At 47.9% G+C, this 144,179-nt stretch overlaps 2 protein-coding genes across 20 annotated transcripts; both read right to left on the bottom strand.

Moving 5' to 3' along the window:
- Window positions 1-25,058: 25,058 nt before the first annotated feature.
- Window positions 25,059-68,290, bottom strand: LOC125551831 (ABC transporter F family member 5). 2 transcript variants are annotated; one of them, XM_087518261.1, is made up of 9 exons: window positions 67,371-68,290; window positions 66,834-67,175; window positions 66,556-66,696; window positions 66,250-66,429; window positions 65,388-65,543; window positions 65,180-65,281; window positions 64,928-65,056; window positions 25,620-25,710; window positions 25,059-25,505 (listed from the first exon to the last, which is right to left on the bottom strand). In XM_087518261.1, exons 1-9 carry the CDS (start codon window positions 68,196-68,198, stop codon window positions 25,330-25,332), a joined length of 2,145 nt encoding a protein of 714 aa, XP_087374387.1. In that variant the 5' UTR covers window positions 68,199-68,290; the 3' UTR covers window positions 25,059-25,329. The 2 variants fall into 2 exon arrangements, with proteins under 2 accessions (XP_087374387.1, XP_087374388.1); XM_087518262.1 differs by having other exon boundaries at window positions 25,620-25,724; window positions 67,371-68,289.
- A 3,408-nt stretch (window positions 68,291-71,698) lies between these two features.
- Window positions 71,699-120,308, bottom strand: LOC125514048 (serine/threonine-protein phosphatase 7 long form homolog). Of its 18 annotated transcripts, none has more exons than XM_087518253.1 (14): window positions 119,917-120,308; window positions 119,142-119,242; window positions 118,290-118,402; window positions 117,787-117,901; window positions 117,286-117,386; window positions 75,994-81,593; window positions 75,576-75,630; window positions 74,282-74,363; window positions 73,595-74,200; window positions 73,249-73,515; window positions 72,972-73,174; window positions 72,583-72,888; window positions 72,414-72,509; window positions 71,699-72,333 (listed from the first exon to the last, which is right to left on the bottom strand). In XM_087518253.1, exons 6-12 carry the CDS (start codon window positions 76,052-76,054, stop codon window positions 72,675-72,677), a joined length of 1,488 nt encoding a protein of 495 aa, XP_087374379.1. In that variant the 5' UTR covers window positions 76,055-81,593; window positions 117,286-117,386; window positions 117,787-117,901; window positions 118,290-118,402; window positions 119,142-119,242; window positions 119,917-120,308; the 3' UTR covers window positions 71,699-72,333; window positions 72,414-72,509; window positions 72,583-72,674. The 18 variants fall into 18 exon arrangements, 15 of the variants coding, with proteins under 15 accessions (XP_087374379.1, XP_087374376.1, XP_087374378.1 ...); XM_087518250.1 differs by having other exon boundaries at window positions 117,787-117,938; window positions 118,290-118,371; XM_087518252.1 differs by having other exon boundaries at window positions 118,290-118,371.
- Between the last annotated feature and the right edge of the window lie 23,871 nt (window positions 120,309-144,179).

Below are 144,179 nucleotides of genomic sequence, written 5' to 3'. Positions count from 1 at the left end.
ATCATGCAATGTATGGAATGCATCAAAATCTCCTAATATGTATGAGGAAACTACGGGGGTCTCCTCATGAGCATTAATGGAAACATCTCTTGGAGAATATTGACAACATCCAAAACAAAGCATATTTGGAACAATGTGATCATGGCATGGTATAGTAGATGAATTGCGCAAATCATGTAAAGGAAGCATGGCAATATCATCACATGAAAAACAAAAGCCAATGACCATCATCTCGTCATCTATGCCATAAGTGCAAATGGGATTGATTTTAATGGGGCATGCATAGTTACTATGTTGAGATTGAAATGATACAATATGTGAGATCTCACTCATAGCATATGACAAGTTCAATGGATTGTCAAACATGATGTGACTAATAGAATTTTCACATGATATCCTATGGAGCATAGCGTCACAACTAGGCAAATCAACATGCTCATCATCATATTTATCATAAATAGGTGAGTCATGACATGAAGAAGTCGCACTATTATGAAGCATGGGAATAGGTGGATCAACATCATGCAAGCAATCATTGGTGAGATAGTCCACTAGTGGGACAAGAGAAGCACCATCACCTATGTTACCTATGGAGCATCGCTCATGTGTTGTAGGTGAGGTGTCGAAGACCAAGTCGTGGTCATCTTCATCATGATGGAACCATGTGGGTGGTGCATCTTCTTCCACCATGGCCATCGTTGTCTCCATTGGAGGTATGGACTTGTCGAGGATAGGCGTGTCGTCATGTAGGAGACCTAGCACCAAAGAAGAAAACACACTAGGAGTAGGGGTTAAGTCGTTAGAAATCAAAGTGGCCTCACATGCCGTGTCAACTACCTCGCTCACTAAGTGTTGTGGCTCACTCACTCCCTCTCGGATGCTCTCACTCATATGGTTGGTGGAGTCACACAAATGGCTCTCAACCTCACATAGGATGTGTGGCATGCTCTCAAGTGTGGGGCTAGTGGTGGTCACACTCATCCTCTCATAGGAAATGCTCTCAATGTCACGTGTGGTGGAGTCACTCATGTGATGGTGGCTCTCCTCACATGGCAATTGGGGCATCTCGTCACATGTCGTTGTCGGAGAGATGTTGGTGCAAATGTCTCCATGCTCAATCATGTCGTGGTCGTAGCCGTGGATGAAGGCCGAAGATGGCACATCATCACTCTCCTTGAAGACCAAAGATAAGGTCTCATGTGCGGTCTCGTAGCTTGACTCGGAGTATGAGTCCAATATGGGCGCCGTCTTCATGTTGTTGAAGAGGTTCGTGCTCGTCGCCGTGGTCGAAGGGGATGGCCCTTGCTCGACCTTCTTGTCGCCGTCTTGTTGTTGGAGGCCCAAATGATGTGGCACCTCGTAGCTCGTCTCCATGACCGAAGGGAAATTCCCATGCTCGGCCATCTTCCTTGAGGGGCTTCCGAAGATGGAAGTGTCTCCCTCGCGCGTAGTTGGTCGCCTTGTAGTTGAAGATGTCGATGTAGGCAAACTCACGGGAAGTAGGCGAATATGCCGTACGTCCAAAGGCGAAGATGCCTTGATAGCACTTGGTGAAGATGCCAAAGTGGGTGGTGTAGCCGTAGCTCCGTCTTGGTGGTGCTCGTCTCGCGGTCTTTTCTTGTGTTCATGAAGTTTGGACTTGGCGTGAAGTAGGGCTTGTTGGGACTTGTAGGAAGGCGCTTGTGGAGCATCATCATGATGATGGTGTCGTTGTCGTCTTTGAGCTCGTAGTAGATGTCGTTCGTCGTCGTCTTGCACATGTTGCTTGGAGGTGAATTGCCCTTCATGACGAGGTGGATCACGAAAGTGATGGTGGTCGCCATGGAGATGTGGACGTGGACGTCTTGCGCTTGTGTCGCTTGGGCGCTCCGAAGAGGATCGATGTGCTTGTCGCCGCCTTGAAGATGACGAAGGGGAAGTAGACTTGATCAAGGCCCGAATCTCCTCCATCATTGCATCTTGCTCCTCCTTTTGTGCGGAAAGCTTGTTGTCGATGTAGTCCCTTTTCCTCGCTTCGGAGTGACGAATGTCGATGGAGAGGTTCTCGATGCGCTCTCGCAATCTTGATTGTGCGCCTTGCATTTGTCGTTGTAGATCGAAAATTGACGCTTTGGTGATGTAGTTGCTCACGTCGTCGTTGTTGTGGAAGACCGGAGATGAAATGCCTTGCCTATCCATCACAAGATTCGAGCCAATATGAGTGGAGAAAGAGAAGAACGAATACCAAATGTACCTTGACCGAAGTTGAAAGTGGATCAATGATCACTCCAATGTGGACAAGGAAATAGCACAATTGGTACCAATTCTTGTCGGTTTCTCACACCTACACAAGTAAGGCTTATGGTGGAGCTTGGTGAGGATAGTGGCACAAAAATTTGATGTAAAATGTTAGCAAGAGTCAATAATGTTGAAAGAGATTCACAAATTCGCAAGTGTAACAAGTAGACCAATAGCAAGATGTGGCACACGGAAACACACACACGGATAGATAAATGGGGTCGTGCAACCAAGGATGAGCACAAAATGTGGAATCCACAGAAAACGGTCGTGTTGCACAACTCAAGAGAGACGCTAGCACGATTGCTTACTAGGCGGATATGACACTTGTGCACAACCTATAAGATGCAAAATGGATAAACTTTCTATCCCAAGTATGCTATGTATGTATGGTTCCCGGTGTTTGATCCAAGATGATCGGATATGACAATCTTATGGAATGTGGTGGATGCTATGGCTATTGCTTACAAGCTTCTTTGCTCTTTCTCTTTTGCTTAAAATCTTGTTCTTTTTTATCCACTTTGCGAAATGCACAAACCAAGATAGTAATTGTGTATATGCGGGAACAAACTTGAGGCACACGAGATGATATGATACCAATATGATATGGTATGTATGCAATGTATGGTGTAGATCACTAATGTGCACAAGTAACGTTGCCGGCAATACTCAAATGGCTAGTCTCGATAGGCAAGTAACGCAAAATGGGTTAGGGGTTATCAATGCAATGGCAAGGGAATATACAATGGAGGGATACCATGATACCAAGATGATATGGAGGTTACCATCCGCGGTGATGATGAATGGCGGTGATCTTGGTGGAGATACCAAGATGATGGAGACTCGTCCCTAAGTAGCCGAAACACCTTAGGAAACGGAAAAACCGCGAACTCAAAATCTCAAATGTCAAAATGGTGGTAGCGGGATGCGGTGGTGGTGTTGCGGAAGCTCAATGGGATTGCGGCAATGCAATGATGGGTTATGCGAGTAGGCAATGCGGAAGTGGAGGTTATGGTGGTGGACTATACACGGTGTCGGAGTTGAAAGCACGATCCCTAAGTAGCCGAAACACCTTAGGAGACACAACCCACAACACAACCAAAATTGGGTTAAGTTGGGCTGGCAGAAGTGTATAGTGGTCAAGCCTATGCAGAAGTGGTGGTGGTGGTTGATGAAGAAGCAACCGTCCCTAAGTAGCCTAGACACCTTAGGAGACTCAAATCACTCTCAAGCAACCACTAATGTTATGGGGATCAATATGGGTTAGGTTGCGGAAGTCGGAGATGGTGTAGCGGATGATATGGTGGAGGGTCTAGGCAAACTTGCCAGATTTCAGAAAATTTGATGGAGTCAAAAGATGTTGGTGGTATTTTTGTGGGAAGGGGGATGTCAAGAGCTTCAAAACGAGCTAAAGAACGTCAAAATCGGAGTTCGGATGAATTAGTTATGGGCGAAACAAAAATCAACCGAAGTTGATATCTACAGGTAGCGGACGTCCGGAAAAAATGGATGTCCGGTGGCCGGACGTCCGGTCGGGTTGGAAATCCGCTAATTCTGCTCGGGTTAGGGGGTTCCGGTCGTCCGGTAAGGTCGGACATCCGGTGGTTCCTGCGGCTCCGGACGTCCAGTAAGGTGACGGTCGTCCGGTGTATCAGGTCAACTCCAGATCCGAGATTCGGGACACGATTTTAGGCGGAATTTGGGGATTTGGGGGTCAAAATTGAAGAGATTTCATGGATGAAAGATGGGGAAACTTGGGGAGATGCTAGATCCACTCGAAACCAAGCAAATCCATGGATCAAAATCAACAAGACATCATCAAACCAACAAATCACAAAAAAAATTGGGGCTATTTTTGGTGGGATTGACTACGATGAGACCTTCTCACCCGTAGCGATGCTTAAGTTTGTCCGAATCATGTTAGCAATTGCCGCATTTTATGATTATGAAATTTGGCAGATGGATGTCAAAACTGCATTCCTGAATGGATTTCTGGAAGAAGAGTTGTATATGATGCAACCAGAAGGTTTTGTCGATCCAAAGGGAGCTAACAAAGTGTGCAAGCTCTAGCGGTCCATTTATGGACTGGTGCAAGCCTCTCGGAGTTGGAATAAGCGCTTTGATAGTGTGATCAAAGCATTTGGTTTTGTACATACTTTCGGAGAAGCCTATATTTAAAAGAAAGTGAGTGGGAGCTCTGTAGCATTTCTCATATTATATGTGGATGACATATTATTGATTGAAAATGATATAGAATTTCTGGATAGCATAAAGGGATACTTGAATAAGAGTTTTTCAATGAAAAACCTCGGTGAAGCTGCTTACATATTGGGCATTAAGATCTATAGAGATAGATCAAGACGCTTAATTGGACTTTCACAAAGCACGTACCTTGACAAAATTTTGAAGAAGTTCAAAATGGATCAAGCAAAGAAAGGGCTCTTGCCTGTGTTACAAGGTGTGAAATTGAGTAAGACTCAATGTCCGACCACCGCAGAAGATAAAGAGAAAATGAAAGATGTTCCCTATGCTTCAGCCATAGGCTCTATCATGTATGCAATGCTGTGTACCAGACCTGATGTGTGCCTTGCTATAAGTCTAGCAGGGAGGTACCAAAGTAATCCAGGAGTGGATTACTGGACAGCGGTCAAGAAACATCCTGAAGTACCTGAAAAGGACTAAGGATATGTTTCTCGTATATGGAGGTGACAAAGAGCTCATCGTAAATGGTTACATTGATGCAAGCTTTGACACTGATCCGGACGATTCTAAATGGCAAACCGGATACGTGTTTACATTGAACGGTGGAGCTGTCAGTTGGTGCAGTTCTAAACAAAGCGTCGTGGCGGGATCTACATGTGAAGCGGAGTACATAGCTGCTTCGGAAGCAACAAATGAAGGAGTCTGGATGAAGGAGTTCATATCCAATCTTGGAGTCATACCTAGTGCATCGGGTCCAATGAAAATCTTTTGTGACAATACTGGTGCAATTGCCTTGGCAAAGGAATCCAGATTTAACAAGAGAACCAAGCACATCAAGAGACGCTTCAATTCCATTCGGGATTTAGTCCAAGTGGGAGACATAGAAATTTGCAAGATACATACGGATCTGAATGTTGCAGACCCGCTGACTAAGCCTCTTCCACGAGCAAAACATGATCAGCACCAAGGCTCCATGGGTGTTAGAATCATTACTGTGTAATCTACATTATTGACTCTAGTGCAAGTGGGAGACTGAAGGAAATATGCCCTAGAGGCAATAATAAAAGTTATTATTTATTTCCTTATATCATGATAAATGTCTATTATTCATGCTAGAATTATATTAACCGGAAACATAATACATGTGTGAATACATAGACAAACAAAGTGTCACTAGTATGCCTCTACTTGACTAGCTCGTTGATCGAAGATGGTTATGTTTCCTAACCATAGACATGAGTTTTCATTTGATTAACGGGATCACATCATTAGGAGAATGATGTGATTGACTTGACCCATTCCGTTAGCTTAGCACTTGATCGTTTAGTTTGTTGCTATTGCTTTCTTCATAACTTATACATGTTCCTATGACTATGAGATTATGCAACTCCCGTTTACTGGAGGAACACTTTGTGTGCTACCAAACGTCACAATGTAACTGGGTGATTATAAAGGTGCTCTACAAGTGTCTCCGAAGGTATTTGTTGGGTTGGCGTATTTCGAGATTAGGATTTGTCACTCTGATTGTCGGAGAGGTATCTCTGGGCCCTCTCGGTAATGCACATCACTCAAGCCTTGCAAGCATTGCAACTAATAAGTTAGTTGCGGGATGATGTATTACGGAACGAGTAAAGAGACTTGCTGGTAATGGGATTGAACTAGGTATTAAGATACCGACGATCAAATCTCGGGCAAGTAACATACCGATGACAAAGGGAACAACGTATGTTGTTATGCGGTCTGACCGATAAAGATCTTCATAGAATATGTAGGAGCCAATATGAGCATCCAGGTTCCGCTATTGGTTATTGACTGGAGACGTGTCTCGGTCATGTCTACATAGTTCTCAAACCCGTAGGGTCTGCACGCTTGAAGTTCGGTGACGATCGTAATTAGGGTTTTTGTGTTTTGATGTACCGAATGATGCGGAGCATCCTATGGACATCACCATGTCAAGAGTTCATTCGGCAAGTGACACGTGCGACATCTACTTCACATACATAAAGGTGAATCCTCTCCTTTACACGTGCTCACTTGACCCCTTCGAGGATGGTATCCAACTTGACCCTCCATCGTGCATGCATAGGTATTGTCAGAGCTTCACGGATGACGAGGAGGAGTGCAAGCGCCAAGGATCACCTACACCATCCGCGAGGAAAGCGTGGAAGAGAAGGAAGAAGAAGCCGGGAGAAGCTTCTGGAAAGCCCAGAACTTCCGGCCGCTGCCCGGAACTTCCGGCCACCGGAACCTCCTGCCATCCCGGAGCTTCCGGCCCTGCTGCACCGAAGCCGTCCGAGAGTGTGCCAAGTCTCTGGATAGCCCGGACCCTGCCCGGACCTTCGCCCGGAACCTCCGGCGCCCGGACCATCCGGCCGTCCCCGGAACTTCCGGCCCTGCCTGCGCGCAGACACTCAGGCCGAAGCCCATGTACCCTTTCGCCCCTCACTTACCCCTTCGTGGACCTAGACTATATATACTCCTCCACCTCCTCCTTTCTAGGGTTAGCGTTGTGATAGCTCATTTGAGAGATAGAGCTTCGCTCATCCATATCGGATCTACTCCTTGAGAGAGACCGCGGCCCCTTTTCGGAGAAGATCCACCTTGGATTCAAGACCCCTTTACGGGAAGATCCCCTTGTGGATTCAAGACCTCCTCACGGAGAAGAACCGGTTACCCTATGTATCGTCCTTTGTTGGATTTGGATCGTGTATCTCTTTGTGTTCCGAGGATCTAGCACATGTGTGACTATTTCTTGTTGGTTGAGTGATTCTCTCGTGTTTCCCCTCGTGATTTCCCTCGTTTTCCCCCTCGTGTTCCTCGTGTTCTTCACGGGATCCGCTCCTTTTGTGAAAGATCGGGCTACTAGGGTTCTACCCTACATCATCTTGGTATCTAGAGCCACGTTGATCACGATTTCGGAGCCTCCCCTCTTCGTTTTCTAGCCTAATTTTGTTGTGTTCTTCCCCAATTTTAAAAATCCCCACCAAAAATAGCCCCAATTTTTTTTGTGATTTGTTGGTTTGACGATGTTTTGTTGATTTTGATCCATGGATTCGTTGTGTCTCAAGTGGATCTAGCATTCCCCATATTTTCCCCCATTTCTATCCATGAAATCTTCCCAATTTTGACCCTGAAAATCGAGATTTTCTGCCCACATTCTCAGATCTGGAATTTAGGGTTCGTCCCGGAAGAAATTCCACGACCCCCGGAACTTCCGTCCCAGCCCCGGAACTTCCGGGCTAAGCAGAAAGTTTACCCCAAAAATCCCCAGACTCCCCGCAGTTTTTTCGCGACCCCCGGAACTTCCGGCCACCCCCCGGAACTTCCGGAGCCCGGAACTTCCGGCCCTAGGCCCGGAACATCCGGCCTAACTAGAAACTTTCCCTGAAATTTCAGCATCAGCCTCTTTCACCGTTTTGGTCACAACTTTTCGCTCGAACTCCGATTTGAGTGTTCTTTGGCTCGTTTTGAAGCTATCGGCATGCCTGAGGACCCCACCTTGGTTTCACCACCTTTTGACCACATCAAATTTTGTGAATTTTGGCATATTTGCCTAGGGCTTCCACCACATCATCTGCTACACCACCACCGACTTCCGCAACCTAACCAATTTTATTCCCCATTGCATATGTGGTTACTTGAGGAGTGATTTGAGTCTCCTAAGGTGTCTAGGCTACTTAGGGACAGTTGCTTCTTCATCAACCACCACCACCATAACTTCCGCATAGGCTTACCAACCATACACTTCTTCCACCCCAACCTAACCCAATTTTGTTTCTGTTGTGAGTTGTGTCTCCTAAGGTGTTTCGGCTACTTAGGGACCGTGCTTCCAACTCCGACTCACATAAACCAATAACCCTCCACTTCCGCATTGCCTACTCGCATAACCCATCATTGCATTGCCGCAATCCCATTGAGCTTCGGCAACACCACCACCGCATCCCGCTACCACCATTTTGACATTTGAGATTTTGAGTTCGCGGTTTTTCCGTTTCCTAAGGTGTTTCGGCTACTTAGGGACGAGTCTCCATCATCTTGGTATCTCCATCAAGATCACCGCCACTCATCATCACCGCGGACGGTAACCTCCATATCATCTTGGTATCGTGGTATCCCTCCGTTGTATATTCCCTTGCCATTGCATTGATAAACCCTAGCCCATTTTGCGTCACTTGCCTATCGAGACTAGCCATTTGAGTATTGCCGAAAACGTTACTTGTGCACATTAGTGATCATCGAGCTACACCTCCCATTGCATACATACCATACCATAGGTATCATCTTGTTATCATATCATCTCGTGTGCCTCAAGTTTGTTCCCGCATATACACAATAGCTATCTTGGTTTGTGCATTGTGCAAAAGTGGCCATAAAAAAGAAGAATAAGCTTTTAAGCAAAAGAGTGAACAAAGACCTTGTAAGCAAGTGCTAGCATCATACCACATTGCACATAAGATTGTCATGTCCGATCATCTTGGATCATAGCACCGGAACATCATATACATAGCATACTTGGGATAGAAGTTGTTGCATTTTTGTCTCCTATAGGTTGTGCACAAGTGTCATATCCGCCTATTGAGCAATCGTGTTAGCGTCTCTCTTGAGTTTTGCAACACGAGCGTTTTCCGTGGATTTCACATTTTGTGCTCATCCTTGGTTGCACGACCCCATTTATCTATCTGTGTGTGTGTTTCCGTGTGCCACATATTGCTATTGGTCTACTTGTTTCACTTGCGAATTTGTGAATCTCTTTCAACATTATTGACTCTTGCTAACATTTTGCATTAAATTTTTTGTGCCACTATCCTCACCGAGCTCAACCATAAGCCTTATTTGTGTAGGTGTGAGAAACCGACAAGAATTGGTACCAATTGTGCTATTTCCTTGTCCACATTGGAGTGATCACTGATCCACTTTCAACTTCGGTCAAGGTACATTTGGTATTCGTTCTTATCTTTCTCCACTCATATTGGCTCGCATCTTGTGATGGATAGGCAAGGCATTTCATCTCCGGTCTTCCACAACAACGGCGGCGTGTACAACTACATCAACAACAAGCTTTCCGCACAAAAGGAGGAGCAAGATGCAAGGATGGAGGAGATTCGGGCCTTGATCAAGTCTACTTCCCCTTCATCATCCTCAAGGTGGCGACATTCAAGTCACAAGTCTTCGGAGCGCAAAAATGATGCAAGCGCAAGTCGTCCTCCTCCACATCTCCATGGCAACCACCATCATGTTTGTGATCCAGCTCGTCAGGAAGGGCAAGTCACCTCCAAGCAACATGTGCACGACGACGACAAACGACATCTACATCGAGCTCAAGCACGACAACGACAACATCATCATGAAGATGCTCGAGATGCGCCTACCTACAAGTCGCAACAAGCCCTACTTCACGCCAAGTCCAAACTTCATGACCACAAGAGAAGACCGCAAGACAAGCACCACCAAGACGGAGCTACGGCTACACCAACCACTTTGGCATCTTCGCCAAGCGACTTCAAGGCATCTTCGCCTTCGGATATATGGCATCTTCGCCAACAAGCACCTCAAGACTACGCTCAAGAGAAGCTCCCCAAGCTCAAGTCCACGACTTCCACGAGATACTACGACCTTGACATCGACCACATGATTCCTTCCTATGGGACTCAAGAACCCGAGGAGTATCTCGAGTGGGAGCGTTTGATGGACGACTACCTCAAGCTACATCAAGTCCCTCCCGAAGATCAAGTGAAGTGCGCCACAAGGAACTTCCACGACTACGTGTCCACATGGTGGCTTCACACACCTTCGGAGAGCTACGACATGAGTTGGCCCAAGACGAGGAGAGCTTTGCGGCGAGAGTTTGTGCCTCCAACCTACACTGAACAACTTCAACGCCAATTGGAGAACACCATCCAAGGATCCAAGTCCATCGACGAGTACTTCAAGGAGATGAAGATTGCCTTGCGACGAGCCGGCGTGGACGACCCCATTTCGATGAAGTTCCACTTCATGATGGGATTGCACAACTACATCTCCAAGACAATCTTCCTCGAGAACTACAAGTCCCTCGACGACAACTACATTGGTGCTCTCAAGGCGGAACAAGAACTCATGAAGGCCAAAGTTTCTCTACCCCAAGCTCACTTCGCGACGACCAAGCTCCATGAGAACGAGCATGAGGCTAGTACCACCACGATGTCCAAGCCCGATGAGCTCCAAGATGCTACTCCCAAGTTCGACGCCATCCCTCTTTGTGGCATTGACGATGCCGAGTCCTCCATGACTCTTTTTCAAGACGGTGCGGCGACGAGTATGACTACGGAGACCCTCAAGGACCAAGCTTTGAAGACGAGCGACAAGGTGGCGAGCAAGGATGATGCTTCCATCTTAGGAGGCGAGAGTGATGATGTGCCATCTTCGGCCTTCATCCACGGCGAGAGTTATGTTGTGCCATCTTCGGCCTTCACCCACAACGATGACTACGAGACGGTTGAGCATGGGATTTTCCCTTCGACCACGGCGACATGTGATGACTTGAGTGACTTGTGCCACCATATTGAGAGTGAGAGCGACTTCACCACTAGCCCCATATATGATGTTTTGCCACAATTCCCATGTGAGGAGAGCCACAACCCCCACCACTTGAGTGAGATGAGTGACTCCACCATATGTGAGTTTGAGAGCACCTATTTTGAGGGAGTGAGTTAACCACCACATAGAGAGAGTGAGATAGTTGATGGGTCATGTGAGGCCACTTTTAACACTAACGACTTGACCTCTACCTCTATTGTGTCTTCTCATTTGGTGCTAGGTCCCTCATATGATGATGCGCCGCTTCTCGACGACTTCGTCCTACCTTTGGACAAGACGATAGCCATGGTGGAATATGATGCACCCCCCACATGGTTCCATCACAATGATGATCTTGACCACCATTTGGTCTTTCCCACCTCACCTACACCACTTGAGTGGAATGAACAAGGTAACATAGGTGAAGGTGATGCTCTAGTCCCACTAGTGGACATTCATGACATTGATTGCTTGCATGATGTTGATCCCCCTATTGACATGCTTCATGCTAGTATGATTTCCCCATGCGATTATTTACCCATTTATGATGAGTATGATGATTGCCATGTGGAGTCTATTAGTTGTGATGCCATGTTACATAGGGTTTCTTGTGCTAATTCTCTCGGTCACATCATGTTTGCCAATCCGCTTGACTTGTCATATGCTATGCATGAGATCAATCATATGCCATATTTGCAATCTCTTCATAGTGACTATGCATATGCCATTCAAATTAACCCAATTTGCACTTATGGCATAGATGACAAGCCCATGGTTATTGGCATTTGTTTCTCTTGTGATGATATTGGTATGCTCCCTTTGCATCATTTATATCATATGCCATGCCATGACCACCTAGCTTCGGATATGCATTATTTTGTATGTTGTCCATTTTCTCCATATGATGTTTCCAACATTACTCATGAGGAGACCCCCATAGTTTCCTCATACATTTTAGGAGATTTTGATCACTCCCATCCATTGCATGATCCTCATACTTATGTGCACAATATGCTTCCCATGAATAAACATGCTATTGCTGTGCCATATACTTGTATGCTCAATTTGCATCCCCATCATGTTATACACAATAACTATTCTTTCATGATGGATGACATGTTCTTATACCATGCATCAAATTTCTTTTACGGATGCTTATCTTGTGCTAACTCACACGTGCACATACACATCATGATGGATGATGTGTACATCTACCACACGCACAATTTCTTTGGTTTGTGTCTCTTTTGTGTAGGTACCCATGAATTCTTGTCAACCTCGCAATCCCACGAGTTGACAAAACGAGCTCTAGAGAGCAATGATGACTTGGGATCCCATGGATCGCATTTCCCGCGGCTCTCTTCACACGAAGTCTTCGCACATTTCTTCTACATGACCCTCACTTGGCTATGGGTTATTGTCCACTACATATTCTATGCCCATCTTGCCATGTTCACTTTGCATGTTATGCTCATTACTATGCTTTTGCCATGCATTCGTGACCCATGGTTTGCATTACACATGATGATTGATTCTCATACTTGTATGTGTATTTGCAAGCTTGGTGGAGATATTGCCTCCTATTGCTATGTTTGCTTTGTACCCCATGCCTATGATGATACTTTCATCTTGATTTGTGGTCGTGCTTGCGATATGTCATGTGCATTGCCTATGCCTATTATTTGCTCTCATGACATGATTGCCATGATTTGCTCTAGTATGTTGCATCTTCGCACTACTAGCTTGCACGACTTGATTACTATGCTTGACTTGATTGCCTCACACATGATGAACACTTGCTCTTTCTATTGTGTTGAGTGCCACACTATATTCACTACACCCCATGCACATTATGCTTGGATTGTCTTGCACTTGACCCATGTGTTTAGACACTTCATTTTACTTGGTGTTGTGAATGATTCATATGCCTACCATCGACCTTACATTGAGCAATTTGTGAATGCTTGCTATGAACTTGAGGTAGATGCTTCTTCTATTGTCACACATATTTGCATCACTACCTCACATTCACATGCTTGTTTCCATGATGTCCTTCTTTGTGCTCAATTTATGTGCTTTCATGCCATGTCACAATCCTTTGTCACACCATATGCTATGCTTGATGACAACACTTGTTGGGTGAATCACCTCTTGAATGCTTGGTTTTGCACTAACGCTAACCGCATTTGTTTTTCCAAGTGTTTGTTCTCCTTGCTCCTTTTGAAGGAATCACGAGACGGTGCGACATTGGAGAGTGCCCATTTCAAGCTTCAAGATGACGAGAACTTGGTGATCGACCACTACTACACGGCGACGCCATCTCTTTCCCATGGTGATTTGGGTTTTGATCCAAGGTCGGATCTTTCCCAAGGGGGAGGGGATGACGCGGAGCATCCTATGGACATTACCATGTCAAGAGTTCATTCGGCAAGTGACACATGCGACATCTACTTCACATACATAAAGGTGAATCCTCTCCTTTACACGTGCTCACTTGACCCCTTCGAGGATGGTATACTACTTGACCCTCCATCGTGCATGCATAGGTATTGTCAGAGATTCACGGATGACGAGGAGGAGTGCAAGCGCCAAGGATCACCTACACCATCCGCGAGGGAAGCGCGGAAGAGAAGGAAGAAGAAGCCGGGACAAGCTTCTGGAAAGCCCAGAACTTCCGGCCACCGGAACCTCCGTCCATCCCGGAGCTTCCGGCCCTGCTGCACCGAAGCCGTCCGAGAGTGTGCCAACTCTCTGGATAGCCCAGACCCTGCCCGGACCTTCGCCCGGAACCTCCGGTGCCCGGACCTTCCGGTCGTCCCCGGAACTTCCGGCCCTGCCTGCGCGCAGACACTCAGGCCGAAGCCCATGTACCCTTTCGCCCCTCACTTACCCCTTCGTGGACATAGACTATATATACTCCTCCACCTCCTCCTTTCTAGGGTTAGCGTTGTGATAGCTCATTTGAGAGATATAGCTTCGCTCATCCATATCGGATCTACTCCTTGAGAGAGACCGCGGCCCCTCTTCGGAGAAGATCCACCTTGGATTCAAGACCCCTTTATGGGAAGATCCCCTTGTGGATTCAAGACCTCCTCATGGAGAAGAACCGATTACCCTATGTATCGTCCTTTGTTGGATTTGGATCATGTATCTCTTTGTGTTCTGAGGATCTAGCACATGTGTGACTATTTCTTGTTGGTTGAGTGATTCTCTCGTGTTTCCGCTCGTGATTTCCCTCGTTTTCCCCCTCGTGTTCTTCGCGAGATCCGCTCCTTTCGTGAAAGATCGGGCTACTAGGGTACTACCCTACATCACCGAAGGTTGTTCGGTGTCCCGGATGTGATCACGGACATGACGAGGAGTCTCGAAATGGTCGAGACACAAAGATTGATATATTGGAAGCCTATAGTTGGATATCGAAAACGTTCCGGGTGAAATCGGGATTTTACTGGAGTCTCCTCCCAAGTGGTGCCCCCCTGCCATGTATAGGTGTGGGCGAAAGGCAGGGGTGGGAGCCCCCCCCCCCTTTCCTTTCTCCCATGGGAAGGGGAAGGCAGGAGGGTCTAGCCCTCCCCCTTTCCTTCCCTAGGGCTGGTCGGCCAGGGAGAAGGGCGCACCAGCCCTTGTGGGTTGGTTTGTCCCCTCCTTGGCCCATTAAGCTCGTACACCTACCGGGGGTGTGAGGAACCCCTTCTGGTGACCTAATGACTACCCGGTGCATCCCGAAACTCTTCCGGTGTCCGAATACCATCGTCCTATATACCAATATTTACCTCTCGACCATTTCGAGATTGATCATCATGTTCGTGATCTAATCCGGGACTCCAAACAACATTCGGTCACCAAATCATATAACTCATATAACACTATATCGTCAACGAACGTAAGCGTGCGGACCCTACGAGTTCGAGAACTATGTAGACATGACCGAGACACCTCTCCGTTCAATAACCAATAGCGGGACCTAGATGCCCATATTGGCTCCTACATATTCTACGAAGATCTTTATCAGTCGAACCGTTATGACAACATACGTAATTCCCTTTGTCCATCGTCATGTTACTTGCCCGAGATTTGATCATCGGTATCTTCATACCTAGTTCAATCTCATTATCGGCAAGTCTCTTTACTCGTTTTGTAATACATCATCCTTCAACTAACTCATTAGTCACTTTGCTTGCAAGGCTTCTTATGATGTGTATTACCGAGAGGGCCCAGAGATACCTCTCCGATACTCGGAGTGACAAATCCTAATCTCGATATATGCCAACTCAACAAACACCTTCTGAGATATCTGTAGAGCATCTTTATGATCACCCCATTACGTTGTGATGTTTGATAGCACTCAAGGTATTCCTCCGGTATCTGGGAGTTGCGTAATCTGATAGTCGAAGGAATATGTATTTGACATTAAGAAAGCAATAGCAATAAACTAAACGATCAATATGCTAAGCTAACGGATGGGTATTGTCCATCACATCATTCTCCTAATGATGTGATCTCGTTATCAAATGACAACACATGTCCATGACTAGGAAACCTCAATCATCTTTGATCAACGAGCTAGTCTAGTAGAGGCTCACTAGGGACATGGTATTTGTTTATGTATCCACACATGTATTTAAGTTTCCGATCAATACAATTCTAGCATGAATATTAAACCTTTATCATGATTTAGGAAATATAATAATAACCATTTATTCTTGCCTCTGGGGCATATTTCCATCATGAAGGACAAGGGTGCTCATCCGGCCCATCTGCACACTTTCTGTTTGGCGCAAACGCGGCCCAATTTGGCCCGGGAATGGGTCGAAAGCAGACCGAAGATGGACATTTTCGTTTGCTCCCGCATGTTGGGCCGCATTTTCTGTCCGTTTACCCACAAACGGATGCGGATGAACCATTTGGGGTCGTTCGTTGGATTTGGCCTTATGTATCATGATGATATGTCCACCGATACTTTTGATGTAGAGCCACAATGAGTTATTGTGCAGGTGGAGCACGTTGATGAGGAGGAGAATGTAATTGTTGATAATGATGATTTTACTCCAAATGCATAGGTTGATGATAATGTTGATGATGATCCAGATATAGAGGTTCATGATGATGATGTTGTGCAGCACTCACCCCTTATTTTGCAGTGGGAAATTCAGCCTCTTGTAGATGGCGGGAGCAAGAGAGTCATTAAGAAAACTAAACGCCTAATTGAAGAGTGTGACATTGTTCATTATGCTTTCAGTTGTGGAGAACAAGTTGAGAACATCCCTGAGCAGTCCACATACATTGAAGCAGTTGTTTCCGGTGACCGCAAGAAGTGGATTGCTGCTATGCAGGAAGAGATGCGGTCACTTGAGAAAAATGGCACATGGGATGTTGTGAGCTTGCCTAAACAAAAGAAGACCATTCACTGCAAATGGATCTTTAAAAGAAAGGAGGGTTTGTCTCCTAGTGAGCCCGCGAGGTTCAAGGAAAGGTTAGTGGCTAAGGGCTTCAGTCAGATACCGGGTATTGATTATAATGGTGTGTTATCTCTAGTTGTGAAGCATAGTTCCATGATCTTGAGCTTGACAAGTTAGATGTCAAAACTACTACATGGTGAACTGGAGAAGGATATTTGCAACCAGAAGGTTTCATAGTGCCTGGTAAGGAGAAATTTGTTTCCAAGTTAAAGAGGTCCCTATATGGTTTGAAACAGTCTCTGAGACAGTGGTATAAAAGGTTTGATTCATTTATGTTTACATTAAATTTGTTGATGGATCACCTATACACTTGTTGTTATATGTTGATTGTTGCCAAGGGCAAGAAAGAGATCACTGCTTTAAAGACGTTGTTAAGTAGTGAGTTTGAGATGAAGGATCTTGGTGCTGCTAAGAAAATTCTAGATATGGAGATTACGAGAGACAGAAATTCTGGTTTGTTATTTCTTAGTCAACATAGTTACATTAAGGAAGTTCTTCATCGTTTTAACATGCATGATGCTAAGTCAGTAAGCACTCCAGTTGCTCCTCATTTCAAATTATCATCTTCTCAATGTCCTCGTACGGATGCAGATTTTGAGTATATGTCAAGAGTTCCATATTCTGGTGCTTTCGATTCTTTAATGTATGTCATGGTGTGTTCTAGGCCTGATTTATCATCTGCAATGAGTTTGTTCAGTAGATACATGGCCACCCCTGGTAAAGAACATTGGAAGGTTGTTCCGTGGATTTTCAGGTATCTTCGTGGCATTTCCAATGGTTATTTGAAATTCGGCAGGACTGGTGAGGGACTAGCCGGATATGTGGATTCAGATTTTGCTTCTAGCTATTTGGACAAGAGGAGGTCCCTTACGGGTTATGTGTTCACTGTTGGTGGTTGTGCCGTGAGTTGGAGCGCAATGTTGCTGCCGGTAGTTGCCCAATCTACCACTGAAGCAGAATACATGACTATTGCAGAAGCATGTAAAGAATCAGTTTGGCTGAAAGTTTTGTATGCTCAGTTTTCTAGAGATAATTCTTGCATTAATCTGTTTTGTGACAGTCGGAGTGGCATATACCTCACTAAGATCATATGTTCCATGAGAGAACAAAGCATGTTGATGTCAAATACCATTATGTTCGAGACATTGTTGAGGAAGGTAAACTGAAGGTATGCAAGATTTGTACTCATGATAATCCCGCTGATACGTTGACAAAGTCCGTTCATGTTACTAAGTTTGAGCTTTGCTCGGACTTAGTTGATAGAACACATTAGGCATAGTGGTTGTTTGGCGCTGAAAGTGTTTTCTCTTTGTTGTTCAGGGAAGAGGTTTTCATTCATGTGATGGAATTTGTCTCAAGGTGGAGTCTATTATGTTATGATCCAAATTAAAGCATAAAGATAAAGGCTAACTTTTGATGAGCGATCGGAGTGAGGCCTATTGCCAGTAGGCTTGGGCCGACGCAGAGCTAACGGGATTAGTTGATCAATTGTAAATCGCATGCGTTTGTAATCTCTTCTGATATAGTGAAGATTTGTTGGCTGGCGCCTGTTATTTTTTTACCCTTCGTGTTGAAGGGGTCTTCATGTTAAAATCGTGTGTCTTCTATGTTGATTGCATTCTCGTCGTTTGACTTGGCTTTGTATCTCTAATAGGGCGACCATGTAGTCCTGATAATTAGCCCAGACCCATCAGTAACAAGCCGAGGCGGAAGGGTACAGACCGAAGCGACCGGCGGGTGGTGCTGGGTTAACGTGCTAGCCCGCCGAAGTCAAGCGGACGGGTACAACACCTAGAACGCGTAGCCGGGCGGCCATGCCAACCGGACTGTTAGGACTTAATTAATCCTATTAATCCCTGCTTTTCCTAATTGAGGCGGTTGTCTCGTGTCCCTTCGAACGTACCCCTTCGGGGGCTATATATATGTGTAATTCCATCATCAATGAGAACAACTATTCTACTACTTGTCATTTGCCTCTTGCAATTACTTCGAACGCGTTATCAGCACTGTAGCTTCTCCGAACAGAGCGACTAGGCCATCCCGACGAGACGGTTACGGACGGGACGACCACGGCCATGGCGCAACAACAAACTTCGATCCATATCCCTGTGCTCGATGGATTGAAATCAAGAAAGAGAGAAATCGGAGTCAAGAAGCAGCTGAAGCCTTGATCTGATTGCTACGTACAAGAATCAAGGTGCTACCTTCCGATTTTAATCCTTTACGCAACAAACTGTCTTCAGGCATGCAGGCCATGGCCTTCGGCTGCCTTCCGGCATGCAGCAGCGGGAAGAACAACACACGACCATGGCCTTCGGCCTCTGCGTGGGGCTTCCTAGCGCGGCTCCTCTGCAGCCCCGACTCCTCTTGGAGTGGAGACGGCCAACGGCTGACGCGGCGCTCTTTCTTTCGGTCGGCGAACCCATCTCGCTTGTCGGTTACTGCGGCGCTCGCACCCACGCGGCACCAGGCTGTGGCGGTCGAAGGTAGCAGTGGACAACGGCCATGGCCGCTCAGGCTGTGGCCGCTGCGGTGAAGCCTCCTGCCGCACGACGCGGACACCGCACCCGACGCGGAGCGATTTTCTCCATGGCCTCGCCTGCCGAGGGAATTGTGGCGGCTTCCGGCCGGCGACGCCTGAAGCGCGCGCGCCGCGGCGGCTCGTCCCTCCGGCGTTGGTGACTTGCTCCATGCGTGTCAGCAAAGCAAGGCAACGCTGGCGCCGCAACCACCTGGAGCGGTGGCAGCCCGAAACGGCGGCCATGGCGCGGCCTTCCCGGCCTCTTCCCCTGAGACCCACGCGCGGCGCTTGCGCCCGTGGTACCCAGCGAGCGGCGGCGCACGGTGCGGCCGTCTCCGGGCGGCGATGATTATCAGGGACGAATCCCAATCGTAACTGCAGGAGAGAAAAAGGAAGAGAACCTTATCTCTTCGGCTGCTTTGACTTCAGCCCTTGCGGTTTCTCATAGTCAAAAATGAGTTTCTGCAGTTTTCTCTTAAGCCTTCCTACTTAGTTCATCATGCATGGTAGCCTATTTATCTGTTGAGTTTTTTTATAAAAAATCCAGAAATATGTGGTTGTTGATGCTTGACATGTTCAATGTGTGTGCTTTTTAGCAATCCCTATAACATGTCCTATTAATACAACGATGTTGTTTTGCGATTGAGATTAAGTTTTCTCGCACAATCATATTGATTTACGATTGAGAATTTTATTTTCTCGCAAAACAATCTCATAGCGATTGAGATTAATTTTCTCTTGCAAAATATTAATTCATCCTGCTGAATTATCTTGCAACTTGATACAGGATCATCTCATTTAATTTTGGATCTATACAATTCAAGTTTTTCACTTAAACATCAAGTTTGCAACATCATTACTATTCATTATAATAGTGGTGTATTTCTGTTGAGTACGATGTATTCCGGAATGTATGTATCTCCATGTCCGCTACATGTTGAGATTAATACGTCTATTTGCAATTGAGATTTTTAATTTCTTGCAAATAAGAATGCAAAATTCAAAGTGATTTCTTCAAATTGATGTATTGGGATCACAAGGTAGTCATTTAGATCTACTGCCTTCGCAGATTATCAATGACTACTGTTAAAGCCTATATTTTGTCATTTTGACATTATAATTGCTTTACAAAGTGCTCTCCCACGCATTTTACTAGGTCATGACATAAGGCATTACGAGTGAGTATCTACTGATTCCATCAGATTATACTCTCTAGTGCTGCGAGATCTACTCCATTTTGGAGATTATCTTCAAGGTGTCATATTTAGCAATTTGAGATTCACACTAATGGTTTCAAGATAACTTCTTGAAATACCCATTGATTTTGCTAAGTTCATTATAACATCAACCATGATGGTCTTTAATTTACTGGTTGTAAATTAATTATCTCTCGTTTACCCATAGAGGTAACATATGGCTATAGAGTTTGAGGCATTCGCCCTCAATGGCCACCACTGCCCTATCTGGGCCATGGACATCATGATCGCTCTTGTGTCTCGTGGGATAATGTGTGCAATCCAGGATTCACTTCTGGTCAGGATCACACCGCTAACAGAAAAATGTTGCCTTATACATTATAAGGCATTAGATTCAGATCTCAGCATCTGGTTATTCTGTATCAGCAATTCTTGGGATACAATGAACCTCAAGGGCAAAGGTTTGAATCTTACTTCAACCTTCAATCCGACAACACCAGCTGTGACGGGACCCTATGAGCACGGAGAACGTGATGGTTGAATATGCCTCAACCGACATGTTTGGAGACTTCTTCTAGTCTCTCAATCTCCTGAGTGGTCAACATAATTTATGTCAATTTACGATGTTCTAATAAGAACATAAGTATTGTTGTCATCATATATTGTATATCACAATATATTGTATCAGCACTTTGATACACATACATTTGTATGCATTCTATATATCTGACAATGATTTTCATATTGAGAATCTTCATGTCTATATATAGATTTCTGCGGGAGTCAATCCGATGAAAAATGATATGTGCCTTGTGGACATATGCACCACACACACTCTATACTCAGGGAAGTCCAATGTTTCCACTCTCATTGAGAGAAAGGAGATATTTTAAAATCGCTAGACGCGATGAGGTATTTGTTGGCTCAACTCGAGTCATATTTACTATCCCTGTGGGTACTCGAGTATCGTCAGGATGCTTTATTGCTTCCGGGTTTAGCTCGTACCCTACTAAACTATAGAGGTATCCGTCAAAATAGTTTCCATAGCGAAACTTATGATGACAACAAAGAGGAATATCTTCTCTTTACCATATGCAACGGATATGGCAAGCATATTCTCTATGTATCATTGGCATTGCACTACACATACTACAAAACCTGTAGCACATGTTACGTACGAGATATTTTTCCAGAGTGTCTTTGGCATGACAAACTTGGCATTCCTGCTTTGGTCATCATTGACATTGGGTTGAAACCGAAACTATCAGCAATTCCAGTGGTTTATGATTATTATGATGCTACATTCTAACAATATTTGGATTTTATGTGCACTACATGTGACACAAGGAGGCAAATTTTAAGGCTTGTACACCTTAAAGTGTATGTTGAACCACTCAGACTCCTTGAATGCATCAAGTCGAGGTAAGTGGCTCTTCCCGACCATTGAGTAGACTATTCAGGTATTCCATGGTTCTAAAGGACATATCTACATGATGGTCTTAAGTGTGCTTTATTCACACAAAACCATTGGCTCATTATGCTGACATCGATTTCAAGCAAATCGAATGGATAACCTTGTAGAATTCTCCTTGAGTGCCTTCTTTATGGCCCTTGGATTGAAGTTTAGCAATTTGTCCTAATGTCTAGACTCAAAATGCTTTGGTAGAATCCTATCCAAAGAGTTAAGCTCATTGCATAATCTTTACTTTGGAATTGCAACTTACCAACTTTACGTTGGAGTCATGCAGTCTTACACTCTCATGACCAAACTGCATTATATTATTCCCTCTATCTTTGATACATGGAAATCTACCAAGTATTTCCTATCTGCGGTAATTCGGTTACACACCGATATCACCACCCGGCTACATCATTGGCCCCTCAACATATAGTTGGGATCTATGTGAGGAATAATTGTATTTCCGTCAATACCTCAAGCCCCTCGAATGGGGAGTTATTCAAGGCCAGTATGTTGATTCAATGAGGAATATTTCCAAGCATTAGGGGGAGAATTCAAGTACCATAAAGAATGCCAGGAAATTAGTGGAATGTTGAACACATTTCTGCCTTAAATCCACGTACTCAAAGATCTGAACCATGCGTTCAGAAGATTTGCAACACATTGCAAATAACCTGCCAGATTCATTTACTGACTATAAAGGTGTCACACAATCCTACAATCCCGCAAAAGTATGCCTGAAAGAGTGGAGGTAGCAACAAAATTCACTCCACTCCCCGTTCAAAGCAACAGGGGGAGATGTATGGCAGAAGTACATCAGGATTCAGCTTCTTGCAAACAAGGATATCAAGGCCTGTGAATCAGTAAATGCAAGTCAACTTCACGTTGATAGACACCTAATGGGTAGTATACACCCAATGGACGGGAAACCTCCACCAACCCAGGTCATAGTGCACATAATGACCAGGACATCGGAATACCCGACTCAATCGCATTGGGAAATCGCGAGCAGTCACCATGGGTAACGATATTTCCATCAACTATATATTGATATATAGATTCTGGAGAATCATATAACCAAAAGTATACAATTGTCGACATACATTTCTCAACTAGATTGCAAAAACCTTTCAAATGATTCAGATCCAAAGACCATGGCCATGGAAAAGTGTGAACAATACTCGGACTGAACTCAAGCAAAGGGTATAATCTAGGTAGAAATGATCTTGCTCAATAATGGGAAGGTATTCATAAGCAATACCTACACCAGTTTTTTTTCTGGAAACGGAATTGAGAACAATAAGGTGGTGAAACAAAGAGCAAGTATTGTAGCACACGGGTTCACGCAGATGCCCAACTATTCTCCAGAGGTGGAATCTCTTTTCGATAACTTATATCATTGGCAGTACAAAATCATCTATCTCTGCAGTTGATAGATGTAGTGATTACATATCCATGTGGATCACTAGATTCAGACATATATGATTGATTTCCGATGAAATCTCAATTCTGAATCGAAATACAAAATGCAACATACATTGTGTAAAACTGGTAAGTCACCATACGACTTATTGTGGTCGGTACATATGGTACAACCGACGTAGTGAGTTCCTTATACAAAAGGATTACTCCTACAAAGATGATTATGCATGTTTGTATGTCTGCAATGACGACACATGTAATCATCTAATGACGGAGTTTAAATGAAGGATTTGGGTAAACCAAAACACCGCTCGTTTCTACAACTTGAGCACCTTCATTCATACATTATGGTATACTATGTTGTCTATATCCAAGATATATTGGAGAAATTCATTGTGGACAAATATTATCAATCCATAACTCTCATGGTAGTTCATTCTCTAGACGTAGAGAAAGATCTATTTAGACCAAGAGATGATGGAAATGAGATATTGGGACTCAACGTTCCATATGCCATTGGACCGACCAAACACAATTGGTTGGTACTCAAGAATATTTGTCGATATCTCCAAGGCATGAAACATCTTGTCCTGGTTTTTCAGTTTTGGAAAAATCTGAACACCGATATCATTGGATACATCGATCAGATCCCCACTATGTCAGATCGTAGACAAGTTTAGTGTTCCTACTAGGTGTGGTAGCCCTCTCATGAAGAGTCTTCGAAACAGACCTCATGGCTACATCCACCAACCATTATCTCAGCGATAATGTTTCTTGTGTTGCTCGGATGCAAACAGGTTACATAATAAGCAATATCACTATATTGCATATCTTGCAAGTCAAATCAATGCGACTGATTTGTTCAACGGGTCTCTACTAACTTCTATGTTTTGGTATGTGACGGCTTCGAATTTTGCAAGAATCAGGGGGAGTATCTTCCTGAATTGTTCCTGTTCAATGCATCATATTATACTCTTTTTCCTTTCATGAGTTTACTTTACAGATTCTCATAAAGGTTTTTAATGAAGTAATATCAACACAAAACCATATGTCATATTTTCTGTTTTCCCTACCGGGGTTTTTAAGGAAGTATAGACGACATATTTATTGTCCTGTAAACTCTATGAGTTTTCTCGTATCGAGTTAAAAGAGACAATAACCATTATATGTTGCATTATTTTCTCCTTTTTTTTCACTGGGTTTGAAGGAGTTTTAGCAACATATCAAACACCTATCTCCTCGTATTTTTCCCACAGGGTTTTTGGAGGAGCTTCTCAAGATGATGATACTTACACTAACAAGCATGGATTAGGGGAAGTGTTAGGATTTAATTAATCCTATTAATCCCTGCTTTTTCTAATTAAGGCGGTTGTCTCGTGTCACTTCACCCCTTAGGGGCTATATATATGTGTAATCCCATCATCAATGAAAACAACTATTCTACTACTTGTCATTTGCCTCTTGCAATTACTTTGAACATGGACAAGCCGGCAAAGTGAGGCGGGCAACAATCGGCCACGAAGCGGACTGAACCAGATACACACACCCAGAACACACCAACCGAGTGGCCCCAGGATAACCGGACAGACCCAACAGTGTCGAACATCTGATTATAGACACCAAAAAAAGACGAGGTAGTCAACAGTCAACCGAACAATAATCGAACCCCCTGCCACACCGCCTCCACTGGCGCAAGAAACACACGCAGCTACGCAAGACAGTATACAAAGTGGCCCCGCGGGCGTCCCTGGTCCACGCGTCATGGCAAGACACCACGCAAAGTGGGTGCGCAGGCGTCCATGGATCACCCGGAGACGTCCATGGTTCACGCGTCATGGATCACTGGAGACGCCAAGGAGGAGGGCACCAAGCAGGTAGCGCCACGCTCGGATCGAACGACGGGAAGGGTGGCATCATTCATCTCCTGCGGGTAACAATGAGTAGTACAGATTTTTCACATGATGATAGAATTGCTGCATCATTCCTCTCTGGCGGGTAACGATTAATAGTAGAGATTTTTCACGAAGATCATAAATGGTGTTGCTATTTGTTAATCGTTGCAAATAAAGCATTCCTCAATCAGAAACTGCCTGTGTTATATACAAGGTTAAAAATTATTTCCTGCCTAGTTACATAGTTTGGCGTTCTATAATGCTATTACTATCATCAACTGCCTCCATGGCCATTGCTCATGTATGCATGCTGTTGCTTCTCTTGATATGCGCTCCTTGTAGCATTTCAGCACACCAGGAGCCTCCCAGGCACTGTCGCCGATGCTCTATGGCACCGTGAATCGCACTGCCGATAGGGGCAGCATCTCAGTTCCACCTCTTCGAGTTTTTCATTGATTTTGATTTCTGCTTGCTTTGTTGGAAGGCCTGCACTTTCTGTTTCTTCCTTGCAAGTTTTTCGGCCTGCAACGCGGTTCACAAAAGAGAATGTTAAGTATTGACAAACTAAACCATAGCATACGGTACATGCGCTGTGACGATACTAGTTCAGAAAAAAATAAAACGTTAGGCATTCACCTTTGACATTTTTGACTTGGCTTTTACTTTGGGGGCCTTTTCCTCGAGCTCTTCCGCACGTGCAAGTTCCCTTTCTCTCGCCTCCAGGTTCCTTTCAAGGTAATACTTACAAAGATAAAGAATAAAATATCATCACTTTTAGATATTAAAATGTCCCGAGATTGAAATTCTAAGGCTTATTACTAATTTATCACTCGATATCTGTCATTGTCGAGGTTCTGGGAACGGGATATTCAGGCCCGTCTGCCTACGGCCCAGCGCGTGGCTTCACCAACGACCCGGTGTGGCCCAGCGCTAGAATTTCACGAGCAAGACCCTCGCAAGGGCCTCCGCCTCGCGAGGCGAACGACATCAAGGCCTCCCAAGGAGCGGCCTCCAGAGAAGCAGATATCTCTAGGCTTGCACCCACCTCGCGAGGCGCGCGATGATGAGAGCCATGATGACCAAGACTAGGAGGGCGCCAGAGGGCGTCAAGTGGTCTGGCAAGTCAAGTTCAAGCTAGAGCTACCCCCGCGCCACGACGGCGTTCCTGACTCGGAGGAGTTCCTTAAGCTCTATGCGTTGAGCATCAAGGCGACGAACGGCGACGACAAGATCGTAGCGAATTGGTTCCCCATGGCTCTCAAGGATGGCACGTGCTCTTGGCTCATGCATCTTCCGGAGGGGTCGATCTCTTCATGGGACGAGATCCGCGAGCAGTTCATCGCCAACTTCCAAAGCACCCGCGACCGCGCCCTCACCGTCAATGACCAGCGGCGCGTGAAGCAGCGCCTCGGCAAGACTCTTCGCAAGTACATTTAGCGCTTCACCCAGGTCCGCCTCAAGATCCTGAAGGCCTGGACGAAGCCATCATCTCAGTGTTCACCGAGGGCGTCACGAACATCAAGATGAGTGAGGAGCTCGCCATCCACGATGACCTGTGCTCGACGCTGGAGATGTTCAACCTGACGGACAGGTGCACCAGGGCTGAGGAAGGTCGCCTCACCCTCTTGAAGCACCCAGCTGACGACCCCGAAGACAAGAAAGTCAAGGCCAAGGAGGTGAAGCGCCAGGGCCCCGCCGTGCTAGCGGCCGAGCCCAAGCTAAAGCACGGCCGTGACCACGACGAGCACGCCATGGACGGACGCCTATTCTGCGTCTTCCACAATGTTCACACTCACAACACCAACAACTGTCAGGAGCCCAGGGCGCTTCGGGACAAGCGCCTGAGCCGCCGCCCCGAGCGCAGTGACCGTGGAGGAGGCCGCGGCGGAGGTCGCTGGGACAACCGCAACCCTCGGCAGGTCTGGCATGACCAGCCTCGCAAGGGCGGCTGGCGCGATCAGCCTCGTGACGGCCCCTGGCGTGATCAGCCTCGTGAGGCCCGTCCTCAGGGCAACGCCAGCCTCCCTCCGCTGCCGCCGCCACCAAGGAGGAACGACGACAACCATCAGGATGAGGGGGCTGGGGGCTATCAGGAGCCTCGTGCGATTGCCTGCATCCTCGGCGGTGCCTAGGCACCCATGTCGAACCATATCTTCAAGCAGTTCTCTCTTGAGGTGAACGCGGCCTTCCCGAAACTCGAAGCCGCGCGTCTCCTCAAGTGGTCGCGGTACGCCATCATCTTCGATTTCAAGGACCACCTCAGGTGTCCGGCCACCACTGGCGCACTCCCCATGTTGTGCATGCCCACCATCAGCAACATTTCTGTCACCAAGACCCTCATCGCCGGCGGCGCTGGCCTCAACGTGCTCTCTGTCGAGACCTTTGAGACGCTTCAGGCGCCTTACGACCAGCTCATGCTCACTAGGCCATTCTCTGGGGTGACCAACGGCTCCACCACTTCCCTGGGGCAGGTGCGCCTCCTAGTCACCTTCGATAAGCGCGACAACTACCACACCGAGTTCATCGACTTTGATGTGGCCCACATTAGCCTCCCGTACAACGCTATCCTGGGGTACCCGACCCTCGCCAAGTTCATGGCGGCCACTCATCACGGCTACAACATCCTCAAGATGCCTGGGTACAGCGGCGTCATCACCGTCGTCTGCGATGAGAAGGATGCGGTCTGCTCCCTCGAGCACGCCTACCGGGCCACGACGGCCAAAAACTCTGATGGCGAGGGAGGCATCCTTCCTCCCGAGGCTACCCCGGCGAAGAAGAAGCAACTCCTCCCAAGGGCCGTCCGGAGGCCAACAAACCCGTCGGCGACGCCTCTGGCTCTGCGCCCGCTGCCGGGGCGCCTCTTCCTCCCGCATAGGAAGGCGCGCCCGACGCCTCCCTCAGGACGGGCTCGAGGGCTCCCATCTGGAGAGCCTTTGACCTGACCGATGCGACGAGGGAGGTGCTCGGGCACCACTTGGAGGCGTGCCTCGACGCGCCCCTCGCAAGCAAGGAGCACGGCGCGAGGCGCAAGGAGCACAAGAATTCATCACCAAGGCGATTGAGGAACTTCAGGAAGCTCAGGCTATGCGCGGCGAACTCCACCCCACGCGTCCCACAAGTGCAGCTACCGCCCCAGACGCAAGCGATGGGCTGCGCGTCTGCGTCAACATCCCAGGCCTCAACAAGGCCGCTTCTCAGGACCTCTTCTGGTCGTCGCGCGTCGGCCGGAGCGAGGGCTACCCCTGCAACTACGTCTGCATGCCTTTCGGCCTGCTGAACATTGGCGCCTCGTACCAGAGGCTCGCGCAGCGAGCGATGGCGTCTCACGAGGCCCGACGCTTGGCGGTGATGTCTCTGGAGCTCCCAAGCCATCGCGAGTCCCCCGAGCCTCGCAAGCCTCCAGAGCCGCCCGGCTCATGAGGAGCGAACCTCCACGACACGCTTCAATGACTTCCTCGACGCTCCTACAACACTGGTGCCAGGTGACTTTTTAGTTTGTTTAATTGAGGGCGCCCCTTGGGCTGTATTATCCTCAAACTGTTAGGGGCCGCCCCTGCAGCCGTATCGTTTTGCCCTTGATGAAAATTTCTTGGTAATTTAACCTGCGTGCCCGGTACTTCGTCACCATGAATGTCGCCGCGCCCTCGCAATCCCGCCCTCGACCGCCTCATGATTAAGGGCTGGCACGGCGTATGTGCTCGGTCCGTCCCTGTAGTGTTGTTAAATCCAAGCGATCAAGCTCTGTCTCGCGGGCCAGCTCCCGTGCACGTCACCTCTTGGGGTCCTTGGTGCCTTGTCCTCGCATGAGCTAATCGCGAGTGGGTGAGTGAGGGCGCGCGGCCCGGTTCGTACAACCGCAATCCGGTGCTTCGCCGCCGCGGGAGCCGCGCGCCAGGTGTTCTTCCTTAGATTATTGCATGAGAAGACTTGGCATGGCGTTTGTGCTCGGGTCCATCCCTGCAGCGTTGACAAACCCAAGCGACCGAGCTCTGTCCGGCGGGCCGGCCCCGTCCACGTCACCTCCTATGGGTCCTTAGTGTTTGGCCTTCTCATGCGACGACCTCTGGACGTTCGCTCGGCACAGGTCACCCTCATCACTCAGGTTTCATAAGCGCGCCTCACGCCCAAGACCAGGCGCAACCCGCCTTGAGGTAGGACCTCCTGAGCCCCACGCTTGCTCACGAGTGTGTAGATACACCTCAAAATTCCGTCATGCCAGCAACGCGTACAAACGAAACAGGGTTGTACACGCCCGGAGACTCTAGCACAGAGCTCCTTACCCACGCCCAGTGGAAGCCCCATGCTCAGCGCAGACGGATACGGTCACAATACGACCATGCCCACGCCCAGTGGAAGCCCCATGCTCCGCACTGGTGGATAAACAACTGAGGGCGCCCTACGGGTAGCATTAACCTCAAGTGGCCTCTTGGCTCTCCAAGCGACACTGCTCGTAGCATTTCCCTGGGTTGCACGCGAGCCGGGGCTGGACACGGTGCTTATGCTCAGGCCAAGCCTTGGCTCACAGGCCTTCCCCCGCGCGTGCCACCTCACCAGGTTCCTGGTGTCTGGTCTTCTCACGTCCCCCCACGCATAGGCTGATGAGAAAAAGGTATGAAGGGCCCCGGGTTAACCTCGCCATCGCCCACGTTTTCTTCATGCGGGCCGCTCACAGGACCCCTAAGCATCGCGACTCAGTAGCCTCACTAGCTTCGTAGCCCCCCGCCCCTTGGCTCTGTCCAGGCATCGCAACCTGACATTCCAATGGCGACTGAGGAATGCGCGGGGCTGGGCCCTGGCGACGTAGAGCACCCTGGCAGGCAAGGAAATGAGGGGCAAGCTCCGCAAGGATACGAGGGAAGAGGGGCGCGGTCCGACTGTGCAGGCATCGCTTGAAATACCAAGGGATACCAATCTTTTTACGCACCCCAGCGGGACTTGTGTTGATTTATTTCAGAGCAAGAAAGGAGGACCAGGCTCCAGGGAAGCGCGCCCTCATGACGTAGGAATCCTTTGCGAGCCACGAGCAACCTGAGCTAAGTCATCTTCCCCGCGCCGGGCGCGAGCCTTACTATTAATGCCTCACCTTCGTTTTTCACGATTTCGGGTGAAAACACCCCTTCTCTCTCGAAAGCTGCTTGCGCGTCAAGGGGGGCCTCTTAAGCATCGCGCCTCAAGAGCTTTTACCGAACCTCGGGTCGCTCACCTCCTGGCCTTGCGCACAGCATCGCGACCTGGCATACCAGCGACGGCAGAAGTTTGCCTGGGGACTGGGTCCCAGCGACGCCGAGCACTAAGCTATCGTGAAGGAAAGGGGGCTCGAGCCCAAACGAGGGACGCCAACATCATTCAAAAATGCAAATAGAAGCATTACGATAAAGGCGCAAGCGCCACAGTTCCTTACACGCCCCCACGGGGCCCTTGATGATTTCGATGCGGGAAAATAAAAACAAATGAAAGAAACTGCCTCCTGGAGGACGCCGCTCCTAAGGCGCCAGCATCGCCGGCGCTCAGTCAGAGTCGTCCTCCACCTTGACGCAGCTACGCGCCGGCTCATCGTAGTCATCGTCGCTCTCGCTCCCCCCGAAGGAAGAGCCGTTACCGCTAGAGGCGCCGCGCTCGTCGCCAAGGGCAAGTTCACCGCCAAGGACGTCGCCGCCGCCACAACGGCCGTCTTCATCGGAGGAGAGGTGATCACCGCCGCTGTTGTCGCTCTCCGGGCAGCATCCCAGGCGTCTGCCGTCCTCCCCGAAGATCTTGACGAAGAGTGTCGTCGCCCCGTCATACCTGAAGTGGAGGGTGTGCCTGTCGGCGTTCAAGGATCGAGGGTACCCAGATCTGCCTGCCCGCAGCCCATGGCGTGGCTCCCTCGACGGCCTGGTACGGCCCAGCTACAAGACCCCCCAGGGCAAGACCCTCATGAGGGCCCCCGGGCCTCGCTAGGCGGACGACGCCAAGACCTCCCGAGGGGCAGCTCTATGAACCTGCCTCCCGAAGAGCGGAGATATCTATGCAGGTACCTAGCCTCAAGAGGCTCTCCATGACGTAAGCCATGACGACCAAGGCCAGGCGGGCGCCAGCAGGCGCAGAGGACAATTTCCTCTTTGGTGCTAAGGAGGCAAGGACGTACGCGGGTTCCCTAGGAATCCCCCGAAGGTTTCCATTCTGGTGCAACAAGACCGAGACCACGAGCTCGATAGGACGGATGTCATCACCAAGCCCACCTCTGTGTCACGAGCAGAAGCTTTGCAGGCGAAGACCACCTTTCGTCAGGATTAGATGTACCTCTTGTCCCCTTTCAAATTGGCCGTTGTGGGATCCCTTCCCGCCTAAGATATGAGGGAAGAGGACCAAGGCCACTATGAATTTAGGCTAGTCTCCACCGTAGAGAAGGACAGCTTCGAGATCAGATCTATTCCACCCTCACTACCTGAGCCGTCGCGAGGTTGCTCATCCACTATATTAGTTCATCCTCCGCCCCCTCGTGAGGCCAATCCACCACAAAGCAGGAGTAGGGTTTTACACCGCAAGGCGGCCCGAATCTGGATAAACTGTTGTGTTCATCTTCCCCGCTCGCACGAACTCGATGAGGCTAGGCTGTGGGGTGGTGAGCTTGAGCCTTGGAATGGTTGAGATATTGGCACACGCCCCTGAGTTCGAACTTTCTTGGGTCTGCGGAGCCCTGAATCCGACATTTGGCGCGCCAGGTAGGGGAGTGTCGAAGCCTCGCCTCTTCACCAACCATGCTCCGCCCTTGCTCCATCGTCCCCATGGTTGGCGCCGCCCTGCAGGCATGGCCGCCCGAAGCCTACGCGAGCACTGCAGGCTGCCCGGCCTTCACCCCCGGCTTGCGCCAGGTAAGGTGGCCCATGAGGTTCAGGCCAGCGCTGCCCCCACGATACGACGGCGTTGCAAACCCCGAAGAGTTCCTTCAGCTATACGCACAAGCCATCCAAGCGGCGGGTGGCAACGACAAGGCCATGGCAAACTGGCTCCCCATGGCCCTAGCAGAGGCCCCCCGATCTTGGCTTCGCGGCCTCCCGGACGCCTCGATCTCCTCTTGGAAGGAGCTCCGTGATCAATTTGTCACACACTTCGCGGCACCGGCACCCCCACGCGGTCGCGTGCATCATCGGCGGGTCGCAGGCGCCTGCTTCTGGCCGCCATGTCAAGCAGCTCTTCCATCGGGCGAGTGCTACTTGGCCGCAGCATGAGGCTTCACGAGGCCACGCGACGCCTGAGGCCGACATCACCTTCGACTTCAAGGATCATCCCAAAACCAAGGTCGCCGCAGGCGCGCTCCCCATGCTGTGCACGCCCACCATCAGCAATGCCGCAGTCACCAAGACCCTCAGCGACGGCAGCGCCGGCCTTAACGTCCTCTCCGTGGAGACCTTCGACCTGCTCCAGGTGCCTTACGACCGGCTTGCGCCCACCAAGCCCTTCTCGGGGGTGGTCAAGGGCTCGGCCACCCCCTTGGGGCAGGTGCGCCTCCCTGTCACCTTCGGCAAGCGCAACAACTATCGTGTCGAGTTGATCGACTTCGACAATGCCGCATCAGCCTTCCGTACAACGCCATCCTGGGGTATCCAACCCTCGCTAAATTCATGGCGGCGACCATGCAGGCTACAACGCATCAAGATGCCAGGCAGCAGCGACATCATCACGATGACCGGCGACACAAAGGATACAGTCCGGGCCCTCAAGCTCGCCTACAGGGCCGCGGCGGCCTTGTGCCCCGGAGGCTCTGGAGGCCGCGCCCGCAAAGAAAAAGCAGTTGTTCTCTTAAGACCGGGCCGAGACGAAGCAGGTGCCTGTCGACAGCAGGGGCTCGGGCCCCACCTTCACCATAGGCGCCGGCCTTCCCCGGGACCAGGAGGCGTTGGTTGGCTTCCTCAGGGTCAACAAAGACGTATTTGCGTGGGAGGCGTCCGACTTGGTCGGTGTCCCGAGGGAGGTGATCGAGCACCACTTGGTGGTATGCCCCAATGCGCGTCCGGTGAAGCAAAAAGCGCAACGCCAAGCACAAGAGAAGCAAGCGTTCATCGTCCAGGAGGTCCGCAAGCTGCAAGAAGCCGGTGTTATTCGAGAAGTACGGCACCCGGATTGGCTGGCCAACCCAGTGGTTGTCCCCAAAAAGGAGGGAAAGGAGCGCATGTGCGTCGACTCCACGAGCCTCAACAAGGCCCGTCCTCAGGACCCCTTCCCGCACCCGTGCATCGACCAGATCGTGGACTCCACCGCCGAGTGCGATCTGTTGTGCTTTCTGGACGCTTTCTCGGGATATCATCAAATCAAGATGGCGACAGAGGACGTCTAGAAAACAGCCTGCATCTCCCCGTGTGACATGTATTGCTACACCTACATGCCCTTCGGGCTGCGGAACACCGACGCAACCTTCCAGCGGATGATGCACATCGCGTTGGGCCGCAACTGGGGAGAAATGCGGAGGCGTACGTTGACGACATTGTGGTTAAGTCACAAGAAGCAAGGACCCTAATCGAAGACCTGGAGGAGTGTAAGTGCATCTAGTGCCACCCCTAGTTGGTTTTGGAGTATTGACGACAAACCTAGTTGAGGGACTAATGTGTTTGTGAGAATTGCAGGATAACACGGGAAGAAGTCCCTCATTGATTCGGTTTTTCTACCAGAGATGACGCCTAAAAATATATGAAGACATTCAAGTCAAAGGTGGTATATGAAGATATTCACATTGAAGACTATGACAAGAGAAGACATCGCATGAAGCCTATGGAGCTCGAAGACTTAGATCTTTCGTAGTTCTTTTTCTTCTTTGTTGAGTCATAACCACCGTACTGTTAAGTGGGGTCCAAGAGAACCAGTCAGAATGACTGAAGTGATGCTTAACCAAAACCTATGTCTTCGAGTGAAGATTATGAGAGCAAATCTTGTCCAGAGTCGGACAAGTCAGCTTTGCTTATAGCCCAAGTAAAGTTGCCGTGTGAGTTTGAAATCTGACCGTTGGAACACGTGTCAGTTCCTTAGTGACCCAGGGTCATTTCGGACAAATCAGGTCGGGTTGCCTAGTAGCTATAAATAGCCCACCCCCTACAACCATAAATGGTTGGCTGCTCAGAGTTAGTGTACGGCTTTTGTCGTTTGAGAGCAACCCACCTCGAAGCCTTTGAGAGAGAATTCCTTGCGAGGATAAAGCCCTAACCGCCTAGAGCCAAAGAGAATTAGGCATCACTTAAGTCTTCTTATCTGTGTGATCTGAAGACTTATTACACTTGAGGACTGTGAATCCTCCAGCCGGTTAGGCGTCGCGTTCTGAGCATCCAAGAGACATTGTGGATCGCCGATGAACGAAGTCTGTGAAGGTTTGGGAGTCTACCTTGAAGACTTACCAGAGTGATTGGGCGAGGTCTGTGTGACCTTAGCTCAAGGGGAATACGGTGAGGACTGGGTGTCCTGAGCTGCGTGTTCAGGACTGGGTGTCCGGGACTGGGTGTCCTCAGATTTAAATACCTAGCCGCCCTAACCAGACGTACAGTTGTCACAGCAACTGGAACTAGTCCAACAAATCATTGTCTTCAACGAGTCACTGGTTTCATCCTTCCCTTCTCTTTACTTACTGTTACTCCTTGTGAAGTCATTGTATGATTGCATTATTTTTTATCTTCACTGAGTGACTGCATGTTCTGTTTGGCTTCATAATATCTTCCTACCTGATCCTTACTACATTGCTGCTATTAGTCATTGTGCTTTCACTCTATTGAATATTTGACTATGGCTTGCCTAGTGTAGTCTACCTTCCGCTGCAGGGTAATAGGTTTAATTCTATCGTTTGTCTTCATAACTTCCACGTTTTGAAGACTTTCATAAAAATCGCCTATTCACCCCCCCTCTAGTCGATATAACGCACTTTCAATTGGTATCAGAGCAAGGTACTCACTTGTTCTGTGTGATTCGGTTTAACCACCTGGAGTTTTAGCTATGTCGACTGCAGGGATAATTAAAGTCTCCGCTGTGTGCCCCATCTTCGATGGAACTGAATATCCCTACTGAAAGAATAAGATGCGCATGCATTTTGAAGCCATTGACGTCGACCTATGGTATGTCGTCAAGAACGGCGTTCCCAAGGCTGGAGAAGGTGTCACCGCTGCTGATGTCAAGAAGTTCGTTCAACTGGACTCTACTGCCAAGAATATCATCTATGGTCATCTGACCAAAGGACAATATGGCCGCGCAAGTGCTTTAGAAACATCTAAGCTAGTCTGGGACTGGCTCTCCAAAGTCAACGAAGGCGTCTCAACCCAGAGAGATCAGAGAATCAGTGTCCTTCGCAACCTCTTCAACCGCTTCAAGAGAAATGACAATGAGAATGTCCAGCTCACATTTGATCAACTCACTGACATCACGAATGAGCTTCAAGCCCTTGGCGCTACTGAAATCATCAAGCATGAAGTCATCAAGACACTACTGAGATCACTTGACAGTTCGTTTGACACCCTAGCCCTGATGATTCAAGAACGACCTGATTTCAAGACACTCGATCCATCTGACATACTTGAGAGGCTCAACACACATGAGTTTCAGCTTTCTGAGAAAAGAGATATCTACGGTCCAAACTATGGGCGAACTCGTGCCTTGAAGGCAAAAGCTGTCTCCTCATCTGAAGAAGAATCTGACAGCAGTTCTGATGATCCTGAAGACATTGGAAGGGAACTTGCTATGCTTGTGAAGAAGTTCCAAAAATTCACTAAGAAGAAAGGTTTCATAAAGTATTCACGATCAAGCTCAAGGAATGATGAAGTTTCTGCTCATGACTACAAGAAGAAAACATGTCACAAGTGCAAGAAACCTGGTCACTTCATCTCTAAGTGTCCGCAGTGAGACAATGAGAACAAAAAGAAGAGCAAGGAATATGACTCTGACGACAAAAAGAAGAAATACTCAAAGTCTTCTTCCAAGTCTTCCTCAAAGTCTTCATCACACAAAAAGAGCTCATCTCCTAAGGCACGTGCGTTTGTTGGCAAGGAAATGGATTCAGAGGAGGAGTCCGCTTCTGAGGAGGCGGAGGTGGAGTCTGAGGAAGAATCCGATTCTGGCGTTGCAAGTCTGGCTACAGCATATGTTGCCAAGTCCATCTTCAACACTGAAGACAATGACTTCATCACCGACACCGATGCAAATGACAAGGACTATTCAAGGTAAACACACACACTACTCACTATCAAACATCTAATGAAGATGACTCTGATTGTGGTTCAAAACCCAGCTACAAAACACATGCTAAAATTGCAACTGAACAACAGAAAGCTATGGAACATATTCAAAAACTGTTAGACAAAAGCGATGATATGTTAAGCACTGAAATGACTCGATCTGAGTCCTTAATTGAAAACATAAAAAATCTTCACGTTAAGTATGAGGAACTTGAAAGTCGTCATGAAACGCTCTCAACAACTCATGAAAAGCTTTCCTATGATTATCTTCAAAGGAAGCAAGATCTTGAGAAATTGAGAGCGGCTCATGAAGATCTTCAAAAGGAAAACGAGTCATTTCGCGCCGAACAGATCAGTTCCGCTCAGGAAGGATTTGAACCACCATGTCTTAAATGCATTGAGCGTGATAATGCTACTACTGTTGCTGAATGTTCTACTGCTGCTACCGTTGCAATATCTTCAACTGTTGATGTGGGAACTAACCCCTCTGCTGAGGATTCCACTGCTATTGCTGATGAGAATGCTAGGTTGAAGACATTGCTTGAAACAGGGATGTACAAAAGTCTTAAAGGGCACCAGACACTATGTGATGTCCTCAAAAAGCAGATCTTGAACCGAAACCCGAGGAAAAAGGGTGTTGGGTTAGTAAGAAAAATGAATGCTGATGCCTCTTACTGGAAACCTAAGCAGTACCCCAAAACCACATGGGTTGCTGCAAAGGAATCTTCAGCAGATCCATCCACTCTATCTGGCTTCATTTGTGCAAACCCCATTGTCATTGATGAATCCTTTGATGCAAACTATAAACTGTTTAAGAATCAGAATGGTAAAGTGTTTGCCAGGTACATTGGTACTAACTGCAGAAACGGACCACATATGAAGAAGATCTGGGTTCCAAAAAAGTGTGGAGAATCTTCCTGTGAATGTCATTATGACACCACACGTAAAGAAGACAAACCTTAGACCACAGGCTTCATACGGTCCAAAGGCTTCATACAGACAGAGGACTCATCTGAGTCGCACTAACGCAAATGTTTTGCAGGAAAACCATACTCAGGCCTATGAATATGAGCGCGGTTCATCAAACCGCCATGTTCATAAGACCAAGAACTATTCTGTTTATTCTTATGAGTACTATTGTCCGCCTGCAAGACTTTTTGCTAGGGCTCCAAAGCCAAAGTTCTCAGACGCTGCACTTAGACTTATTGCTTCTAAGCCACCCTTGAAGATGTGGGTGGCTAAGAAAGCTTAACTCTCTTTTGCAAGGAAAGGTCTCCAACAGAAAACCAAAATCGTCTGACGCTATTGCTGAGGACCTTAAACATCTTGTAGGGCGCAAGATCAAATGCCCGAATGGTCTTACTATGTACTTCGTTCCTGAATCGCTTGCTACTCTCTCTATTAGTCCTAATTTGGATCTAAGCTTCCATAACCCACTGGTTCGTCAAATTTTTTTGCTTCACAATTCTCTTCGTGAAGCCTATCCCCCTAACTGCACTGTAGGGTACGACACCAGCGTCTTCAAAATGGATTATTGATAGTGGGTATACCAATCACATGACTGGCAAAAGAAGCCTTCTTATGGACTCAACCTTACGTCCATCCGACAAGAGTCACATCACATTTGCTGACACTGGTAAAAGTAAGGTATTGGGTTTAGGTAGAATTGCAATCTCAAAGGATCAACACACGGATAAAGTCATGCTTGTTGAATCCCTTGGCTTCAACTTAATGTCTGTCTCAATGCTTTGCGATTTGAACATGATCGTAATGTTTGGAAAATATCGTTGCCTTGTTCTAATGGAATCTAACAAGTCTCTAGTGTTTGAAGGGTATCAGAAAGATGATTTGTACGTGGTAGACTTCTCAGCAGGACCACAGCTTGCCGTATGTCTTCTAGCAAAAGCTTCAGAATGTTGGCTCTGGCATCGGAGGCTAGGGCATGCTGGCATGAGGAACCTCCACACCCTTGCAAAGAAGCATGTCATGGGCATCGAGGGCGTCAAGTTCAAAAAAGATCACTTATGCGGTGCCTGTGAAGCAGGAAAGATGACGAGGGCCAAACATCCCTCGAAGACAATCATGACAACCACTCGACCCTTCGAACTGCTCCACATGGATCTTTTCGGTCCCACTCATTACTCAACTCTTACTACTACTGCTTGTCTCTATGGCTTTGTCATTGTTGATGATTATTCTAGATATACTTGGGTGCACATAATCCTCTATAAGACTGAAGTGCAGGATGTCTTCAGATGCTTCGCCAATCGAGCAATGAACAACTATGGCGCCAAGATAAAGCATATCAGAAGTGACAATGGCACTGAATTCAATAACACTGGCCTTGATACATATCTTGATACCTTGGGCATCACACATGAATTCTCAGCCCCGTACACGCCACAGCAGAATGGCGTCGTCGAACGCAAGAACAGAACCCTCATTGAGATGGCCCGAACGATGCTTGATGAATACAAGACTCCAAGAAAATTCTGGCCTGAAGCCATTGATACTGCATGCCATACAATCAATCGTGTTTATCTTCACAAGCTTCTGAACAAGACATCATATGAGCTCCTTACTGGCAAGAAGCCGAATGTCAGTTACTTCAGAGTATTTGGCGCCAGGTGCTGGATCAAAGATCCACATCACACTTCAAAATTTGCACCAAAAGCATATGAGGGTTTTATGCTTGGATATGAAAAGGATTCGCACTCCTATAGAGTCTTCAATCTCTTTCATTATAAAGTGGTTGAAACAGTGGATGTGCGGTTTGATGAGACTAACGGTTCACAAAGAGAGCACCTCCCAAATGTGCTAGATGAAGTTCCATCCAGCGAATCAATCAAGCTTATGGGAACCGGAGAAATTATACCCTCTGAAGCTCAACCTGAAGAGGAACTTATCATCTCCGCACCTGATCAACCTGAAGACAATGCTCAGCCTGAAGACAATCCCACTAACAATGATAATGATCAGCAAGAGCAAAACCTTCGCCCTGTACATCCTCGTGTTGCCAATGAAGTGCAAATTGAGAGAATAATTGACAGCATCAATGCACCCGGTCCGCTCACTTGATCAAGAGCAACTCAGCTAGCAAATTTCTGTGGGCACTTCGCATTCGTCTCAATTACAGAATCCAATAAAGTTGAAGAAGTCTTCATGGAACCTGAATTGATTCAAGCTATGCAAGAAGAGCTTCAACAGTTTGAGCTGAATAATGTATGGGAACTGGTTAAGCGTCCTGATCCTCGCAAGCACAACATAATAGGCACCAAATGGATATACCGCAACAAGCAAGATGAGCATGGTCAAGTTGTCAGAAACAAAGCTCGTCTCGTTGCTCAAAGATATACTCAAGTGGAAGGCATTGACTTCGATGAAACATTTGCTCCTGTGGCTAGACTTGAAGCCATACGCATACTGCTGGCCTATGCAAATCATCACAACATACTTTTATATCAAATGGATGTGAAGAGCGCCTTTCTCAATGGCAAGATTGAAGAAGTGTATGTTGCACAACCGCCTGGCTTTGAAGATCCAAAACATCCTGACATGGTATACAAGCTCAACAAGGCACTGTATGGCCTCAAACAAGCCCCTCGGGCCTGGTATGACACACTCAAATACTTCCTGAAGAGTAAAGGCTTCATACCCGGTTCCCTAGACCCCACTCTCTTCACGAAGACATATGATGGTGAACTGTTTGTGTGCCAAATATATGTGGATGGCATTATCTTCGGCTGCACCAATCAGAAATACAATGAAGAGTTTGGATATATGATGTAAGAGCAATATCAGATGTCCATGATGGGAGAGCTGAAGTTCTTCCTCGGTCTCCAAATACGACTACAACGCAACGACATCTTCATATCTCAAGAGAAATATCTCAAAGATTGCCTGAAGAAGTTCGATATGCAAGACTGCAAAGGCTTCACGACGCCAATGCCAGCCAAGCATCATCTGGGTCCCGACGACAATGGTAAAGAGTTCGATCAAAAGGTATACCGCTCCATGATTGGTTCTTTGCTTTATCTATGTGCATCTAGGCCAGATATTATGCTTAGTGTTTGCATGTGTGCTCGATTTCAAGCGACACCAAAGGAGTCGCATCACTTAGCTGTGAAGCGAATTTTTGATATTTGGCTCACACCCCAACTCTAGGATTATGGTATCCAAAGGGCTCAGAGTTTGATCTGGTTGGATTCTCGGATGCTGATTATGCTGGTGACAAAGTGGATCGCAAATCTACATCAGGCACATGTCACTTTCTGGGACGATCACTTGTATGTTGGTCTTCAAAGAAGCAGAACTGTGTATCTCTCTCCACTGCTGAATCTGAATACATTGCTGTTAGATCTTGCTGCGCTCAACTTCTGTGGATGAAGCAAACACTCAAGGACTATGGCATTCATCTGAAGCAAGTGCCACTCTACTGCGACAACGAAAGCGCCATCAAGATTGCCAACAACCCAGTTCAGCACTCGAAGACAAAGCACATTGAAATTCGTCATCAATTTCTCAGAGATCATGTTGTGAAGGAAGATATTGGTATCATACACGTCAACACTGAAAAGCAATTGGCAGATATCTTCACCAAGCCCTTGGATGAGAAGAGATTTTGCAAGTTACGGTGTGAGCTAAATATTCTGAAATCCTCAAATGTCCTGTGATCAGGCACACATCCTAACACTTATGCATATTGATGATTTAGATGTGCAACACACGAAGTAAAGTATATCTTCAATCAATGAAGACATACATTCTAAGTGTGAATACATTAATGTGAAATTTGACTTCGGAGCGCCACGATAATTATGCGCCGTGTCTGGATCTAATACTTCCTATACAGTGGGTAACGCCACCACTAAATGTTCTGTTTGAAGTGTTTCACTCATGGCGTTGCATTTGCTATGTTTTCACATTTGGTTTGGCTTCAATTCCAACATGTCTTCATGATTGTCTTCACTATGTTGATTATATATATATATACACTAGTGTTCTGTCCTCTACAGCATTCACTAATAGCTATGTCTTCTTGTTAAATCTTTTAAACTAAGTGAATGTGATTGGACCCTAACCTCTCTATGCTTTCTATCTCAAACTCTATCTCTCCAAATCATATGCATTCTATTGAAACTGTCGAATGTCTTCTCTGCGTCCTTGTCAGCAGAAGATACAGAGACACCCATTAAGTCCGTTTTCAATGCTCATTCCTTCACCTGAAACCCGAAGAAGTGAAAACGACCACCCACCCGACAATCCAGGCATGCGTGGGATGTGGAACAACCCCCGATATGCTGCATGATGGCCACGTGTTCCTCAGATATGAATCGCCAGGGGCACCTGTGTAATAACGCAGTGCCGCCCCTGTACCTATAAATACACACCTCACAGCAGTCATTATCTCTTCTTCCACTCTCGCACGAACCCTAGCGCCACCGCTAGCCCTCGACGACGCCGGCGACGAAGCGCTTCGCTGCCGCAACCTCTCCGACGCTGTCTTCACGCCGACCGCGGACATCGTCTTCTCCGCCGTCGCCGTAGGTGTCCTCCGTCGTCAAGTTAGGGCACGGACAATCGAACTGCTCGGCCTCCTCTTCCACTTCGTCTAGCAGTTCATCGTGTGGTAAATAAAACTTCCTTTTTACGGCCCTTTTGATCCTATAGCTTTATCACTTTCTACCACAAACAGTTTCTATTCACACAAGTTGGATCTCTTTCATACTGCATCTCATAACATACCTAGTATATTCACTTATGCTTCACAAAGTAATTAGATTCCTCACTTGTACTGATCCGTGGATTCGTACAAATCTGGAACCAACTCCTTATCTATAAGTGAATATCCTCGCACGATGAGGTCAATGTCTTCTAAACTGATTTATCTTCAAAATCTTCTGAGAATGCATATGACTTCTTCCCCTTCCCTCGCACCTTAATGCTGTCACAGGTACATGTCCGTGGGAGAATCTCTTGGTTTTTATAGTCTGCATTCATTTGCAGAATTCTTACAACATCACATAAATTCTCCCGAAGCCAGTTCCTGTTTGTCCAGCAAGCGAAAACCTTTGAAGCCTTTGAACTTATTAAAGCCTTTCAGTTTAAAGTTCATGGCTTCAGAGAAATCAACAAGGAAGGGTGGCAGAAAGTGTCGAGGAGAAATATCAAGAGATCTGCACGATGACCTCTCAGAGTTGTACAAGACAGATCCTGAAGAGGATTACAATCAGCGCAAGACACGAATCCAATGGATTCAACGCTATTGGGCAGAACAGTGGTTCAAGTACAGATTTGTGACCAAGAAATATGCTGAAAAGAATGCCATCAAGCGACCATGGGGAGACATCCTCTACAAAAATCTTCAACCCAGGACCAGAGATGAAGCCATTGAACAAGATTTCTATCCCTGGATGGTCCGTGGACCACAGCCTGCGAATGCTGACCCATCGTCCCTGCTATGGTGTTGTGACAACAATCTGTTTAAGCGCAACTTCCAGTTTGCCCAGAACTCAGTGAAGCAGAACAAGAAGACTTTGGGTTTAGATTTCAACCCTGGTCCCTCTGCTCCCCGTGCCGATGGAACTCGCGAAGCTGAACCCAATTTTCTTGGGCCCTTCTACAATCTTGAAGGTCTCATCACTCATATCATGGTTCAAGGGACAGCCGTGAATGAGCCTGCAGATGAAGCTGAATGAGATGAAGCGCCTGCAGCGCCGAAGCCAAAGAAGCTGAAGCAGCTAAAAGCTTCAAAGCCGGCCTCTGTACCAAAAATCTCACGGGCGAAGCCACTGGCAACTGCACCTCCTGAAGACAGTGTGCAGTCTGAAGATTTGTCACGCATCTCCAAGCCCCAGAAGGTCAAGATGCCTCTGCCACACACCGGCCAAGAGCTAACAGTTGCTGCCATTCTGCGCAACGATGCCATTGATCTGTCAAATGATGAAGATCTTGCAGATAACGCTCTTAAGCAACTCATGAAGAGCAAAGAAGAATCAGAAATCTTCAATGATCTGCCTTTCTTTGACGTAACAATCATCCACAACTTCATTGATAAGTGGTTTGACACGCCAAACATCAGTTTCCAAGATCTGCAACTACCCATTGGCCTCAGTGTCGCCTTCCATGGTGCCATTGCTTCAGAGCTAGCTCTCGCTCAGCGCATCGTCGAACTGAAGCAAAAGATTGACTATGAAAAGGCTCAGTTCAAGAAGCATATGGCCAAGCTCAACGTGCAAGAGATGAAAAACTTTAAGATTATGCTGCACGAGCTGAAAGAAGCCTTTCTCAAGAAACGCGCGGAAACTCAGGGTTCTTGGGAGCGCATGAAGAGCCTGGCTGACAAGTGTGTGCAAGGCTACAACGAAGCGGAGAAGCGCAAGGCCTTTGAGCGTCCGGGCATTGATTCCAGGATGGCTGCTAAGCAGAAGAAGAAGCCAATTGTGGCAGAACCTCTCGCACCAAGGCAGGAAGCAGATCCCATTGTCTTCCCAACCAGCATGACTGGCTTGAAGCCAAAAGCCCGGTCAACCGCTTCAGAGCTGAAGAAGACGAGGACTGCCGAGGCTGAAGCCAGGAAGAGGAAACATCCTGAAGCCTCTTCTACTGCCCCCTCCAAAAAGAAGAGGAAGACCAAAAAAGAACGGGCTGCTCCCACAGAGCCTTTGATTGTTGAACCCATTTCCATGGTTCGTCCTGACGCTGAACGTCAACTGACAATCCATAAGCCTGCTTTCACAGAGGCTCATGAAGCTGAAGACTTTCCAGCAGCTGATCCCATCGCTGCTGAAGACATTGGTCATCATGACCATGTTGAAGATGATGCAGTCCTTCCTCAGCTCGAACACCAACAGGTATCATCGCCTGTGCTAACGCATAGCAAACTCATCAGCATTGGTCGTCCTCTGACGCCAATTGCTCAGGATGCTTCATGGGCTGATCGCCCACAAAAGGAAGAAGACTTTGGGGCCCAGCCAACTCCAACTACACAGGCGTCGCCTGCGTTGCGCAGGCTTCGCAAAGGACCAAGGCCTCCAGTCTCTGCGTCTGAATTTAAAGCTGCTGAAGACATTCCGGCTGCATCAGCCGATGAAGAAGAAGTCCCACAAGCTGCTACTCCCCTGTCCCACCAAGAAAAGGTTCTCGAGGAGAACGTGATTGTGACCGACCCTCCAGCTCGTCAAGTGGAGGTTGAAAATCTTAAGGCTCCACTACCAACATCATGAAGCCACTGACGTTGTCATGGCTGAAGCTAATGTGGAGCCCTCACCAACAAAAGCACCAGAAGTCAGCATAGCCACTGATCCCACTGCTTCTGTTCCTGCGCCTGCTGCCGGTCCTCAGTTCGACTATCATGTTGAGCACAGGCCTCAGGTACAGAAGCCCATCCAAGATTGCACAGGTTCTCAGGTTCTGCATCAGCACCTAGATCCTTCAATATCAATGAGTTCAGAACAGACAACACATTCTTCAATAGCTCCAGGAACCCCTACTCAAGGGAAAGAATATCATCTGATCGGTTCTGGAGCTATCCGCAGCGAAGCTATTACTTCTGCATTCTATACAATCAAGGTCGCATCTTCCCACACAAGTGTCTTGACATTGAAGCAATAGCTGGTCTGCCCTGTCTGGAAGAAGCTCTGAATTGCTTCAAAGAGGTTGGATTGCTGCCGTTCGTCACTGACCAAGAGCATTGGAATGAAGAGTTGCTGCTCCAATTCTATGCCACACTTCACATCCGCGGGTATAACAGAGATCCGAAGACTTGCGTCCTGGAGTGGATGACAGAAAATGTTCATCACGAAGCCAAAGCCTTTGACATCATTGAGCTCACTGGTCTAACCACTCCTGGCGATCTCTACGAATCTGGCTGTCAACTTCACAGTGAAGCTGTGGAGAGCATCTTTCAGAAGTCTGAACCTAACATGAGTCGGATGCTCAGTATGATGAAGCCATTGCCCCAAGATGCTGAATATCCCAAACAGTTCTTTGTTGAAGACCTTAAGTATCTGACAAGAACTATTTATCACATCATAAGGCGAACTCTCTGGCCCATCAAAGGACACTCTCCACATGCCAAGCTGGAAGGTGCAATGAAGACTTTAGTCTTCTATATTCTTCATGGCAAATGCTTCAATGCACAGCACTTCTTCATTCGCCAACTTGCTGCATCAGGCTCTGATCTATTTGGCTTGAAGTTCTACGCCCCATGGGTAATGCGGCAGATCAAACTTCACTCCGCTATCTCATATCAGCCATCTGCTCGCAATTATCGGATCTTTCTGCCTGATGTGGATATGTCTATTGAAGCCATCTATCCTGAGCCTGCCAAGGAACCTCTAAGTCTTTAGAAGACAGAGCATCAAAGTTTTTCTCAGAACATTGAAGGAGTTGAAGCAGTCACTCGTGTGTATCCTTTGGCTGGCACTACACGTGCACCGCATCCTGCTCTCACTGAAGCCACTGACAGTACAACTGCCCCACGACCCAAGAAGCGCACTCGTGTTCTCAATGACCGAGAGCTTCTTGTGGCTCTTCATCAGAAACAGGATAGGCATCATGACTGGCTGAAGCGTCAAATGCAAAGCCTCTTGATGGATGTTAATCGCATTCGCAATCTTCCCACCAAGAATGCCTTTTTTGCCCATGAAACCTCTCAACGCACATGAAAAGGGCTGACGCTGATGTGTTCTGAAGATGATCTTCAAGAGGATGGCTTCTCTAAGCGCTACAATTTTGACTCCACACCTCCTCAAAGGGCAGTGCTGCGACAAACTTCATCTCTTGAAGACTCTGAGTTCTCTTCCTCTACTACAACTGTGAATGCCAAAGTGATCGAGGATGAAGACGATGCTACTTCACCGCCACCTCCTTCAGCACGCTTCGACACTGCTCCAAGCTCTTCTGCACCGCCGAACACCACCGACGACCCTGCTGCTTCACCTACTCTTCATGGGAACGAGTAGATGCTCTATGTCTTCAAACTTTTTTGGTCCTTACTGACAAAAGGGGGAGAAGCATATGAGTTTGATAATCTTCAAGCGGGTCCATATGAGCGGGTGCTTCATATTTTGCTTCGTGTTTACAACTCTCATTTTGATACATTTGGTTCTTTGAGTTGTAACACTTAAACTCGATGGTCGTCTGCTACTTATTTGCCACTTTGTGATGCGATGATAAATTCCGCACTTAGATCATTTTGTAGACGTCCATTTTCCATTATGCATGTCATTATCTTCACATACCTTCACATGCATAGTGGATTATCATCATAAGTTGAAGAGGATCTCCACAAGCACAACCTGCCATGTGCATTTGCATTCCAAAAGCAAATTACTTATATGCACATCTTCAGGAGGAGCCCTTGCAACTTATGAAGACAATTCTTTATCCTTTACAATTTCACATATTATATTCCCCGTTGAAAATTTCAACTAGTTTGTCATCAATCACCAAAAAGGGGAGATTGTAAGTGCATCTAATGCCACCCCCAGTTGGTTTTGGAGTATTGACGACAAACCTAGTTAAGGGACTAATGTGTTTATGAGAATTGCAGGACAACACAGAAAGAAGTCCCTCATTGATTCGGTTTTCCTACCAGAGATGACGCCTAAAAGTGTATGAAGACATTGAAGTCAAAGATGGTATATGAAGATATTCACATTGAAGACTATGACAAGAGAAGACGTCGCATGAAGCCTATGGAGCTCGAAGACTTAGATCTTCCGTAGTTCTTTTTCTTATTTATTGAGTCATAGGAACCACTGTACTGTTAAGTGAGGTCCAAGAGAACCAGTCAGAATGACTGAAGTGATGCTTAACCAAAACCTATGTCTTCGAGTGAAGACTATGAGAGCAAATCTTGTCCAGAGTCGGACAAGTCAGCTTTGCTTATAGCCCAAGTAAAGTTGCCGTGTGAGTTTGAAATCTGACCGTTGGAACACGTGTCAGTTCCTTAGTGACCCAGGGTCATTTCGGACAAATCAGGTCGGGTTGCCTAGTGGCTATAAATAGCCCACCGCCTACAACCATAAATGGTTGGCTGCTCAGAATTAGTGTACGGCTTTTATCGTTTGAGAGCAACCCACCTCGAAGCCTTTGAGAGAGAATTCCTTGCGAGGATAAAGCCCTAACCACCCAGAGCCAAAGAGAATTAGGCATCACTTAAGTCTTCTTATCTGTGTGATCTGAAGACTTATTACACTTGAGGACTATGAATCCTCCAGCCGGTTAGGCGTCGCGTTCTGAGCATCCAAGAGACATTGTGGATCGCCGGTGAACGAAATATGTGAAGGTTTGGGAGTCTACCTTGAAGACTTACCAGAGTGATTGGGCGAAGTCTGTGTGACCTTAGCTCAAGGGGAATACGGTGAGGACTGGGTGTCCTGAGCTGCGTGTTCAGAGCTGCGTGTTCAGGACTGGGTGTCCGAGACTGTGTGTCCTACCTAGCCGCCCTAACCAGGCGTACAGTTGTCACAGCAACTGGAACTGGTTTAACAAATCATTGTCTTCAACGAGTCACTAGTTTCATCCTTCCCTTCTCTTTACTTACTGTTACTCCTTGTGAAGTCATTGTATGATTGCACTATCTTTTATCTTCACTGAGTGACTGCATGTTCTGTTTGGTTTCATAATATCTTCCTACCTGATCCTTACTACATTGCTGCTATTAGTCATTTTGTGCTTTCACTCCATTGAATATTTGACTATGGCTTGCCTAGTGTAGTCTACCTTCCGCTGCAGGGTAATAGGTTTATTTCTATCGTTTGTCTTCATAACTTCCACGTTTTGAAGACTTTCATAAAAATCGCCTATTCACCCCCCCCCTCTAGTCGATATAACGCACTTTCAAGGAGACGTTCGCCAACCTGCGCAAAGTGAACCTGGGACAAGCTACGCAAGCGCTTCATCGCTAATTTCCAGGGCACTCGCGACAGCGCTCCTGCAGCAGGCGACCTGCGGCGCATAAAGCAGCAGCCGGGCGAGACCTTGCATAAGTACATACAGCGCTTCACGAACGTTCGCCTCAAGATCCCAAAGGTGTCGCATGAGGCCATTATTTCGGCGTTTTCTGATGGCATCCGGGATGTCAAGATGAAGGAGCCCGCCATACACGAGGACATGTGTTTGGCTCTGCAGATGTTCAACATGGCAGCTAGGTGCGCGTGGGCAGAGGAAGGTCGCCTCTTCCTCCTGGAGCTTCCGAAGGTCGATCCTGAAGACAAGAAGGCCAAGGCTAAGAAAGTGAAGCGTAAGGGCCCCGCCGTGCTGGTCGCGGAGCCTGAGATGAAGCGCGGTCGTGACCACGATAAGCCTTCCAAGGGCAACCGCCCGTTCTGCGTCTTCCACAACGACAGCCACAATACAAACGACTGCCAGGAGCTCAGGGCAATCCGCGACGGGCGCATCGGCCGTCGTCCCGAGCGCGTAGCCGCGAAGGAGGCCACGATGGAGGCCGCTGAGACAACCGCGACCACCGCCAGGACTGATGTGACCAACCCCGTGAAGACCGCTGGCAGGGCCAGCCTCGTGATGGCCCCTGGCGAGACCAGCCTCGTGAGGACCGTCCTCAGGGCAATGCCGGCCTCTCTCGACTGCCGCCGCCGCCAAGGAGAAACGATGACAACTGCCAAGATGATGGGGCCGGGGGCTTCCAAGAGCCTCGTGCGATCGCCTGCATCCCGGATGGCGCTCAGGCTCCCGCCTCTCATCACGTCTTCAAGCAGTTCGCTCGTGAGGTGAACGCGGCCCTTCCGAAGCTTGAGGCATCGCGTCCCCTCAGATGGTCCAAGCACGCCATCACATTTGATTCCATGGACCAACTCAAGTGCTCAGCTGCCGCTGGCCCGTTCCCGATGCTCTGCACGACAACCATCAGCATCGTTCTCGTCACCAAAACACTAATCGACGGTGACGCGGGGCTCAACGTTCTTTCCGTCGAGACGTTTCAGACGCTTCAAGTGCTCTACGACCAGCTTCTGCCTACCAAGCCATTCTCAGGGGTGACCGATGGCTCCATCGTTCCCATAGGACAGATCCGCCTTCCTGTCACCTTTGGCAAGCGCGACAACTACCACACTGAGCTCATCGGCTTCGACGTCGCCCACATCGGCCTCCCGTACAATGCCATCCTCGGGTATCCGGCCCTCGCCAAGTTCATGGCAACAACTCACCACGGCTACAATATCCTCAACGTTCTCGCCAAGTTTGCCTCAAGAACTCTGACAATGAGGGTGCCATCCTGCCTCCTGAGGGCCGGATCTTGTAGCCGTGGTCGAGAACTCTGCCTACCAGCTTCTGCCTCCTGAGGGCCGGATATTGTAGCCGTGTCCTCAACTGCCTCGCCAAGTTTCAGACGCTTCAAGTGCTCTACGACCAGCTTCTGCCTACCAAACCATTCTCAGGTGTGACCGATGGCTCCATCGTTCCCATAGGACAGATCCGCCTTCCTGTCACCTTCAGCAAGCGCGACAACTACCACACTGAGCTCATCGGCTTCGACGTCGCCCACATCGGCCTCCCGTACAATGCCATCCTCGGGTATCCGGCCCTCGCCAAGTTCATGGCAACAACTCACCACGGCTACAATATCCTCAACGTTCTCGCCAAGTTCATGGCAACAACTCTGACGATGAGGGTGCCATCCTGCCTCCTGAGGCTGTCCCCAAGAAGGAGCACCTCCCCAAGGGCCGTCAGGAGGTTGTGGCACCTGTCGGTGGTGCCCCTGGCCCTGTGCCCTCTGCTGGGGCGCCATTCCCTCTCGCATAGGAAGGCGTCCCCGACACCCCCCTCTGGACGGGCTCGGGGGCTCTCATCTGGAGGGCCTCTGACCTGACCGACGTGACAAGGGAGGCGTTCGGGCACCACGTGGAGGCGCGTTTCGACGGGCGCCTTCGGGAGCAAGGCGTCAGGCGCTCAGGAGTTCATCACCAAGGCGATCGAGGAGCTTCAGGAGGCCGAGCCATGCGTGGCGAGCGTCGCCCCGCACCACCGGGTGCAGCCACGGCCTCTGACATGGGCGGCGAGCTACGCATCTGCGTCAACATCCCAGGTCTCAACAGGGCTGCTTCACAGGGCCTCTTCTAGTCGTCCCGTGTCGGACGGAGCGAGCCTACCCTGCAACTACATCCGCGTGCCGTTCGGCCTGCTGAACGTGGCCGCCTCATACCAGCGCTTCATGCAGGGAGCCTTGGCGGCCCACGAGGCGAGGCGCCAGGCGGTCCTGGCGGAGGAGGCGCTAGACCCTCGCAAGCTCTCCGGGCCTCCAGAGCCTTCCGGGCCTTAGGAGCTGGTCAGCTCGTGAGGAACGATCTCTGCAACACGCGTCTTCAGCTACTCCAACGCTTCTACAACGATGGTGTTAGGTGACTTTCGTTTGTTCAACTGAGGGCGCACCTTGGGCTGCATCATTTTCAGGCTGCTAGGTCCCGACCCCGCAATTGTATCGTTTTTGCGCATGTATCAGAACTGGCCTTCCCTTCATGAATTTCCTAATTATTTCAACTGCATGTCTGATGCTTCGTCACTATGATGTCACCGCGCCCTTGCAAACCCGCCCACAACCGCCTCATGATTAAGGACTGGCATGGCATCTATGCTCGGGCTCGTCCCTGCAGCGTTGATAAATCCTAGCGACCGAGCTCTATCCCGCGGGCTAGCTCCCGTGCGCGTCACCTCCCGTGGACCTTGGTGTCTTGTTCACGCATGAGCTAATCGAGTGTGGGCAAGTAAGGGCGCGCGGCCCGGTTCGTACAACCGCGGTTCGGCGCTTCGCCGTAGGAGCCATGCGCCGGTTGTTTTTTCGTGGGATTGTTGCATGAGAAGACTCGACACGCGTCTGTGCTCGGGTCCATCCTTACAGCGTCGATAAAACCAATGACTGAGCTCTGTCTGGCGGGCCTGCTCCCTACACGTCACCTCCTGGGGTCATTGGTGTCCGGCTTTCTCATGCGATAACCTCCGGGAGGGCATTCAGCGCAGGACCCCCCGTCGCCCCACAGGTGTCTTACGCGCGCCCCGTGCCGCGAAAATCAGGCGCAACCCGCCTTGAGGTAGGGCCTCGTGAGTCCCGATCTGGCTCACGAGTGCCCAGATACACCTCCTCCAGTTCTGCCATGCTAGCCACGCGTACGAACAGGGTTGTACATGCCCCGAAGTCTCCCCAAAGGGAACTCCCGCCCACGCACCAGTGGAGGCCCCATGCTCCGCGCTGGCGAACGACACGGTCGAGGAGCGACTATGCCCACACACCAGTGGAAGCCCCATGCTCCGCGCTGGCGGACGACACGGTCGAGGAGCGACTATGCCCACGCACCAGTGGAAGCCCCATTCTCCGCGCTGGCGGACGACACGGTCAAGGAGTGACTATGCCCACGCACCAGTGAAAGCCCATGCTCCGCGCTGGCGGACGACACTGTCGAGGAGCGGCTATGCCCACGCCAAAGTGGAAGCACCATGCTCCATGCTGGTGAATAAACAACTGAGGGCGCCTTCATGGCCACACCAACCTCAGGACAGCCTCTCGGCTCTTCGTCTGGTAACACCCCACAACTTTCCCCACCGGAGGATCACGCGAGGGGGCTGGACACGGGGACTGTGCTCAGGCCACGCCTGGCATACGCCACCTTACCAAGTACGGGCACTTGGTCTTCTCGCGTTCCCCCTACCCCTAGGTGAAAGTTTGTGAGCAAAGGTATGGAGGACTCCGGATTAGCTTGGACGAATGCTCGCCTTTCCTTCATGAGGGTCGTTCGTACATCAAGGGGGACCCCTGAGCATCGCAACTCAGGGGCCTCACTGGTCAAGTAGCCCCTCACCCCTTGGTCTCGTCCTGGTGATCCGGAAGCCCCAATGGCGGTCGAGGTATGCGCGGGGCTGGGCCCTGCCGACGCAGAACATTGAGGTTGTTCGTACGTCAAGGGGAACCCCTGAGCATCGCGACTCGGGGGCCTCACTAGTCACGTAGCCCCTCGCCCCTTAGTCTCGTCCTGGTGATCCGACGCCCCAACGACGGTAGAGGTATGCGCGGGGCTGGGCCCTGTCGACGCAGAACGCTAAGGCAAACATGAAGAAAACCAAGCACGAAAAGGAAATCACGAAATGGTAAATGATTAGTTATTACAAAACACGCAGTGTTTAGCAGAAGGTTTTACGTCTCCACAAGGCATGGTAAATGATTGCAGGAATAACGTCAGGAGGAAGCGCCACCACCGCCTTGGCCATCGCTCTGCTCGCCCTAGCCGCTGGAAGCCCGTCGTCAACGTCGATGCCGTCGTCGTCAACGTCGATGCCACGTCCTCCGCTGCTGGAGCCTCAGGGTTGGGAACGCAGAGGAACTTCTTGAGCAGGGCGTCTACGTGATCCTTCACGGCCTCCGCAGCAGCGTCGCGGGACTCGAGAGCTACCGAGTGGATCAGCGCGCTGAGGTCGAAGCTTGGGCCTTGCAGGTAGAGATGGCTGAAGACGCGCGTCGCGGCCGCGATGAAAAGCGAGCGTCACTCCACCTCCAGGAAGGAGTCCACAGCGGCGGCACCCTTCAGCGCTTCGGCAAGCTTGGGGAGGAGCCCTGCAAGGCGTCTTCAAGGGTCGCCAGCGGCTCTTCATATCCTGCCCCGCAGATGGAACGCAATGCCTTGCGGGACCCGAGCTCGAGGGCGAAGGTCTCGCGGTCCGTGACCGCTTTCTGCTCGGCGGCGACGAGGACCTTCTGCCTGGCCTCCGGCTGTGTTGTTGCTTCGAAGACATGCTGGGCAAGGGACGCCTGGGCCTCGTCCGCCTCCCATTTAGTTTGGCCAGGCGGTCGCGCTCCGTCGCCTAGTCGGTGGTCACCTGGGCCAGCTTGGCGTCGGTCGGCGAGCTTCGCCTCACGGGCCTTGAGGCCCTCCTCCTGTTGGCGGAGCCGCGACGTAGACGCGGCTTGCTCCTCCTGAAGGGCCTTCAAGCTCTCCTCCGCTTCCCTGCAGAACTTTGCGACGGACACAGCCTCAGCCTACACCGTGTCGCGAGATGCCCTGGCGTCAGCGGCCTCCTTCCTCCTCTCGGCATTGGCGGCTTCAGCCCGGCTCCAAGCCTTCTCAATGGCGGAGTTGGCCTGGGCCCACCCCGAGATAAGCCCCAGGCGCTCCCTCACGAAGCATCTGTCGGCATCTTGAAGGCCCGCCTGGAGATTACCAAACGCAACGTAGGCCTCGACCAGGGCCCCGGGCCTGACCAAGGGGCCGCAGTTCGCAAGTGCAAGGGTCGGAGGTGAAGGTGGCATGAGCGCGGTGGGTTGCTCCGCAGCTCCGGAGGTGCTGGCAAGGTCGGCTTTGGTTGCCGCGGGCTCAGAACCTTGCCCGGGCGCAACAGGCGCAGACACCTCCGAGGCCTGCAGGGACTGGCTCCTCCCGAGGCGGCACCACCGCGTCCCGAGGGGCCTGCTCCGCCGCGAGGAGACGGGGGACAACCTCCCCCGCCTATGCCAGAGTCGCTGCGGGTGCAGCGAGAGGTGGCGCCTCTAGAGTCCGATCTCCTTCCTTCCTCCTCTTCACCACGACGCCCACCCTGGTCATCAGGGCGGGAGCGCTGTGTGCACGGTGCAAACATATGCTGAACAGAAACAAGGTAAGGTACTTACTCGTCAGGGTCGATGTACGCCCTCTTTCTGACCAAGGCTGGGGCAACCCCGCTCTTCCTTGGCGCGATCTTCGTTGCGCCCGGGGGGTGAGCGGGGCGCTCTGCAGCCGGCCTCGGCGCGACGCGCCGCCGCTTGGCGAGGCAGAGGCATCGCCCTGAGGGGGTGCCGCCCTGTTCTTCTTCGGGGTCGCCTGGCCTGACCTTCGCTGGGCCTGAGGAGTGGCCCCGGACCTCGTGAGGACCCCGATGGAGCGCGGGATTCCACGGCCGGGGGCTTGTCGGCGTCGTCGACGGCGGCGATGCCACGAAAAAGCTCGCTTTGTGATGGGGGAGAGATCTCCGCCACGTCATCCTCGATCGCCTCCGAGTCCCCTTGCCCTCTTCGCTAGCGTCATCGCCGGACGACACCGGCACCGGGGAGTTGGGGAGCTCGAACGGCACGAGCCCCAGCTGTTGAAGACAGGCATGGCAGTGACCGGCGCCTCCTTGTCGACATGGCAATACAGCGGGGCGTAGGCCTCCGGGAGGTTACCCGGACCCTCCTCGAGCAGGATGTTCATGGACTTGTCCAGCTCCTCGCCCGTCAAGCCCTCCGAGCGGGGCCTGAGATCGTCCGCCACGCCCTGGTACTCCCACATGGGGCGCGTGTGCGACTGGAGTGGGGCTAGGTGCTGCTTGAGGAACTTCACAAGCATGCCCCCCGTCAGCACCCTCGCCTCCATGTCGGCGGTCATCATCCTCAGGACAAGCGCTGCCTAGGGGTCGAAGAACCTCTCGTGACCCCACCTGTCGAGCTTCTCCGGCAGCTAGGTTGGCAGTTCCAGCCGCGCGTTGAGGCCCCTGGCGTCCATAAAGACCCCGGGGCGCCGAAAGCTCCCCACCTTTCCGTCCCTCATGAACACGTTGCTCTTATGGACCGCAAGGAAGGACACGCATCCCGAGCGCTGGGTCGGATCTTGCAGCCGCAGGAAGAAGAAGTGCCGAAGGAGTGGCACGAAGGGCCTCACGCCCACAAACGCCTCATAATAGAAGGCGAAGATGGACAGGAGGAGGATGGAGTTGGGTTGGAAGTGCAGGGCCTGAACCTGGTAGTGGTGGAGGATAGCGGTGAAGAACTTGAAGGCGGGACGAGCTCCGCAAAGACGCTATGGAGGAAGAAGGGATAGAAAGTCTCCACCAAGGTCCTTTGCTCGGCGGAGCCAGCTAGGAGCATGGTCTCGTTCCACTCGTTGTGGTCGCTCACCGTCAACGGAAGCGCAGCGGCAAGGTGCTTCTCCTCGGTGATGGAGGACGTGATGAGGGTCGGCGCAGGAGAGGGGGAAGAGCTTGCGGCCTGCACGGCCGGCTTCGCCTTCCCGGACGGCATTCGCGAGATCTTGAAGAAAAGGGGAGGAGCGCGGCCGGATCTGGAGATGTTCTCGACTGGGAGAAAGAGGATCTGAAGCGAGGCGAAATAAGAGCAATGATGGGACGGTAGCAGGCGCCAGTCTTTTGTTAGCCTGGGCAGTTGCTGAGGCGGCGTGGGGAAGCGGAGACGCCCACGACCCATCAAGCGCACGCGTCGGCTTGCTCCGCAGGCGATTGGGGCTCGCGACGCTTCGCCCTTGCCCCTTGGCTTCGCTCGAAACCAAGTCTGAGCACGGCTTGGGCCCGGGGGCTACTGTCAGCGTTTTGGGCGTTCTGGGCAGGGTACCCAAACTTGCCTGCCTGCGGCCCACGGCATGGCTCCATCGACGGCCTAGCGCGGCCCATCTACAAGGCCACCAAGACAAAGACCCTCACGAGGGGCCAAGTCTCGCGAGGCAGACGGCGTCAAGACCTCCCAAGGGAGCAGCCTCCTCAGGCAGTCTTCCGAGGAGCAGAGATTTCTATGCAGGTACCCAGCCTCATGAGGCTACCATGACGCAAGCCATGACGACCAATGCAGGCGGGCGCCAGCAGGCGCAGAGAAGTCAGTTTCCTCTTTGCTGCTAAGGAGGCAATTACAGGCGTGGGTTCCCGAGGAATCAGGCAAAGGTTTCCATTCTGGTGCAACGAGACCAAGACCGCCAGCGCGGCAGGACGGATGTCATCACCGAGCCCACCGTTGCGTCACGACCAGAAACTTTGCAGGCAAAGACCACCTTTCGTCGGGATAAGATGTACTACTTGTCCCCTTTCAAATTGGCCACTGTGGGATCCCTTCCCACCTACATTTTGAGGGAAGAGGACCGTGGCCACTATAAATATAGGTTAGCCACCACTTTAAAAGGGATCCAACCCCTGGTCGACTCATTCCCTCACCCATAGACCTCGCGAGGTTGTTCATCCCTTGTACCAGTTCACCCTCAGCCCCTCGTAAGGCCAATCCACCACACAGGAGGAGGAGGGTCTTACATCGCAAGATGGCCCAAACCTGGGAAACTGCCGTGTTCATCTCCTTCCTTGCTCACGCGAATCGAACTAGGCCGTGGGGCGACGGACTGGTAGGCTGGATAGTTTGAGTTCTTCACACACGTCCCAGAGTTCGAACCTTTCTTGGGTCTGCGAAGCGCCCTGAATCCAACAGTACTTGAAGTGGAGAGTACGCCTCCATGCAGGCCGCGGGCGCGGACGAATGCCTGCCACCCGCGGTTCAGGAACACATTGCCTGCGGCGGTGACCTCGACCTCCACCCACGAGGCCTTGCTGCTGCTGCCGTCGGCCTGCGGCCATAGGCCGTCGGACCCTCCAACCGGCAACTCCGCGAAGAAGCATGGGAGATGGATCCAAGTGCCTGCCGGCCACTCCACCCACACCACGAATTCCCGAGCGGCGGCGTCTAAGTGGGATCGCAGGCGCGATGGTCGGGCGGCCACCGTGAGCCTTCCACCTCGACCATGGCCGCCACGGTTTCCGCGGCCGCTTCCGTGGGAGGGACCCTTCCCACGGCCGCCGGAGGCAATGCGGACGCCCGTGGGGGTGCGCTCGCGCCCCTGAGGGACTCCCGCCGGCGTCGCGGTGGACTTGCGGGGACGGTTGCGCCCCCTCTTGGGAGGCGGCAAGCCTGGTCCCTCCAGGGGGCTTTCCCCTTTTCGGCGGCTGAGAACCTTCTTACCGGCACCATGGGTGTTGCAGCAAGAGCGCGGAGTGGGGGGAGTGAGAAGATGATGATGGGCTGGGGGGCTCTATCTCCCTCGCCCTCTTATAGGTGATCGGAGGCCAACCGACATCCCTTCGCATTCGGGCGATGGTGGCTCTGTGGCGTGCGCCAGTCTTTTGTCAGCCTGGGCAGCTGCCGAGACGACATGGGGGAGTGGAGGCATCCGCGTGCCATCGAGCGCCACGCGTCAAGCCTGGCCCGTGGTCGATTGGGGCCCGCGACGCTTCAGCCTCCTCCCTTGGCTTCGCCTCGAAGCTAGCCCGAGCGCGCCTTGGGCACGGGGGTTATTGTCGGCGTTCTGGGATCGGGGGTGTTACGAAAGCAACTTAATATTATTAGGAGGCCAAAGGTAACATATATACAAGTACATGAGGATGCCAAAAGGCTAGAATGCAAAAGATCAAAAGTCATCACTAATATAACTCAACACCCCCCCCCCTCAAACTCATGGTGGATCCACAACACTAAATTTGGAGAGGTGAAATCTATTGTGTGCTCTAGTCTGTGCCTTCGTGAAGAAGTCCGCTAGCTGTAACTCGGAAGGTACATACTGAAGAGCAATAACATGATCCTGCACAGCAGCGCGCACGTAGGAAGCATCAACACCAATATGCTTGGTAAGCTCATGCTTCATGGGGTCCAGCGCAATGTTGATAGCACATGTACTGTCAGACAAGAGAGTGGTAGGTATAGTAACAGAAACACCAAACGGGAAACTCTGCCGTCAGAAGAGCCATAGCTCTCAACTCGGCCTCAGCACTCGAACGGGAAACTGCAGTCTGTTTCTTCGTCTTCCAGGCAATGAGAGAACCACCAAGAAGAACACAGTAAGCAGAAAGTGAACGACGATCCAAAGGATCACTAGCCCACATAGCATCTGAATAGGCCTGGAGCTGTAATGAGCTAGAACGGGGAAAAAGAGACGATGAGAGATCATGCCACGAAGATATTGTAGAACACGAAGAAGGTGACTATAGTGAACTGAAGTGGGAGCGGAAACAAACTGGCTCAAAATATGGACAGGATATGAGATATCTGGACGAGTGACGGCAAGATAGACAAGACTCCCAACAAGATGACGGTAACGCGTCGGATCAGACAGGAGGTCACCATCAGAAGCACGAAGGTTAACATTGAGCTCCATAGGAGTCACAGCAATGCGCTCATCACTAAGAGCCGCACGAGGAAGAAGATCCTGAATATACTTTTCTTGGGAAATAGAAAATCCATCAGAGGTGGAGGAAACCTCAATCCCAAGAAAGTAACATAGAGGACCAAGATCAGACATAAGAAACTGCTCACTAAGACGGGCCTTAACAAAGGCAATGTACTCATAATCATCGCCAGTGATTATCATGTCATCAACATATAGAAGAAGAAGAGTGCGACCACGAGCAGAAAGATTGACAAACAGCGCTGGATCATGAGCGCTAGGCGAAAAACCAGCTGCGGTGACCACAGAGGCAAAACGCTCAAACCAAGCACGGGGGGCTTGCTTAAGGCCATATAGAGAGCGACGAAGACGGCAAACCATGCCATCAGGAACTGAATGCCCGGGTGATGGCTGCATATAAACTTCCTCACGCAACTCATCATTAAGAAAAGCATTCTTAACATCAAGCTGAGACACAGACCAGTGGCGAACAGAGGCCACGGCAAGAAGTGTGCGGACAGTAGTCATATGGGCCACGGGAGCAAAAGTCTCATCGTAATCACGACCATGCCCCTGCTGAAAGCCACGAGCCACAAGACGAGCTTTATAACGCTCAAGAGAACCATCAGAACAAGCCTTAATCTTATAGACCCACTTACAAGTGATGGGACGAACACGGGGAGGAAGAGAAACCAGGTCCCACGTGCCATTGCGCTCAAGGGCAGCAATCTCCTCTGCCATCGCAAACTGCCATTCAGGATGAGCAATAGCATCTCGATAAGTCAGCTCAAGAACGGTGAAAAGACCATAGTGAGAAGGAGAATAACGGTCAGAGGGCAGATAAGGCCGAGAACAAAGACCATAAGTCGGGTGAGAGGAGGAAGACGACACATCAGAAGTAGAGGGCAGATCTGTAGACTTATCCACAACACGTGAACGGCAAGTATAATGAAAAGGAAATGAGGGAAGAGGTGGAATTACTGAAGGTGGAGACGGGGAATGTATCGGTGATGAAGATGGAGAAGGGGAATGTATCAGCGGTGAAGGTGGAGAAGGGGAAGGTATCGGTGATGAAGGTGGAGAAGGGGAAGGTATCGACGATGAAGGCAGAGAGTCATGCGATGAGGGAGAAGAAAACGTAGGAGAGGACAGGGTCGGATCTGCAACAGCAGGACGAGGAGTAGGAATACTGGGCACAAAGGGTGGTGTATCTGAAAATGTAAGAAAAGAGATGTCCTCCGTAGAAAAAGCCGAGCATGGACGTGGGTAGAAGAGACGAGATTCATCAAAGGTCACATCCCGGGAAATACGCATCCGGCGACCGACAGGATCCCAACACTGATAGCCCTTATGCTCATCACTGTATCCAAGAAAGACACACTCAACAGACTGAGCGGTCAATTTGATGCATTCACGAGGGGCAAGCAAAACATAGCAAACGCAAACAAACGAACGGAGCGCCGAATAATCAGGAGAACGACCAAAAAGATGCTCGAGAGGAATGCCACCCTGTAGAGCAGCAGAAGGTTGAATGTTGATGAGATAGGTGGAAGTGGTAACAGCCTCAGCCCAGAAGTGAGGCGGAAGAGAGGCAGCAATCATCATTGCACGCTCCGTCTCAAGAAGGTGACGATGCTTGCGCTCAGCCACACCATTCTGAGCATGAGCACCAGGGCAAGAGAACTGAGTAAGAGTACCCTGCTCAACAAAAAATCCTCGCAGTGCATGGAAGATATACTCACCAGCTGAATCTGCGCAAAAAACATGAGTAGGAGTGGAAAACTGGGTATGAATCATGGCGGCAAATTTTTTGTATATAGGTAAGACCTCACTACGAGAAGACATGAAATAGATCCAAGTGTACCGAGAAAAATCATCTATAAAGATAATATAGTAGCGATGACCCCCTTTCGAAGCGAAGGGAGCCGGACCCCAAACATCAGAGTGAATGAGATCAAAAGGACGCTCGGACACCGACTCACTGTGAGGGTAGGGTAGCTGAATCTGCTTACCAAGCCGACAACCCAGACAATCCAACGAAGCGTTACCAGAGGCAGACCCCAGAACACCGCGATGAACCAAAGATGAGAGACGGGAACCACATAAATGACCAAGACGATGATGCCACTGCTGAAAAGAGCTGGTAGATGCAGCTATAGGGGGTGCGAGACTGGCGGCGGTGGCAGCGGAGGGAAGACAAAGCCAGTCAAGCTCCCAGAGACCATCAGAGCGTCGAGGGCCAGCACCAAGCAGAGCGCCCGTGCGACGATCCTGAATAGAACATGAATCAAAGTCGAGAATGATCCTACAACTAGAGTCAACAATCTGACCACCAGATATGAGCTGCATGGTAAGTCGAGGAACATGAGCGACGGAGGGAACATGAAATGAAGAAGTGCTAAGAGTGCCTCGACTAGCTAGAGGGGGGGGAGTGCCATTAGTTGTAAGAACACGAACATGAGACTCCACAGGTTGAACAGAGGTCAAAGTGGAAAAATCATAAGTCATATGAAAAGATGCTCGAGTATCAAGAATCCATGGGGATGTACCTGAATGAGTGGAAGGTGGTTTCTCAGTGTCAGAAGAGTTAGCCACAGAACCTATAGAAACCGTCGGTGAAGAATCCCAAGCATCAAGCATGCATTTTAGCTGTGCAATCTCATGCACAGACAGGGACACGGCCGAAGAGGTCGAGGTAGAAACACCTGCCGATGATGAGCAGTCGCCTCCGACCGTGGAAGCTGCGTGCAGAGTCGACCGGGAGTAGCGAGTCAACGTAGAGCCGCATGAGAAAGCCACTGAGGGTGTCCACGTAGAGCGGTCATCGCCAAACGCGGAAGCCGCGAGAGGAGTCGACGTAGAGCGACAATCACCAGGTGCAGAAGTCGTGGGAAGAGTCGACGTAGAGCGGCCACTGCCGTGCACGGAAGCTGCAAGAGGAGTCGACGTATAGCGACCAGCACAGCCTGTTGAAAACTCTGAAGGGGACAACATCACAGACGGACATGCACCAAGCACCGAGCGATGGTGCATGTGCGAGACTGGATTAATATAGGGAACACCTTCGAAAGTCTGTGGATGGCGATGAAGACGCAGGCCCGACCGAAACATCATGCCAGTTTCGTTTTCTTCCATTTTTTTGTGACAACAACGGAAAGATCAGGCAATAGCCGAAGAATCAAGCCTCAGGCCAACAGCCGAGTCCCAAAGGCAGCACCCCAGGCCAAAAACGAAGCAGACCAACTATGGCGACTCGATTCAATCCACCAGACGAACAGCCAAGGCGAAGCAGTTGACCTCCGATAGCTGCTGCCTCTGCTTGATCTGGAGAGCTCTCGATCTGGAGCGGATGGATGCCCGGACACGAAACAGCAGCAGCTATGAACGCATGTGCGACCACTCGCGGACAGCAGCGGAAGGCAGCAGCGGCGCGGGCGAGGCCGATGGCCGACGGCACCGCGGAAGGCAGCAGGGGTGCGGACGAGGCCGGCGGCAGGCAACCGTGGAGGAAGACAAACGGCCGGCAGCGACCTTGGAGGAATACAAGCGGCCAACGGCTCGATCGATCGGGACACAGTCTGATAGGATCCAACATAGCGATGGATCAGCTAATTGGACGTCAAGCACGTGTAGCTGGAGATGGACGTATGCAAAAGCAAAATCACGGCCGGCAGGAAAGAGAGCAAAGGCGGCGCAGGAGATTGGATTGGGAGTAGCACGAGTTGCCACGTGCAAAAAAAATACCTAAAGCTCTAATACCATGTTACGAAAGCAACTTAATATTATTAGGAGGCCAAAGGCAACATATATACAAGTACATGAGGATGCCAAAAGGCTAGAATGCAAAAGACCAAAAGTCATCACTAATATAACTCTAACAGGGGGTACCCAGATCTATCTGCCCGTGGCCCATGGCGTGGTTCCCTCGACGTCCTGGTACGGCCCAGCTACAAGACCCCCCAGGGCAAGACCCTCATGAGGGGGCCCCGGCCTCGCGAGGCGGACGACGCCAAGACCTTCCGAGGGGCAGCTCTACGAATCTGCCTCCCGAGGAACGGAGATTTCTATGCAGGTATCCAGCCTCACGAGGCTCTCCATGATGTAAGCCATGACGACCAAGGCCAGGCAGGCATCAGCGGACGCAAAGGACAGTTTCCTCTTTGGTGCTAAGGTGGCAAGAACGTACGCGGGTTCCCAAAGAATCTCCCAAAGGTTTTCATTCCGGTGCAACAAGACCAAGACCACGAGCTTGGCAGGACGGATGTCATCACCGAGCCCACCTCTGCGTCACGACCAGAAGCCACCTTTCGTCAGGATTAGATGTACCTCTTGTCCCCTTTCAAATTGGCCGTTGTGATCCCTTCCCGCCTAAGATATGAGGGAAGAGGACCAAGGCCACTATAAATATAGGCTAGTCTCCACTGTAGACAAGGACGGCTTCGAGATCGGATCTATTCCATCCTCACTACCTGAGCCCTCGCAAGGCTGCTCATCCACTGTATTAGTTCATCCTCAGCCTCCTCCAGAGGCCAATCCACCACAACGCAGGAGTAGGGTTTTACACCGCAAGGTGGCCCGAACCTGGGTAAACTGTTGTGTTCATCTTCTTCCCCGCTCGCAGAACTCGAGCAGACTAGGCTGTGGGGTGATGAGCTCGAGGCTTGGACCGGTTGAGATCTTCGCACACGCCCCTGAGTTCGAACCTTCTTAGGTCTGCGAAGCCCTGAATCCGACAGTGCCTCCCCTTCAGGCCGCGGGCGCGGGCAAACGACTGCCACCCTCGGGTCAGGTACATGTAGCTCGAGGGGGTGACCTCCACCTCCGCCCACGAGGACCTATTGCAGCAACCTCAGGCTGCAGCCACAGCCCGACGGCGCCGGTAGCTCCTCCGCAAAGGAACGCATGAGTTGGATCCAAGTGCGGGGCGGACTCTCCATCCACACTACGAACTCACGGGCCATGTCGGCCGAATGAGCCCGCGGTCGAGGTGGCCAGGCGGCCACCGCATGCCCCCCCCCCTCGGCCACGACCGCCACGACTTCCACGGCCACTTCCGCGAGTGGAGTTCTTCCCACGGCTGACGGAGCCGGCGCGGACCCCTAGTGGAGCGCGCCCGCACCCCTGAGGAGCCGCCACGGGCGTTGCGGCGAACTTGCGGGGGCGGCGGCAGCTCCGGCTCTTCCGGTGGTGCCTTGCCTTTCTCGGCGGCGATGAACATTCTCACGGGCGCCATGGCTGCTGCGACAAGGGTTGGAGGCGAACGGACAAGAAGACAGAGATGGGTTGGGGGCTCTGGCCCTTCGTCCTCTTATGGGCGATCAGAGAAGGCCAATCGGCGTCCCTTCACATTCAGGGCAATGATGGCCCCACCGCGTGTGCCAGGCTTTTTGTCAGCCTGGGCAGTTGCCGAGGCGACGTGGGAAAGTGGAGGCGGTTGCGTCCCGTTGTGCGCCACGCGTCAAGCCTGGCCCGCAGACAATTAGGGCTTGCATCGCTTCGTCCTCCCCTCGATGTCTTCGCCTTGAAGCCAAGTCGAGTGCACTGTGGGTCGGGGGCTATTGTCGGGGTTCTAGGAACGGGGGTACCCTGACCCGTCTGCCTACGGCCCAGCGCGTGGCTCCACCAACGGCCCGGCGTGGCCCAACGCTGGGACTTCACGAGCAAGACCCTCGCGAGGGCCCCCGCCTCGCGAGCCGAACGACATTAAGGACTCCCGAGGAGCGGCCTCCCGCTCTAGGCTTGCACCCACCTCGCGAGACGCGCGATGATGTGAGCCATGACGACCAAGACCAGGACGACGCCAGCGGGCGCAAGAGAGGACAGTTTCCTCTTTGGTGTTAAGGAGGCAAGGACGTACGCGGGTTCTCAAGGAATTCCCCAAAGATTTACATTCCAGTGCTACAAGACCCAGATTGCTGGCTCGGCAGGACGAAAGTCATCACAGAGCCCACCACTATGTCACGACTAGAAACTTTGCAAGCGAAGACCACCTTTAGTCAGGATAGGGTGTACCCCTGTCCCCCTTTAAAATTGGCCACTGTGGTATCCCTTCCCGCCTAAGCTATGAGGGAAGAGGACCAATGCCACTATAAATATAGGTTAGTCTCCACCGTAGAGGGGCCGGACCGAGTCGAACCCTGAGCCTCTAATATTTTACCCTTATCACAAGGCAGTTCATACTCACCCTCCTCGCGAGGGAATCCACCACAAGGCAGGAGTAGAGTTTTACACCGCAAAGTAGCCCGAACATGGGAAAACCACCATGTCTGATTCCTTCCCTTCTCTCTCGAGCCCGGCGAAGCATAGTTGTGAGACCGCGAGCGGCAAGCAGAGGTGTAGCAAAGTTCTTCGTGCGCACCACAGAGTTCGAACCTTTCTTTGGGTCCGGGGAGCCCCGATTTCCGACAGTCATGAGCAATACAAGTTTGTTGCCCAAAAGGTTCATGTCGTATTCAAAAGGCGAAGGCTTATTGCTAATTTTATCACTCAATATCCGTCATGAGCAATTCAAATTAGTTGCCCATAAGTTCCATTCCATATTCAAAGAGCGAAATTTTGATTGATTATCTTACGTTACATGCAATTGTCGCCCTAATGTTGTGTCATGATCTATAATTATATCTTGGTTTACAACAACCAATGCTAGATTTGCTGACAGACTATTTTATACTGCCGACAGGTGACAGCTAATAGTTTTGTACAAACGGAGAAGCACTTAATTATGCGTTTGTAAAGAGTACAATGTTGTATTATATGTGAAAGTGTATAAGCAGGAACTAATTCAACATATTTCAGTCCCAATATAATCACAAATATGAAACAAGTATATTTGTAAGACAGTACAAGTTGTTAAGATCATAGGAGAACTTACATTGTAATCTCCTTGATAGTCCTGGATAGTTTGATCTTTCACTTCAATGACTCTGTTAACTATTTGTTTTACAAAATACCGATCATGAGAAACTGTAATTACAGTGCCCGTGTATTCTGATATTGCCTCCTGTCATGTATGCAGAAGCATCTATTAGAACTGCATGCACCAGGAATACCAACGGAAATTCAAGGAACTGATAATAATAAAACAAAATGATAAAGTTCTGTAAAGGGTGAAACTGCATCAAACCTCAAGCATTTCCTTTGATGGAATATCGAGGTGATTTGTCGGTTCATCCAAGATTAGTAAAGTAGACGGAGTCACCATGAACTTGCAAAAGGAAAGCCTCGCCTAACCAAAAAATTATATGAAGAAATGAGTAGATGTACACAAATCAGGAACACTGATGTATCCTGTATCTGTATGACGATCAAACTAAAATGAAAATGCACATTACCTTCTCTCCACCACTTAGAAACCGAACCTTTCTATTCAGCATGTCATCCCTAAAGTTACAACGACCAAGGAGACCTTTGATATCATCAATTTTCCAATCCTCTGCAGCTTCAGCTACAGTGTCCAGTACAGTCTTCTCTAAATCAAGAGCTTCTGCCTGGTAAAAGAATCTATCCCATAAATCTCAGTGGAGTGAAAACATTGGTGATTATTCCCATATAATTAGGACTAATGGGATTTTGGAGTTTATTCGGTAGCATTGAGAACAAGTGCCTAGCTAGAGTTTAACTGAATAAACTTAGCAACTTAGCAACCATACGATCATCCCAAAGAAAAATAATACTCCCTCCGTTCACTTTTGTAACACCCTTTAGGCCTCCTTTGGTTTGGAGGAATTTTGTAGAAATTTCATAGGGTAGGATTTTTATAGGAAAAATTCCTATAGAGCCCTTTGGTTCGTAGGAATGGAATCCTATTCCTATGGAGGAATTCTTCCTATCCTCCACATTTCATAGGAAAATAAACATTAGCCTAGACTCAATGGAAAAAATCCTATGATGTGAAACAAAGGACATCTCCTTTCCTATTCCTACTCATAGGATTTGATATGCATGTCATCTCATTTCTTAGACATTTAAGACAGCACCTAAAACAGTTCGATTTCAGCTGTCTTAAACGACTTACAAAAGTGAACAGAGGGAGTACAAGATACTACAAAATCATAATAAAGTACTCCCTCCGTAAAGAAATATAAGAGCGCTTAGATCACTATGTTAGTGAAGACCACTATATTAGTGATCTAAACGCTCTTATATTTCTTTACAGAGGGAGTAGAAAATATCTATCTGGAAATTGTGGTCTACCTGATTCTGCTCGAAGTAGTTAGGCAGGACATTATGCTCCCCAAGAATGACTTCACCTTCTTGTGGCTTCTCCGTTCCCAAAGCAAGTTTCAGTAATGTGCTCTTACCACATCCATTGGGGCCAATAATGGCTATCTTTTCGCCTCTCTCAACTATTAGATTAGCATTGTTGAACAATATCTGGACACAATATTGGAACAATAAGAATATATTACAATTTGTTACAGGTACACAACAACACACGTTGTTAACCGAAAGAGAAAAAGCTCAAAAGAGTTTGGTATAGAGATATAGAACAATGCTGACCTTATCCCCAAACCCAAACTTGAGATTATTTATTGCTAACACAGTTCTACCGCTTCTCCCACGTTCAGGAAACCTGATCTTTAACTGCTTCCTTTGGAAAGGTTTCTCAATCAACCCTTCTTTCTCAAGCTTTTCCAATTTCTAGTGTTTCAAAAAGGACGAAATTAGCAATCACAAGAAAAGGAAGCAAATGAAGATTACACAAACTGTGGATGAAAATACGACAACGAACTGCATTGGTTTGACGCAAGCAGTAACCATGCAATTCTGGTAGTTACCTTTTGCTCACTTGAAGCACGCCCCGAGCTAGCTCCAGCCCCAAGCCGACTTATCAGTTCCCTTGTATGTTCAATCTCCTTCTGCTGCTTCTCCCATGCAGCACGTTGAGTTTCCACCCAAATCGCCTTTGCTAGAACATATTCAGAATAGTTACCCTTGTACATCTTCGACACCCCAAATTCAGTCTCCACTATCTTTGTACAACACTGATCAAGGAAAGCCCTGTCATGAGATATGATGACCATTGGTACATCCTGGATCTTAAGGTAGCTCTCCAGCCACTCAATGGTATCCAAATCGACATGATTTGTGGGCTCGTCAAGTAGAAGCAAATCAGGATCCTACACATAAAGAATATTACCATATTAATACACACGAAATGGAACTTCACACGTGGTAAGGTAACTGAAATTGACCGCCAATTTCACTGCAATGACATTCAATTTTCTCTCAGTTAGTAGTTCACACGAAAAGCATAATTTATCTACCATTGTCGCGTCCCTTCCTGCATGTAAAGCTCGTTTTTTTATCTATACCTGAAGAAGTATCTTGCCAAGCGACATCCTCATCTTCCAGCCTCCGCTGAAGGATGCGACAAGGCGGTCAGCGTCCTCCGGCACAAACCCGAGCTCGGGCATGAGCTTCTGAATCTTGACATCCACCATGCCCAGGTCGACGTCCTGCGATTGCCGCTGCAGCAGGTCGAGCTCGTCGAGGAGCCTCCCCATGAGGTCCATGTCCTCGGTTGCTCGCTCAAGCGCCGCCTGCACCTGGTCGAGGCGGGTCTTGACGCCCATCTCCTCCTGGAAGGCGCTGAGAAACTCCTCCCTGACGGTCCGGGAGGCGCAGACTTCGAACTCCTGGCTGAGGAAGGCGATCTTCATGTTCTCCTTGGCCTTGACGACGTTGCCGCCGTCGGGCTCTTCGAGACCGGCGATGATGCGGAGTTGCGTGGTCTTGCCGGCGCCGTTGACGCCAACGAGCCCCACCTTCTCCCCACGCTGCACTTCCCAGGATACGTCCTTCAGGACTGTCACTCCCTTGTAAGACTTGGAGATGTTCTCCAGCCGCACCCCGGACGGGATGCTCGACGCGCCGCTGTTCGGCCGCTTCGTCCTGGAACCGGCGCCGGGCGCGGCGGTGGTGGATTCATCGGAGAGGAGGGCGGAAAGGTCCTGGTTTGCGTCCCCCTCGGATGTGGTGGCGGCGGAGGAGGACGAGGGGGAGGAGGTGCTGAGGCGGCAGTAGATTGAGAAGGGCTGGCGGTAGCGTCGGGACGGGAGGGATGGGCAGGGAAGAAAGGGGGCGTGCGGGTGGAGGGAGGAGCGGAGGAACTTGGCGGAGAGGACGTCCATGGTGGCCATGGAGTCCTTTGGTAGTCTTCTCTGCCCTCCCTCTGGTTTTGAGTGGAGGGTGAGAGGCCACACGAACCCCAGAGAGGTAGTGTATGGGTGAGGGAAGAGAGGAGGAAGTGTATTTTTCTTAGCAATTTCTGAGAGAGGTAGTGTATGGGTGAGGGAAGAGAGGAGAAAGTGTATTTTTCTTAGCAATTTGAGAAAATTAGTCAATGTGTACGTGTAATGCACGTTAATTTAAAAGTATATTAAGTGCATGCAGATATTAAGTAGAATATATTATTTGCGTGTTATTATGTGATTAGCATTATTTTTGGCATGAAATTAATTGCACGCTAAATGTGTTGGACGCTCGACATTGAAGCAGTCTAGATCGTTGGATTGACATGATTTGATGGCTGAGATTAATTGGATTTATTTATTTGGGTCTTTTTATATTGGTATAGATATAGATGTCATAGCTTTTCCTAGGTCTTTCCTTCTATAGCACACCTTTCTTTTTATTAGGGGTTGGGCCGCCACCTTGTGGCGCCTCCTCAGAGGATCCGGCTTGCCTGCTCTCTCCTCATGCTCCCATCCGTGCTCCCACTTCATCCTACGGCTGTCTTTTTCTCTTTTTCCTTTATAATCTAATCATCTCCCCCCCTGACTTTAAGGGAATGGGGTCGGGCCTTATTTTGTTCCAATCAAATCAAGCCACGTATGCGGGAGCACGGATGGGCACACGGGAAGGGAGCAGACAAGTCTCGTCCCTCCTGAGAGGGGACGAAATCACTGTTCTGACCTTGTCAGAGTTTATTCTCACAAACTGAACCCGATGTGAAAGTATTTCACGTTTTGATCCTTTTAGAAACGCCAGGGACCGCGGCGTTTCCACGCAACACAGAAACGCCGAGCAAGCTAGCGTTCCTGACCTGGCCCACTGCCAGGCCGAGGACGTGTTGCATGCTGACGTGGCGTGGTGGAAACGTCGAGCAAGCTAGCGTTTCTAGAAACACCACTGTCCTTGGCGTTTCTGGTGCAGATATTTTAGGTGGTCGTGGGGCTTTCACCCACCACTCACCTTTCACTCTCTTCTCCCCATTGGCCTATCCCGAGATCTTGCCATTTTCCCCCTTTGTGTCCCTCACTTAGCCCCTCTCAAATCCTTGCAAATCGATTGGGTTGGTCCGTGGATCCGGTGTCATTTCCGTTCGTTGAGGTAACCTCCTTCATCTCACAAATTTTTATTGGTTGGATTTGTCCATTTGGATTGATCTGTTCTTATTGTTCCTAACCCTAGTATTGAACATTTATCTATAATGTGATGTTTTGAGTATTGTTGTTCCAATAGTGTTGCATTGTGATGTTGTTGAGCATACCTTATTGTGGGTTATGGCTAATGTTAAGATTTAGGGTTAGAGTTATGGCTAATGTTAAGATTTAGGGTTAGGGTTAGGGGTTTTGTTAGCAATGTGGTATATTTAGCATTGTACATTTCTTATACTTATGTTACCATTTTTTTAGATGGACAAGATTGTGAATATTCATTGTGTTGACAAAGAGGCATTCATGAATGTGGATATTGTTGACAAGTATGAGGAAGTGTTGATATTTTTTGAGACTCCTAGTTATGAAGAGGTTGTGGAAGAAACACGGATAAGATTAAAGTGGGTGGATGCAAGTGACCAAGTTGAATTAGTAGGAGGATATGATGTTGGGTCGGCACACAAGTGTAGAATGAAGACAATGCCTATCAAGTCTAATTTGCATTGGGTTGCATATAAGGAGGTTGTTGCATCCTCGGCAGTCAAGTCACTCGAAGTCTTTACAAGTAAGGTGGTCAAGGCTCCTCTCTTTCATGTTGACTTAAATCAAACCTTAGTAGATGATGTGAGCCCGATTAGTAGTGTGCCACCTATTGTTGAGCATAAAGTTGAAGTGGAAGCCAATGAGTATCCCCAATATGAGTTCGGAGGTAGTGCACCGTTGAAATATGATGGCGATGACTCCGACGAAGAGTATGAGAGGCACCACAACATTGTTGGTGACGTAGAGGCTGAAGTAAGGCATCAGGACATGGATCCTGACATTATCTATCAGCGTGCTTGTGTGGATGACTCGGATGATGAAGGCTCGGTGAATGAGTTGGACGAGGATGGCTTGACTGAGAAAGAAGCAAAGTGGTACACAAAAATTACCGGTAGGGATCACAAAGTTCCCTTGTTTTGTGATGTTAGCCTTGCAGATAAGGCTATAGTCGACAGTGGCATGAGCAAGACAATTGAGGCTAGACAGTTCCTAAGTAGTACACCCGACGCGATTTCATGTCGTACGTGAGGAAAGGTTTGATGTTCGAGCACATGCTAGAATTCAGGATGTGGTTGTGTGAGTATGCTGCCAAACACCACAGGCCTTTCATAGTTGTTCACTCGGACTGCAACAAGCGATACACCGTGAAATGTGAGGTAGAAAGATGCAAATGGAAAGTCAATGGAAGACTCACGAAAGATGGTTGGTGGAAGATAACTAGTTGCAAAGCCACTCACCAATACACACCGCCAGCCGTAGAAGCACGGAAGACACACCGTTAACTAACCTCGGAATTCATTGGTTATAAATACCAGAAACATATAGCCGAGGATCCAACCATTAAAGTGAAGTTGTTGATGAGTTGGATTGAAGATAAGTTCGGATATAAGGTCAAGTACGGGAAGACATGGAAGGCCAAGCAAGTCGCTCTCAGAATGTTGTACGGTGGATGAGAAGGGGCTTACAACATGCTACCCAGGTTGCTGGGAGCGATGTCGTATAGAAACCCAGGAATGTACCACTATGTCCAAGATATTGAAGGAGTGTCCTGTCATGCCTTTTGGACGTTTGGCCCATGCATTGCAGCTTTTGAGCATTATCGACCGATTCTGTCTATAGATGGGACATTCTTGACAGGGAAATACAAGGGCACACTCATGATAGCAATGTCACATGATGCTAACGATCAGGTGTTGCCTGTGGCATTTGCTTTGGTCTACGTGGAGAACCAAGACAACTGGGAATGGTTCATGAGACTTGTTAGGAGCACGATCATTCCTCCGAATAGGGAGGTATGCATCATATCCGATCGGCACCGAGGCATATTGAAGGCTGTGGATATTCATATTCCAGATACGTTCGACCTACCTTGGCGTTCCTTTAAGACAGAGGCTGCCTGGAACCTCTCCAAGAAACATTGCGCTGTACCCCAGAAACGCCAAAGTCCATGGCGTTTCCACCCTACAATGAAACGCTCTACGTGGCTTGGTGTTTCTTTAAGACAGAGGCTGGCTGGGACACGTACATGAAACGTTGCCGCTCACACCTGAAACGCCAACCACTCGCGGCGTTTCCGAGCCACATATAAACGCCAATGTCCTTGGCGTTTCTGCCCTGTTATGCAAATCACAGCAAACCCTGCTGCCCATATCCATTCCATCACAGGTAGCAAAGGTACAACAACAATTTTCACAATATAATGCCAGGTACAGCAACAGTATAGCAATGAGACATATTTTCGACAACGAACTTAACATGATCCAGCTTACATAATAATTACCAAGTCTTGCTAACATAGAACTAAGAAGTCCATCAGACATAAAACATAACAAGTTCATCAGATATAGAACTAACAAATTTGCTCCATCTGAAACACTAACTACATTTCTAGTTCACCACATATAGAACTAACAAGTTCGCATTAGTCATCACTTCACTTCTTGCCTCTTTTTGCAGCCATCTTCCCCCTGTTGACGCAGCCCTCTAGAGTGTTCTGCCATCCAGGACGTCGGATGGTTCTTGAGCTAACTCGGCGTGCTTCTTCAGAAGGCTGAGAAGGTTGAGTTGGCGGTGGAGCATCTTCCATCTGCGAAGCCCCAAGCTCCACATAGTCCGGATCCGCATCATAGTCTGTCTCCTCTTCATCTTCCTGTTCATCAATCCGTGCTCGGCTCGAAGAAGCACCTGCTCGGCTGGAAGATGGACGAGCGAAAGAAGCACGTGCTTGGCTCGAAGATGGACGAGCGGAAGACAGCACATCCATTCTATGTTGAGCATGTGCACGCACATTCGTGGATGAACCGCCATGGCAAGAAAGTAAAGCGGCTAGTGTTCGGCAATGATTCACAACCTTCTGCAGAGGCAAAGACATTGACATGTAAATATGCAAAAATAGTTCACATGACACATGTTCATATTAAGAGGGCCTCTAACCTGTAGAGTACTCCTAACGAGAACGTCTGTTTCTCTACCAGGTGCGCGGCCAAGCACCACATTACTATCATTGATACATCTCCATAGCTCCATGCCCTGAATAAAACTTAAGTGACACACCACTCATGAAGAAATGACACATGTTCAAAAAAGAGACAAAAAGACATACCACTCGGTCATGCAGAGGGCCATAATCTAGGTGCGCTCCAATGGTCTCCCTAATAGAGTTGTTGAATGCACCATCAGCAGCCTCACTTGGCATTACTTCCAAACATCGGCACGAGTCCAAGCACCCTTAAGGATAACTCTGTACTCTTTGCGAAGCCACTCCAAATGCCTTAAATATGCCCCCTCGTCGTTGTCAGGTGTGTGATCATCTTCAACTCGGGCATTCCTCTGAGCATTCCACATGTCTACCCACATAAGATGGTGATCCTCCCAATTAATGACATTCTTGTTGTGTTGCCGGCTCGTCCTACAAAGCATGAGAAGTATCGGCATCATTTTCATTTTTACGTGGTTACACATTGATCAACATATGGTACAAGAAACTCTCACCTATGTAGCACCACACTTGTCTCAACATACTCCGGCGGTGTGCGTTGTTGTACTCCAAATTGCTTCGAAACACGATGTGGAAGATGCCACTCCACCGGAAAAAAGCATATCATGGGGCAACGCACACACCAAAGATGTTGGTCACGAAGGCACATATTGCTCAAAGGGAACTGCCTAAGTACCATGTACGGCCTCCAATTAACCTACATCACAACATGTCACTAGCTCATGCACAACAAAAAAAATATGTAATGATGGCAAGGGATTTGATAATTACCTGGTTGTAAGTAAGCATGTCAAGCTCGCTTATGTATGCCTTGTACCGCCCCATGGCGGCGATACTCGACACTTGGACATTAGCCCACGTGTATGCGATAGTGGGATATCGCTCCTCATCCCCGTCAAAAGGCCACTCCCAAGGTTCTTCCGGAGCAATGGTGAAGTTACGGCCCACAGGGATACGCTCCCACATCCAAATCTGTAGGGCCCAAACAAAACCACCAAGACAAGATTTCGGCTTACTCCTCATACATGCTCCGTCCAACTGCACATTTGTACACACATTAAACAATCACATGCAAAAATCTCTTTCATATAATGAGAATGCATCAAATTATCATTACCTGACGGTACAAGAAGGCTAGTGCCGCCGACCCCCAACTCCACTTAACATCCCAGTTATGAAGAGGGTCCAAGAACATCCACGAGGTTGTGTCTCCCGTGCCGTCAGGAAACACCACTTGGGTCAAAAGATTCCATAAGTAAGCCCTGGCGTACCTCTCCACAATAGCCGGACTGGCATTCTCTGGGCACTCGTAAAAATGTTCTTGTAGCCACGAGAAGAAAACACCAGATGGCCTAGGACCCTTCTTTGTTTCATGAATCCACGGGGGAGGTTCAATACCAACCAAACCTGCAACCTTTTGTCGCCACCCCTCAGACCTCACCTTCCTGGTAAGAGCCTTGCCCTCGATCGGAAGACCGGAGATCATCGCAATATCCTCCAAAGTGACGGTCACCTCACCAAGAGCAAGGTGAAAAGAGTGCGTCTCCGGCCTCCAACGGTCCGTAAGGGCGGTAATGGCCGTCGAGTTCAGCCATGGTGGTGTGCCTTTAAAGTTGAGCACAAACTGGAGAAGATCCATTCTTCTAAAATAAGGCTCGTAGCGACGGTCATACCTCAAGGACTCACGTGGGTTGTGGCCTCTCAAACGAAGTACTGGAGGAACCTACAAATAACACATGCACAATTTATATACTTCTCTAAACTACTCACAATATGAGAATCAACAATGTAGATACATAATTACCTCCCCTCTTTCCACTAGCACATCACGATGCTTCTCCTCGTAATAATCATCAAGGCCGGGATATTTATCCGGCTCAAACATCCTACAAAATAAGGTCAATGGATTTGTTATGATATATGCTTAAAATTATGACCGCATCATATACAAAATCGTGTGAGAACTACTACAAATTATCCCAAAGATACAAATCACGAACGACATTGCCAACACCAATTCTTTTCAACCTATTTTATCCTAAAGAATCTATCACAACTAATTATTAACAAACAATAGGTTCAACCTAATCCAAAAAATGGTCTCTCTCTAAATCCAATACTAAACAAGTTAACTAAGAATACTTCAACACAAGGAGCATATGTCTTCTTTCTAAACATAATGTACCCAAAATATTCATCAAACAAATCACTAATAACTCATCTTAGGGTTCCACCATGTTTGAAAAAATGCATCTACAATAGCCAATCTTGACTGAAAATAAATGGAGGATTGGGAAGAGAATACCTCAAGCAACTCGGGGATGCTCCGATCTACTCGTTTTAATATCAAAATAGCAGATCTGGGGGAGATTTGGTGAAGAAGAGGGAGGGGGCGGCCGCCAGTTCGTCTTGGAAGAACTGCCCGACCGGGGCTGGGACTGCGAGTGGGCTAGGTTAGGCCCCCGCGGCCCGCGCGCGTTACTTAATCTAGTTCAGAAACGCCAAGGACCTTGGCGTTTCACGCGTGCCACGTCGGCGAAAACAGCGGGTTCAGACTGACTGTGGGCCAGGGCAGAAACGCTAGCTGCCTCGGCATTTCCGTGTTGACAGGGAACGCTAGCTTGCTCGGTGTTTCTATGTTGGGTGGAAACGCCGCGGGCTCTGGCATTTTTAAAAGGGTCAAATCATGAAATACTTTCACGTCGAGTTCAGTTTGTGACTATAAACATTGACAAGGTCAGAACAGTGATTTCACCCCCTGAGAGGAAGCTAGGCAGTGCCAGGTTGGCAGTCGCCCATTCTAATTTCTTCTTTCTATCTTTGGTAACACGTGGACATGGCATTTAAGTAAGAAGTTGCACTATAAATTTCAAAATAGCTAAATAAATGACATTCAAATACAAGGAGATTAGGGCATCTAAAACACAAAACACTAGAAGGCATGATATAGAATCACACAGAGGGAGAAAGGCCACACATACTCATGAAGTAATGAATTCAACATTCAGTTGTGACATGAAGTGCTACACTAAAACAATAAAAGCACAACGACTAAAAATAAAGGGGCTTCAAACGGAATGCTCAAATTGTAATATCACCAAGAAATGCCACTCAGTTCCATGGAGATCCTTGGCTGCCAATTCTTGACATGCCCTGTGAAGCAACGAGAGGAAGACACTCTTCAGCATGTCTCCTAAGAATAGAGACGGGGATACATGCAGTAAGAAGTGCACGAGAATAGAGACGGCGAGCTTGTCGCCAAGTTTAGTCGCCAAGCTTAGTCACCAAATGTGTATTATCCATTATCCATTTTAAGAGACAACAAAGCCAATAGTCAAATTCCTATGGGCAGAAATCAAGCCATAAGAATTTAAGACAAGCATATATAAGCACTAAAGTATATGGGACATTCTTCAAAATTTTAGTCAACCTTTCATACAAACCCAAGCAAATCTAATAAAGCTCTTCAATTGGAGATGGTGAAAAAATGATGGAAGAGGAGGTGTCGTTGCTTACCTCGCTGTTGGTGCCATGGATCTGGAGCTCGAGTAAGAAGGGGCCGCTGAGGCATGACCATCGATCCAACGCCAGTGGCGTGCTCGCAGCCCCTTCATGCTTGCTAAATGAAGTGTATTCTGAGAAAACTTTTCCCGAACCCCCTTCCCCCCCCCCCCCCGCGTCGTCTCTGTGAGGTGACTCGGGCAGGCGTCCCACCGACCACCGCCGCAAAACCCCCCTCGCCGGTCGCCACACCTCGCCGCCGCCAGCAAACGATGTCGGGCAAAGCCAGGCGACGACTGGCGGCGGCGGGATCCGTTCCTCGTGCGCGTGCTCGTCCCGCTCGCTGCTGCCCCCACCCACCTTCGTCTGCATCAGTCCCCCACTAATATGTCTCCAACGTATCTATAAGTTTTGATTGTTCCATGCTATTATATTATCCATCTAGGACGTTTTATATGTATTTATATGCTATTTTATATGTTTTTTGGGACTAACCTATTAACCTAGAGCCCAGTGCCAGTTTCTGTTTTTTCCTTGTTTTTTGAGTATTGCACAAAAGGAAAACCAAACGGAGTCCAATTGACCTGAAATTTCACGGAGATTGTTTTTGGACCAGAAGAAGCCCACAGAGTACCGGAGATGGACCAGAGGAGTCTCGAGGCCACCACGAGGGTGGGGGCACACCCTGGGTGTGCCCCCCACCTCGTGGCCACCTCGGGGACCCCCCTGACTTGTTCCCGACTCCAACACCTCTTATATATACCCAAACTACCAGAAAGAAACCTAGATCGGGAGTTCGACCGCTGCAAGCCTATGTAGTCACCGAAAACCAATCTAGACCTGTTCCGGCACCCTGCCGGAGGGGGAACCCCTCTCCGGTGGCCATCTTCATCATCCCGGCGCTCTCCATGACGAGGAGGGAGTAGTTCACCCTCGGGGCTGAGGGTATGTACCAGTAGCTGTGTGTTTGATCTCTCTCTCGTGTTCTTGATTCGGCACGATCTTGATGTATCGTGAGCTTTGCTATTATAGTTGGATCTTATGATGTTTCTCCCCCTCTACTCTCTTGTGATGAATTGAGTTTTCCCTTTGAAGTTATATTTTTGGATTGAGTCTTTAAGGATTTGAGAACACTTGATGTATGTCTTGCATGTGCTTATTTGTGGTGACAATGGGATATTCACGTGATCCACTTGATGTATGTTTTGGTGATCAACTTGTGAGTTCCGTGACCTCGTGAACTTATGCATAGGGGTTTGCACACGTTTTCGTCTTGACTCTCCGGTAGAAACTTTGGGGCGCTCTTTGAAGTTCTTTGTGTTGGTTGAATAGATGAATCTGAGATTGTGTGATGCATATCGTATAATCATACCCACTGATACTTGAGGTGACATTGAAGTATCTAGGTGACATTAGGGTTTTGGTTGATTTGTGTCTTAAGGTGTTATTCTAGTACGAACTCTAGGATAGATTGAACGGAAAAAATAGCTTCGTGTTATTTTACTACGGACTCTTGAATAGATCGATCAGAAAGGATAACTTTGAGGTGGTTTCGTACCCTACAATAATCTCTTCGTTTATTCTCGGCTAATAGTGACTTAGGAGTGACTCTTTGTCGCATGTTGAGGGATAGTTATATGATCCGATTATGTTATTATTGTCGAGAGAACTTGCACTAGTGAAAGTATGAACCCTAGGCCTTGTTTCAACGCATTGCAACACCATTTTCACTCACCTTTATCATTAGTTACCTTGCTGTTTTTATATTTTCAGATTACAAAAACCTATATCTACCATCCATATTGCACTTGTATCACCATCTCTTTGCCGAACTAGTGCACCTATACAATTTACAATTGTATTGGGTGTGTTGGGGACATAAGAGACTCTTTGTTATTTGGTTGTAGGGTTGTTTGAGAGAGACCATCTTTATCCTACGCCTCTCACGGATTGATAAACCTTAGGTCATCCACTTGAGGGAAATTTGCTACTGTCCTACAAATCTCTGCACTTGGAGGCCCAACAACGTCTACATGAAGAAGGTTGTGTAGTAGACATCAAGCTCTTTTCCAGCGCCGTTGCCGAGGAGGTTAGCACTTGAAGGTGAAAGGATTGATATAGTTGACTAGAGGGGGGTGAATAGGCAACTAACAATTTTTAACTTTTCTTTACCAAATTAAACTGTGCATCAAATTAGGTTGTCTAGACAAGTAACTATGTGAGCAACCTATATGATGCAACAACAACAAGCACACAAGCAAGCAAGGGAAATAACACAAATAAGCTTGCACAAGTAAAGGTACGAGATAACCAAGAGTGGAGCCGTGGAGACGAGGATGTGTTACCGAAGTTCCTTCCTTTTGAGGGGAAGTACGTCTCTGTTGGAGCGGTGTGGAGGCACAATGCTCCCCAAGAAGCCACTAGGGCCACCGTATTCTCCTCACGCCCTCACACAATGCGAGATGTCGTGATTCCACTATTGGTTCCCTTGGAGGCGGCGACCGGACCTTTACAAACAAGGTTGGGGCAATCTCCACAACTTAATCGGAGGCTCCCAACAACACCACGAAGCTTCACCACAATGGAATATGGCTCCGCAGTGACCTCAACCGTGTAGGGTGCTCAAACACCCAAGAGTAACAAGATCCGCAAGGGATTAGTGGGGGGAATCGAATTTCTCTTGGTGGAAGTGTAGATCGAGGCCTTCTCAACCAATCCCTAGAAAATCAACAAGTTTGATTGGCTAGGAAGAGAGATCGGACGAAAATGGAGCTTGGAGCAACAATGGAGCTTAGGGTTGGAAGAGGTAGTCAACTCGGAGAAGAAGATACCCCTTATATAGTGGAGAGACAAATATAACCGTTATCCACTTAACCAGCCCACGACATGCGGTACTACCGCGCCAGCCAAGCGGTATTACCGCAAGGGCTCACGGTACTACCGTGGCCACGGCAGGAGCTAGCCCAGGCTTGTAGCAACGACGCTGAAGCGGTACTGCCGCTCGCGCGGTACTACCGCACCCCCTTCTTGCAGTACTACCGCAAGGCATGGTTGAACCAGCCTGGGAAGGCCGTGGACAAAAAGAAACGTCCGTGGCCCATCGCGCTGATTTACAAATAGTGCAAAAATCCGACACGGTACTACCGCTGAAGGCAAGCGGTACTACCGCGCAGGGAGCGGATGTAAAAAATTACATCCGTCCCTACTTCCGCTCATGACACTGTGCCGGACCAGGACTCACAGTACTACGGCTCCCAAGGAGCGGTACTACCGTGGCCTCCTGCGGTACTACTGCAAAGGCTTGCGGTACTACCGCAGGGGCCTGCGGTACTACCGCTCCTAGGAGCAGTACTACCACAAGCCCCAGAACAACAACACTAGGAATTCTTCTTTTTGCACAAACTCGAAGAAATGGAGGATGCTCCAAAGTGCTAAGGGAAAGGCGATGCAAAGAGGAGTAAACGTGTACATGACGATTCCACCCAAACCTTTCCAAAGCGAACCCCCTCTTAATAGCTTTCCTACGACTAAAATCCACCGAAAAAGGAACGTAGAAAAACGCCATCTTCAATAATCTTCGAGGGGCTCCTAACCGTGCCTAGTCATGAAATATCTGAAATACTCGAGACACACGATTAGTCTGCAAATGCATTGTCATTAATCACCAAAACACCTTAGGGATAAATATGCCCTTAGAATCTCCCCCTTTTTGGTGGATTGATGACAATACGGGATTTGCACAAGGGAGAAAGAATAGAACATGAGCAAACCATAAATCTCTAAAATATAGACGGGCTCCCCCTAGATGTGTGCTATTTAGATGAGTGCTCTGGACTGCACGGCACACATACTAGGATCAACACCCCCCCTATATTTTATAGACATGGCATATCTTACAATAATAATGCTAACACTAAGCACGATAGTAAATAAGAGCATAAACTAAGTAGCACAATATATCATAAGCTCAGTAAGGTGCGATAGATAGAGTGCATATGTCTTACACCATATGATAGATAAGTCTCACACGCTCAAATAGACTCAAACCAAACCAGAGCAAACAAGGTTCAACAAACCAAACACAAGCGAAGCAAACACGATACGACACGGCAAATCTCCACACTCTCTCCCCCTTTGGCATTGAGACGACAAAAAGGTAGAGAGGACACCTACAACACAAGTGGTGGCTCAAGCGTAGTAGTCGCTCGCACGGTCTTCATCGGATTCGGCGGCGGGGATGGGCTCCTCCTCAGAATCAATCCACTTGTAGCCTTGTTTGGCCATCCATTCGGACTCTGGAGTGATGTGCTCCTCGGAGCCGCCAGAAACATCCTCTCCAAAAACCTTCATGATCTTCTTGTCGCGGCGGCGACTCTCCTTGGAGGCCACGTGAGTCTGATACTGCCCCTTGGCCTGCATGCAGAACAAGGCCTTCATCTTGGCCTTCAGCTTCTTCGCCCATGAGGGCTCAGTGGAGGGAGGTGCACATCCCGCAGAGTTGTCCTCAATTGCACTCTCCTCCTCAATCTCCTCCTCATCAGCAGCCCTCTTAGCAGCCTCAGCCTCAGCCTCAGCAGGAGTAGTAGTGTTAGCCCACTGGGGCTTGATGCGGAGTCTGATGGAGTCATGACGGATCCAGTCAGGGGCCAAAAACTCCTCAGTGGGATAGATCTTCTCCCAAGTCTTCGATATCAGGAGGAACAGATATGGGCCGTAGATGGGTACCTTGCGGGTGAATACCGCGAACCGAAGCTCGCACCACATGATATGTGAGACATCAAGTGGTTGAGTCTGAGGCACGCGTGCCTCCTCACAAATGAGCAACATGTCCACAAGAAAGGCATGCACCTTGTCCTTGTCCCCAATGCGAGGAAAGAGGGAGTGGCGGAAGATCCGGTGCATGATGTCAAGAAACGAGTTGAGCACCCATGTCGACTTGCCACTGGCCAGCTTCTTCTCAACATAGAATGGCATAAGCTTGTCCTTGCTTGCTGACTCGGCGTTGGCATGAGGGCGAACACCAACAGGCGTGTGGAGCCCCTCATCAGGCACTCTGAGCAACTCCATGAACTCCTTCCAAGTAGCAGTCAACTGACGTCCATTGGTCATCCAGGTAATCCTCCGATCCTCCCCAGAATGGAAGTGGACCGAAGCAAAGAACTGGGACACCTGCTCGGGGTCATAGTCCAGGTGGAAAGAGATCACATCCTCAATGGCAAACTGCTCCACGAGATCCAAGGCCTCACCAAAGTAGTCACGATGCTTCTCATCCCTCGTGTGTTGCATGTCGATCCAGTGCACATCCACATACAGGTTCTGCTTGGCCTTGATCACATTCAAGTAAATGAGATTCTGCTGCTTGGTCCAGAACAGTTCATTCCCTCTGAAGTTTGCACGAGGATTCGCATAAGGGTTGATCTTCCTTAGAGAGACAAACTCAGCAAGAGGTATCTCATCCATGTCCTTTGATGGTTCCTTGACCTTGCTAGCAGTGGTCTTGACATTGCGCTTGGGGGCATTGGAGCCCTCTGGAACATCCTCTTGGTTGCGTAGACATTTGGAACCCGTGTCACGGCTTGGATTGGAACGACGAGCAGGGACACCAGAGCCACCACCTAAGACACACACAAAACACAAACACGCACGAGAAGCGAGACGGGTCAAAACAAAGACCACAACAAAACACAAGAAACCAGTAGAAAGTGCATATGGTAATTGCCATGAAAAAGATTTAACAACATCGGTAGTACTGCCTGTTCGCGCGGTACTAAACTTTTAGTGCCGCTCCTAGTCGCGGTAGTACCGCGCTGTGGCACGGTAGTACCGGGGCTCGAAGCGGTAGTAGAATTTTAGTACCGCGGCCCGTGCGGTAGTACCGCGCCGGAGGAGCGATAGTACCGCACGAGCAGTAGTACCGCACCTGTTATGCGGTAGTACTGCACGGCATCAGATCCGAACAAATGAATCTAAGAACAACAGTGACAACAAGGCGGTACTACGGTTGATCAAATCTACCACGGGACAACATATCAAGTACACTTTCTATGCATCACTACTCTCCTACATCCTACTCTCTAACATCCCAAATTTTCAAGTTGGAATGTTATACAATAGATCATCATTGCATATCATATTTTATTGCATTTTGGTTGATCCTAGAAATTTCACGCAACTCAAGGACCCTCGGAGAGAGTTGGGGATTTCGTTATTTTCATATTTGAGTTTTCTCAAATTTTGAAAATAGGATCATTTGATTTTATTTATTTTATCTTCACTTATTTTCTATTATAAAAATATGAGAGAGGGAATAAAATGACTTTCCCAAAATAAAGAAATATTGAGGATTTAATAATAAAATCAAATAAGATTTTGTTTTAGTTTTATTCGCTATTTTAATTGAATTTAGGAAAAATGCGTGTTTTCAAAATTGCATTTAGGCCCAAAATAAATGTTCATCCTGTGCGGCTTGATTTTCGAAGCCGGGGAAAATTTATTTCGGGATTTTTGGAGTCCGTTTAGTATTCCTTTTGTTTTTTTTCTGAGCGTGATTATTTTAAAAAAACACGAACCGACCTACGGGCCGTATCCAGCCAGGACTCCCTGGCCGGGGCTTTATATAGCGCGCCCCTGGGGCCCGAGCAGCCCAAGCCGCCGCCCCAACCCTAACCCTAGGCCGCGCCGCCCGCTGCAGCCGCCCGCCGCCGGAGCTCACTGCCGATGAGGTCGAACCGCCGCCGCCCGCCGGTTTTTTTGGAAAAACCGTTGGTTTTCACCGGGTTTTTTTTTTGGTTTTTTAGATTCGTTTTCTTTTATAGATCAGTTTTTTTCTTCGATTTAGTTAATTAGCGAGAGTTTGCTCGTTCGTTCGTTTTAATGAACGTGTTCATCATTTAGATCTAGATAACGAACGTTCGTTCGTTAATCTGTTCGTCGTTTTTCTTTTTCTCGGATTAAATCCACGATTTTTCTGATCGCGATTTCTGATCTGATTTTCGTTTTAGTATAACTTTTCGCTCGTTTATCGGAATCAAGCGATTCAAGTGCCTGGAGTTTCGTCTCGAAACCCTCTTTCTGTTTAACCAACTCAAACAAGTTTTTGCCTTTGTAAAATTTGATCTGGATCCAGAATAGTAAATGAAGCTTGCTTCTTTTGCCGTTTGTCTCTCGTTGCTTCGTTCGATTTGATTCTTTTTGCCAACCGGAGTTTTTAAGTTGAACTTTCTGGTTAGATCTCTTATTTGAGTTTTACCTGTGCACTAGTTGAGTACTTATTGTATGCTTGTTGGTTTGCGATAGAGTACCCGGAGTGCGCCGCTTGCTACTTCGAAACGCTAGGTTTTGCGTATCATCAGCAAGGCAAGTAACACTTTGATCATACTTCCTATTACCCAGGTTTTATTGCATTAGATCAATCCTCACACATTGCATGATTAAGATCTAATTAAATTGTGGGTTTGGGAAGTAGATGAGGTAGTACCAATTACCTGTTATTATCAAACCTTGGGAATTACTTCTACGTTTGCTTATTATGCCATGCTATGCTAGTAGACGTGGATTGGGTGAGTGTATCCATGACAGTGTAAGATTGTTAAATTAATGGTTTGTCTAAGGTGGCAACTTAAATACACATCTGGGTGGATTGAGGCACCTGGGTATTCCAGCGACTGCCTGTTTTTCTTTTGGACCGCCACCCAGGCTCAAAGGGATCATGAGATTATTGATACTAGAAACTTCCGTGTGCAGCCACAAGCTACTATGGGCTCTAGCATAGTTAAGTTGTGCGAACTCTTACAGTGGTAGACTAGCAGATGTAGGGGAAAGTAGGTGTAACGGTCTACCCGATGATAAGGTGCTAGCGCTTCTGAAAGACTATGTCTCGGTCATCCGTTTCTCGAACACCATGTAGTGCGAGAATCCCAACGGAGGAGATCGAGTCTTGTGGGGAAAAGTGTGCAAACCTCTGCAGAGTGTATAAACTAATCATGGTTAGCCGTGTCCCCGGTTATGGACATTTTGAGTATCTAGTACTTGGATTATCATGTGAATCTCATCATGTTACTCTAATTAATTTGTTGGGTTTTAATGATGATGTTTAATTGGGATTGAGAGGGTGTCTACACTCTCAATGTTTAACAACCACCATGTTAGTTAAATAAAATGTATTCCTTTGCAGTAGGGAAAAATTGGCTTTATGCAAAACTGTAACCATAGAGCTTTCCCCCAGCCAAATATGCATATAGTACAGCCTTATTCTTTCATTGCTCTCTATGTGTTACATTGCCAGCATATTCCATGTGCTGACTCGTTTCGGGCTGCGACGTTCATGTTGCAGACTTTTCAGATGACGAGTAAGGTGCCTTTAGGTCGTGGTTCTATACTCAGTGATGTCGTTGGAGTTGATGGACTCACTTATCTTCCAAGCCTTCCGCTGTTATCGTATTTAGATGGCCTTAAGCCATATTTATTGTAATAAGCTCTCTTTTGAGACACTCGATGTAATAAGTGTGTGATTGCTACTCTGTTATAAATCCGTCAAGTACTGTGTGGTGTCAGCATTACTGATCCAGGGATGACACCGGAGCACAGAGACTGGACCGTTTGAGGTCTGGTCGCTACAAGATGGTATCAGAGCACACGCCGAATGTAGGACATGACCACTAAGCTAAAGCCCTAGATCACTACTCACTCTCGTCATTCTGACTCCTCATCTTTTCTACTCTTTTAGGATGGCGGATGCAAGGAACAAGTTCACACAACCGGATGAAGATACACCCTTTGGACGTCACTTGAAGGAAGTCACTAGATATCTGAACATAGGAGTACCAAGCTTCACCGGAACCTACAACGCCACATTACCTGAAGAAGAGCGCTAGATGATTTAAATTCAAGTTCCAGGAAGGACGTTCATGCCAGTCACTAAGCCCATAGAGTTTTCCTTTGATGCACCAACCTGGAGTCTAGGAAAGAGCATGGCAGCTCACATCGCCATGGGACGTATTAGAGAAGTTTACCGCAATGATCTCAAGGATACTATCTGCCAGATTTGTGGGCACCGAGATGAGCACTGGGAGATGATCAGCACCAGGAAGGATAGATCAATTGTAGCTTTTATCCATGAGTTAAACCAGCACATTCGATGTCAGGAGAACCAGATGTGCGCCGACATGATAGATCTGAAGAAGGCAAGAACAAGAATCAAGGAACTGGAGGAAGAACTCAAGGCTACACATGAAGATTATGAAGAGGAAATCGAAGTATTAGTGGAGAAAAATGACAATCTGATCAAGAAGATCGGAATGTTCATGGGAGGCCCTACATCAGTAGAAGAAGATGAAGAACCCAAGGAGATTCACCCGGAAGACTGCATCATCATTGATGACACCGACTCGGATCCAGATGATAGCGATGATGACTATGTTGATGAAGCAGGGGCAGATATCATGGAGTCTGCAACCGAAGAATATTTCTAGTAGACCAACCCAACAGTAGTAGTAGTCCACCATGTAAATATAGTAGTCCGAGCACTTTTGCGATAGTTAGATCGATTGTATGCTCTTGTTTGATTGAATGAAGTGAATTGTTTGCTTTTGCCTCATGTGCATATGGGTAGTGTTTTCTCTCTAGACCCCTCTCTATTATTAAATCTCATACTTTCTAAACCCTCAGATGCCTCCGAGACGTGACCCCGGATTTACCTTCCCACTGGAGCTCACTCAGTTGATCCAGCAGCAGAACACATTGATGCAGTTGCTACTCCAGAATCAGAATCAGGGGAACAACAACAACCCACCACCACCACCACCACATGTTGATCACTTAGCCCGTTTTCTTAGGCTGAATCTGCTGGTGTTTTCCAGTAGCACCGAGCCTATAGCAGCAGATGATTGGCTCCGCAAGATAGCAAGGGAGTTGACCACGGCAGGATGCATAGATGCGGAAAAGGTGAAGTTTGCCGCACATCAGCTTGAAGGACCCGCAACATCATGGTGGGAGAATTTCACCGCCACTTTCCCTATCGACACTGTCACATGGGACCAGTTCCAGCAGGCTTTCCGTACTGCCCATGTTTCAGCAGGAGCTATGTCCATGAAGAAGCGTGAGTTTCGCAACTTGCGCCAAGGAGGACGGACAGTTGGCCAGTATGTGGAGGACTTTAGTAAGCTAGCACGTTATGCCCCAGATGACGTTTCTACGGATGCAACTAAGCAGGAGAAGTTTCTGGAAGGACTGAATGACGAGTTGAGCATGCAGTTGATGGTAGCAACCTTCAACAACTACCAGGAGTTGGTGGATCATGCTCTGATGATTGAAGGGAAGCAGCAGCATATTGAGAATCGCAAGAGGATGTATGGACAAGGGAAGTACAATTTAGGAGCTCAGCAGAAGCCATGTTTTACCCCTAGACCGGGAGGACATTTTCAGCATACCCATGGAGGAGGTAGCTTGCACAATCATAATGGCACCAAGAATGGTAATGGGAATGGAGGAAGCAACGGCCAGAACCGTACCAACCCATCAACCCCAGCCAAGAGAGACCTGAGCCAAGTCACTTGCTTTAAGTGCCAGAAGACCGGACATTATGCCAATGAATGTCCTGAATCTCAGAATGGAAATGGAAATGGAAGCTCTGGGAAGAAGCCGGACCCTTTCAATAGGGGGCAGGTGAACCAAGTTAACGTGGAGGAGGTTGAAGAGCAGCCGGATGCAGTAAACGGTAAGTTTTTGGTTAAGTCATTTACTACACTCGTTCTTTTCGATACTGGTGCATCGCATTCATACATATCAAGGGGATTCGTGGATAGGTATAACCTGCCCACCAAAGTTCTTAGAACACCTATGTTAGTAAGCTCACCAGGAGCGGAGTATATGGCTAGTAAGGGATGTTTTCAAGTGCCATTGAGTATAGGTAGGCATGTGTTTCCCTTAGATTTGATCATTTTGGAATCACAAGGTTTGGATGTAATTCTGGGTATGGATTGGCTGTTGATGTATGGAGGAAACATCGATTGCACCAGTAAGTCAATTTTGCTTACCACCCCAGAAGGGAGAAGGATCAAGTATGTGTCCCGGCATGTGCCTAAAAGGACTCAAGTAAATTCGTTAACGGGAGTTGTGCAGGAGGAAGTACCAGTAGTGAAGGATTTCTGCCGGGGTAGCTGATCCACGGACACCTATGGGACCGGCGGACCGGGTCCCTTTTGGTTCGACGGGGGGCGGAGGTCGCGCAAAGAGCAGATCGAGGCGGAGCACGCGGGCGATTTACCCAGGTTCGGGCCGCACGGATGCGTAAAACCCTACTCCTGCTTTGTGGATTGTATTGCTTTCTAGCTCGGGAGCGTGGAGTGCTACAGTACTCTCCGGCCGCTAACGAGACCTTGCGTGTGTGTCTGAAGAATGGCCGTCCCCCCCCCGTTGCACTCGGGCCTCCTTTTATATGCTCAAGGGGTTACCGACATAGAGCAACGGGGGTCAAGGGCAAAAATGGAAAGGTGCCGTAGTAGGGGCAGCTAGGTGCTGTAACAGGCACAGCTACCTGCTACAGTGCTATCGTACCTAACCCTGACGGCAGGGGACAAGGGCATTAAATGCCCGTCTGTGTCGCCTAAACAGTACCGAAAGAGGCTTGCTAGGGACGCCACCGTTAGCCACGGTGGTTATCTTGTCAGCGCCTGCCTGCCACTGCGCACCCCTCGCTACGCGGCCTTCCGCCACGTGCGCTTGGGAGGGGCCCCAGGGCGACACGTGGGCGGGAGTGCTGGAGCGTGGGCACGAAGTGGGGGCTTCCCGCGGCAAGCTCCTTGCCGCGGTCGTCGTCTTGTCGTGTCCAGGAGCTTGTCGCTCACCGGGCCTTGCTGGGGCGCATGGGGCGCCGCGGCAAGTTTTCCTGGTACGCCTTGGTTGGCCTTCCCGGCAAGCGCCTCTTGCCGGGGCCTTGGGACGCTTCTGATAGCCTTCCCGGCAAGCTCCTTTTGCCGGGGTCTTGTCTTCTTCCCGGCAAGCTCCTCTTGCCGGGGCCTTGGTTTGAGTACTTTGCTCTTGAATGGTCTTCAAGGTAGCCGCGGAGGGTCTTGGCGGTCACCCGGCAAGCCTTGCCGCGGGAGTGCTACGACTGCCCATGCACAAGTTCGGGGTACTGGGGTACCCCTACTCTAGTACACCGACAGGAGCCCCCGGGCCTGGGCCAGACACGGTGCCGAGCGCTGTTGGGCCAGGCCCAAAAATAGTGCACGGGCACGCGCGGCCTGGGTCGCGCCGCATATCTCTCCGCTTCCACCACGCACGCCCAGAACGGCACGCGCCAAACGCGGCGTCGTGGGTGACGGGGGCGGCGTGTGCGGGGCTAAGCCCTGCGAGCATGCGTCAGGCCATGATGAAGGGATCGGTTCACGCCCTCCTTCTTAAACGGAGGTAGGCGTGGGGGCGTGGTGCATTTACTGGACGGGGCCAGTGTGCGGTTTTCGAGGCGCCCATCCCCCGCGATCACGGGGTGGGGGCGAGGCCGTCTTATTCGTCGCCTCGTTTCCGCATCCTCGCCACGCGGCTCCCATGCGCTTGGAGTCGCGGACGGTGGAAGTGAGAAGCTGGGCCGCCGCGAGCAGAGGCAGCGGGTTGGCCCCGACCCCCTGCTCTTCTCGTGCCTTGATTCGCCGAGCGGGGCGGCCGAGCCCCCGCCTCGCTCCTTTATAAGGAGCGGGAGAGGGGCACAGAAGCCCGCACTCTCCCGTCTCCTCCTTTCTTCAGCTTCTGCCCCCCCTTTCTCTCTTTCGCCATGGAGAAAGGGAACCCTGGCCCTTCATCGGTGGCGGCGAGGGTCGCCGCCAGACAGCGCACCTCTCCCTCTCCCGCGCCCGTGGTGGCGGAGCCAGCCATAAGGGGAAGAGGGAGGGGGCGAGGTCGTGGACGAGGTCGTGGACGAGGTCGAGGCGCTCGGGGAAGAGGCGGACGGGGCGGTGCGCCGGCTTCACCTCCGCCGGCGGTTCCTCTCCTGACGGCGGTCCATATTGGGGACAACCCTTGCGAGTTCTTCGTCAGGCTGCGCCGGGCGCCTCGTCATCGCCTCCGGCTTCCAACTCCATTCGCGAGCGCGATGGAGTTGAATCCGCCCGAGACACTGAGACTGCACATGAGGGGCTGTGGGATCAGCGGCACGCGGGTCCGCGTCGTATTCCCAGCCCCCAATGTGATGTATCTTGACCGAGGGTGGAAGACGTTCGCCCGTATCCACAGCCTGATGGAGGGGTTCACCCTCCATTTCAAGTTAATGGAGGGCGATCTCCTCTTCGTCAAGGCCTTCAGGTGCTTCGGCACTCGGGCGAAGTGCTGCGTGGACAGCTCCTCCGATAGTGAAGGCTCCCCCTCGAGCGAGAGTGACGAGGAGGAGAGCGACAGCGATGATGAGGGTAGCGGGCGGCGGGATGGCGGGTCCGACTAGGTGTCGGGCGCCGCTTCGCGTGGCACCGGCGACCCCATCATCCGCGTCGCCGGCTCCTTGAACTCCCCGGGGGCGTCTCCTTGGGCGGCTGGCGTAGGGAGGCTGCGGAAGGGGAAGAGGGCTGGCGACAGGGCCGTCAGGTCGGAGTACGAGGGTGTGGTGCCCTCGACAGCATGCTGACGTCCTGCCGCCGCGTCTTCGAGCCCCGCTTCCGGTGTCGCCATCACCGTCAAGCCCTCGGTCGGCCCCCCGGATGTTCTCTTGGTGTCTTCTGGCACCCGTAGCTCGCCTGGGCGCCTCTTTTGCTCTTTTCGCCTCCTTGACCTACCTCCTGAAGAGAGGGACAGGAAAGGGATTACGGGCACCTTATCTTTTTAATTTGTAAGCCTTCGGGCCTTAGCTGCATCTAAAAACTTGTAATCCTCTCTTTCATGTTTTTCATCCTCTACGGACTGTACCTGTACGGGATGTTTTTTAATGAAAAGGGGATGCTTGCCAGGTTACTTGTCTCGCGGGTTGAACCCACGCCAAGGAGCAAATCCTTGGTGTCCTTCGGACAGACGTTTCATCTCCCGGCAACAGGCCCTGCCGCCTTCCCACGTCGCTCGACCTTTCTCACGCCTTTGACGGAGGTGGGAACGAGGTGGGTGCGGCCCCTTCGTTTCATTCCTTTGCTGCCGCGACTACGACCCAACTTGGCCCCGGGAACGCGCTCCAGGGCCTAGAGTTGAGGGAGCACGGCAGTTTTCGGGAAGAAACGCGGTTTCGCACTCCCCAGTCCATAAGAGGGTGCATGATGAGGGATGAAAGATTTATCAGATATCGCAGCCCCCGGCAACTCTGGCTTGCCGGGGATGACCCTTAGCACTCGCAGCCCCCAGCAATGCTGACTTGCCGGGGGCCAGGTGCCGGCGCGCCCTTCTTCTCCTTTTCGTCCTTAAGCGGTCTGGCCAGGATATGCGAGCCCTGCGAACGAAGGAAAAGCAAAGGGACGGACACTCGACCTCTAAGTTAGGGGTTAGCTGCTGTTAGGCACTATCAACCCTAACCAAGGACGAGACTCGACCTAGCATGCATGCTATAACCCCGGGGTGGCAGCGCTTCATTTCTGGTGCTCAGGGTCTGCGCTTGGCTCTGTACAAAGGATTACATGCAACAGCGGCAAGACTTGTACAGAAGGGTGGTTGCCGGGCAGGGCCCGACAACCGCGCCTTACGGGTAAAACTTACGAAGATGCTCGATGTTCCAGGAGTTGCTCACTGGTACGCCATCTTCGGTCTCAAGGCGGACAGCGCCAGGCCTTGTGACTCGCTTCACCCGGTAAGGGCCTTCCCACTTCGGCGTCAACTTGTTGGAATTCTTGGCCGACTGAACGCGCCGAAGAACAAGGTCGCCTTCCTCGAGGCTTCTGGCGTTAACTTTGCGGCTATGGTAGCGGCGCAAAGCTTGCTGGTAGCGAGCAGCTCGCACAGCAGCCAGAAGACGATCTTCCTCAAGGAGCAGCGCGTCATCTTGCCGCAGCCGCTCTTGCTCAAGCTCATCGTAAGCGAGCACTCGAGGTGACCCGTATACGAGTTCCGTGGGGGTAACTGCCTCTGCTCCATAGACTAGAGCAAAGGGTGTCTGTCCGGTGGCTCGATTTGGTGTCGTTCTGATCGACCAAAGAACCACCGGTAGCTCCTCGATCCAGTTTCTTCCGTACTTGTGCAGCCTGTCGAAAGTTCTTGTCTTGAGCCCGCGCAGCACTTCGGCATTTGCCCTCTCCGCTTGACCGTTGCTTCTCGGGTGAGCAACAGAAGCGAAGCAGACCTTGGCGCCGAGATCTTGGACGTACTGAAGAACTTGACGGCTGACTGTGCGGTCACCTTCCTCACTGGTTCCACTTCCGGCCACTTTCTGAACTTGTCGATTGCGACGTACAAGTACTCAAAGCCCCCGACAGCTCGGGGGAAGGGGCCGAGGATGTCGAGCCCCCAGACCGAAAATGGCCAGGATAAAGGGATCGTCCGGAGAGCTTGAGCTGGCTGGTGTATCTGCTTGGAATGGAACTGGCACGCTTCACACTTGGTTACTTGTGCAGTTGCATCCTGGAGGGCTGTTGGCCAGAAGAAACCTTACCGGAACGCTTTGCCGACAAGTGCTCTTGCGCCAATGTGGTGACCACATATGCCTCCATGTATCTCTGCCAACAGCTTTTGTCCATCTTCCCGGGGAATACACCTCAATTTCACACCGTTGAGTCTTCTTCTGTACAGTGTCTTGTCGATGAACTGGTACATACTCGACTGCCGGGCTACTCTTTCGGCTTCTTCTTGCTCTTCGGGAAGTTCTCCTGTCTGAAGGAAATGGACAATCTGCTGCGCCCATGCTGGAGCTTGTGGCTCGACAACAAGGACTAAAGGCGACTCTGCTGCTGTGGGAACATCCGCTTCTACGGCGAGAAGCTGTGTCTCTGCCGGAGCTTGACGTTCCCCGACAAGCTTGCCGGAGTGAAGTTTATCGGGAGCTTCAGCTTCAACGGAACAAACCCTGGGGCTTGCCGGAGCATCTCGCTCCTCAGCGCTCTTGGTGTTGATCTTGGGGGTTGCTGCGGGAGCGTCCGCTTCTACGGCAAGAACCTGTGGCTCTGCCGGAGCGTGACGTTCCCTGACAAGCTCGCCGGAGCAAAACTTGTCGGGAGCTTCTGCTACAACGGAACAAACCCTGGGGCTTGCCGGAGCAGGCTGCTCCTCAGCACTCTTGGCGTTGATCTTGGGGACCTTCTTGGCAGCGGCTTCGGGGAGCTCTGCCGGCAAGTAGTCACCAGGGATCAACTTCCGCTTCTTGCTCTGTCCGGTTGATGGTGTTACGGACGGTTGAGTCAGCTTGAGCACAAAGGTCCCTGGTTCCACAGGTAGCTTAAGTGCGGCGCACTTTGACAGGTCATCAGCAATGGCGTTCTGAGCTCTTGGAACGTGCTCCATTTGCAGGCCGCCAAAGCGCTCTTCTAGCTTCCTCACTTCGTCAACGTAAGCTTCCATCAACGGACTCTGATAATTCTTGTTCACTTGGCGGACGACAAGCTGCGAGTCACCCCTGACAATGAGCTTCTTGATCCCAAGGTCTGCCGCGATCCAGAGACCGGCAAGCAAGCCTTCATACTCTGCAGTATTGTTTGTTGCTTGCTCCTTGGGAAAGTGCATCTGGACCACGTACTTGAGGTGCTCCCCGGTGGGTGCGGTAAGCAGCACACCAGCGCCGGCACCTTGCAGCGAAAAGGCACCATCAAAGTACATCAGCCACTCTTTGCTCGCTTCTTTGTCGGGGATGCTCGTTTCTGGAATCTCTTCATCTGGTGTTGGCGTCCACTCTGCTATAAATTCTGCCAATGCTCTGCTCTGGATAGTTGAAGTGCTTTCGAACTTGAGGCCAAAGCTTGATAGTTCCAGCGCCCACTCAACAATCCTGCCTGTCGCTTCTGGATTCTGCAGTATCCTCTTCAGCGGAAAGCGAGTGACAACTGTGATCTCATGTGCTTGGAAGTAATGGCGCAGCTTTCTCGAGGCCATGAGGAGGCCGAAAAGCAATTTCTGCACACCAGAGTACCTTGACCTAGCCCCCTGCAGGAGGGAGCTGACAAAGTAAACTGGGCGCTGTACCATTTTCTTCCGTGTTTCCTCGTGCGCCTGCGCAACTCCATCTTGGCCGGGACCAGAGCTTGTCGGGGAAGCCCCCTGCTTGTCGCTGGATGCGCTTGCCGCGGTTGCTGGCTCATCATCTGCCTCCCTCTCTGCTACTAACGCAGCACTAACCACTTGATTGGTTGCCGCTATGTACAACAGCAACTTCTCTTGTGGCTTGGGCGCGACAAGTATTGGAGGGGAGGACAGGTATCTCTTCAGGTCTTGCAGCGCAGCCTCCGCTTCCGGAGTCCATCTCATTGGACCTGCCTTTTTCAATAATTTGAAAAACGGCAGGGCGCGCTCAGCCGACCGAGAGATAAACCTGCTGAGAGCGGCCACGCAACCGGCAAGTTTCTGCACATCCTTGACGCGCTTTGGTGCTTCGATTTGCTCAATGGCCTTGATCTTGTCGGGGTTGGCTTCAATTCCCCGCCGAGACACGAAGAACCCGAGAAGCTTGCCGGAGGGAACTCCGAACACACACTTCTCTGGGTTGAGCTTGAGGCTGATCTTGCGCAGATTTGCAAAGGTCTCATCTAAATCTTGAGTCAGGGTTGCTCTGTCCTTGCTCTTGACCACTATATCATCCATGTAGGCTTCCACATTTCTATGTATTTGTGGCTCGAGAGCAATATGGACTACCCTTGCAAATGTCGAACCGGCATTTTTTAATCCGAAAGGCATCCGTACGAAACAGTACGTGCCACATGGAGTAATAAACGCAGTCTTCTCCTCATCCTCTTCTGCCATGAAGATCTGATGATATCCTGAGTATGCATCAAGAAACGAAAGCAAATCACATCCGGCTGTGGAGTCAACAATCTGGTCAATGCGCGGCAAGGGAAATGGGTCTTTGGGACAAGCTTTGTTAACATCGGTAAAGTCGATACAAAGCCTCCATTTCCCGTTTGCCTTGCGCACGACTACAGGATTGGCCAACCACGTGGGATGGAGCACTCCTCTGACGAGGCCCGCTGCTTCCAGTTTCTTGATCTCTTCTGCAATGAATTCTTGGCGCTCCACCGCCTGCTTCCTGACCCTCTGCTTGACGGGCCACGCATGGGGGCAAACGGCAAGGTGGTGCTCAATCACTTTCCTGGGAACACCGGGGATGTCAGACGGCTGCCATGCAAACACGTCGACATTCGCCCGCAGGAAAGCAACGAGCGCGCTTTTCTATTAGGGTCAAGCGTGGCACTGATGGTGAAGGTACCACCAGTGCCATCCTCCTTGGCGGATACCCTCTTCGTCTCAGGCGGAGCTGGCATCGTCTTCTCGCGCTTGCCGGTGGAGCTCGATGGCGCGTCCTCGACGGCAGCGCAGCACTCCGAAGAGGTGCGCTTGCCGGAGTGGGCACCAGAGCTCCTGCCGGTCTTGGCTTTGCCGGCGGAGCTCGATGGTGCGTCCTCGACGGCAGCGCAGCACTCCGAGGAGGTGCGCTTGCCGGAGTGGGTACCAGAACTCTTGCCGGACCTGGTCTTCTTCCCTCCGGGAGCTTCAGGGGCAAGTGGGTTGCGATCTGCCGTGGCTGCTGCTTCCCGGTAGATCTTGTCGGCACAGATAAGAGCGTCTTTCTTGTCGCCAGGGACAGAAATGACGCTTATCGGGCCTGGCATCTTCAGCACGTTATATGCGTAGTGAGAGGCCGCCATAAACTTGGCGAGTGCCGGACGGCCAAGTATCCCATTATAAGGCAATGGAATGTCGGCGACGTCAAACGTGACCTTCTCAGTCCTGAAGTTTAGCACGCTGCCGAATGTCACCGGCAGCGTGACCTTCCCCTTCGGCTTGCTCCTTCCCAGATTGATTCCTTGGAATGTACCGGTTTCTTCGAGCTCGCCGTCAGGGATCTGGAGTTTTCGGAGTACAGCGGAGGAGATCAGGTTTAAGCCGGCCCCGCCGTCAACTAGCATCTTGGTGACCTTGAGGTTGCGGATAGTTGGTGAAACCAACATCGGCAGACACCCGACCGCAGTCGTGCGATCAGGGTGGTCCTCAATGTCAAAGACGATAGGCGTGCTGGACCACTTCAGAAGCTTGCGCAATTCGATGGGTGGTTCTGCTGCATTGACTTCCCGCACCCACTGTTTGAGTTGGCGGTGCGAGGTATGCAGAGAAGCACCACCGTCAACGCACAAGACCTCTGTGGCTTTCTGAAACTCCTGCTCACTGGTCTCAACGTCATCCATGTCTTCGTCATCATCGTCATCTTCATCCTTGTCGCGGCCGCGGGGAGGTCTATCCCCTTGCCGCTGCTTGGCCTTGCCGCGGCGTCCTTCCTGGCCGGTGCGCTTCTGGCCAGACCTCTCGGCACCGCCTTGGGCTCTCTCCTTGTCGCGCCGCTCGTACTCAGCCTTCTGTTGTTGGACAAGCTGCTCGACCTTCTTGCAGCTCTGGAGGTCATGGCCCTTGGTGCGGTGAATCTTGCAATATTGCTTGCCGGAGCCGTCCCGCTTGTCGGCGACCGCCACAGCCTGACAGTTGGTGCAGGCGGCAACTTCTTTGCCGGAGCTACCAACCGTAGCCTTCTTGGCGCCACCTTCATCGCCGGACTGCTCAACGACCAGCACCTCTTTGCCTCTCTTCTTCCTGTCGCGCCGCCGGTTTTTCTTTGCCGGGGCAGCATCCTCACTGTCGGATCCTTCTGCACCAGTGCTTTTTCCGGGGAATTTCCTCCCTTCCTCAGCGCGTGCACACTTGTCAGCCAGGGCATACAGCTCGCTGACGTCCCGAATCTTGCACATCGCCATCTCCTCCCGCATCCTGCGGTTACGCACGTTCTGATGGAACGCGCTGATTACCGCGGCAGGGTGGATATTTGGGATGTTGTGGTGTACACGGCTGAACCTCTGGATGTACTGGCGCAAGGGCTCTCCTTCCTTCTGGACGAGCAGATGGAGATCGCTCTCTTGGCCATGAGGTTTGTGGCCGCCTGTGAAGGCGCCGACAAACTGATGGCACAGATCAGCCCAGGAGGATATGGAGTTGTCCGGCAAGTGCATGAGCCAGGACCTGACGTTGGGCTTAAGCACCAGCGGGAAGTAGTTGGCAAGGATCTTGTCGTCCCGTCCCCCGGCAGCCTGCACCGCGATGGTGTAGATGCTGAGAAACTCCGACGGATGCAACTTGCCGTCGTACTTCTCTGGTACGTCCGGTTTGAAGTTCTTCGTACTGGGCCACTGGACTTGCCGCAGCTCGCGAGTGAACGCAGGGCAACCTACCGTGTACGGCAAGTCACCTGGTTCCCCCGGCGCATGCATGTCAACAGAGGGCCCAGCGCGCTGGTCTGACTGACGCCGCGCTTCTCTCCGACGCTCGATGCGAGTACGAGCGTCTTCCCGCTGTCGTTCTTGAAGAACTTGGTGTTGATCGCGACGAGCTCGCGGATCTGACGACGCGGTGGAGTCGCTGTCGAGGTGGATCCGGCGAGTCGGCGATCTTGGCCTTCGGGGTGGGGAGCGCACAGTAGTTGCACCCCCACCCGTCTTGTCGCCACCGGTCCGCGCCTGGCTGACTCGCTGCGGCTGTGACGTGCCCGGCTGCCGAGGAGTGTCGCCGTTGGCGAAGCCGATGAGACTTTGGATAGTGGCCCTCCAGTCGTCGGTCTTGTCCGTCGCTGGAGGGTAGTCTAGGAGCAGCTGAGCTCGCGCCAGAGCTTCTGCTGCGGTGGTGGGCGGCGGTAGCGAACGGTGCGAGGAGCGGGATATGCTCGGACTTCTAACCACGTTAGAAGGAGCAGTATCCCGTCCGGGCGACCGCGTGTCGCTCGCGCCGGCGTGTGGACGTGCATGGTGGTCTTGAGCGCTCCGAGATCCACCAGCTCGGTCTTGATCTAGCGAACGCATGGTACCGTGGGTACCATGACGCTGTCGGTCCCGCGCCTCCTGAGATGGGCGCGGTGCATGCACGGACGCCGAGGTCTTGGAGTGCGCCCAGTCGTTGTGGGAGCCGGCTACGCTGCCGATGGGCAGCGCAGCCTTGTCCTTGGACCCGGCAGCACCGCGAGCTCCCTCGTCGACGCGTGCCCTTCCGCCGGCGTCTGCCTCACCAACCGTTTGCTCCGGCGGTGGGTGGCTCGGCGCAGACGGAGCAGCTGCCTCCGAAACTTTCTTCTTCGGCGGCATGTTGGTGAAGATGATGGAGATCTAGCTCGCGAAAACGCCGGATCTGGTTCGCACAACTTCGACGCCCCCTACCTGGCGCGCCGGAGATGCCGGGGTAGCTGATCCACGGACACCTATGGGACCGGCGGACCGGGTCCCTTTTGGTTCGGCGGGGGGCGGAGGTCGCGCAAAGAGCAGATCGAGGCGGAGCACGCGGGCGATTTACCCAGGTTCGGGCCGCACGGATGCGTAAAACCCTACTCCTGCTTTGTGGATTGTATTGCTTTCTAGCTCGCAAGCGTGGAGTGCTACAGTACTCTCCGGCCGCTAACGAGACCTTGCGTGTGTGTCTGAAGAATGGCCGTCCCCCCCCCGTTGCACTCGGGCCTCCTTTTATATGCTCAAGGGGTTACCGACATAGAGCAACGGGGGTCAAGGGCAAAAATGGAAAGGTGCCGTAGTAGGGGCAGCTAGGTGCTGTAACAGGCACAGCTACCTGCTATAGTGCTATCGTACCTAACCCTGACGGCAGGGGACAAGGGCATTAAATGCCCGTCTGTGTCGCCTAAACAGTACCGAAAGAGGCTTGCTAGGGACGCCACCGTTAGCCATGGTGGTTATCTTGTCAGCGCCTGCCTGCCACTGCGCACCCCTCGCTGCGCGGCCTTCCGCCACGGGCGCTTGGGAGGGCCCCCAGGGCGACACGTAGGCGGGAGTGCTGGAGTGTGGGCACGAAGTGGGGGCTTCCCGCGGCAAGCTCCTTGCCGCGGTCGTCGTCTTGTCGTGTCCGGGAGCTTGTCGCTCACCGGGCCTTGCCGGGGCGCATGGGGCGCCGCGGCAAGTTTTCCTGGTACGCCTTGGTTGGCCTTCCCGGCAAGCGCCTCTTGCCGGGGCCTTGGGACGCTTCTGATAGCCTTCCCGGCAAGCTCCTCTTGCCGGGGTCTTGTCTTCTTCCCGGCAAGCTCCTCTTGCCGGGGCCTTGGTTTGAGTACTTTGCTCTTGAATGGTCTTCAAGGTAGCCGCGGAGGGTCTTGGCGGTCACCCGGCAAGCCTTGCCGCGGGAGTGCTACGACTGCCCGTGCACAAGTTCGGGGTACTGGGGTACCCCTACTCTAGTACACCGACAATTTCCCTGATGTATTTCCAGAGGAGTTGCAAGGCATGCCACCGGATAGAGATATTGAGTTTTTGATTGAGCTTTTGCCAGGCATAGGGCCAATATCTAAGAGACCATATAGGATACCCACAAAAGGATTTGGAAGAGATTAAGAAGCAGATTAAGGAGTTACTGGATAAAGGATATATCCGCCCAAGTTCTTCGCCTTGGAGATCGCCAGTACTTCTAGTGGAGAAGAAGGATGGATCGTTAAGGATGGTTGTTGATTATCGAGGATTGAATGAAGTAACCATCAAGAACAAGTACCCACTACCGATGATCAGTGATCTGTTTGATCGATTGCAAGGAGCTAAGGTATTTTCCAAGATCGATCTGTGATCAGGATACCATCAGTTGAAGATTCGAGAACAGGATATACCTAAGACGGCTTTTACCACTAGGTATGGGCTGTACGAGTATACCGTTATGTCATTTGGTCTGACTAACGCACCTGCATATTTTATGAACATGATGAACAAAGTGTTTATGGAGTTTTTGGATAAGTTCATCGTAGTGTTCATTGATGATATCCTGGTTTACTCGAAAAATGAAGAGGAGCATAAGGAGCATTTGCGTTTGGTACTTGGTAAACTCAGAGAACATCGGTTACATGCCAAGTTTAGCAAATGTGAGTTTTGGTTGAAGGAAGTTGGATTTCTCAGACACGTTATATCCGGAGAAGGTATAGCAGTAGATCCCACTAAGGTTGACACTATGACAAATTGGGAAGCACCAACAACAGTTGGGGAGATCCGGAGTTTTCTTGGACTCGCAGGATACTACCGGAGATTCATTGCAAATTTCTCGAAGATTGCGAAGCCTATGACGGAGTTGTTGAAGAAGGATACCAAGTTCATATGGACCGAGGAATGTGAGGCCAGTTTCCAGGAGTTGAAGAAACGTTTGATTACATCACCAGTGTTGATTTTGCTAGATCAGACCAAGGATTATGAGGTGTATTGCGACGCTTCACGTCGAGGACTTGGAGCAGTGCTTATGCAGGAAGGAAGAGTGGTTTCATATGCCTCTCGACAGCTTAAGCCTCATGAGTTAAATTATGCCACGCATGATTTGGAGTTAGCAGCCGTAGTGCATGCATTGAAGACTTGGAGACACTTTCTCATTGGAAATCATTGTGAGGTGTACACAGATCACAAGAGTTTGAAGTATATTTTCACGCAAAAGGAGTTGAATCTCAGGCAAAGGAGATGGTTGGAGCTCATCAAGGATTATGATATGAGATTGCATTTCCATCCCGGAAAGGCTAACGTAGTAGCTGACCGTTGAGCCGTAAAAGCCATGTCAACACTCTAATGACGGGAGATTTACCAAGGGAGTTAGCCGAAAATCTTCATGAGCTATGTTTGGAGATAGTCCCGAGAGGCTATGTAGCAGCATTGGAGATTCAGTCTACTTTGATGGATAAGATCATAGAAGCTCAAAGGACTGATAAGGAGATCGCTTCTATTAAGGAGAAAATGAGCAAAGGAAAAGCTAAAGGATTTCATGAGGATGAGCACGATACCTTATGGTTTGAAGACCGTGTTTATGTGCCCAACGACCCGGAGATCAGGAAGTTGATTCTGCAAGAGGCCCATGATTCACCATATTCGATTCACCCAGGAAATACCAAGATGTATTTGGATTTGAAGGATAATTTCTGATGGACCGAAATGAAGAAGGATATTGCGGAGTATGTAGCAGTTTGTGATGTATGTCAGAGAGTAAAGGCAGAGCATCAGAAGCCAGCGGGATTGCTACAGCCATTGCCAATACCCGAATGGAAGTGGGATAAGTTAGGCATGGATTTTATCACAGGATTGCCCAAAACGCGTTCAGGCTATGACTCGATTTGGGTTGTAGTCAATCGTTTGACAAAGGTAGCTCATTTCATCCCACTGAAGACTACCTACACCAGTGCTAAGTTGGCAAAGATATACATGACCAGGATCGTATGTCTGCATGGGGTTCCAAGGAGCATTGTATCAGATAGAGGAACCCAGTTTACCTCAAGGTTCTGGAATCAGTTGCATGAAACTTTGGGTACCAGGCTAGAGTTCAGTACAGCTTTCCATTCGCAGACAGATGGACAGACCGAGAGAGTCAATCGGATTTTGGAGGATATGCTGAGAGCTTGTGCGCTAGATTATGGATCTAGTTGGGACGAGAATTTGCCATACACAGAGTTCTTTTATAACAATAGTTATCAATCCAGTTTGAAGATGGCCCCTTTCGAAGCCTTGTACGGAAGGAGGTGCAGGAGCCCATTATCGTGGGATGAAGTTGGAGACCGTCAGTTGTTTGGACCAGATCTGATTAAGGAGTCTGAACAGAAAGTAAAGTTGATTCGCGATAGGCTCAAGGTAGCCCAGTCCAAGCAGAAGAGCTACGCAGATTCTAAACGCAAGGAGACAGTTTACGAAGTCGGGGACCGAGTTTATCTTCGAGTATCTCCACTTCGAGGAGTTAAGCACTTTGGAGTTAAGGGAAAGTTAGCGCCACGTTTTGTAGGACCATACAAGGTTTTGGAGCGTATGGGAGAAGTAGCCTATAAGTTGGAATTGCCCGAAGGATTGTCAGGAGTTCACGACGTGTTCCACGTTTCCCAGTTAAAGAAGTGCCACGCGGAGATGGCTGATATACCGCTAAGAGATACAGTGCCGCTGGAAGCGATTCAGTTGGACAGTGATTTGACCTATGAGACCAGTTAAGATTCTTGAGTATGCCAGTCGAGTCACCCGCAGCAAGGTTATCAAGTTTTGCAAAGTTCAGTGGAGCCACCACACGGGGGATGAAGCCACCTGGGAACGAGAGGAAGAATTGCTGAAGGACCACCCTCACCTATTTTCTAGCCAACCCGAATCTCGAGGGCGAGATTCATCTTAAGAGGGGTAGGTTTGTAACATCCCAAATTTTCAATAGATCATCATTGCATATCATATTTTATTGCATTTTGGTTGATCCTAGAAATTTCACGCAACTCAAGGACCCTCGGAGAGAGTTGGGAATTTCGTTATTTTCATATTTGAGTTTTCTTAAATTTTGTAAATAGGATCATTTGATTTTATTTATTTTATCTTCAATTATTTCTATTATAAAAATATGAGAGAGGGAATAAAATGACTTTCCCAAAATAAAGAAATATTGAGGATTTAATAATAAAATCAAATAAGATTTTATTTTGGTTTTATTCGCTATTTTAATTGAATTTAGGAAAAATGCGCGTTTTTCAAAATTGCATTTAGGCCCTAAATAAATGTTCATCCTCTGCGGCTTGATTTTAGAAGCCGGGGAAAATTTATTTCGAGATTTTTGGAGTCCGTTTAGTATTCTTTTTGCTTTTTTCTGAGCGTAATTATTTAAAAAACGCGAACCGACCTACGGGCCGTATCCGGCCAGGACACCCTGGCCGGGGCTTTATATAGTGCGCCCCGGGGGCCCGAGCAGCCCAAGCCGCCGCGCCAACCCTAACCCTAGGCCGTGCCGCCCGCGGCCACCGCCGCGCGCCGCCGCCCCGCCGCTGACGAGGTCGAACCGCCGCCGCTGGCCGGGTTTTTTAAAAAACTATTGGTTTTCATCGTTTTTTAGATTCGTTTTTTAATAGATCGGTTTTTTTCTTCGGTTTAGTTAATTAGCGAGCGTTCGCTCGTTCGTTCATTTTAACGAACGTGTTCATCGTTTAGATTCAGATAACGAACGTTCGTTCGTTAATCTGTTCGTTGTTTTTCTTTTTCTCGGATTAAATCCGCGATTTTTCTGATCGCGATTTCTGATCCGATTTTCGTTTTAGTATAACTTTTCGCTCGTTTATCGGAATCAGGCAATTCAAGTGCCTGGAGTTTCGTCTCGAAACCCTCTTTCCGTTTAACCAACTCAAACAAGTTTTTGCCTCTGTAAAATTTGATCTAGATCCATAATAGTAAATGAAGCTTGCTTCTTTTGCCGTTTGTCTCTCGTTGCTTCGTTCGATTTGATTCTTTTTGCCAACCGGAGTTCTTAACTTGAACTTTCTGGTTAGATCTCTTATTTGAGTTTTACCTGTGCATTAGTTGAGTACTTATTGTATGCTTGTTTGTTTGCGATAGAGTACCCGGAGTGTGCCGCTTGCTACTTCAAAACGCTAGGTTTTGCGGATCATCAACAAGGCAAGTAACACTCTGATCATACTTCCTATTACCCAGTTTTTATTGCATTAGATCAATCCTCACACATTGCATGATTAGGATCTAATTAAATTGTGGGTTTGGGAAGTAGATGAGGTAGTACCTATTACCTGTTATTATCAAACCTTGGGAGTTACTTCTACGTTTGCTTATTATGCCATGCTATGCTAGTAGACGTGGATTGGGTGAGTGTATCCATGACAGATGTGAGATTGTTAAATTAATGGTTTATCTAAGGTGGCAACTTAAATACACATCTGGGTGGATTGAGGCACCTGGGTATTCCAGCGATTGCCTATTTTTCTTTTGGACCGCCACCCAGGCTCAAAGGGATCATGAGATTATTCATAATAGAAACTTCCGTGTGCAGCCACAAGCTACTATGGGCTCTAGCATAGTTAAGTTGTGCGAACTCTTACAGTGGTAGACTAGCAGATGTAGGGGAAAGTAGGTGTAACGGTCTACCCGATCGTAAGGTGCTAGCGCTTCTGAAAGACTATGTCTCGGTCATCCGTTTCTCAAACACCATGTAGTGCGAGAATCCCAACGGAGGAGATCGAGTCTTGTGGGGAAAAGTGCACAAACCTCTGCAGAGTGTATAAACTAATCATGGTTAGCTGTGTCCCCGGTTATGGACATTTTGAGTATCTAGTACTTGGATTATCATGTGAATCTCATCATGTTACTCTAATTAATTTGTTGGGTTTTAATGATGATGTTTAATTGGGATTGAGAGGGTGTCTACACTCTCAATGTTTAACAACCACCATGTTAGTTAAATAAAATGTATTCCTTTGCAGTAGGGAAAAATTGGCTTTACGCAAAACTGTAACCATAGAGCTTTCCACTAGCCAAATATGCATATAGTATAGCCTTATTCTTTCATTGCTCTATATATGTTACATTGCCAGCATATTCCATGTGCTGACCCGTTTCGGGCTGCAACGTTCATGTTGCAGACTTTTCAGACGACGAGTAAGGTGCCTTTAGGTCGTGGTTCTATACTCAGTGATGCCGTTGGAGTTGATGGACTCACTTATCTTCCAAGCCTTCCGCTGTTATCGTATTTAGATGGCCTTAAGCCATATTTATTGTAATAAGCTCTCTTTTGAGACACTCGATGTAATAAGTGTGTGATTGCTACTCTGTTATAAATCCGTCAAGTACTGTGTGGTGTCAGCATTACTGATCCAGGGATGACACCGGAGCACAGAGACTGGACCGTTTGAGGTCTGGTCACTGCATACTCTTGCAAAGATTTGGCCTAAAATCTCAAGAACAACATGCATCTCCCCAAAAACCTAGAAGTAAAAGCACGAACAAAAGAGAGAGGGATTTGGGGAGAGACCTTGATCCATGGCAAGAGGAAGTGGTGGGGAGCGATCCCACCGGTCGGAATCCGAGGAGAGCGGCTGGGGACGGAGATCCAGCGAGGGTCTCCGCCGCCGTTCTTGAGCAGGAGAGAGAGGCAGTGGGAGAGAAACAGACAAATGGGTATGGGGGAGTTGGAACTCCTCCTGCCCGAGTCTTAACCCCCACACTCCCTCGGCAGCGCGGTAGTACCGCACCTCATCGCGGTAGTACCGCTCGGGCGGAAGTGCCGCATCGAAGCGGTAGTACCGCTCCCCAGGTGGAAGTAAAAAATTACTGCCGCGCTGGGTGCGACTACCATGCACTCCACAAGCGATAGTACCGTGGCAGGCCGCGGTAGTACCGCGAGCTCAAGAAGATGCAAGTTTCAAACAAAAAAGAGAAAGGGTCTACGCAAGAAAACTTCAAGAGAACGAGACACCGCAAGAACATGCTCAGCACGAAGAAAGAAAGACAAGAGACAATAAGGACCAACCACGAGACACAACCTCTCCAAGGAGAGGGCGATGGCCGGAGCTACCCATATTTGAGTCAATTGGTATGGCACCGCGAAGAATTATCCTTGGGTCCATGACCAAAACTCGTCTTTGAAGCACAAGTGCCATCAAAAATGGCTAATGTGAAAAAGTTGATCAATTTATGCATAATGGGGGAGGGAGAGTTCATTGAGAGAACAACACCCCCCTATGTCCATGCCTACACCTAAACAAGATGACAAGTTGAGTATGGTGGGGTGTGCACGGGTTCAAGCAACATTGCTCGAATCAATGATATTTAGCTCATGCCTTAACTCGCGAAATCTTGCTTCATCCAAGGGCTTCGTGAAGATATCTGCAAGGTTATCAAGAGTGTTGACATAGTTGAGCTTGATGTCCCCTCGCCTAATATGATCCCGGATGAAGTGATACCGGATCTCAATATGCTTCGTCTTGAAGTGTTGCACCGGGTTGAGAGAAATCTTGATTGCACTTTCATTGTCACATCAAAGAGGCACTTTGTCACAAATGACACTGTAATCCTTTAAAATTTGCCTCATCCATAAGAGTTGTGCACAACAACTACCGGCCGCCACATACTCCGCTTCGGTGGACAAGAGACACACACACCTTTGCTTCTTGGAAGACCAACTCACCAAAGAGCAACCGAGAAATTGACACCCTCCGGAAGTGGACTTCTTATCCACTTTGTCTCCCGCCCAATCCAAGTCCGAATAACCTACAAGCTTGAAGTTTGCTCCTCTTGGGTACCATAAGCCAAAGTTTGGGGTATGAGCCAAATATCGAAAGATTCGCTTGACCGCCACGAAGTGACTTTCCTTAGGTGCAGCTTGAAATCATGCACAAATTCCCACACTCAACATGATATCCGGTCTAGATGCACAAAGGTAAAGCAAGGAGCCAATCATGGAGCGATATACCTTTTGATCCACCGCTTTACCATTGGGATCCATGTCAAGTTGGCATTTGACGGGCATAGGAGTGGACGCCGGCTTGACATCACTTAGCTTGAATCTCTTGAGCATGTCTTGAGTGTATTTGGCTTGGTCGATTAAGGTTTCTTCTCTTCATTGCTTGACTTCAAACCCGAGAAAGAACTTTAACTCTCCCATCATGGACATCTTGAACTTCAAGGTCATAGTGCAGAAAATTCCTCATTGAAAGCTTTGTTAGGGGAACCAAAGATAATATCATCAACATATAGTTCGCACACAAACAACTCCCCTTTGACCTTCTTAGTAAAAAGAGTGGGGTCGATTTCCCAATTTCAAAACCACGATCTTGCAACAACTCGGTAAGGTGGTCATACCATGCACGTGGGGCTTGCTTAAGGCCATAGAGTGCCTTATCGAGTTGATACACATGATCGGGAAAGTAGGGATCCTCGAAGGATCCTCGAACCCGGGGGGTTGCTTGACATATACCAACTCATTAATAGGACCATTAAGAAAAGCACTCTTCACATTCATTTGTTGTAACTTAAAGTTATGATGAGAAGCATATGCAATCAACATGCGAATGGATTCAAGACGAGCAACGGGAGCAAAGGTTTCACCGTAGTCGATACCCTCGACCTGGGAGTAGCCTTGTGCTACCAAATGAGCCTTGTTGCGAATGATAATCCCATGAGCATCTTGCTTGTTCTTGAATATCCACTTTGGTTACAATGACATCGTGGTTCCCCGTTGGCCTTGGCACCAATCTCCACACCTTGTTGTGCTCGAAGTTGTTGAGTTCTTCATGCATGGCATTGAGCCAATCCGGATCTTCGAGCGCGTCATAGACCTTTTGGGGTTCAACACAAGAGACAAATGCGTGATGTTCACAATAGTTTGCTAATTTTCTATGAGTGCTTACCCCCTGTCTTAAGCTTCCAAGCACATTTGTCATGAGATGATCCTTGGTGGAGAGCTTGGAAGCAATCTTGGCGACACGACGCTCCAATTCCTCCTCGGGGGTGAGACGAGGAGCGGTCACTTGATCATCTTGAGCGCCGCTTGAGCTTGTTCTTGATCTCGAAGAAGCTCTTGATCTTGAACTTGCTCGGAGGAGAGAACTTGGCCTTGGGCATCACTTGATGTTACAACACCATCTTGAGATTGACCTTGCCCTCGGTCTTGTTCTTGAGGTTGAGGGCCTTCACTTTGTTCTTCGGAAGCGTGTGGGCCTTGGGTTGGTGATGGCTCCACTTGAGTGGAGCATTGTCCTTCTCCTTCGGCCACAAGGGGTTCCTCAATGGGTAAGATAAAACCAACACCCATTCTTCTTATGGCTTGGGGAGGAATTTCATCACCTACATCACAAGTGCCACTTTGCTCCACTTGGGAGCCGTTATTCTCATCAAACTCCACGTTACATGTCTCCTCAATAAGTCCCGTGGACTTATTGAGGACACAGTAAGCATGGGAGTTTGTAGCATAACCAACAAATATGCCCTCATGAGCTCTAGCCTCAAATTTAGACAAACGAACACCTTTCTTGAGAATGAAACACTTACACCCGAACACCCGGAAGTACTTGAGGTTGGGCTTGTTCCCGGTGATTATCTCATATGGAGTCTTGTTAAACCTTTGCGGAGGTAGAGCCGATTTGATGCATGACACACGGTGTTGATGGCTTCGGCCCAAAAGTTGTATGGAGACTTGAACTCCGCCACCATGATCCTTGCCGCATCCATCAACACCCGGTTCTTCCTCTCTGCTACACCATTTTGTTGAGGGGTGTAAGGTGCGGAATATTGATGCTTGATCCCCTCATCACTAAGAAACTCATCCAAGGTGTAGTTCTTGAACTCGGTGCCGTTGTCACTTCTTATTGTCATGATCTTTGCATTGTGTTGACGTTGAGCTTCATTTGCAAAGTCAATGACGGTTTGTTGGGTCTCACTCTTCCTCTTGAAGAAATATACCCAAGTGTATCTCGAATAATCATCCACAATCACCAAGCAATACTTCCTACCCCCAAGACTATCAAAAGATGGAGGCCCAAAGCGATCCATGTGAAGGAGCTCCAAAGGCCTCTTTGAGTAAATGATAGTCATGGGAGGGTGAGCCTTTTCATGTAGCTTTCCTTCGATACAAGCACTGCAAGCATGATCTTTGACAAAACTAACATGTGTTAGTCCACGGACATGGTCCCCTTGAGAAGACTTTGCAAAGATCTCATATTGACATGGGTTGGACGACGATGCCAAAGCCATCCCACGTCAACTTTAGCCATTAGGCATGTCGCGGTCTTAGTGAGTCGCTCTGAAAAGTTAATCACATAGAGACCGTTTTCGACATGCCCAACAAAGTCTACTTTAAGAGTCTTGCTCCATAAGAGGGCCACGGTATCAAAATCAAAGAAGGTGGCGAAACCCATGAGTGCTAGTTGACGAACGGAAAGTAAATTGTATGCAAGGGACTCAACAAGCATGACCTTCTCGATCGTAAGATCATGAGAAATGACAACCTTGCTGAGTCCCAATACCTTAGAGGACGAGGCGTCACCCCACTCGACGTTGGTGGGCATGGATGGAATATTTTGCACGTCCACCACTAAGTCCTTACTTCCGATCATATGATTAGTAGCTCCACTATCGAGCAACCATGATCCCCCACCGTAAGCAAACACCTACAAGAGATCAATGCTTGGTTTTAGGTACCCATTTTGTAATGGGTCCTTTGATGTTAGTAACAAGGGTCTTAGGAACCCAAATAGACCATTCAATGTACTCATAAGGAGAACCAACAAATTTGGCATAAACATGCCCATCACTAGCATGGCACAACACATAAGAAGGGTTAAAGTCGCCGGCTTTGTTGGGAAGGGAAGCTTTGCCCTTCTTGGCATCACTACCCCTCACAGTGTTCTTCTCCTTCTCCTTAGTCACAGTGTTCTTCTCCTTCTCCTTAGTAGCACCCTCTCCCTCCTTCACAAAGGTTTGCTTGAGAGGAGGAGGTCGTTTGGCCTTGTCATTCTCCTTCTTGTTCTTGGACTTGGGCACGTACCCAATCCCTTATTTGGCCACAACTTCCTTTTGGTTGCTCAAAAGGTCGTTGAGGTTCTTCTCGCCTTGTATGCAAGAGACAAGACCTTTCTCAAGTTGCACCTTCAACTTAGCATTCTCCTCAACAAGATGCACATGCTCACAACATGGGTTAGTAGCATTTGCATTATCAATTAACATCATACGAGGAAAAGTGGCTTTCTCCTTGGTTAGCTTTACTTGAAGTTGATCATGAGACTCTTTGAGGCTAGCATGAGCACCCTTCAAGACCTTGTGAGCCTTGTCAAGTAAGTCAAACTCCTCTTTGAGTCTAGTAAGATCAACCCCAAGCTTGGCCTTCTCGGAGTTTAGCACACGAGAAACAACAAGAGCATGATCAAAATCTTTCTTTAACTTAGCGTGATCAACGTTGTGTGACTCCTCAAAAGTCAAACGAAGACCACGCTCTTCCTCAAGAGCATTGGAAAGATCCGAAATCTCATCGGCATAGTCACGACTATGCCCCTCCATCTTGGAGATAGTATCTTCGTGAGCCTCGATCATGTCATTGGCTTCACCAAGTTGTTCCAAGAGAGCAACGAAATGCTTTTTGAATTTACCCTTGAGTTTACCCATAAAGGACTCAAACTCATTTTCCTCCACATTAGATCCCTCATATTCATCAATGCAATCCATCAAGGAAGGATTATTAATGATGGTAGTTTTGATGTTGGGGGTTACCTTGTTGGTGGCTTTAGCCATGAGGCACTTGGCGGTGATGTTCTCATTAGGTGAGTTGAAGAGAGACACTTGTGGAGTTGTTGCAATGGCAACGGAGGCCATGGCAACTGACTCACCATCTTCATCATCATCATGGTACTCTTCTTGAACCACCAACGCCTTGTGATAAGTCTTCTTGGTGAAGTTGCTCTTGTTTGGGAAAGGCTCGGCTTTGTCCTTTCGGATGAGCTTGCCACCATTGTCTTCCCTCTTCTCATACGGGCATTCCGCAATAAAATGGCTCACATTGCCACAATTATAGCAAGTCTCACACGTTTCTTGCTCTTCGTGCCACTTGAGTTGTTCTTCTTGAAGTTTGGCCTTGAGTTTTTCTTGCTCCAAAATTGCCTTGAAGCAAGTGCCATGTGTTCATGATAGGCATACTTTGTATCTTCGGGGTTGCTTTCCTCTTCTTCCTCCTCTTCTTCCTCTTCTTCTTCTTCAACACAAACCTTGGCCTTCAATGCAAGGTTGGGCTTATTTTCCCTTTGAGAGCGAAGCACCGCATTGTCGGCGGTCTTGTCCAAGATGCTCATAGCCACAAACTCATCCAACACTTCACTTGAGGACAAGGTGTGGAAGTCTGGCCTTTGACCAATGACGGAGGACATGGCCTTGTGGTAAGGCATCATTGCCTTGAGGAATTTGCGCTTGATCCAATTGTCATCCATGTCCTTGCTCCCATGATCTTGGAGTGAAACCGCAAGTTAGGGCCGGAGGTGAGGAAGGTCTTCGGGTGGAATTGCATCTTGGATGATGAAGAGAGCATTCTCATTGAATTGATTATCCGCGGCTTCTCTTGGAGTGAAGTTTGCTTCGGTCATGTGGATAGAAACCTTCTTCAATGATTCTCCAAAGATTAGTATACACATGATTTAAATGACGCTTAAACCGATAGACCCAAGAATCAAAGTCCTCATTTTCACAATCTTAGGGGGAGGACCGGCATGATTCAAATGAGTGGAAGGAATCAGTCCACCATAAACAAGTGGAGGTTCCACATGGGCAAAGATGTCGGTGCCATTTTTACCACTAGAAGAAGGAGCCTTTTCGCTTGTAGCTTCCCCTTTGTCGGAGTTAGCATCCGTCACCTTGTTAGTGGGATCACCCACTTTCAACGGTGCAATGGATAGTTTAAGCCCTTCAATGCATTTAGTAAACATGCTTTCAACCTCGGTCGTCATGGAGGTTTTCAATGTCTCCAAGGCCACATTGAATTCCTCATGAGAGACCGAGGTTCCCCCATCTCCCATAGACGAGACTAGATTTGCACCGGAGTGCTCCTCCACACCGTCTACGATGTCAACCATACTCTTTGGATGGCAAAGTCCTTAAAAAGAGACGAGGCTCTGATATCAATTGAAAGGATCGATATAGTTGACTAGAGGGGGGTGAATAGGCAACTAACAATTTTTAACTTTTCTTTACCAAATTAAACTTTGCATCAAAGTAGGTTGTCTAGACAAGCAACTATGTGAGCAACCTATATGATGCAACAACAACAAGCACACAAGCAAGCAAGGGAAATAACACAAATAAGCTTGCACAAGTAAATGTACGAGATAACCAGGAGTGGAGCCGGTGGAGACGAGGATGTGTTGCCGAAGTTCCTTCCTTTTGTGGGGAAGTACGTCTCCGTTGGAGCGGTGTGGGGGCACAATGCTCCCTAAGAAGTCACTAGGGCCACCGTATTCTCCTCACGCCCTCACACAATGCAAGATGTCGTGATTCCACTATTGGTGCCCTTGGAGGCGACGACCGGACCTTTACAAACAAGGTTGGGGCAATATCCACAACTTAATCGGAGGCTCCCAACAACACCACGAAGCTTCACCACAATGGAATATGGCTCTGCGGTGACCTCAACCGTCTAGGGTGCTCAAACACCCAAGAGTAACAAGATCCGCAAGGGATTAGTGGGGGGAATCGAATTTCTCTTGGTGGAAGTGTAGATCGAGGCCTTCTCAACCAATCCCTAGAAAATCAACAAGTTTGATTGGCCAGGGAGAGAGATTGGGCGAAAATGGAGCTTGGAGCAACAATGGAGCTTAGGGTTGGAAGAGGTAGTCAACTCGGAGAAGAAGATACCCCTTATATAGTGGAGAGACAAATCCAACAGTTATCCACTTAACCAGCCCGCGACATGCGGTACTACCGCGCCAACCAAGCGATACTACCGCAAGGGCTCACGGTACTACCGCAACGAACCGCGGTACTACCGTGGCCACGGCAGGAGCTAGCCCAGGCCTATAGCAACGACGCTGAAGCGGTACTGTAGCTCGCACGGTACTACCGCACCCCCTTGCGGTACTACTGCAAGGCAGGGTTGGACCAGCCTGGGAAGGCCGTGGACAAAAAGAAACGTCCGTGGCCCGTTCCGCTGATTTACAAATAGTGCAAAAATACGACACGGTACTACCGCTGAAGGCAAGCGATACTACCGCGCAGGGAGCGGATGTAAAAAATTACATCCGTCCCTACTTCCGCTCATGGCGCTGTGCCGGACCAGGACTCACGGTACTACGACTCCCAAGGAGCGGTACTACTGTGGCCTCCTGCGGTACTACCGCAAAGGCTTGCGGTACTACCACAGGGGCCTGCGGTACTACCGCTCCTAGGAGCAGTACTACCGCAAGCCCCAGAACAGCAACACTAGGAATTCTTCTTTTTGCACAAACTCGAAGAAACGGAGGATTCTCCAAAGTGCTAAGGTAAAGGCGGTGCAAAGAGGAGTAAACGTGTACGTGACGATTCCACCCAAACCTTTCCAAAGCGAACCCCCTCTTAATAGTACGGCTTTCCTACGACTAAAATCCATCAAAAAAGGAACGTAGAAAAACGCCATCTTCAATAATCTTTGAGGGGCTCCTAACCGTCTTGTGTCTAGTCATGAAATATCTGAAATACTCGAGACACACGATTAGTCCGCAAATGCATTGTCATCAATCACCAAAACACCTTACGGATAAATATGCCCTTACAGAAGGTATATCTTTAGATCTTGCAATCAAATCTTTTTGTTTCTTGTTTTATCACTAGTTTAGTTTATAAAATAAAACTACAAAAAATGGAATTAAGGGTGCCTCATATGCTTCATCTTTTTAATATCTTTCGTGAAAATAAGGATTCCGATAATTGTGCCAAAGTGTTAGAAGAAGAATGCATTAAAATGTCTGGCACAAAATATTTGAATGATGAGCATGATTGCAATGTTGTTAGTATAAATTCTTTGAATACCCATGATGCTAATGATATGCAAAGCCACAAGCTTGGGGATGCTATGTTTGATGAAGATGATATTTTTTGTCCCCCAAGTTTTGATGAGCAAATTTATTATGATGAAAGCATCCCTCCTATCTATGATGATTATTGTGATGACACATATGCTATAAAGAATAATGATATCCATGAAACTTGTCATCATGATTTTAACTTCCAATTGGATTATGTCTCACATGATAGTTATTTTGTTGAGTTTGCTCCCACTACTATTCATGAGAAGAAATTTGCTTATGTGGAGAGTAATAAAAATTCTATGCTTGTAGATCATGAAACTACTGAAAATTTGCTTATGGTTATATTGTTGAATTCATTCATGATACTACTGAAAATTATTATGAAGGAGGAACGTATGCTTGTAGGAATTGCAATAATATCAAGTTCCATCTCTATGTGTTGAAAATCTTGAAGCTATGCTTGTTTTGCTTTCCTTTGCTAGTTGATTCTTATTCTCATAAGTTGTTTGCTCACAAAATCTCTATTCATAGGAAGTGGGTTAGATTTAAATGTGCTAGTAATATTCTTCATGATGCTCTCTTTATGTTTCAATTCTTATCTTTTATGTGAGCATCATTGAAATCATCATGCCTAGCTAGGGGCGTTAAACGATAGCGCTTGTTGGGAGGCAACCCAATTTTTTTTCACTTTTTGTTTCTATTTAGTAATAAATAATTTATCTAGCCTATGTTATGATTGTGTTTTTTATGTTTTAATTAGTGTTTATGCCAAGTAAAGCCTTTAGGATCCTCTTGGGTGATTGTTGTTTGAACTTGCTGATAAAAACAGAAAGTATGCGCTCACGAGAATAATTTTCATTTTTTACCAGACAGCGATAAAATACCAATTCCAACTGCAGTAGATCAATATACAAATTTCCTGGTCGTCCTAATTTATCAGAATTTTTGGAGTTACAGAAGTATTCTAAACCTACTGATTGCTACAGATTGTTCTGTTTTTGACAGATTCTGTTTTCATTGTGTTGTTTGCTTATTTTGATGAACCTATGAGTAGTATCAGAAGGTATGGACCATAGAGAAGTTGAAATACAATAGATATTACACAAATATGAATTTAGAATGAGTTCACAACAGTACCTAAGTGTGATTTATTTTCTTATACTAACAGAGCTTACAAGTTTTCTGTTAAGTTTTGTGTTGTGAAGTTTTCAAGTTTTGGGTAAAGATTCGATGGACTATGAAATAAGGAGTGGCAAGAGCCTAAGCTTGGGGATGCCCAAGGCACCCCAAGGTAATATTTAAGGACAACCAAGAGCCTAAGCTTGGGAATGCCCGGATGGCATCCCCTCTTTCGTCTTCGTCTATCGGTAACTTTACTTGGAGCTATATTTTTATTCACCACATGATATGTGCTTTGCTTGGAGCGTCATTTTATTTTATTTTATTTTGATTTTTGTTTGAATAATATCCCAAGATCTGGAATTCTTAAATGTTAGAGAGTCTTCACATAGTTACATAATTATTCAACTACTCATTGATCTTCAATTATATTTTTCGGAGTAGTTTGTCGTTTGCTCTAGTGCTTCACTTATATCTTTTTAGAGCATGGTGGTGGTTTTATTTTATAGAAATTATTGATCTCTCATGATTCACTTATATTATTTGAGAGTCTTTAGAACAGTATGGTAATTTGCTTGGGTTATAAAATTAGTCCTACTATGATGGGCATTCAAGATGGGTATAATAAAAACTTTCATATAAGTAACTTTCATATAAGTGCATTGAATACTATGAGAAGTTTGATACTTGATGATTGTTTTGAGATATGAAGATGGTGATATTAAAGTCATGCTAGTTGAATAGTTGTGAATTTAAGAGATATTTTTGTTAAAGTTTGTGATTCCCGTAGCATGCATGTATGGTGAACCGTTATGTGATGAAGTCAGAGCATGATTTATTTATTGATTGTCTTCCTTATGAGTGGCGGTCGGGGACGAGCGATGGTCTTTTCCTACCAATCTACCCCCTAGGAGCATGCGTGTAGTACTTCGTTTCGGTAACTAATAGATTTTTGCAATAAGTATGTGAGTTCTTTATTACGAATGTTGAGTCCATGAATTATACGTACTCTGACCCTTCCACCATTGCTAGCCTCTCTAATATCGCGCACCTTTTGCCGGTATCATACACCCACCATATACCTTCCTCAAAACAGCCACCATACCTACCTAGCATGGCATTTCCATAGCCATTCTGAGATATATTGCCATGCAACTTTCCACCGTTCCGTTCATTATGACACGCTTCATCATTGTCATATTGCTTTGCATGATCATGTAGTTGACATTGTATTTGTGGCAAAGCCACCGTTCATAATTCTTTCATACATGTCACTCATGAGTCATTGCACATCCCGATACACCGCCGGAGGCATTCATATAGAGTCATATTTTGTTCGAAGTATCGAGTTGTAATTCTTGAGTTGTAAGTAAATAAAAATGTGATGATCATCATTATTAGAGCATTGTCCCATGTGAGGAAAGGATGATGGAGACTATGATTCCCCCACAAGTCGGGATGAGATTCCGGACGAAAAAAGAAAAGAAAAAAAGAGGCCATAAAAAAGAGAAGGCCCAGAAAACACACAAAAAAACAAAAAAAAAGAAAAAGAGAGAAGGGGCAGTGCTACTATCTCTTATGTTGTCACTTTCATATACTAGTGGGAATCTTTCATTATAGAACTTGGCTGGTATATTCCAATGATGGGCTTCCTCAAAGTTCCCTAGATCTTCGTGAGCAAGCAAGTTGGATGCACACCCACTTAGTTTCCTTTTAAGCTTTCGTACACTTATAACTCTAGTGCATCCGTTGCATGGCAATCCCTACTCACTCACATTGATATCTATTGATGGGCATCTCCATAGCCCGTTGATACGCCTAGTTGATGTGAGACTATCTTCTCCTTTTTGTCTTCTCCACAACCCTGATATGGCGTCTTTGCACCGGACTTCGCCGCCTCCCGCCTTCAACCTCTCGCCGTGGTCAGCCGCGATTCTTCCATGCTCGACGCTCGCCTTCCTGCCTCCCGCAGGCCCACCTACCACGCCCTCCACCTCCGTCGCCTCCCCTGCTGGGGACGCCTCACCAGTGCTCCTCGCTGGTGCCTGCCGGCACCGCTCTGCCGGCGGGATTCACGTCTTCCACCTCTGCTGCCGCCCGTTCTGTCGTTGCCGTGCTCCTCCCCGCGCTCGCCATAACGAAGGTGGCGTCGTGGCTCCTACTTCTTGGGAGCCCTCCACCTCCCAGATCCCCCGGTGGGTTGTTGCTGTCTCGCGAACTTACCTGCAGGGGCGCCATGCCAGTGCTCCTCACTGGTGTCCTCGCGTCAAGGGTGCCTGCTGGCATCGCTGCCGATTGGATTCACCTGGATCTGGGGCCGTCCATTCCAGCGCTGCCCGATGCTTTGGGCGGTTGCTCTGCATCCTGTCGGGGGGAGGTTGTGACAGGGGTTTGGGGAGAAATCCATGGTCGGCCAACTGCTGCTGGTCGAGACAGTGACGGCGCTTCCTGTCGTTTCCATCTTGATGGTGTTGTCTTCATCCTCCGGTCTTGTGATGTTTTGGGTGTGCTCTCTGGAGTTCTATGCTTGGTTATGCCCTTCGACTATGCCGATGGCACACAGGTGCCGTGGTGTCGTCTAGGCCCGGAGTGACTGTTCGAACGTACCCCATGACACAGGTGGTGTCGTGACGTTGTGCAGTCTTGGTTGCCCGATGCTTTTCGATTGAGTTGATGGTGCAGTGTCATGGTTTAGTCTTGGCTCGCCGCTGCAGTTCGAGCACCCGTGGTGCCCCCTTGTGTGATGTTTTGGGTGTGCTCTGTGGAGTTCTATGCTTAGTGATGCCCTTCAACTACACCGGTGGTGCACAGGTGTCGTGGCGTCGTCTTGGCCCGGTGTGACTGTTCAAATGTACCCCATGACACGGGTGGTGTCATGGCGTTGTGCAGTCTTGGTTGCCCGGTACTTTTCGATTGCGTCAACGGTGCAGCGTCATGGTTTAGTCTCGGCTCGCCGCTGCAGTTCGAGCGTCCCATGGCACCCCTTGTTGTGTTGTGTCCCCCTCGCCATGGGTTGTCTTTGTGTTATTTTTGCTTTATTTCTCCTTCTTGTGTCCCTTGTACTTCTGGTTCACTTGAATCCTATCTTGTATTAGGCTGCAAAGCCTATAGGCAACAAATGAATACTATTCAGGTGGGGAGGAATACCCCCCCCCCCCCCGGCGGTGAAAATTCAAAAAAAGTGTATTTTGATTGAAACATGAGACCCATAGCAACAGTAATCCCGTTAACATGGTAAATTACTCATATTGTAGACCAACTATGTAAAACCATCAATTCTAGATGTTATAATACCATACTAATTACTGAAGATTATAAAACCTTCTATGGTCAAATGTTGGACTTACAGTCATTTCTACTAATAAAATCTAAACGGTATCATTTTTGCAATGAAGCGAATCAAAATTGCAAATTCTGTAAACAATCCCCACGATCACAAGAAAAATTTTTGCATCGCATTATTTCCTCGAACATACTTAGCTTGCTAGCACGGAGATCTAGTAGTTCTATTTGAGTCATTTCAGCATCCTCTCATTTTTTTCCACTCTTTCTTCTAATAAATTATCAAAGTCAGAACCGTCATTGAGAAAAACCTATACATCAGAATTTTTCAGTATCAGACCAACAAGGCATCATGCAAGATAACAAAAATCCTTTCAGTTCTATCACGTGCATTCAGAAAATATGTATTGCTTGGTAATATAAAAGAGGTTCTGGACACATACTCCTTAGCTTCTTCTAAGCATCAGCAGAAGCATGTTTGTTTGCAATTGACATATGAGGAAGAAAGAAGGCCATTTAGAATGGATACTGCTTACTTCGACTTAATGAAGTTTTAGCGCTATTTCTCTAGCCCATGCTGCTTTATTGGCAAAGGTTGTTTGAATTATCAGAAGTGTCATATGTCCAGTCTTAGATCCTGCAAATAATAGCTGCATTGTGAAGTATGAAGTTTAACCTGGACACATAGGTCAAAGACATCGGCAAAACAAGCAGTCAAAACTTAGAAGCAATAGACTAAAAGATTAGATACAATCACGGGCTAGAACAATACAAAATGCACCAAGAAATGATCTCATCATACCCTTAATGTCTTGCCATCAATTAAAAGGCATCAGACCACAAGATTAAATACACTCATGGTCAGAATGATACAAAATGCTCCAAGAGATCTCACATGCCCCCAATGGTTTCCATAAAAAAACAGCAAGACTAATCTTACAAAATTGCTTACGAGATAGACATAGGCACTAATGACACACTGCAAACACCATGTACAGGAAATGAGAAGGAATTTACTCTCGTAATATTCACTGTACCTCTGGAGAAGGCCTCTTGATAGTGTGCACCTTGATCTCTATGTACCTCATGTTGGATCCCTGTGCCCGCTAGTCCATCCTCACCATGATCTCGTCGCTAGCCTTGCTCATCCAGCTTACGACGATGATGCATGTGCAACCAGCGTATCACTCTGGCCGCGATATGCATATATACGAAAATAAAACGCAGTCATAGTGTAGAAATAATCTCCGCATTAGATCAGAATCAATGAGGAGATGATACATGTATTTTGTAGGGAAAAATTCCAGAAGGCATATCGTATTTTAGAGTAACTATTTGATAAACAAAGAAAAGCACATGCACTTTTTTGCATTGCCTTGCTTTGTCACACAGTAACAATCCTCAAATAGTGAGGACACTTGAGAAAAACACACATGCATTTTAGAAAGAGAAAGCAAGTGTCATTAGCATTGTGGCAGATTGTTAATCGAAAGGACAACAACAAAATTCTCAAGAACTAAAGGAAATTGGTGTGGCTCACATTTAGCTTTACTTGAAGACCATCCGCTAATGACCAGATTATAAAATACCAGCAGGTCCGTCTAGCTGGAACATTGGGTTCTCTGAACAAAGAAGAGGGCGATCCTTAGTAGCCTGGAAACTTCATTTTCAGTCCAAAAAGACATAGTAGTACAGTAACATTTGGAGCTGAAGCAATTTTTAAATAAGGAAAACTTCCTTTGATAATGTCCTTGTGGAATAATTGCAAATAATAATAATGGAAATCTTGTTAGGGTGTCGTACCATTAGCAATGCATATCTATGGTAAAGATTAAGGTAATCAAAAATAAAAAATGTAACCTTGGGGGGAAGATGAGCAATGGCAGCCTACACATGGAACATTGATCTAAAATGATGATATTGTGACTAACTCTAAATACATGAACTGCAATTAATATGTGAAATCCTAAATAATTAGCATCCTTGTCCATGACCTGCCCTCAGAGGCTCTTGTCCACGAGCTCCCATTCTAGCGGCCTATCCGCGTGGCTGACGCTCGGGAAGAAGCGGGACACAAGAGGGTCCCTTCTTCCGGTGGCTGGCATGGTGGATCCTCCTGACCTGACCCTTAGCTAGTCCACAACGGCTTCTTCCTCCACCCCTTCCGGTAGCCACTTCTACTGGATGGATCTGCCGCCTCCAGTGTCAAGGCAGATCACAAATAGAAACTGCAGCGGACTCTGCTGCCACCTTCTCCTCCCACCAAGTTTCACCTCCACCCACTCCTTCCTCGAGGCGCGACGATGTCGGTGCAGCCAGTTGCTCTCCCCCTGGCGACACGCTTTACATGGGAGAGGAAGTGAGAGAGAGGGAGGTTGCGTGCGTTGGCTACCTTCATGGCGACTTTGTACCACCATGGAATAATCCAGTTGGTGCCAAAGTGCGTGGTTCATCGAAGTCATTTATTACTGCAGTAAGTTCTTCAGGTTTGATCTGTTGAATGTAGAAACACACTGATCATAGGTCATAAGACTGATGCAATGTAATCTTTCAAAAAGAAAAAAAAAACAAGAATGATGTGTAACATAAAAGAGCAAAAGTTTGCCAACTGAACATACAAACTAATGGAGTCGCAAAAAAGAATATCGAGCAGTGGATCTTCCTTCCCCGTTCATTCACTAAAAAATATGTAGCCACGGTTTAATACAGTTTGAAATAGTAACAACACAAACAAACTTTATGCTCCCTGCAATCTGATGATCCAAGCCATATCTCTATAGGAATTACTTGTACCATTAAATCAATACTTCTAAATTTTGGTAATTGTATTTTTTTGGGCTAGCTGGAAAATCAACTTTCATCTGTATGGCCACATAGATATCACCCTGCAATGTGCTTCCATTAGTAAGTTACAGATGCTTATACCCCCCTCCAACCAGCAGCGTGCCTGTAGAACCAACCAACTACACGGGTACTTTGTGCATCGTAGATTACGGTTACAACAAGCAAGTAAAAAATGAATTCACCAACGCATCAGGCTTGCAGCCACTCGGACAAGCGAGATCTCAGTCAAGTCAAACATAGATCGACCAAGTAAATTAAGTAAAACAGAACAAGGAGTATCAATGGGAGCAGTAGATGTAGATAATTTAACGAAGAAGGAGGACCTCGGGGAAGGACTCGGACTGTGCCCAAGCAGTGCCATCATGGCCAAGGATGGGGCGGCGGTGAGGCGCTGGCCGTCGATGTCGCAGAGCAGCGGCTCGTCAACGTATGTCTGCCATGACATCCTTCTCGCTTGCTTGCCGGCTTTTTTCTCTCCCGAGATTTTGCCATCCCCTTCCTCCTCCTCCTCTGCAACAATCATGGCGGACGGGTGGAATAAGAAGATGAGATGGTTTGGGGGAGAAGCGGATCTGGGGAGGAGGCTTTCTCCAGTGGACAGCGTCGAAGTAGCTGGCATGGGCTGCGGCGGCGGCGCAACCCTAGGAGAAGAGGAAATGAGAGGTTGCGTGTGGAGAGAAAAATCTCTTCTGGACGAGGAAAAAGTCATCGAGAATTTACCCTGGGAGGTGTTAATTGAGCGACAATAAATTGCGATGTGGCACAGTATTTAAAAAAAAATCTATGATCACGCAAGATCTATCTAGAAGATGCATAGCAACAAAAAGGGAGAGTGTGTCTACGTACCCTCATAGACCAAAAGCGGAAGCGTTTATCAACGCGGTTGATGTAGTCGTACACCTTCACGATCCATCCCGATCAAGTACCGAACGTACGACACCTCCGTGTTCAGCACACGTTCAACTCGATGACGTCCTTGCCTTCTTGATCCAGCAAGAGGGGCGAAGTAGTAGATGAGTTCCGGCAGCACGATGGCGTGGTGACGGTGTTGGTGAAGAACAATCTCCGTAGGGCTTCACCTAAGCACTACGAAAACTATGATGGATGATAAACTAGGGGGGACGGGGTTGCCGGCACACAGCTTGGTGTTTCTTGATGTGTCTTGGGTGCTAGCCCTACCCCTCTATTTATACGTTGAGCCTTGGAGTCGAAACTTGGAGTAGAAGCCTACACAAAGTCAGTTTCACCTGAAAAGCAAGAGTCCTTCTCGGACTCCAGGGTTCCCGGCGTCTGGACCCAGACGCCAGGGACCGCGGCGTCTGGCTCCTAGACTCTCCAAAACTTCTTTTTGTGCTTTCCAAAAATCTTGTGGGCTTTCCCTTTGGCCCAAATAAAGTGTTCCCGTACCCAAACATTTCGGGAAACATCCGGAACCCCTTTCGGTGAATTCTGGAGCCCTTCTGGAGAACAAACACTATCATTCCATATATCAATCTTTATATACGGACCATTTCAGAGTTCCTCGTCATGTCCGTGATCTCATTCGGGACTCCGAACAATATTCGGTCACCAACATACATAACTCATATAATACTATATCGTCAATGAACGTTAAGTGTGCGGCCCTACGGGTTCGAGAACTATGTAGACATGACGAGACATCTCTCTGGTCAATAACCAATAGCAGAACCTGGATGCCCATATTGGCTCCTACATATTCTACGAAGATCTTTATCGGTCGAACTGCATAACAACATACCTTGTTCCCTTTGTCATCGGTATGTTACTTGCCCGAGATTCGATCGTCGGTATCATCATACCTAGTTCTATCTCGTTACCGGCAAGTCTCTTTACTCGTTCTGTAATGCAACATCCCGCAACTAACTTATTAGTCACATTGCTTGCAAGGCTTATAGTGATTTGCATTACCGAGAGGGCCCAGAGATACCTCTCCGACAATCGAAGTGACAAATCCTAATCTCAATCTATGCCAACTCAACAAACACCATCAGAGACACCTGTAGAGCATCTTTATAATCACCCAGTTACGTTGTGACGTTTGATAGCACACTAAGTGTTCCTCCGACATTTGGAAGTTGCATAATCTCATAGTCATAGGAACATGTATAAGTTATGAAGAAAGCAATAGCAATAAACTAAACAATCAAAGTGTTAAGCTAATGGATGGGTCAAGTCATTCTCTAATGATGTGATCCCGTTCATCAAATGACAACTCATGTCTATGGCTAGGAAACTTAACCATCTTTGATTAACGAGCTAGTCAAGTAGAGGCATACTAGTGACATTCTGTTTGTCAATGTATTCACACATGTACTAAGTTTCCGGTTAATACAATTCTAGCATGAATAATAAACATTTATCATGATATAACGAAATATAAATAACAACTTTATTATTGCCTCTAGGGCATATTTCCTTCAGTCTCCCACTTGCACTAGAGTCAATAATCTAGATTACATTGTAATGATTCTAACACCCATGGAGTCTTGGTGCTCATCATGTTTTGCTCGTGAGAGGGGCTTAGTTAACGGGTCCGCAACATTCAGATCCGTATGTATCTTGCAAATCTCTATGTCTCCCTCCTTGACTTGATCGCGGATGGAATTGAAGCGTCTCTTGATGTGCCTGGTTCTCTTGTGAAATCTGGATTCCTTTACCAAGGCAATTGCACTGGTATTGTCACAAAAGATTTTCATTGAACCCGATGCACTAGGTATGACACCTAGATCAGATATGAACTCCTTCATCCAGACTCCTTCATTTGCTGCTTCCAAAGCAGCTATGTATTCCGCTTCGCACGTAGATCCCACCACGACGCTTTGCTTAGAACTGCACCAACTGACAGCTCCACCATTCAATAAAAATATGTATCTGGTTTGTGACTTAGAGTCATCCGGATCAGTGTCAAAACTTGCATCGACGTAATCGTTTACGATGAGCTCCTTGTCACCTCCATAAACGAGAAACATATCCTTAGTCCTTTTCAGGTGTTTCAGGATGTTCTTGACCGCTGTCCAATGATCCACTCCTAGATTACTTTGGTACCTCCCTACTAAACTTATAGTAAGGCACACATCAGGTCTGGTACATAGCATTGCATACATGATAGAACCTATGGCCTTAGCATAGGGAATGACTTTCATTTTCTCTCTATCTTCTGAAGTGGTCGGGCATTGAGTCTGACTCAACTTCACACCTTATAACACAAGCAAGAACCCTTTCTTTGCTTGATCCATTTTGAACTTCTTCAAAACTTTATCAAGGTATGTGCTTTGTGAAAGTCCAATTAAGCGTCTCGATCTATCTCTATAGATCTTCATGCCCAATATATAAGCAGCTTCACCGAGGTCTATCATTGAAAAATTCTTATTCAAGTATCCTTTTATGCTATTCAGAAATTCAGTATCATTTCCGATCAACAATATGTCATCCACATATAATATCAGAAATGCTACAGAGCTTCCACTCACTTTCTTGTAAATACATGCTTCTCCAAAAGTCTGTATAAAACCATATGCTTTGATCACACTATCAAAGCGTATATTCCAACTCCGAGATGCTTGCACCAGTCCATAAATGGATCGCTGGAGCTTACACATTTTGTTAGCACCTTTTGGATCGACAAAACCTTCTGGATGCATCATATACAACTCTTCTTTAAGATATCCATTAAGGAATGCAATTTTGGCATCCATTTTCCAAATTTCATAATCATAAAATGCAGCAATTGCTAACATGATTCAGACGGACTTAAACATCGCTACGGGTGAGAAGGTCTCATCGTAGTCAACTCCTTGAACTTGTCGAAAACCTTTCGTAACAAGTCGAGCTTTGTAGACAGTAACATTATCATCAACGTTAGCCTTCTTCTTGAAGATCCATTTATTCTCTATGGCTTGCCGATCATCGGGCAAGTCAACCAAAGTCCACACTTTGTTCTCATACATGGATCCCATCTCTGATTTCACGGCCTCAAGCCATTTTGCGGAATCTGGACTCATCATCGCTTCCTCATAGTTCGTAGGTTCGTCATGGTCAAGTAACATGACTTCCAGAACAGGATTACCGTACCACTCTAGTGCGGATCTTACTCTGGTTGACCTACGACGTTCGGTAGTAACTTGATCAGAAGTTTCATGATCATCATCATTAGCTTCCTCACTAATTGGTGTAGGAATCACTGGAACTGGTTTCTGTGATGAACTACTTTCCAATAAGGGATCAGGTACAATTACCTCATCAAGTTCTACTTTCCTCCCACTCACTTCTTTCGAGAGAAACTCCTTCTCTAGAAAGGATCCATTCTTAGCAACGAATATCTTGCCTTCGGATCTGTGATAGAAAGTGTACCCAACAGTCTCCTTTGGGTATCCTATGAAGACACATTTCTCCGATTTGGGTTTGAGCTTATCAGGTTGAAGTTTTTTCACATAAGCATCGCAACCCCAAACTTTAAGAAATGACAACTTGGGTTTCTTGCCAAACCACAGTTCATAGGGTGTCGTCTTAACGGATTTCGATGGTGCCCTATTTAACGTGAATGCAGTCATCTCTAAAGCATAACCCCAAAACGATAGCGGTAAATTAGTAAGAGACATCATAGATCGCACCATATCTAATAAAGTGAAGTTACGGCGTTCGGACACACCATTACGTTATGGTGTTCCAGGTGGCGTGAGTTGCGAAACTATTCCGCATTGTTTCAAATGAAGACCAAACTCATAACTCAAATATTCATCTCCATGATCAGATCGGAGTAACTTAATTTTCTTGTTACGTTGATTTTCCACTTCACTCTGAAATTCTTTGAACTTTTCAAATGTTTCAGAGTTATGTTTCATCAAGTAGATATACCCATATCTCCTCAAATCATCTGTGAATATCAGAAAATAACGATACCCACCACGAGCATCAACACTCATCGGTCCGCATACATCAGTATGTATTATTTTCAATAAGTATGTTGCTCGTTCCATTGTTCCGGAGAACGGAGTCTTATTCATCTTGCCCATGAGGCATGGTTCGCAAGCATCAAGTGATTCCAAAAGCCCATCAGCATGGAGTTTCTTCATGCGCTTTACACCAATATGACCTAAACGACAGTGCCACAAATAAGTTGCACTATCATTATTAAACTTATATCTTTTGGCTTCAATACTATGAATATGTGTATCACTACTATCAAGATTTAGTAAAAATAGACCACTCATCAAGGGTGCATGACCATAAAAGATATTACTCATATAAATAGAACAACCATTATTCTCTGATTTAAATGAATAACCGTCTCGCATCAAACAAGATCCATATATAATGTCCATGCTTAACGCTGGCACCAAATAACAAGTATTCAGGTCTAAAACTAATCCTGAAGATAGATGTAGAGGTAGCATGCCGACGACGATCACATCGACCTTGTAACAATTTCCCACGCGCATCGTCACCTCGTCCTTAGCCAATCTTCTCTTAATCCGTAGCCCCTGTTTCGAGTTGCAAATATTAGCAACAAAACCAGTATCAAATACCCATGCGCTACTGTGAGCATTAGTAAGGTACACATCAATAACATGTATATCAAATATACCTTTCACTTTGCCATCCTTCTGATCCGCCAAATACTTGGGGCAGTTCCGCTTCCAGTGACCAGTCCCTTTGAAGTAGAAGCACTCAGTCTCAGGCTTAGGTCCAGACTTGGGCTTCTTCACTTGAGCAGCAACTTGCTTGCCGTTCTTCTTGAAGTTCCCCTTCTTCCCTTTGCCCTTCTTCTTGAAATTGGTGGTCTTGTTGACCATCAACACTTGATGCTCCTTCATGATTTCTACCTCTGCAGCCTTTAGCATCGCGAAGAGCTCGGGAACTATCTTATCCATCCCTTGCATATTACAGTTCATCACGAAGCTTTTGTATCTTGGTGGCAGTGATTGAAGAACTCTGTCAATGACACTATCAACTGGAAGATTAACTCCCAGCTGAGTCAAGTGATTGCGGTACACAGACATTCTGAGTATGTGCTCACTGATAGAACTATTCTCCTCCATTTTGCAGCTGTAGAACTTATTATAGACTTCATATCTCTCAATCCGGGCATTTACTTGAAATATTAACTTCAACTCCTAGAACATCTCATATGATCCATGACGTTCAAAACATCGTTGAATTCTCAGTTCTAAGTCGTAAAGCATGGCACACTGAACTATCGAGTAGTCATCAGCTTTGCTTTTCCAGGTGTTCATAACATCTGGAGTTGCTCCTACAGCGGGTTTGGCACCTAGCGGTGCTTCCAGGACGTAATTCTTTTGTGCAGCAATGAGGATAATCCTCAAGTTACGGACCCAGTCCGTGTAGTTGCTACCATCATCTTTCAACATAGCTTTCTCTAGGAACGCATTAAAATTCAACGGAACAACAACACGGGCCATTAATCTACAACAACATATACATGCAAAATACTATCAGGTACTAAGTTCATGATAAATTAAAGTTCAATTAATCATATTACTTAAGAACTCCCACCTAGATATACATCCCTCTAATCATCTAAGTGATCACGTGATCCATATCACCTAAACCATGTCCGATCATCACGTGAGATGGAGTAGTTTTCAATGGTGAACATCACTATGTTGATCATATCTACTATATGATTCACGCTCGACCTTTCGGTCTCAGTGTTCCGAGGCCATATCTGCATATGCTAGGCTCGTCAAGTTTAACCCGAGTATTCTGCTTGTACAAAACTGGCTTGCACCCGTTGTATGTGAACGTAGAGCTTATCACACCCGATCATCACGTGGTGTCTCGGCACGACGAACTGTAGCAACGGTGCATACTCAGGGAGAACACTTATACCTTGAAATTTAGTGAGAGATCATCTTACAATGCTACCGCCGTACTAAGAAAAATAAGATGCATAAAGGATAAACATCACATGCAATCAATATAAGTGATATGATATGGCCATCATCATCTTATGCCTTTGATCCATCTCCAAAGCACCGTCATGATCACCATCGTCACCAGCTTGACACCTTGATCTCCATCGTAGCATCGTTGTCGTCTCGCCAACTATTGCTTCCACGACTATCGCTACCGCTTAGTGATAAAGTAAAGTAATTACATGGCGATTTCATTTCATACGATAAAGCGACAACCATATGGCTCCTGCCAGTTGCCGATAACCGTGTTATAAAACATGATCATCTCATACAATAATTTATATAATCACATCTTGACCATATCACATCACAACATGCCCTACAAAAACAATTTAGACGTCCTCTACTTTGTTGTTGCAAGTTTTACGTGGCTGCTACGGGCTTAGCAAGAACCGTTCTTACCTACACATCAAAAACCACAACGCGTTATAGTGATTGCTTTTTGATCTTCAGAAAGAACCATGTTCATTGAATCCGATTCAACTAAAGTTGGAGAAACTAACACCCGCCAACCACCTGTGTGCAAAGCACGCCGGTAGAACCAGTCTCATGAACGCGGTCATGTAATGTCGGTCCGGACCGCTTCATCCAACAATACCGCCGAATCAAGAAACAACTAGTGACGGCAAGCAATATGTATATACCCACGTCCACAACTCCTTTGTGTTCTACTCGTGCATATAACATCTACGCATAAACCTGGCTCTGATGCCACTGTTGGGGAACGCGGTATTTCAAAATTTTTCCTATGATCGCGCAAGATCTATCTAGGAGATGCATAGCAACGAGAGGGGAGAGTGTGTCTACGTACCCTCGTAGACCGAAAGTGAAAGCGTTTATCAATGAGGTTGATGTAGTCGTACACCTTCACGATCCGTCCCGATCAAGTACCGAACGTAAGGCACCTCCGCGTTTAGCACACGTTCAGCTCGATGACGTCCTCGCCTTATTGATCCGGCAAGAGGGGCGAAGTAGTAGATGAGTTCCGGCAGCACGACGACGTGGTGACGGTGTTGGTGAAGAACAATCTCCGCAGGGCTTCGCCTAAGCACTACGAAAACTATGACGAAGGATAAACTAGAGGGGACAAGGTTGCCGACACACGGCTTGGTGTTTCTTGATGTGTCTTGGGTGCTAGCCCTACCCCTCTATTTATATGTTGAGCCTTGGGGTCAAAACTTGGAGTAAAAGTGATGAGGACATGACTACCTTGGATACGACCAAAAATATTGCATACATGCATATTTGTCAGGTGATTTCTAATGCAAACTATTCAATAATCTATTTATGTTATCCAGAACAAAAATACTTCACACACTTTTGTGTTTTGTCTAATTGCAGGTGTATGGGACATTTGTACAATCCATATATGAAGATAAGGGAAAAGGAGAAGTTTATGTTGTGTTCAAAAAGTCCTCTCACGTCACTTTTGGGCCAAGAGAAGATAGAGTCCAAGTCTTTCACGTTCTGGATTCAGATTCGGACTGCACAGACATACCTGACTCAAAACGCCAACAACTTTTTCATACGGACTCCGAATTGGGTGATTCTTTTTTTGTTGGAAACTAGATTTCGTGCTTTTTCCAACCCAATTGGATTCACCTTCAAATTCGTCCGGAGCGTTGAGTTACGGACGAAACAATCTGACATTGCAGCAGAATTCGAGTCAAACTACAAGCCCAAAGGTGTTGCATCACCTCCACTTGGGCCCATGAGCCTTGTACGACCTAGGGTTAGTTTTAGGCTGCCTTGGGACGTCCTCCCACCTCCTTGGCCGCCACCCCTTGCTCCTATATAAGTAGATCCATCTAGTAGCTTTTTCCTTGGGATTTGTTTAGTTAAAAGTTAGCCATTGCAACTTCGTGTACTTCGTTTGTGTCCAACGACCAGACCAAGACCACTTACGGATCCCCACCATTATAAATACCTCATATATATTTGCAATATTCAGATTGCTTTATCATATTCTTACTCGTTCTTCAATTGCTTGCAGGAATAGACCTTCGTGGTCAGGCTGACCGTGCTTCCGGCATCGTCAGTAACCTCAGGAGATTGGTTTAGCGATTGCTAAGGCGCAACGTCGTGCACGTTTGTAGTCGGATCGTCAAAGTCGTCTCCACCAAATCGATAGTTATCATCTCATCGAAAGATCGGGACACCCTCGCCTCTATCAAGTGGTATCAGTTTTCAGGTTGCTCGGTGAGAATTTCCAGTTTTCCTAGATTAGATTTATTTTCTTACCTATTATCCAAGAAAAAGCCACAAAAAAGAGTTAGATCTATTCATCCTTGGTCCAAGCCAGTCTGAGTCTTTACAATTTTCTTTTCATTGCTTGCATAGTTGAATTATCGGTTGCATAGTCGTGTCGAGTTGCTGGTCTTAGTGTCTAGTTCGTTTAGAGTTTCGAGTTCTATTCACATTAGTCACGCCACCGCTGCATCATTATCTCTTCCGCTGTCCACCACCCATCTATCAATTTCCACCACGTGCTACCCACCATTCATTGTCATAATAATAGTTGAGATCGTTCACATCTTCGCTTGATCCAATCTACGTCTTATCTAGTTTGTTTTGGAAAGACGAGAAAAAAAGAGAAAAAAGTCAGAGAAAAAAAGGAGAAAAAAATCAAAAAAATCGGCACAAACTTTTTCAGAGGAAAGTTGGAGACAAAGTTGTTGATATATCCTGCTTGGCTGTTGTTTCACATCATTATCTTTACTGCCGTTGTGATCTTCACTTATATCTTGCTATCCAGAGCTACTTAGTATCCTTCATTGATGCTAGTTGTGCTACGACGTGACCTCATTAGTGTTCTAGGCTCGCGTCTCTAGTTCGGTCTAGCCTAGGACCAGCACAGTACCGTCGTTGAGCATTTATTCAACATTGCATCTCTGAATTGATTATTGCTAATCTTTTGCTACCATATATAGCCAACCCAGCTCCCCATATTTATACACCGTGTATACGTACGTTCCCCTGGCAATCGCTTTACACAATCTTCAGAGTTATTTGACACCGTTGGTTGCCTGTCACCACCTGTTTCTTGGTAAGAACTTGTAAGATATTGATATTTGCTTTACTGTGAGCGCTTTACCACCACACCCTAGTAGTTCATAGGAACATTATTCTTGAATTTTGTTTCTTGTTTCTACTAATCATGACAGGTTCCGAAGATAGAAGTTTTTGGACGACGGACACATCTTCACCATCACGAGAGTTGGGACAACACACACAAGCACATGGTCAGGTTATCTTTTTACCGTCATTTGAGGGTAGATTTAATCCTACTACATATCTAGCTTGGGAGCTTGAAGTAGAACAAGTTTTTAGTCACCATGACTTTTCTGAACTTGAGCGAGTGCGAGCAGCCACTAGAGCATTTACTGATTTTGCTTCTGTTTGGTGGAGTGTACATTGTAAGAAAAACATTGATAACCAACCCACAACTTGGAAAGTTTTGAAAGCTATAATGAGACAACAATTTTTCCCTCCTTATTATCGTCGTGAATTGCTTCGCAAATTTAAACAATTTAAACAAGGCAACAACACTGTTCATGCTTACTACCAAGAGTTCAAATCTTATATGCATCATTGTGACATAGAAGAATCTGAGAATGATACAATAAATAGATTTTTTGGTGGTTTGAACCATGATATTCAGGCAAGATTTCAGTATATTCCTCGTTGCATTACTGGTATGTATGTCCGTGCTTGTACCTTTGAGAGACAGATAAAGGAGGATGCATTAGGTGACTACAACAACTACTATTCCAGTTCATGCTCGCCACCGCCGGTGGGTTCCTCCATCATTGCACCTCGGATTATGAGCGCGGCATCATCTCAAGGGTATGGTACATTGTCAACGTCCGTACCTACATCAGCTACATCTTTGCCACAAGGTAACAGTAAAGGTATTGATGATATAACTTCACATGAGAATGATGCATACCTAGTTAACTTGAATGCGTCATGTATTGAGTTACCTGTTGATTTGAGCACACCACCTATTTTAGAGAATCTTGTTACTGTCATGAATGCGTCATCTGATCAAACAACTGAAATATCAATAATTTTAAGTGCACCCATTGAATTAACTATTGATGCAAAAGAACTAATGTTTAATCATTTTGATATGGCCTCCAATCTTGGTGATGATTCTGTGTCCAATGACTTATTGCATGTTTGCTTATTTAAGCATGTTGTAGCATGTAAATTTGATGCAAGTAAGGTTTATTCACCAAAGTTGGGATGGTTTAATGATGAACATTGCGAATCTTTTGAAATGAATAAGAGCTTCACTTATATGTGCAAACTGAGTTCTAATATTTTCATGCCTTCTACTTCTTGTGATAATTTTTTGGCTTTAGTTTTTATGAACTATGAAAGTTACTCATGTATACATGTGTCATACGTGCAAAAATCAAGGGAAGTTAAACTGGATGACATATACATATACAACATGTACACCTTGTCTCTTTTGTTAGCCACATTTCAGATTAAGCAACACCGAGGACGGCTTTGTTTTCAAAAAGGGGAGGATGATGAGGACATGACTACCTTGGATACGACCAAAAATATTGCATACATGCATATTTGTCGGGTGATTTCTAATGCAAACTATTCAATAATCTATTTATGTTATCCAAAACAAAAATACTTCACACACTTTTGTGTTTTGTCTAATTGCAGGTGTATGGGACATTTGTACAATCCATATATGAAGATAAGGGAAAAGGAGAAGTTTATGTTGTGTTCAAAAAGTCCTCTCACGTCACTTTTGGGCCAAGAGAAGATAGAGTCCAAGTCTTTCACGTTCTGGATTCAGATTCGGACTGCACAGACATACCTGACTCAAAACGCCAACAACTTTTTCATACGGACTCCGAATTGGGTGATTCTTTTTTTGTTGGAAACTAGATTTCGTGCTTTTTCCAACCCAATTGGATTCACCTTCAAATTCATCCGGAGCGTTGAGTTACGGACGAAACAATCTGACGTTGCAGCAGAATCCGAGTCAAACTACAAGCCCAAAGGTGTTGCATCACCTCCACTTGGGCCCATGAGCCTTGTACGACCTAGGGTTAGTTTTAGGCTGCCTTGGGACGTCCTCCTACCTCCTTGTCCGCCACCCCTTGCTCCTATATAAGTAGATCCATCTAGTAGCTTTTTCCTTGGGATTTGTTTAGTTAAAAGTTAGCCATTGCAACTTCGTGTACTTCGTTTGTGTCCAACGACCAGACCAAGACCACTTACGGATCCCCACCATTATAAATACCTCATATATATTTGCAATATTCAGATTGCTTTATCATATTCTTGCTCGTTCTTCGATTGCTTGCAGGAATAGACCTTCGTGGTCAGGCTGACCGTGCTTCCGGCATCGTCAGTAACCTCAGGAGATTGGTTTAGCGATTGCTAAGGCGCAACGTCGTGCACGTTTGTAGTCGGATCGTCAAAGTCGTCTCCACCAAATCGATAGTTATCATCTCATCGAAAGATCGGGACACCCTTGCCTCTATCAAAAAGCCTACACAAAGTCGGTTTCATCCGAAAGGCAAGAGTACTTCTCGGACTCCAGGACCAGACGCCATGGACCCTGGCGTCTGGTCCCCGGACTCCACAAAACTTCCTTTTGCGCTTTCCAAAAACCTTATGGGCTTTCCCCTTTGGCCCAAATAAAGTGTTCTCGTACCCAAATATTTCGGGAAACATCTGAAACCCCTTCCGGAGACCAAACACTATTATCACATATATCAATCTTTATATCCAGACCATTCCGGAGTTCCTCGTCATGTCCGTGATCTCATCTAAGACTCCGAACAACATCCGGTCAGCAACATACATAACTCATATAATACTATATCATCAACGAACGTTAAACGTGCGAACCCTACGGGTTCAAGAACTATGTAGACATGACCAAGACATCTCTCTGGTCAATAACCAATAGCGGAACCTGGATGCCCATATTGGCTCCTACATATTCTACGAAGATCTTTATCGGTCGAACCGCATAACAACATACGTTATTCCCTTTGTTATTGGTATGTTACTTGCCCGAGATTCGATCGTCGATATCATCATACCTAGTCCAATCTCGTTACCGACAAGTCTCTTTACTCGTTCCGTAATGCAACATCCCGCAACTAACTTATTAGTCATATTGCTTGCAAGGCTTATAGTGATTTGCATTACCGAGAGGGCCCAGAGATACCTCTTTGACAATAGGAGTGACAAATCCTAATCTCGATCTATGCCAACTCAACAAGCACCATCAGAGACACCTGTAGAGCATCTTTATAATCACCCAGTTACGTTGTGACATTTGATAGCACACTAAGTGTTCCTCCGGTATTCGGGAGTTGCATAATCTCATAGTCATAGGAACATGTATAAGTTATGAAGAAAGCAATAGCAATAAACTAAACGATCAAAGTGCTAAGCTAACGGATGGGTCAAGTCAATCACAACATTATCTAATGATGTGATCCCATTCATCAAATGACAACTCATGTCTATGGCTAGGAAACTTAACCATCTTTGATTAACGAGCTAATCAAGTAGAGGCATACTAGTGACATTCTGTTTGTCCATGTATTCACACATGTACTAAGTTTCCAGTTAATACAATTCTAGCATGAATAATAAACATCTATCATGATATAAGGAAATATAAATAACAACTTTATTATTGCCTCCAGGGCATATTTCCTTCATAGGCGAGCAGCCACCCCTTCCGCGTACGTTAATGTTTTTAATTGGAGTAAATATCACATCTTTGATTGATAATTGGACAAAATATCATAAATTGATTTTTTCCATTCTTTTCCATGTCCAGACCCACAACATATTTTTGCTAGGACGGGTTTACCTTCAGGCCGTTTCCATGATCAATGCATGACATATAAAAAAAGGAAGAACCGATCAACGCAGCCGACACAGATCGAAGCACCATATCGTCGTTCCTTCCTTCCCATCGTCACAAGGAGGTGACAACAAATCTGATATTTTTCTTCAATTGTATATAACATTGGTCCTATTTTCTAATGCATGAAATTGATGTATCATGAAGGCAACTTTCTATGGAAGTAGAGGATCCCACTTCTCAACCAAAAGTAGTTGCGAAGGTCGCAAAAAAGATCATGCCGAGGAAGAGAAAAAGAGTTTAGCATGTCATTTTGTGATCCTGTCATGTGTTTATTGATCTGCATGAAGTTGATGCCACTTCGTCAATAAGTCGATGCTTTTGGATCGAATTCCTGCCTTTCAATGTCTTTTGTGTTTCTGTCGTGCGTGTGGTGAGATGATGACTCACTCTATTCTTTTGGAATTTGGATGCAACTTGTCAGACAAGGACTCACATTATGCTTCAAATATAAAGTCATACATTTTAATTTTGGATTGTCAATTCTCTAGGCACATATATACTTATTGAGCTAATTATGTTTAGCTAATTGTGTGGTTGTCATATAGTATATTCTTGTGATATCTGAAAATGGTACAGAAATATAGAGGTCATATCAAAAATTTAGGTGAAAATGCTCTCCGAATTTTGATTATATCCATATGAACTAAATTGTATGTCAAAACATGTTACATCCATTCAGTCTGAAGTTTGATTACATCCATATGTAGAAGCTTCCATATCCTCTTGTAACAGTTCCTACATCTAAACAATCAACACGTGACAAAGCTAATAACTTGAGCAGTGAGCAGCTCCAGCCAACATGTACAACAACCATCATGTACAACTCGAGCGAATGAGCAGCTTGAGCCAGCTTGTACACCTACACCTCGACGGGGACGCGCTGCAAAGTGCAGAGCCACTTCAAAAGCCGACACCTCTCTTCTCTGGCAAGACGGAGGGGCTGTAGCGTGGCGGATGACTCACTTAGGAGGAGGCATGGCGAGGTCGCAGAGGCGGGGAGGACCGGTGGAGGCACGACGAGGCAGTGGCACACTGCTTTGTATATTTGTCTCTTGTACATTCATCGTTTCATAAGACTAGGAAAGGTTTGATCGAATAGGAAACAATTGGAACGACTCCAAGTGTAAATCCATCCTAAAAAATATGAAGTGTGGGTGTGGGCGTGGAAAAGAAGGGAAAACTTAATTAGTGGTGTTTTATTCAGCTATCAATGAAAAGTGTGGTATTTAATCCAATAAAAAGAAATGTGTGCTATAGGAGCAAAGTGCTAGGAAAAGTGTGCCATTTCCTCAATTTGCCCTTTTTTCTTGGACTTCACCGATAATTTAGAAATGATTCCTGAAAATGTAGTCCCTCAATTGTTGGAATTTCTCTCATTTCTTATTGAAATCAAAATAAAAAATCATCCCACGAGTTGTTTGGAATGGTTTTGTGCTGACATGGCATGGTTTTGACTTTTGACCTCTCCACATAATCGTCCACCTCACCTCTATCTTCTTCACCTACCTTGTATCTCTCACACATGGAGAGCTCGCCGTATATGGCGTGTCGGGCTACACCATCACACCATGACACGACCGAGCATCCATGGGGTGCCTGACTGCCCCACTCTTCGTCGCACGCTAAATTTATAACTGCAACAAAATGCAACATGCACACGTTGTCATCCACGGCCGCCGAGTTACTTTGCCCCGCAACTGAAGGCATGATAGTGCATGCAAAATGTCCAGCCTGGAGCTAACCTGATACCGATGCTCATGGACGTGTTGTTGGTCGTCGACGACAACCAACGACGGGTCTTCGTGCGGCGACACTGCACACTCCTTCGCGTATGTCACACCCTAAAATTTCATGATCTAACTTAGGCAAATAAAGAATATTCATAAATTTGCCTGAAATAATATTGGTTTGATTGATTTTTAAGTGCTTATTTTAATTGTTTATTGGGTGTTTTCATAGGATTTTAATTCGTAGAAAATCTTATAGCTATTCTCTTCGAGGCCTATGGCCCAAACTTATCCCAGTGATCATGACATGTGGTTAAGACATAATTTTTTTACTGCAGTTATGTTGACCAAAAAAGCCATTAAACCAACTTTATTTTCCAAAACTTCAAAATAGAGCTTTGAAATAAAAGTATTTACTTTTTCCAAACAAAATTATATATAAAATCATTTCTAAGGTCTATTACGTATAAGGCCACTATTCCCTTCAAAACTATATGTTTGAAAGTTATTTAAGTACTTTATTCACATTTATTTTGGAAGGACCGGAAATGTATTTCAAATAGGGGTCTTTATGATCATCCCACCGGAAATTTGAATGGGGACCATGCTCAATGAAATGTATTTTAAATGGGGATCATTATGATCATCCCACAGGAAATTTTGAAATAATATGTGCATGAAATTTTACTCTTTGGACCATTATGATCATCCCATTAACTTTTCACTATTGTAGGATGGTGCTAACGCGACACTAAAATTAGAGACCCTTCGACGAAACTGTGCGTGATGCATTAATCACAAATGATGATGTAAAAATATCGTCAAAAAAGATGCAAAACATTTGCGATGGTGGATATGTTGGGTTTCGTAGTAATTTCAAAAAATTTCCTACGCACACGCAAGATCATGTGATGCATAGCAACGAGGGGGAGAGTGTTGTCTACGTACCCAACGCAGACCGACTGCGGAAGCGCTGACACGACGTAGAGGAAGTAGTCGTACGTCTTCACGATCCAACCGATCAAGCACCGAAACTACGGCACCTCCGAGTTCGAGCACACGTTCAGCTCGATGACGATCCCCGGACTCCGATCCAGCAAAGTGTCGGGGAAGAGTTCCGTCAGCACGACGGCGTGGTGACGATCTTGATGTACTACAGCAGCAGGGCTTCGCCTAAACTCCGCTACAGTATTATCGAGGAATATGGTGGCAGGGGGCACCGCACACGGCTAAGGAATAGATCACGTGGATCAACTTGTATTTCTGGGGTGCCTCTGCCTCAGTATATAAAGGAGCCAAGGGGGAGGGGGCGCCGGCCTAGGAGGAGGGCGCAGGAGGAGTCCTACTCCTTCCGGGAGTAGGACTCCCCCCCCCCAATCCTAGTTGGACTAGGATTCCCCGAGGGGGAAAGAGGGAGAAGGGGGGCCGGCCACCTTCTCCTAGTCCTAATAGGACTAGGGGAGGGGGGAGGTGCGCAGCCACCTTGGGCTGCCCCTTTCTCCTTTCCACTAAAGCCCATTAAGGCCCATATGGCTCCCGGGGGGTTCCGGTAACCTCCCGATACTCCGGTAAAATCCCGATTTCACCCGGAACACTTCCGATATCCAAACATAGGCTTCCAATATATCAATCTTTACGTCTCGACCATTTTGAGACTCCTCGTCATGTCCATGATCACATCCTGGACTCCGAACAACCTTCGGTACATCAAAATGCATAAACTCATAATATAACTGTCATCGTAACCTTAAGCGTGCGGACCCTACGGGTTCGAGAACAATGTAGACATGACCGAGACACGTCTCCGGTCAATAACCAATAGCGGGACCTAGATGCCCATATTGGCTCCTACATATTCTACGAAGATCTTTATCGGTCAGACCGCATAACAACATATGTTGTTCCCTTTGTCATCGGTATGTTACTTGCCCGAGATTCGATCGTCGGTATCCAATACCTAGTTCAATCTCGTTACCGGCAAGTCTCTTTACTCGTTCCGTAATACATCATCTCACAACTAACATCTTAGTTACAATGCTTGCAAGGCTTATGTGATGTGTATTACCGAGAGGGCCCCAGAGATACCTCTCCGACAATCGGATTGACAAAACCTAATCTCGAAATACGCCAACCCAACATGTACCATTGGAGACACCTGTAGTACTCCTTTATAATCACCCAGTTACGTTGTGACGTTTGGTAGTACCCAAAGTGTTCCTCCGGTAAACCGGAGTTGCATAATCTCATAGTTATAGGAACATGTATAAGTCATGAAGAAAGCAATAGCAACATACTAAACGATCGGGTGCTAAGCTAATGGAATGGGTCATGTCAATCAGATCATTCAACTAATGATGTGACCTCGTTAATCAAATAACAACTCATTGTTCATGGTTAGGAAACATAACCATCTTTGATTAACGAGCTAGTCAAGTAGAGGCATACTAGTGACACTTTGTTTGTCTATGTATTCACACATGTATTTTGTTTCCGGTTAATACAATTCTAGCATGAATAATAAACATTTATCATGATTATAAGGAAATAAATAATAACTTTATTATTGCCTCTAGGGCATATTTCCTTCAGTCTCCCACTTGCACTAGAGTCAATAATCTAGATTACACTGTAATGATTCTAACACCCATGGAGCCTTGGTGCTGATCATGTTTTGCTCGTGGAAGAGGCTTAGTCAACGGGTCTGCAACATTCAGATCCGTATGTATCTTACAAATCTCTATGTCTCCCACCTGGACTAGATCCCGGATGGAATTGAAGCGTCTCTTGATGTGTTTGGTCCTTTTGTGAAATCTGGATTCCTTTGCCAAGGCAATTGCACCAGTATTGTCACAAAAGATTTTCATTGGTCCCGATGTACTAGGTATGACACCTAGATCAGATATGAACTCCTTCATCCAGACTCCTTCATTTGCTGCTTCCGAAGCAGCTATGTACTCCGCTTCACATGTAGATCCCGCTACGACGCTTTGTTTAGAACTGCACCAACTGACAGCTCCACCGTTTAATGTAAACACGTATCCGGTTTGAGATTTAGAATCGTCCGGATCAGTGTCAAAGCTTGCATCAACGTAACCTTTTACGGTGAGCTCTTTGTCACCTCCATATACGAGAAACATATCCTTAGTCCTTTTCAGGTATTTCGGGATGTTCTTGACCGCTGTCCAGTGATCCACTCCTAGATTACTTTGGTACCTCCCTGCTAAACTTATAGCAAGGCACACATCAGGTCTGGTACACAGCATTGCATACATGATAGAGCCTATGGCTGAAGCATAGGGAACATCTTTCATTTTCTCTCTATCTTCTGCAGTGGTTGGGCATTGAGTCTGACTCAACTTCACACCTTGTAACACAGGCAAGAACCCTTTCTTTGCTTGATCCATTTTGAACTTTTTCAAAATCTTGTCAAGGTATGTGCTTTGTGAAAGTCCAATTAAGCGTCTTGATCTATCTCTATAGATCTTAATGCCTAATATGTAAGCAGCTTCACCGAGGTCTTTCATTGAAAAACTCTTATTCAAGCATCCCTTTATGCTATCCAGAAATTCTATATCATTTCCAATCAGCAATATGTCATCCACATATAATATCAGAAATGCTACAGAGCTCCCACTCACTTTCTTGTAAATACAGGCTTCTCCGAAAGTCTGTATAAAACCAAATGCTTTGATCACACTATCAAAGCGTTTATTCCAATTCCGAGAGACTTGCACCAGTCCATAAATGGATCGCTGGAGCTTGCACACTTTGTTAGCCCCCTTTGGATCGACAAAACCTTCCGGTTGTATCATATACAACTCTTCTTCCAGAAATCCATTCAGGAATGCAGTTTTGACATCCATCTGCCAAATTTCATAATCATAAAATGCGGCAATTGCTAACATGATTCGGACAGACTTAAGCATCGCTACGGGTGAGAAGGTCTCATCGTAGTCAACCCCTTGAACTTGTCGAAAACCTTTCGCGACAAGTCGAGCTTTGTAGACAGTAACATTACCATCAGCCTCAGTCTTCTTCTTGAAGATCCATTTATTCTCAATTTCTTGCCTATCATCGGGTAAGTCAACCAAAGTCCATACTTTGTTCTCATACATGGATCCCATCTCAGATTTCATGGCTTCAAGCTACTTTGCGGAATCTGGGCTAACCATCGCCTCTTCATAGTTCGTAGGTTCATCATGATCTAGTAGCATGACTTCCAGAACAGGATTACCGTACCACACTGGTGCGGATCTTACTCTGGTTGATCTACGAGGTTCAGTAGTATCTTGATCTGAAGTTTCATGATCATTATCATTAGCTTCCTCACTAACTGGTGTAGGTGTCACTGAAATAGTTTTCTGTGATGTACTACTTTCCAGTAAGGGAGCAGGTACAGTTACCTTGTCAAGTTCTACTTTCCTCCCACTCACTTCTTTCGAGAGAAACTCCTTCTCTAGAAAGGATCCATTCTTAGCAACGAATGTCTTGCCTTCGGATCTGTGATAGAAGGTGTACCCAACAGTCTCCTTTGGGTATCCTATGAAGACACATTTCTCCGATTTGGGTTCGAGCTTATCAGGTTGAAGCTTTTTCACATAAGCATCGCAGCCCCAAACTTTAAGAAACGACAACTTTGGTTTCTTACCAAACCACAGTTCATAAGGCGTCGTCTCAACGGATTTTGATGGTGCCCTATTTAACGTGAATGCGGCCGTCTCTAAAGCATAACCCCAAAATGATAGCGGTAAATCTGTAAGAGACATCATAGATCGCACCATATCTAGTAAAGTACGATTACGACGTTCGGACACACCATTACGCTGTGGTGTTCCGGGTGGCGTGAGTTGCGAAACTATTCCACAATTTTTCAAATGTACACCAAACTCGTAACTCAAATATTCTCCTCCACGATCAGATCGTAGAAACTTTATTTTCTTGTTACGATGATTTTCAACTTCACTCTGAAATTCTTTGAACTTTTCAAATGTTTCAGACTTATGTTTCATTAAGTAGATATACCCATATCTGCTTAAGTCATCTGTGAAGGTGAGAAAATAACGATATCCGCCACGAGCCTCAACATTCATCGGACCACATACATCTGTATGTGTGATTTCCAATAAATCTGTTGCTCTCTCCATAGTACCGGAGAACGGTGTTTTTGTCATCTTACCCATAAGGCACGGTTCGCAAGTACCAAGTGATTCATAATCAAGTGGTTCCAAAAGCCCATCAGTATGGAGTTTCTTCATGCGCTTTATACCGATATGACCCAAACGGCAGTGCCACAAATAAGTTGCACTATCATTATCAACTCTGCATCTTTTGGTTTCAACACTATGAATATGTGTGTCACTACTATTGAGATTTAATAAGAATAGACCACTCTTTAAGGGTGCATGACCATAAAAGATATTACTCATGTAAATAGAACAACCATTATTCTCTGATTTAAATGAATAACTGTCTCACATCAAACAAGATCCAGATATAATGTTCATGCTTAACACTGGCACCAAATAACAATTATTTAGGTCTAATACTAATCCCGAAGGTAGATGTAGAGGTAGCGTGCCGACCGCGATCACATCGACTTTGGAACCATTTCCCACGTGCATCGTCACCTCGTCCTTAGCCAATCTTCGCTTAATCTGTAGTCCCTGTTTCGAGTTGCAAATATTAGCAACAGAACCAGTATCAAATACCCAGGTGCTACTGCAAGCTCTAGTAAGGTACACATCAATAACATGTATATCACATATACCTTTGTTCACCTTGCCATCCTTCTTATCCGCCAAATACTTGGGGCAGTTCCGTTTCCAGTGACCAGTCTGCTTGCAGTAGAAGCACTCAGTTTCAGGCTTAGGTCCAGACTTGGGTTTCTTCTCTTGAGCAGCAACTTGCTTGCCGTTCTTCTTGAAGTTCCCCTTCTTCTTCTCTTTGCCCTTTTTCTTGAAACTAGTGGTATTGTTAACCATCAACACTTGATGCTCCTTCTTGATTTCTACCTCCGCAGCTTTCAGCATTGCAAAGAGCTCGGGAATAGTCTTGTTCATCCCTTGCATATTATAGTTCATCACGAAGCTTTTGTAGCTTGGTGGCAGTGATTGGAGAATTCTGTCAATGACGCAATCATCCGGAAGATTAACTCCCAATTGAATCAAGTGATTATTATACCCAGACATTTTGAGTATATGCTCACTGACAGAACTGTTCTCCTCCATCTTGCAGCTATAGAACTTATTGGAGACTTCATATCTCTCAATCCGGGCATTTGCTTGAAATATTAACTTCAACTCCTGGAACATCTCATATGCTCCATGACGTTCAAAACGTCGTTGAAGTCCCGATTCTAAGCCGTAAAGCATGGCACACTGAACTATCGAGTAGTCATCAGCTTTGCTCTGCCAGACGTTCATAACATCTGGTGTTGCTCCAGCAGCAGGCCTGGCACCCAGCGGTGCTTCTAGGACGTAATTCTTCTGAGCAGCAATGAGGATAATCCTCAAGTTACGGACCCAGTCCGTGTAATTGCTACCATCATCTTTCAACTTTGCTTTCTCAATGAACGCATTAAAATTCAACGGAACAACAGCACGAGCCATCTATCTACAATCAACATAAACAAGCAAGATACTATCAGGTACTAAGTTCATGATAAGTTTAAGTTCAATTAATCAAATTACTTAAGAACTCCCACTTAGATAGACATCCCTCTAATCTTCTAAGTGATTACGTGATCCAAATCAACTAAACCATAACCGATCATCACGTGAGATGGAGTAGTTTTCAATGGTGAACATCGTTATGTTGATCATATCTACTATATGATTCACGCTCGACCTTTCGGTCTCCGTGTTCCGAGGCCATGTCTGCATATGCTAGGCTCGTCAAGTTTAACCTGAGTATTCTGCGTGTGCAAAACTGGCTTGCACCCGTTGTAGATGGACGTAGAGCTTATCACACCCGATCATCACGTGGTGTCTGGGCACGACGAACTTTGGCAACGGTGCATACTCAGGGAGAACACTTCTTGATAATTTAGTGAGAGATCATCTTATAATGCTACCGTCAATCAAAGCAAGATAAGATGCATAAAAAGATAAACATCACATGCAATCAATATAAGTGATATGATATGGCCATCATCATCTTGTGCTTGTGATCTCCATCTCCGAAGCACCGTCATGATCACCATCGTCACCGGCGCGACACCTTGATCTCCATCGTAGCATCGTTGTCGTCTCGCCAATCTTATGCTTCCACGACTATCACTACCGTTTAGTAATAAAGTAAAGCATTACATCGCGATTGCATTGCATACAATAAAGCGACAACCATATGGCTCCTGTCAGTTGCCGATAACTCGGTTACAAAACATGATCATCTCATACAATAAAATTCAGCATCATGCCTTGACCATATCACATCACAACATGCCCTGCAAAAACAAGTTAGACGTTCTCTACTTTGTTGTTGCAAGTTTTACGTGGCTGCTACGGGCTTAAGCAAGAACCAATCTCACCTACGCATCAAAAACCACAACGATAGTTTGTCAAATAGACTCCGTTTTAACCTTCGCAAGGACCGGGCGTAGCCATACTTGGTTCAACTAAAGTTGGAGAGACAGTCGCCCGCAAGCCACCTGTGTGCAAAGCACGTCGGGGGAACCGGTCTCGCGTAAGCGTACGCGTAAGGTTGGTCCGGGTCGTCTCGTCCAACAATGCCGTCGAACCAAAGTATGACATGCCGGTAGGCAGTATGACTTATATCGCCCACAACTCACTTGTGTTCTACTCGTGCATATAACATCAACATAAATAACCTAGGCTCGGATGCCACTGTTGGGTTTCGTAGTAATTTCAAAAAATTTCCTACGCACACGCAAGATCATGTGATGCATAGCAACGAGGGGGAGAGTGTTGTCTACGTACCCAACGCAGACCGACTGCGGAAGCGCTGACACGACGTAGATGAAGTAGTCGTACGTCTTCACGATCCAACCGATCAAGCACCGAAACTACGGCACCTCCGAGTTCGAGCACACGTTCAGCTCGATGACGATCCCCGGACTCCGATCCAGCAAAGTGTCGGGGAAGAGTTCCGTCAGCACGATGGCGTGGTGACGATCTTGATGTACTACAGCAGCAGGGCTTCGCCTAAACTCCGCTACAGTATTATCGAGGAATATGGTGGCAGGGGGCACCGCACACGGCTAAGGAATAGATCACGTGGATCAACTTGTATTTCTGGGGTGCCTCTGCCTCAGTATATAAAGGAGCCAAGGGGGAGGGGGCGCCGGCCTAGGAGGAGGGCGCAGGAGGAGTCCTACTCCTTCCGGGAGTAGGACTCCCCCCCCCAATCCTAGTTGGACTAGGATTCCCCGAGGGGGAAAGAGGGAGAAGGGGGGCCGGCCACCTTCTCCTAGTCCTAATAGGACTAGGGGAGGGGGGAGGTGCGCAGCCACCTTGGGCTGCCCCTTTCTCCTTTCCACTAAAGCCCATTAAGGCCCATATGGCTCCCGGGGGGTTCCGGTAACCTCCCGATACTCCGGTAAAATCCCGATTTCACCCGGAACACTTCCGATATCCAAACATAGGCTTCCAATATATCAATCTTTACGTCTCGACCATTTCGAGACTCCTCGTCATGTCCATGATCACATCCTGGACTCCGAACAACCTTCGGTACATCAAAATGCATAACTCATAATATAACTGTCATCGTAACCTTAAGCGTGCGGACCCTACGGGTTCGAGAACAATGTAGACATGACCGAGACACGTCTCCGGTCAATAACCAATAGCGGGACCTAGATGCCCATATTGGCTCCTACATATTCTACGAAGATCTTTATCGGTCAGACTGCATAACAACATATGTTGTTCCCTTTGTCATCGGTATGTTACTTGCCCGAGATTCGATCGTCGGTATCCAATACCTAGTTCAATCTCGTTACCGGCAAGTCTCTT

This window comes from Triticum urartu, chromosome 4A (assembly GCF_056163025.1).
Source record: "Triticum urartu cultivar PI428250 chromosome 4A, HENAU_Tu73, whole genome shotgun sequence".
NCBI classification, from domain to species: Eukaryota; Viridiplantae; Streptophyta; class Magnoliopsida; order Poales; family Poaceae; genus Triticum; species Triticum urartu.
This window is presented reverse-complemented; position numbering and strand designations above follow the sequence as displayed.

Coding starts and splice junctions, on each gene's coding strand:
- LOC125551831 (XM_087518261.1), bottom strand. CDS start 68,198: ATGGCCACCATGGACGTCCTCTCCGCCAAGTTCCTCCGCTCCTCCCTC. Junction 65,057..65,179: donor CATCAAAGGAAATGCTTGAG/GTTTGATGCAGT, acceptor CATACATGACAG/GAGGCAATATCAGAATACAC. Junction 25,711..64,927: donor ACTATCAAGGAGATTACAAT/GTAAGTTCTCCT, acceptor TTACCTTGAAAG/GAACCTGGAGGCGAGAGAAA.
- LOC125514048 (XM_087518244.1), bottom strand. CDS start 76,054: ATGGTCATGCCTCAGCGGCCCCTTCTTACTCGAGCTCCAGATCCATGG. Junction 74,364..75,575: donor GAACTGAGTGGCATTTCTTG/GTGATATTACAA, acceptor CTTATTTTGTAG/GATGTTTGAGCCGGATAAAT. Junction 73,175..73,248: donor ACATGCTTACTTACAACCAG/GTAATTATCAAA, acceptor GTTGTGATGTAG/GTTAATTGGAGGCCGTACAT.